The following is a 125,430-nucleotide window of genomic DNA, read 5'->3' as shown; positions in this document are numbered from 1 at the left end:
TGGTCACCCCAGATTCCGGTCTTCAGACTCATCAGCTTGGATGGGAGCCTCCAGCCGCCCACCCTCTGGGCGTCAGACAGGGACCCAGCCCCAGAAGCAGATGTTCTGCTTGTTCCTCTCACAGGAGGAAGGGAGAGCAAACTCTCCTCATCAGGGGGCTCACAATGCAGCAAAGTCACCTCCTGATGCTGCTGGCAGGACCTCGGGTTTTCTTAAAAGGGGGGGGGGCTCTGCATGAAATGAGCAGATTGGGGGGCAAGAAATGTCATCTCTTCTCAAGTGAGTCACAGGCTCTACGAGCCAGTTTTGTCATTTGTGGAGGGGCCTTCTGGTTTGGTCGGATCTGTCACCTGGAATCCCACGGCACAGCCCCGAGCCACAGCCACAGGAGGGCAGCCGGAGGCGGTCAGCTTGCTCAGACTCCCTCCGGCACCGTATCACCAGGCAGGTCCTGCCAATGGGTCCAGCCCTCCAAGTTCAGGTTCTCTTTTTCCTCCACAGGCCTGGGTCCTATCTGCACCCAGGACGCATCTTCTCCTAAACTCTCCCTTTTCTTTCCCTCCCTTTCTTTTTTTCTTCCTTTCTTTTCTTTTCTTTTCTTTCCTTTTCTTTTCTTTTTTCTTTTCTTTTCTTTTCTTTTCTTTTCTTTTCTTTTCTTTTCTTTTCTCTCTCTCTCTCTCTCTCTTTCTTTCTTTCAACTATTTTTAAATGTTTTTATTGATTTTTAGATAGAGAGGAAGGGAGAAACATCGATGAGAGAGACACATCGATCGGCTGCCAAATTCACGCCGGAGGCGGGGGGGGGGGGGGGGGGGGCGCACGTCTCCAAGGCATGCGGCCCGCAGCTTGTGCATTCTATATGCTTGTCTTAGTCCATGGGCAATGTTCAATCTACTGAGCAACACCAGCCGGGAACTTTCTCTTCTTTTCAACTAAAGATAATAAACATCAGCCTATTCTTCTTCAGGCAAGATCAATCATTCATAAGCCGTGTCCATTTACCGAGAGCCTGCGCCATGCGCTTTACTGTACACACGTTCTCTCACTTTATGCTCACACCCCGGGCGTTATTGTTACTCCTGTTTACAGCGGAGGAATCGAGGTTCAGAGAGGGTCCCTGGCTTGCCTCGGCCACGAGGTTTTCAGCGACCGAGCCACTGGGTCACAGAGCCCAGGTCTGGCTGAGTGCAGAGCTCGAGCCCTTGCCCACGTATTGCTTTGTCCACCAAGAACAGCGGAGTCTCATGAAGGGAATGTTGTCTTCTGTTCTGTCCTCAGGTTGCAAGATCCTCAGGCTCAGAGGTGAGGGGGAGCTCCCCACACCTGCCCAGGCCGAGCGACTGCGAACAGGAGCTTCATGGGCTGGCGTCGGCTGCTCTGGCTTCCACTTTCCACAAGAGAAGGAGCATCTTTTCCTGACGGGGGCTCGTCTCCATGGCAGCCAGATGCCCTGACGGGGAGGAAAAAGACCTAAGGGGACAAGTCTTTGGCTCATTTGGAGCTTCACAAAATTGTACATTTTGACGTTTTCCTCCCATTACTGAACTAGTACGCGGCCAAAAAAAATTTGAAGAGGCCAAAAAGTAAACGGAGGGAAAAGATAACTTGTAGGACTCAACCGGTGATCTGTGGGAAAATTTCCTTCTCTCTGTGTAAAGGTCAGAATTAAAAAGTGATGGTTGGAATTGCATTTATACATATACTGCTTTATTCATGAGCAAATTTCCATATTACATTTTTTTAAAAATCACCGTGCCCAGCTAGAGTGGCTTAGTTGGTTGAACCGAAAGGTTGCCAGTTGATTCCCAGTCAGGGCACATACCTGGGTAGCAGGTTCAATCCTCGGTCAGGCCACGTACAGAAGGCAACTGATCCATGTTTCTCTCTCTCAATCTCCCTTCCTCTCTCTAAGCATGTCCTTGGGTGAGGATTCACACACACACACACACACCCACACACACACACACACACCGTTTTTCTTACCCAGTGTCCTCAGGTGTGCATTTAGTTTGGGATGAGGCATGCCTGTGCTGCTTTTAGGTCTCAGGGATCATTTCATTCTCCTGGGCAGACAGCTGTGGTGCCATCTGCTGTGGGGCTTCCCCCGCACCGCTCTCCCAGTGCACAAACTCGCTTCATTCATTTCTCTGACAGAAATAATGCCGACCCCGACCTGGAGCTTGGGTCTCCCGCTGGTTTGGCAACACCTCCAGCCCTCAGGAACCCACACCTGCCCCTGTCCCGAGGGCACGGCCCTGCCTTCCCCGGCTTCCCAGAACCGAGGCCCTCACAGGAGGGGAGCCCCAGCGACTCTGCTTGAAATGCCGCTTTCGGCCAACACCTCAACTTTCCCAACTGTCGTACTTCAAGATTCAAGGGGGGACTGGTGGCCCAGAGGGGGCTGGGCGGGGATCTGGAGGCCAGAAGGCGTGGGCTTGCATCCTGGCTCTTCTACTTATTAGCTGTGGAAACAGTAAATTACTGAAGCTCGGAGCCTGGGTTTCTTCATATTTATGAGAGATACTTCCTTCCCTCCAGGGTGTTTGTGGGAATTAAATGACATAATGCGAGAGAACTTGTTGAGTCCAGTTTTGACCTAATCGAGGCAGTTAATAAAGAACTGAGATCACTTCCTACCCCCGCCCCACCCCCAGGGAGGAGAGCTCTCGGTTCTATCTCTTAGTGCCGCTGAGCCAAAGCTTTCTCCTCTTGGAGAAAGTTCTCCAAAGCCGCGCCGGTCAATCCAGGAGCCGGGAGCCTTTCCTGGCCTTGGCTCTGGCCAGACTGTGTGCTGACAACGGGCTCCCTGCCCTCGTCTTATTGATGGGGTCAAGACCGCTCGGCTTACGGTAGGAATAAACAAGACATACCAAATGTCCTCACCCATTTCTTATATTTCGTACGCGTTTGCTGGCACGTGGCACGGGCTGTGTGCACTCAGGCCACTCTGGGAACGTCTTAGATGCCTGCCTGGAGCTGTGGCCCTGCCTCCCCTTCTGTCCTCATCTTCCCAGCTCACTCCATCATGCTGTGTTTCTGGACCAAACACGTCCCACTGAAGCTGGACACGAGGGAGAGAAGGACTAGTTAGACACCCTGGTTCAAATGCAGCCATGAACCCGGCGGCTCTCCTGTGGAGCCTGCCAGGTTCCGGATGCCCCACGGACCGAGGGTCAGCTCGATCAGGACTTCTGGGCATGGGGACCAGGCACAGTATTCAGTCAGAGCTAAGTTTGAGAGCCGGTGACTTAATCGCTGCTGCTAATGGGCTGCCTGTTCCCCATGCGTCTCACTTTATAGCTTCCACGTGGAGTCAGGCTCACAGCCAACACTCTGATGGTGACGGAGAGCCTCAGTCTGGTCCTGATTAACTCCAGGATCACACAGATGTCCCGGAGTCATACATGACAAACATTTTATTGCATTAAGAAAGGCATCTGTTAACTGCTGGGCTGCAGGGGGACCGCCCCGGAGGCCACTTCAGAAAAATGGCAGAGAAAAAAGATTTTCAGCATCACACCATGGCTCGCTGCTCCCCCACTTTCCCCATCAATAGTCCGCAGTGGCTACGGTCAGTTCTGGTGGGAGCACCGAGTTGCTGACTTCATGTAAAGCCAGGATGATCCTGGTTCGCCACCAACACAGGTGCATTCCTGGCCACCTCCCAGCAGCCGGACTGCGGCGGCTCCAACATAGGAGGCAACGCCGGGTGGCGCCCGTCCCATCCTCTGTGGTGAACCCGCTCTGGGGACGGTCTCAAAGGCAGCGTTGCCATCTGGGGCCCAGTGAGCAGACTCCCTGCGGGGCTGCGGTGGCTCTGAGATTGGTTCCAGCTGAGGCTGGAAGCGGCTTGGTTCCGCCTCGCTGCACAGCAAATGTTCTACCCCGAGAGGGCGGTTACCGAGCGGCTCCTCACTCAGGGTAGGAAGTGGTGCTCCGCCCGGCGGGCGGCAGGCGCATCCAGTGGGACTGGGGAGGATGCCACCCACAGGGTGGAGCTGAGGAGCAGTGGGGACGCTGGCACAGGGACTGGCACCGCAACGTCTGAGGACTCCGGCGTCCATCCGCGTGCTGGGTGTTTGGACCCACACGGCTTTCCCATCTGGCCTGAGCGAGGAGCCACCCACCACGATGCCCAGGCTGTTCCCGCTCAGAGGGACTGTCCACGCTGCTCCCGAGCCTTGTGGGGCTGCTCGGTTTACCTGCAAGTTCCTGGGTGTCCCTGGGGGGGTGCCATTTCTGGATCCAGAAGCACCAGGCTGCTCGAGAGGCCTGGTGCTATGCCCATCACTTCCTGTGCCCGCCCGGCCGTTTCTGGTGGCTTCAATGGGGTCAATGGCTTCCTCCACCAGGTAATGCGGGGGGCAGGCTGCCCTCCTCCCCCCTCACTCATCTTTCTCCTCTGCCCACCCTCACCCTGCACCAGGCCACACCACAGGGCACACTGCTGACGCCCATCTGCCGGAGCGCGAAGGTAAACATTCAGGACTTCTGTGTTTCCCGCCCTGGCCCACATCTTCTTCGTCGTCCAGGCCTGGACAGAGGTCCTTTGGGGACCCGGTGGGGTCACTCCTGCACCAGGAAGTTGATGAGGGCCGTCCTGGGCGAGAGGAAGGCCTTCTTGATGCTGCGTCCCTGCAGGAGCCTGGCGCCCAGCTCGCTCTGCAGGACGAGCTCGTGGACTTTGTCCTGGTCCTGGGCCACGTGCTGGGGCACAGGGACTTTGCCGCAGGCTTTGTTGTTGATCTGAGGAGAAAAGCCGGAGACAAGCAGGGCTGAGAGGCAGCAGCCAGGCGCCCAAACCCACTTCCTGCAAAGGGCCCGCTGTCTGTTGGGGGAAGGGAGTGTGGGGAAGGAAGAAGGACAAGGCAGCACCCGCTTCTTGGAGGACCAAGTGCAATGAGAGAGCGAGGAGCGAGAGGAATCTGATGTAGCCTTTCTGCAACACAGTGTTCAGAGTGGGTGCCCTCCACGGCTGACCTCCTCACCATCACCCCTTCCCCGCTTGGAACCAAGAGCAGCTGAATGAAGCTGAGAGGTGGAGACAGCTGGAGAGGAAGATGATCACCCTGTAATGCGGGACAGGTTTATTTTTCCCACTTTCCAACCCCGAGGGCGTGAGGGTTCATGTGCAACATTGGTATCTGGTGACCTCAGACAGAGATGCGGGCGAAGGAGATGGGCGGGCAGGGCGGGATGGGCCAGAAAGGCCACAGAACCGCCAGAACCACAGGACAGGCCCTGCCCCCCAGGCCCACCTGTGCTGGGGGCTGCGGGAACCACTCACCAGCACGGCCATCTGCACGACGTCGGGTGGCTGCAGGAATTGCGGGTCCACAGCCGGCCAGGGCTGGAGCAGCACGCCGGCGTCCCAGGCATAGTGGGTGCAGAGCTTCCTGGGCACCAGTGCCAGGCCTGCAAGGTCAAGGCCAGAGGGTCACTGAGTGCACGCAAGGCTCCAGAGGCTGCACCACGGCTTTTCCGAGTCTACCAGCTGTTCCCCACTGACTCCGGCCCGGCTTATCCCCAGGCTACAGGCAGCTTTTTCTCACAGTGCCTGGAGCTGTGATGGATGGACACGTGTTCTAGGGAGACTGGGCTGCTTGTCCGTGCTGGTCCCTGCAGTTCTGTCGGGGACGGAACGCCTCTGTGCTGAGAGCGGATCCCCAAACCCCGAGCTGCTGGCTTCCTCTCTGGGCCGAGACTACGGTGGTCTGAGGGCCCCACGGCTTCTCTCCCCCTCCAGGAGGCATTCCTGCCAATCATGGAACTGGAGAGAGCTGACCGTGGCTCAGGGTGGGTCAGACACGCAGCGGCAGAGGAACGAACCCCCGAGTGCTTCCCGCTGCACCAAGCTGAGGCACCGTGCCCAGGCGCTCCCTGCTCCGTCTGCACCCACAGGGCTGCAGGGCCAGCTGTCGGTGCCCGGGCTTTACCTGGGGCGCCCACAAAGGAAAGCTCTGATTTCAAAGCCTCTGCAGATCTCGTGAGCACAGGTGATGCCCCCAAATGTGCAGGACGTACACACACAGAGAAACAGATGCCTGGGCATTACTTAAAAACACACACAGTCAACTTTCCTAATCTTATTCAAGCAGTCCTCTTCCCTATTGGTCTGTGATGTTTCTTTTACAATATCTTATCCTAGAAATGGCTCGGGACTATTCACTGCGAAGCTACTTGATGTGCCCGTCTGCGAGGAGGTGGAAACTCGGCCTCAACGTGAATCCACACACCCTGCTGCCTTCATAGGGAAAGCCTCGCCACCAAAAGCTGCGGCCGTCCTGTCTCCGCTGTGCGCTCAGTGACACCCGATGCACCTCCTAAGCACAGGCTCCCTGTCTCGTCGAGGACTGTGTGTGACCGACCGGCAGGGCCACGGGCCACTCTGAGCAGCGCTGGTCCGATTTACCCTGCTGACCTCGTGTTGATTCTCGCGTTAGTACCACGGGTGTCCCTGCCACAGCTTTGTCTGTTTTCCTATCGGGCGCTCTTGCAACCCCGAGCTGTCCATCCATCTCGGGGAAGCGATGGCCCCTCGGGTCGGCGATCGAGTGGTGGACAGGGCCGGTCCCTGGGCCCCCCTGGCCCCTGGGAGCTGGGGCTCCTGTGCTCGCCAACGAACCTGCTTTGCTTCTAACACATGTGCCTCCAGCAGAAGCAGGAAGTAGCTGCCCGCTTGTTCCTCAGAAGGGAGCCTATTGACACTCACGTCTAAGTAGAAGGCGGAGGTCACGGAGCGAGATGGCCATGTCCTTATTTTAGCCGCTGGCCCAGGATGGCGGGTCCTGTGACCCAGCCGCGCCGGGAAGAACTCAGGAACCTCCGCCAGGCATCGCACAGGATGCTGCCCGATGGAAGGGCCTTGGCAGAAGCAGTTACAAGTTACCCTGTGAGTGAACGAGGAAGCCCGACCTTCCTGGAGCCACTCGGATGCGTATTTATAGCGGCCGGGCCCGTGAGTTTCCATATGGACGGAGTGGGCCGTCCTGCCAGCGAGGAACAGAACCCCCCCGGGTCCTATGCAGACTCTGCTTCCCGCTCTTTTTAGGGAAATAGAGGCCCCTGACATTTGCACAGCAAATATGACGGTTTCCGTACGTCAGGCAGGTCAGGGCGAAGCTGGCCTTGGGGAAGCACGTGGAGAAAGTCCGAGCGCAGCTGGGAAGTGGCCAGCCTGGCCCATGGTCCCCCCTCCGCCCCCCCGGGAGAGCTGTCGTCACTGACCTTCCTGGGAAATAACCGAATCAAGCCCCCTCCCACTCGGAGAGCTGGCGAGGTCGAGCCACCGGAAGAGAGTGCCAGGTGGTCACGGCTCCTGTGGACGCCAGGCCTCCCTGGGGCCAGCCTCAGGCCTGCCTCATACACACAAGGGGGGACGTGGGGATGCTGTGGCGTCTGACCCCCCCGTGCCTCGTCCAGCCCTCACCTTGCCGAGGAAGTGGACAGGAAGCGAGGCCGCATCACTGTAGCCTTTGCCCACAGAAGCACTGCGTGCCCCTGGTAACAGACCCAATTTGTCAACACAGGTGTGTGCCTGGCGGCCTGTGGCTGAGGACACAGAACTGCAGGCTCAGCGACTGTCAGCTGGGACACTTGACTCAGAACAAGTGTTCACACCTGGGACCCTGGCACCCACCTGCCTGAGGTGCTCCCTTTGCTGGCATCAGCGTGCGGGACTGAGCTTCAGGACCTGGCTGAGACGCTCAGGCCGTGTCTGTGCCGCTTCCTTGGGAAGAGGTCCCTCACGGGGATCAGAACTGCGTTGTTGGTGAAACTGTTTCCTGGCATCTCACACCTGCAGGCGCTTCCCAGCTGCGCTCGGACTTTCTCCGTGTGCTTCCCCAAGGCCACCCCGCCCCCCCTGACCTGTGTGACGTACAGAAACCGTCGTATTTGCAGTGCAAATGCCAGGGGCTTCTGCTTCCCTAAAAAGAGTGGGAGGCTGAAACCCTGCATGGAACCTGGGGGGGGTTTCTGTTCCTCGCTGGCAGGATGGCCCCTTCTTATCTATATGGAAACACTGTTGTTATTTTTATTTATTATTATTAATATTTTTAGAGAGAGTGGACGGGAGGGGGAGAGACAGAGAGAGAGAGAGAAACATCGATGTGAGACACACATCAATTATTTGCTTCCTGCACATGTCCCAACTAGAGATATAGACTGCAACGCAAGTACATGCCCTTGATCGGAATCGAACCTGTGACCTTTCAGTCCATGGGCTGATGATCTAACCCAGCGGTTCTCAACCTGTGGGTCGCAACCCCTTTGGGGGTCGAACGACCCTTTCACAGGGGTCGCCTAAGACCATCGGAAAACACATATATAATTACATATTGTTTTTGTGATTAATCACTATGCTTTAATGATGTTCAATTTGTAACAATGAAAATACATCCTGCATATCAGATATTTACATGACGATTCATAACAGTAGCAAAATGACAGTTATGAAGTAGCAACGAAAATAATTTTATGGTGGGGGGTCACCGCAACATGAGGAACTGTATTAAAGGGTCGCGGCATTAGGAAGGTTGAGAACCACTGATCTAACCACTGAGCAACCAGTCATGGCTGTCTCTCGAATGCTGCGAGTTCTTACCTTTCCTTGCCTCCTTTGTCTTCACTCTTGGAAAGTGTTCAACCCTCATGAAGTCCCTACAATTACCTCCTCAACTCCCTTTCCTTCTAAATCACTACCCAGTGTCACTGAAAGTCACAACCCCCCAGTCCAGGGCTCACAGACCCCATCACAGAACACCCCCCCCATGGTTGTCCCCTCACTCGGAGCCGGTCAGGACAGCACCCAGTCACCACTTCCTCCTTGTGGTTCCCTGTCTCTTCGGCTCCGTTTGGTCTGAAGACTGAATGACGTTTTTGGCAGCGTGTGTGGCCAACGGCACTTATTTCAGGAGCCGGTGCTTTCTGTGTGACTTCCGGGCCTCTGGTCGGCACACGTGGGAAGGGCTGCGGGGAGGTCTGCTACTTCCCAGAGGCCCCGGATAAAAGCACCGTGTCAACCCAGAATTCTAGGCGGCCCGTCTCCTGCGAAACGTCCCAGTGGTCACAGGAGACCACTGGACACAAGGTTTGGGGGCCAGGGCCTGGGACCCGCACAGCCACCCGCTCAGCACCTGTCACTTCATTTCCATTCCCACCAGGGGCCACTGCAGGGTTCGGCACGGCCCTCCTGCACCTGCCGGGCCCGGGACTCGGGGGCTGCAGAGAAACACGCCGACGACCCTCGCTTTCCTAAGTGAACTGAGACTCGTTCGGGCAAGATGCTTTAGCGGCAAATAAATTCCATTCTTTTCCTTCTAACAAAGAAAAAGACTGAAACCTCATACTATTTTACAAAATAGTTCCATATCATATTAAAATTACAAAAAATGGAGACGAGAAAAGGAAAAGAATAGTTAAAGAAGGTTGCTTAATGCAGAGAATGTTCAAATTATTATTTTTTAAATATTTTTAAAAATTGATTTCAGAGAGAAGAAGGGAGAGGGAGAGAGGGATAGAAACATCAATGATGAGAGAAAATTGATCGGCTGCCTCCTATATGCCCCACACTGGGGATCGAACCCACAACCCGGGCATGTGCCCTGACAGGGAATAGGACATGTCTCCTGGTTCATGGGGCGAGACATTCAACCACTGAGCCACGCCGGCCGGGCTCAAATTATTTCTTAAGAGGAGAAGATGCAGGTATTGCAGCGATGGCCTTTTCAGAACCACCAGCGGGCCCTGTAAAACGTCCTCAACGAGCTGCCCCAAGACGGGAGAGCACAGGGAAGCCCTGCCTTCGGTTGTCACCTGAGAGCAGGTCTTATGTTGAGGACACAGCCCACCTGCCTGTGCATCAGAATCACCAGGAGCCTTTAAAGCAGATTCTCCCACCCCAGAACCCAGAACCCGATCTCCAAGGGTGGGTGGGGCAGAGGCGTCCACACGGAACCATCTGAGCCTCAGGAGGTCACACCAGCTGCAGTGTCCGGCTTAGGAATCAGGGGCCTGGGTGGGGTGACCACAAAGCACCACCATTCCGAGCACAAGACGAGCACAGATGCCAAACCCCGGGCCCCTGGCGCAGGACATCTGAGTCCCGCATCAGGTTCTGCAAGAGGCTCTAGCACATTCTGGGGAGCAGTGACTTGTTGGGCGAGGACGCCCACCTACCTGCCCAGAGCTCGGAGGTTATGTGAGGGGCCATCGGGGCGGCCATCACCAGCAGGGCACACAGAGCGTCCTCAAACTCGGGGCTGTGGAGGACGACCCTCGGAGAAGCTTGCTGCGGGAGAGAAGAGAACACGGATGTAAGACTGCGAAGGCATGTGGAATACGCACAGCAAGCACGCCAGGACGTAGCTGACGTCCAGACACTCTGCAGGCTGGAAGCAGCCCTCTGAACCAGCCCTGTTGGCTCTGGACCAAGAACTTTCCCCATTAGATGACAGTATTAAAAACAGCTTCAGCAGTACCAACAAGTACACCACTCTTAACTGAGCACTCACTGTGCCCTCAGTCTGACGCCCACTCCTTCAGCTCTCACACGACCCTCTGAGGGTGGCGTTCTGACCCCATGGGACAGCGGGAGCAGCTGAAGGGTTAGAGGGGAGTCCTCTCCCTGGGCACATGGCTAATGTCTACCCCAGTTTTTATCCATCTTCTAATATGGCATGTTTAACTATACTGAAAGTGGCAAGCCTTAGGTAGTTCAATCTATAAATCTCTTCCCCTGTTCTTAAAGGATTGGAGAGGGCTTCATTATAAAAAGCATGTGTTAATAGTTTTAATAGTTAATAGTTTAAATGTGTTAATACTTTTTTTTTCTTGTCCAAACAACTAACCCCTTGCCCAAGCTCCATTTGTTGGAAGTCCTTGACCTGGCAAGAAAAAGGACAGTCACTTGTCCCAAGACGGTGAGACTGTCCTGCAAAGGCTGACTTCTGTTCTCAGTGAGAGCAAACCTGACTGGTCTAAGTTAAAGGAATTAAAATGTTAATGATGCCGGGGGAGCGGGGGTGGGGAGGGTGGGTGGGTGGGGGGGTAAGTCACAGGAGCCCAGGCAGTGGGAGCAGGAAGAGGAGGCACAGAGGGAAGGCTCGGAGGCCCTGGGCTGCTTCTGGAGTTGTCAACCCACCACCTAGGCCTCTGTGTCCTCATCACCAAAACACAGGGGAGGGTGGCGGAGGCCGGCTAGGACCAGATAATCTTTCGGAACCTTCCAGCTCTAAGACGAGGCTGTGACTATGGACAAAATGCTTCTTTGAGATAAAGAAGGTGACACCGTGGTCCTGCTCAGCCCCCGGCCTGAGCCCTTGCCGGCACCTCGGCTACAGCCCACGAGGACAGACGGGCCGCTTACCAAGAGGGCCCCGCTGAGTCCCATCAGATGAGAAATGGCAGAGTTCAGAGAGAAGTCCTCCGTGAAGTGGGCGGTCACCTAGGGGTGAAAGTTGAATTATTCACTTTCTTCAGAACTCCTCCAAGCTTTCCACAAAGAAACAGGGCCTCATCCAGAAGTGTGAATTGAATGAATGCAACCACAGCTATTTATCGTGTTCACTGGCTCAGCTCATCACGATAATGTTTCATCAGCACAAAGAGTGTTAAAACCATGTTGATGGTTCCTCTTCCCCCACAGCTGGGAGGTGCTGGTGTTCACGGCGGGTCCTTAAGAAAACGCGGGGAGCAGGAGGCAGGATCCCCGATGAGCACACACGGAAGCCAGAGTGGACAGGAGACGGATAAAGGACGGCCCATCCCCTTGGCTGCGCGGCTTCGATTCATAAGGAGGAGGATCAGCGCGTGGACAAGGTTCGTCTTCCATTTTCCAACGTGCAGTTGACCTCGGACCACAAATACGATTTGTCAGCTTTGCCCTGTGTGTGCTTTCCCATTCTGACCGCGGGCGAGGAGACAGAGAAAGAACACATCTTTAAGATGTCCAGAGTCCCCGCTGTGTTGAAATAACCCACTGCTATTCTCTGACAGGGCAGAAGGACTTGCCAGGCCCAGGGAGAAAGTATGTGGAATGAAAACAATCCCTCAGGCGCCACTCAGAGCACCAGCGCGCTCCCTGCCTCCGGTCTCCACGCCAGAGGACGGAGGGCAGAGGGCGGAGGGCGGAAAGGAAGCCGAGGAGGTGTTCCCAAACGAGACCAAGCTGGACTCGGGGCCATGTCAGGTTACACAGCCAGAGAGGAACAACGCCCTCCTTCAATGGCATCGGTTACCAGCGTCCAGAAGTGACCGTGCCTGACTTTATACATTTGAATCAGCACACTAAAAAAAACAACAACACCGCCCGGAGGAGCATCTGGGGTCTCTGGTACCCGTTAAAAATGGCTTCAGAGTTCCTAAATGCCTTCTTTCAGAGACTGACATTTTTTCACCAAGTTCTTAAAAGGCAAATGTCGCCCTGGTGGCTCAGGTGATTGGAGCATCATCTTCCACACCAACAGGTGGTGGGCTCAATTCCGGGTCAGGGCACATACCCAAGTTGTGGGTTAGAACCCTGGTCGGGGCACATGCAGGTAACATCACTACTTCTCTCCCTCGCTCTCTAAAAATCAATTAAAAAAATATTCTCACGTGAGGATAAAAAAAAGTTCCAACTTAAAAAAAAAAAAGAAAAAAAAGGCAAATATCATTGTATTAGAGCAGATCCCTAGATTTTAAAAAAATTAAAGGTTTTTGTTATCAATGAAGAATATTTTTAAATGATTTAGACAATAATACACTATTCTCTAAGAATGTAACATGAATAAATCATTTATGTGCAAACATTAACCCACAAGAACTCACACAGATACTGTGCAACAAAGTCACTGGCTGGGCACGTCCCGCACCAGGGAACTGGGATTCTAGCCTCTTGGTTCCTCACTAGCTGTGTGACTTTCCGAAAGACGCTTAACCTCTCTGTGCCTCGTCTCTATCCCCATCTGTAGAATGCGGATGCAAAAGAAGAGAGTCCTTCATGCCCTTTCACCTCTCAAATTCTGCTTCTGTTGCTCGAAGGTGTTAGTGTAATCAGCGTGATCCTGAGCTGGACTCTGCCCGCACATGTTAGGTATGGACACATGGAGAGAGGGCAGCTCCCTGAGATCCAGGCCACCTCCACAGGAATGACTGCACTTTCGCTCCGCCTTGGTGAGATGTCAAAGCAGTCGATGGATTACTCAAGGCCAGTGGGGCCACCATAATGAAGAGGAAGACCCAGGTAGACCCACCGAGAGAAGGTGGCCACACAAACCTCAAGTGCCTGTTACAGAGTCGCCCAGTATCTCCGGAAAGTCTCTGACCTGAGAGATGATCGTGTTCTTGAATGCCCAGAGCTTGCGGGCCTCGGCTCTCTCCTCGCTGCTCAGCTGCTGGGGCCTGGGAACCTCCTCGGAAGCCCTGGCCTCAATGAAGCGGGTTGCCAAGGACCACAGCCGCTGCTGCCATCTCAGCACGCCAGGCAGCGCGTCAGCTGTGGTGGTGTCGGTAGATGAGAGAGAAAGAGAGACACATGGGAATGACTGGTTTACCCCTGAGCCTTGAAAAGCACCTGTGAACTGAGGACACACTTGGCTGTGCCCCGTGGATGGATCCACGGGCAGGTGGATGGTCCTCCTTGGCCGCCACTGTCTGGGAACTCAGATCAGGGCGATTCCATCAGATCTCAGCGACCCAGACGCTCTGAGCACCAGGCGGCAGGCTGCTTAAAGTGCCGCCCATGACTGTCCCTGCCCTTGGAGCTCAGAAGCTTGGCCAGGATGTGCGCACTGCACACTGCCTGATGAAGTGTCTGTGGCACAACAGGAAGCCCGGGGACACATTCCCCATCTCACCGGGGCAGGTAACACTCGGCGGTGGTCTCCAGACAGCTGGGAGCCCATCGCGTACAGCACCAGCTGTTTGCACACGACGTGTCCTTGCCAGACGTGTGGACTGCCTATGTCAACCTTGCTCATCCAATCTGGGTGCTGATCTGATTTCCAGGAGAAGCTGAGCGCCTCATCCTGTCGCTCTGGATCAAGGGTCAGCCAGATGAAGGCCAGGCCAGTCTTTCCTCCTGGGCCACTGGACTAGGCGCTCCTAAGCCTGATGCACACAGACCTTGGGGAAGGCTCACTAGGAGCAGCTGCCTGGAGGCTGCCTGCAGGGGGGAGGGAGCAGAATTGGGCCCCCAGGTCTGCACTTCCTAATCCCGGGTTCTAAGGCTGCAGGCCCAGGACTGGCGCCTGTGACGGCCCCTCCAGCCACCCTGCTCACTAGACATGAGGTGGCAAACGAGGGGGTGGTCCAGGCATCTGCGCGCATCTTCCCGTCACACGCATGAGCAGATCACCGAGGAAGCGTGAATGGCTGCTGGACAGGGATCCAGGACACCCAGATTATTTTACATATTTATCATACATATTACTTGTAAGTATGTAATGTGCATGCCACATACTACCCATGTTAAATATGTAATGTGTGTATTAGAGACACTTATGCTATTTATAAGTATGTGATGTGTACATAGAACAATATAATAAATCCCAGATTAGTTTCCTTCATGCCGTTGTAGATCTAAATGATTTCTAGAGAGACTTTCCCTGAGGGGGCTCTGGAGGCTGTGGCGACCGAAGAGGTCCCGTAACAGCAGGCCCAGGCCCAGGCCCAGGCGGGGTTTCTGGACTGGTGAGGGTGATGGCACTTCTAGAAAAACCCTGTCAGGGCAGACCAGGGGCCCAGGGGCAGCATGGAGGCCAGTCTGGCTCCAAGGAGACATTCTCAAGGTGGGTCCTCATGGAACCTGGGTCCTGGGCCCGCCCTGGGGCCGTGCCGGCAGGGGTGAGGATGGGGAGCCCGTGATGCCAACGAGCTCCCGGGTGATTCGGAGGCTCATTCACCTGAGACACTGGGCTCCCAGGGCACCACCCTGGCTGATGCGGACAGACGGCCACTCGCTCCACGGAGCCCATCTCTAGACCCCTCTCCCACTGCCTTCGGCCAGGACAGCGGCGTCCCCGAATGCCTCCGGCATACAGGCTGATGACAAAGGGGGCCGAGCAGGAAGAGGCAGGCGGCTTACTCTTGACGTCCCACAAGATATCCTTCTCTGGGGGCGCGGCGAAGAGGAGGTAGAGGCGGACCGTGTCGATGCCGTACTGCTGCACCACCTCCTCGGGGTCCACCCCATTGTGCTTGGACTTGCTCATCTTCTCCCAGGTCACCTCCAGCTTCTCCTTTGTTTTTGCATGAACAGGGACAGAACCTAGATGCCAAAAGAATACGTAGGTACAGCGTGTGCACCTCTGAACTGATTCTATGAAAATACAATCAATAAGAAAACAGTGGGTAAGCAGTTACAACTGCCCACAGGAACGCCGCTAATTCACCGAACAAGCCCCTCTCGCTCCATCCGCACTATATGACAAAAAAGGTTTTTACGTGAGTGAGGCTCACCTCCTACCACAAATCTTCCTTCATGAATATAATTTTCCCTCAACCACAAAATAAGACAAAGCAATCTCTCCTTTTATAAAAGTATGTACCAAAGAGGAAATGAGGAAGGATAAGAAGGACTCATACGCATTGCTGTTTTCTTTGTGGATCCGGGGTTTCCTATGGGAGCTGGCGGCTGACCAGCGAGGCCTCAGAGCAGCACAGCGCCCTGCGTCTCGGTCACTGGCCTTTAGTCCAGGTCTTAGTCACCAATGATCTCACACTGTCAAGGCCACTGAGCTAACTCACTGGGCTCACAGGAATGTGGTCCCTCGGTGCTGCCAGAGCCACGCCCTGTCCTTGGAAGTGTCTCCTTCCCACCCACACGCAGTGGCCCAGAGGGCGCTGACAGAGGAGGCCTGAAATGGCCATGTTTGGAGGAGGCCGGGGCCAGGAAGGACATCTGACCAGGCTAAGCCTCTTTCTCAGGACATGGAACTAGGAGACAGAAGCTCTGTTTGGATGGCGTTGGGCACTGCAGCCATAAAAACCTAGAGAGATGGGGCAAGACCTGGCACAGTGGCTCCCTAAGGTTGCTCTGCAAACGGAAAATTAGGGGCGAGCAGAATCCAAGCCTGGAAAACAGGACAGAGAGAAGCAGGAAGAGGAACCAGGGGCTGGAGGAGAGGGAGGAGAGAGGAGTGGCCTGGGGATGTCCCCCACGAGGTGGGGCTGCTGGTATTTCCTGCAGCTGCGCTGGGGTGATGCCCCCACATCCTTGTGCTAAAACCGTCAAACACCCAAGGGATCGAAACATGTGCCTAAAAGCCAAGTCCACACTTCAGGAGAGGAACACACACTAAGTGGATGGAGGCCTACCCCGCTGACCCTCGGTTTCGCTCCGGGGACAAGTCTCCGTGAGAAGGGAAAGATGTTCACAACACTGGCCTCGGAGCAGAGGCAGCTGTTGGGTGCAGGCTGTGCTGAGGCTCAGGGAACCACTGTCCCCCGGGGCCCCCCACCGCTGCTCCAGGCTGTGCTCGCATATACAGCCCTGCTGTGCGAACCAGGAGAATCAGGAAAAAGGCATCTTTCTGGGCAGGGAAGCTGAGGAGTTAAAATGGCCGCTCTTGGCAGATGTGGCCCTGAGGTGCCTCGTCTGGTACGTGGCTGGCCGTCAGGCCTCGCTCACGCCCTCGGCTGGTGCCTTTGTGCCCTGACCGCTTCCCTCAGAGCTGGAGTTGTGTGCCCCTGGTCCGTGCTGGAGAAACACTGCCAACTTCTGCTTCTCCAGCTCCTTTTTCTCCCACGGTGACCACTGCTAACCGGACATATGACCGTTTGATTAGGTAACTCCTCTACTGCTTGGCGTGGGAGGCTGCCGACCATTTAAGGGGTGTTGGCTTCACCTAATCTCACCCATTATGCGCTGGTTTTCTAAAGAATTTCAGGGCCAGTGCTGGGGGTTTCTCACAGCTGCCTCCGTCACCCCCTTCCGCATTTTTGAACATGTCGTTTACTTTGTGTGCTGGGTGCACAGGACATGTGCTCTTCACGCCACCTAAGGAGCCAGTGGGAGGCGCTCTCCGTGAGGAAGAGTGAAGCTCAGGGTGGAGGGAGAGGCTCAGGGGAGCGGGGAGTGGAGGGCTGTCCAGGGAATGAGGGAGGGTGTCCACCAGGCAGCGCTGGACCTGGACGGGTGGCTGCGGGGGCTGCGGGAGCAAGTAGAGAGGTGGCCCCCAGCTTCTCCAATGCGCCTCTAGACCACGTGGCAGAAACGCGGGGGGGGACCCCAGTCTCCTGGCTGGGAGCTGTCCCTGACAGGGGCTGTCAAACACGAACTGGGACAGGAGGCGACGCCCGACTGGCTCCATGTTACATAGGGATGAACACCCGCCAGTAGCTAACAGGCTGGATTGGACAGGGCCCGGCCGCCTGCAGAGGGCGGGCCCAGAGCCAGCTGAGGCTGAGACCAGGAGGCCACAGGCCCCGCCCCTGCTTCGCACCCAGCCAAGGCCTTTGTCAGTGGCTCTCAGGCCTGGCCTCCGGGTCCTCTGCACCCACCTGGATGGGACCGGTTGGGCCATTCTTACCTGTGAGATCGACTTCCTCTCTCCGTAGATACTGACCAGATGGAAGGCGGAAGGTCTGCCCCTTGATAAGGCCTTGGGCCAGCAGCTTATGGAAAGGCTCTCTGCGAAAAGAGCAGGAGAAGAAGACAGGTGGGCGAGGTATTCAAAGCAACCAGAGAACAGCAGTTGGAGAGAGAGGACCACCCTCTCTGAAAACAGGGAGGCCGAGCACTGCCACGTGTAAACCCACTTGAACAAATGGCTCCTTAGAAACTAGTGGTAAGAGCCCTGGCCGCGGAGCTCAGTTGGTGACAGCGTTGTCCCAATACGACAAGGTGGTGCCATCTCCAGTCAGGGCACATACAAGAAGCAACCCGTGAGAGCGTAAAGAAGCGGAACAAGTCCATGTTCTTTTTCTCTCTCTTCTTTTCCTTCCTTCCTTCCCCCCGCCTCTCTCAAAATACCTAAATACTCAATACATGAAATTAAAATAAATAAGTAAATAAATAAATAAGGGGTAAAAACATTAAGTCAAACCAGCAGGTACTAACTTCTTTTGGAAGGCCTGGATTTGAGTCTCCATTCTGCTTCTCAAGGAATTCTACGAGCCAAGGCAATGCACTCGTTCTCAGCATCAGAGCTTATCGTAAGGAGAGGCAGTAGAAGTCTGCCTCAAAGGCCGTTGGGGAGATGAAATGGAATGATCACGTGAAAACACTCGTAAGGTTTCCAGAACCACACGGAAGGGCCAGGAGGACACGGAGGTTCACACGGGCTGTTCATACAGTTACTCTCCCCTTAACCTTACATTCAGGGCCTGCGTTAGACATTTCTAGCTCATACAAATTATACACGAATACACCCTTTCTGTTCGTTAAACGCCACCCCGCCCGCCCCCTCCAGGCCTACTCCCCTCTGAGGAGGCAGTTATTCTTAATAGCTTGGTGAATATCCTGGAAAAGTCTGGAGACTTTTTCCATGCAAACCTGTATATACACATATATGGTTGTAGAGACTTCTGGGTGGATTTAAATTGCGGTCATAGTGCACATTACTTTGTGGCATTTTGCTTAATACAAATGTCCTTTTTCCCACAGCAGTCCATATAGATCTGTGTCATTTTTTATGTTATTTATTTTTGTTAATCCTCACCAGAGGATTTTTTTTTTTTTTTTTTAGCGAGAGTGGTAGGGAAGGGGAGAGAGAGAAACATTGATGTGAGAGAGACATATAGCCTCCTGCATGCGCCCTGACCTGGGCAGGGAATCAAGCCTGCAACGAGGCACGTGCCCTTAAGTAGGACTCGAGCCCGGGACCCTGCAATCCGCTGGCTGATGCTCTAACCACTAAGCGACCGGGGAAGGCATCTAGCTCATATTTAAACACCCATCTCGTGTTCTACAATATAGATGGGTTATAATTTATTTACATTGCTTGTGTTTTCTTTTTCTTAAAAAAAAAAGAGGTTTAGTTACACCCTTACTGGCTGAATAGTAAAATACAAACTTTTTCTCTAAAGAGGACAAGTTGAGGTTGACCTTCTCACTGAATGACTTCATTTCAGATTTAAAATGTTTACTCTGAGGAGTCCACCTGATTCAGCTTTGAGGCACGTGAGCAAGAGCCACTCTAACTCCATGAATGACCCTTGGAGACATGGCTGCTCCCCGGTCCGTGTTTCACATCCATGAGGGCACGGGTGGCTCCGTGGTGTTCCCACGCAGGTTGCCGGCAGCCGCCCTCCCTCTCCACATGCAAACCCTGGGCTTCGAGTTCACCTACACGGAGTGGCTTTTATGTCGAGGTTCAAGAAACCCAGTCACTTCAGAGACGGCGCCGACCACAAACTCTGCTCTAGAGAAGTAGGCTGTGCTCATGTGCTCATGTCACAGGCTCTCACGTGGCCCACAGCCTCTGATGCTCTGATGCAGAGGAGCTCCGCTCCTGACAAGGCCTCTGGGCAGGCCCCGGGTCGCACACTGCGCAGCCCCTGTGGCTGCGAGGACAGAGGTGGTTCAAAGGGATTTGGGGGGCGGGGAGGTGGAGCTGATCAAAGAGACTGGGCAGGAACGAGATGAGGGTCAGCTAGACAAAAAGGACCCCTGGTCTGCGTATTTTAAAACCTTGCGATGAGCAGTGTACGTGTGTACATGCTGCTGCCCGACGACGCAACTTCCCCGCAGCAGTGCTGGTGCGGGAGGATGCGCGTAACTTCCCCGCCCTGCCCGGCGCGGAGGATGCGCTTGCTGCTCCCTCGGGCTCCAGTGCTCCTGCGCTAGTTCTCACTGTGAGTCCATGGCTTTGGTCACTCTTAAGAGAGATTTTTTAAAAGATGTCTTTGGGGTGGAAGGAGGGAGGGAACAATCTAAATTCCCAAAGATAAAATCAGTAGCATTTAATCCTCAAGAAGGGTAGGCGATGAACGGAACCCCGTTCTGTTCTTGCAGTTTATCGAGTGGCACAACGCCGCCACCTTCTGGGAACGAGCGGAATTGCAACCTTCCAGCTGGCGAGCCTAACTCCTGCGGGCGGCCTAATGCTGCACTCCTCCGGCCTCAGAAACGTAAACCTTTCGGGAGTTTTGTTCATCCTCACCAGAGGATATTTTCCCACTGATTTTTAAAGAGAATGGAAGTGAGGGGGGGTGGGGGGAGGAAAGGAGGGAGGGAGCGAGCTAGAGAGAGAGAGAGAGAGATGAGAGAAACACATCAATTGGTTGCCTCCAGCTATTGCCCTGACTGGGACCAGGGATTGAGCCTGCAACTATGTGCCCTTGACCGGAATTGAACCCGAGACCCTTCAGTCCACAGACCAACGCCCTGTCCACTGAGCCAAATTGGCTAGGGCAAAAAAATCCAACTTTTACAAGCAGTTCAGCACATATACTGAAAAGCATATAAACCCTAGGGGTCAAACTTGATGAATTTTCACAACATAAACACACACACACTGGTGTAACCAGCATCCAGGTCAATGACCAGAATGTGACCAACCTCCTGCAGACCCCCAACCACCTTCCAGGGCCACCACCGTGGGCACCACCAGCCTGGCTGCTGACACCATCGCTTAGGTCTGCCTGTTTCAGAACCACTTCTAACCCTTTTGGAGTGTGTGTCCACCCTGAAGGCTGTCCGCAGAACTGGCAGGCGGGACTCAGAGAGCAGGGCAGAATCAAGGTTTGCTCCTTGCAGGAGTCGGTCTTAATTTCTCAAACACGGGGACACAGCCGGTAGCTTAGGCTCGCCAGGCCCTCCTCCCCCAGCCGTCCTAGCAGCATCGCCTGGAGCAGGGATGGCGGGACTGCCCAGGGGCCCTGACCCCTCACTTCCCAGACATCCCAGATCCTGGCAGCTCTCCCCGGCTGCCTCAGACTGAGCGTCGAATTCTTCTTAGTACCACCTTCTCAGAAAGCAGAGTCACCATGTGAATTTATGATTTTTATCCAACAGGTGTCTACTGGGTGCCTCCTGTGTGTCTGGTGCTGAGCCAGGCCCTGGGGATGTCCTGGTGGGCAAAGCCTCCCGCCCTCAGGGAGCCAGCCCTTGGCTCTCCCTGGACCAAACCACTGCCCGAGCACCCTGAGAGCTGGGGGAGGGGGGCTTTTGCAGGGAGAGGTACACTGATAGATTTCAAGCTCGAAGGAAGAGCAGCAGGAACAAGGGAATGAGAGTGGGAGAGAACCCCGAGTGTTGGCATGGAATTTCAGTGGGGAAGGTGCTCCCCAGCTCCTGAAACTGCTCATTCCCATGATCCCCACCCTGACTCTTCCAGGGCCCCAGGGGGGCTCCACAGGCCCGTGGGTATCTGGTTCTCATTTTCTTGGCTGAAGCCAGCCACATCCGCCCCCATGTGCAGTTTAGCTCTAAATGAGGACTCACGCTTATTTATTCAACACACATCTGAGCAACAACTGGGTGCAGAGCACTCTGCAATTAATCAGAAAGCTCACAGTAAAACGGGCGGCCCGAGACGTGCTCATAAATAACACTTGACACCTTCAGGAGGGCACCAGGTGAGATGCGAGGGGCACGGTGCCTGGGGGTGAGGGTCAAGGGGACGTCAAGGGCCCTGCTGGACCTGGAACAGTCCTGCTGTAGTAGAGATCACACCACACTGCCAAGTTCATTATTAAGATGCACGGCTGGCGCAAGGCACTTCCCATTTGTGCGTTCATTCACTCATTCATCACAGTGATTGTATAGTGGGGGGAGGGGGGTGTTTAAAAGAAAGCAAAAAGCCTGCAATTCTAAACCACCAACAAACCCCTCTGACTGGGGACCATCCAGAATGGGGGCAGCATGCGGGGCCGCTGCCTTGAGGACGGCCCTCCATGGCTTCATTTCATGAATACACATTTGTGCTCTTTGTTCTGAGCGGGCTTCCTCCTTGCTCCTTTCACACCACCGCTGGGGGTGGGCTGCGTTGCTTGCACTGCAACACAGCTGTGGGCATGCAGAATGGTGCATCTTCGTGCTTCCTTGACCGTCTGGACTGCACTAACTCAGAAATTACAGCGGTACCTGCTGGTCATTGAAGGCCCTTTTATCCCACTAAGAAAGGAAGGGAGGGAGGAGAGAAGGAGGGAAGGAAGGAAAGGGAGGGAGGGAGTTGCTAATTAATAGAAGAAACAAGGAATTCAGAGCATAGATTGATACGCTCTTTTAAATACCCTTATGCAAATCATTGCGTGCAAGGAATATGCTAAGCAGGATGAGGCTAAGAGGATCCCAGGGCTCATGAGAGCCCTAAGCAGTCACTGTGGATGGCACTGACATACTTAGAAAGCCCTAGAGAGCCTGCTGCCCACCCTTCGGACCAGGTCTGGTGGCTAGCCTGTAGATCTTGGAAAAAGAAAACAGGAAGCCATGGATCTCTGAAAACATTTCCAGCTTAGACTTTCCAGACTAAATTCACCTCCGCCTTGGACCATTATGTTCACAGCATTAGCCAGTTTCGAAGCTTGAAGCCATGGCTCATTCTTAAAACATCACCATTTCTGTTTTCTAGCAGCCAGCCAATAGCTCACAGGGAGACCTGTTAATACAGGGAGACCCAAGCGAAGCTTCTCTTCTATTTCCTCCCCTCCCTTCTCCCAGGAGCCGGCTCTGGTGTGGTCAGAGGAGCAGGAGAGAGCCCCACGGACTGGGCCTGCTGAGCTCCCAGGGTCAGCAGAGTCTGCTAACAGGGGAGCAGCGAATTGTGACCTCCTGGTTCCTGGGTGGATGCTCAACCACGTAGCCACACCATCCGGGCCTCAAATATAGTTTTAACCCACGGAGAAGAAGTCATGAAAGCGGCCAGGCCCTGTCCTATACCTTAAAACAGGTAGCCATCGAATGAGTCACTGACTCAGTTACTTCCACAAAGAGCTGCTCCGAAGCTGGGGCAGCATGCCCTACCGTGAGGAGGGAGCCAGAAGTCATTTACAGCCTTTGTGTCTAGACCCGCGTGGGACAGGAGTGCTTCTCCTGCTGCACCCGGCCTTTGTACTTGACCTCCATCCGATTCTCCCTACCCCAAGGAGAGCCCCTCCTTTGAAGAACATACACTTGTATCTGCTTATGTCAAGGGGTTCAACTCGATTGATTTAAACCAGGAATGGGGAACATCCGGCCCGTAGGCTGTATAAGGCCTGCGGAATCATTGGGTCTGGCCCTGCCACGGTGTTAGGGGTGAGTTAATTCAATGTTTGACCCAATATAGCAGGCTAATTGTTTGTTTGTTTTATTTGTTAATCCTCAACTGAGGAGATTTTCAAATTGATTTTTAGAGAGAGGGGAAGGGAGGGGGAGAGACAGAGAGAAATATATCGATGTGAGAGAGATACATCGATTGCTTGCCTCCCGCACGCATCACAACCAGGGCCAGAGACTGAGCCTAACAGGCAGTTTTTAAGTTGATAATTTTGTATGGCTCTCGAATGATGTTATAAATACTCAAATGGCTCTTGGCAGAACAAAATACCCCCCACCCTGAAAACGAATAGTCTCCAAGAGTGCACACCATCCACTGGTGACAGAAGCAGGGTCCGACGGCCATCCTCAGGGGTGATCTTTACCCAGCGAGGTACAGAGGTTTCCACAGAGAAGGAATCAGAAAGGCAAGGCAGAATCATAAATCCTACCTCCCCCTGTACAAACACGTGAACTCACTTATTGCCCGAGGATTAAAGCTGTCAACGTGTTTCGTTCCTGACACGGATCAGTTTATTTTTACTCGACAATCTCTCTGGGTCTAATGAGAAGAAAATTATTTTATGTATTTAATTTGTCCTGAATTAGTTTTCTGTACAGTAGATTTCCCATCCGGGTGGGCATGCACAGACCGAGGGAGCAGGTCTGAGCTCTCCATGCGCTGCTTGTTAATGAAACTGACTGTCCTCTGCATCACGGAGGTTTTAAAAGTAACATTTTTTAGCTTTCAAAAATGTAAAAACACAAATCCTTTGACCCAGCACTCCCCAGTGTTAGGACTTGAACCTGCAGACAGCATTCCAAACACCTGCCAAGAGTATCAGTAAAGAGTCATCAGACTTTTTAATTTTTTTGTAACAGCAACTGAACACATAGAGGACTGCTTAAATAAATTATGGCATATCCTTATGGTGGAACACTACGAATAAGTTAAAAAGAACAGAATATATATATTTAATCCTCATCTGAGGATATTTTTCTATTGCTTTTTAGAGAGAGTGGAAGAGAGAGGGAAAGACAGAGAGAAACATCGATGTGAAAGAAACACATCGATTGGTTGCCTCCTGCACGAGCCCCGATGAGGGCCAGGGCCAGGGAGGAGCCAGCAACCAAGGTACGTGCCCTTGACTGGAATTGAACCCAGGACCCTTTGGTCCGCAGGCCGACGCTCTATCCACTGAGCCAAACCAGCTAGGGTAGAGCAGAAGATTTTTATGTGCTGACATGGAAAAATCACTAAGTTATATTATTGAATCCAAAAAAAGCAAAAGATATACAAATAATATATGTAACATGTCAAAATGAGTATATCAATAGGAACACGGAGCTATGCAAAATTTTTTTGGGGAAGAAATCAAAACACTGTTAGCAAGTTGAGGAGAAGTGTGCAGGGTGGGGTGCAGGGAGGACATTTCAATGTTCTCTTTCTGTGGAGCTAAAATATTTTAATCTTAGACATGTGTAATTACTTCCTACTGTTAATCAGGGTTATCTGGCTGGGGAGATAATCAGTCATTTTCCTACTCTTCTTTGCAATTAAAAAACAGACTAAAGGCCCTGGCCAGGTAGCTTAGTTGGTTAGAGTGTTGTCCCAATATGCCAAGGTTGCAGGCTCGATCCCTGGTCAGAGCACATACAAGAATCAACCAATGAATGCATAAATAAGTGGAAAAACAAGTCGATCTCTCCCTCTCTCTCTCTCTCATCAATAAATAAAAAATTTAAAAATATTCTAAAAGATGTTGCATTAAAAAAAAGGACACATGAAACATGTAAAACATGGTCTTCGAGCTGGCAAACTCACAAAAGAGAACTCATAGTTGGACCTTCACTAAAGAACACAAGAGCTATTCTAAAGCATGTGATTTGAAAAAAAGGGACATGACTTCAGATGTTAAGATCAGAGATGCAAGAAGGAAGAGTGAGAAAAGATATAGCAATTCCAACCACATTCTCACTAGATACTTCTGTGGATCTGAGAAGCTGAATCTGAAATATACACGGAAGAACAAAGGTCCAATCACAGCTAAGATACTCCCAGAGAAAAAGAATAAAGTAGGAGGACTTCCCTTACTGAATATTAAGACTTATAAAATTAAAATAAATCCAGTAAATAACTAGCACAGCAAAAACCAAATAAACCAATGGAAGGAATAAAGATCCTGTAACAGGCCCTTGCATATATATGAAAACTTGATTTATGAGGGAGAGGACTCTACTGATCAGGGGGGAAATGGATGCTACTGAGACACTAAAAGCAATGAAAGGTTATTAAACTTTACTACATTAAATTATGAGTTTTTGTTCATCAAAAGACATAAAAATAAGGCAAGCTAAGGACTGGGAAAAAAATACTTGCAATTCCTACAGTTGAAAAAGCATTAGCATCCAGAATAACTCAAGAATTTCTACAAATGCCCTAGCTGGCTTGGCTCAGTGGATAGAGCGTCAGCCTGTGGACTGAAGGGTCCCAGGTTCAATTCCGGCCAAGGGCACATGCCTGGGTTGTGGGCTTGATCCCCAGTGGGGGGGCGTGCAGGAGGCAGCTGATCAATGATTCTCTCTCATCATGGATGTTTCTCTCTCTCTCCTTCTCCCTTACTCACTGAAATCAATAAATATATATATTTTTTAAAAAGAATTCCTACAAACAATAGAACACTACCCAGAAGAAATATGGGCAGCTGGGCCAGCGTGGCTCAGTGGTTGAGCATTGACCTATGAACAGGAGGTCACAGTTCCATCTGATCAGGGCACATGCCCGGTTTGCGGGCTCAATCCCCAGTAGGGGGCGTGCAGGAGGCAGCGATCGATGATTCTCACTCATTGTTGATGTTTCTGTCTCTCTCTCCCTTCCTCTCTGAAATCAATACAAGTATATTAAAAAAAGAAATACGAGCAAAGGACACAATCAAGGATCCAGTGTAAGAGGACACACAGAGGACCATAAACATTAAAAACATGCCAAACTTAGTAAGTCAGCAGTGTTGCTAACGCAAATCTAACTCACAGAGCAATCCATTCTACAACCACCAGCTTTTCAAAATGTAAAGCTGTTGTCATGATGAAGACATGGAGAGAGCAACAGGAGCCCTCACCTCTGCTGTGAGAGGGTGGGTTTATGTAACCAACATGGTGCTCCTGAGTCAAGCTGAACATGTGCAAACCCCACAATCGGCAGCTCTACTCTTAGGGACACACCCCAGAGAACCGCTGACACCTGGGCCAGGAGTCACATACAAGAATGCTCAACAGCAGTTTTGTTCAGAACTGCACAAAACAGTCCAATGACCACTACTGGGGGTTTGGGCACATACACCGAGCTCTGCGTTAGAATCCATTCCCTGTAACAGACATCACAGTGTGAGAGAGAAACGCTACAACTCTGTGCAGCAACGTGGATGAACACAGGAGTGTTGAGCAAGTAAAGCAGGACAGAGCACCTGAAATAAGATCCTACTCAAACACAGAAAACTAAACAGTGCAGATTATTGAAATACACACACACACACACAAGTGATACATTTATAAAGAAAAATAAGAGAGTGAGTAATTCAAGATTCAGAGCAGGGGTTTGCTGGGCGAAGGGTGGTGGTGGAGGAAGAGGGATGTTAGGATTGGAGAGGGCACCCCGGGGACTCCAAGGAACCTCTCACACTGTTTCTTAAACTGAGAAGGGGGTGCACGGCACTTCATTGTATGCTTTAAGTTGTTCAGTACATTAAATACATGTAATATATATGATATACTTCATAGGAAAAAGCACACGCACATCTTTCTGAACATCCTGGGGACTAGACACAGGCCAACAGGAAGAGAATTTATCAATGGATTTACAATGTGATTCCCTAGCCTTTAATCCGTTATATATTTTTATCAGAGTGATATATTGAGGCAGGATTCAGTCCAGCTTGGAAACAGAGCTTGTACCGAGGGGCCAGAAGATAAATATGACTGAACATGAGAAGCGACAAAAAGCTGTAGTGAAACATCATAAACCGCTCTTCCCTGCCTCTCAAGTAAAAAATCTCAATTGCTTAACTCCATCAGACAGAGAAGGGCGAAGGCAAGATCTGATGGGAACATGCGGTACCACCTCCTACAACAATTAAGCAACAGAAACGCACTTCCAATGGTTCAGGCTGACCTTGACCACGAAAATGGACTCGAAAAACAGAATTCTTCTGTGACATTTACTGGCTTCAGTAGGGACGCCTGCTTTAGGTTGCTGTTCATGGTGCTGAATTCTTTTGCAAAGCGGCCTAACTGCTCACCTGTGCTTGACCATTTTTTGATCGTGGCAGAAATGACTGAAGAATCTCGCGTAGAACAAGTGCATGACGGCGTGCTCTTTCCCCCCAATGTACAGATCCACGGGCATCCAGTAGTCGGCCAGCGCTGGGCTGAAAGGACTGGGAGAAAGAGAAATGGCCATTTTTTAAAAACCTGCTCTGCCACAGTTGGGCTGTAATTTGCATATGCCCTGAAATAAATTATGTCAGAGAAAAACACTGATTTCCTTTTAAAAATATAATAAGAGAGCCTGGCCGGCAATGCTCAGTGGTTGAGCGTGGAGGTCACTGTTCGATTCCCATCAGGGCACATGCCCGGGTGGCAGGCTTGATCCCCAGTGTGGAGCATGCAGGAGGCAGGCAACCGATGATTCTCTCTCTTCACTGATGTTTCTATCTCTCTCTCCCCCTCCCTTCCGCTCTGAAATCAATAAAAAGTAAATAAATACATATACATATATATAAAGAGAAAACCTTATATAACGAAGGAGAAAAAAGTCAGATCAGTGTTCATTTGTAAAATTTATAAAAACTGTTTCAGAAGCCGTTACTGACATATTTTATGCAATTTTCATATAAAATGAGGACAAGAGGAAAATATACAAGCAAAAAAAGGGGGGTATTTCTGTATAATGCATATTTGAATATCTAAATTTATTTTAATTTTTATTATGATAGAAAATTGAGATTTTTAAGTTCTTACCAACAGGGGGCAATGTAGCATTTACAATGGAGATTACCATACAGACACTAAATGTTCATTTTAAAATAGAAATTCAGTCTTATTTTTTAAATGCAGACAGCAAGAGCTTGTATTTGACTCCTGAATGCAATGAGCAAACTTAGGGTACCTGTCAGAAAAGAGCCCACAACTCCCTGTCACCTAACTGGGTCTTCAGTCTATAGAGCTCCTAAAAGGAAGGCTTCCTCATACTCCCGGTCCTCAGGGATGCTGGGGCGGGGGGGGGGAGAACCACTTCCTATGATGACTCTTGGAGATGTGTGTGAGAGTGTGCAGAGGTGCGTGACTGTGAGCAGGTGTGTGTATGTGTGTGCAGATGTGTGTGTGAGCAGGTGTGTATGTGTGTGCAGATGTGTGTGTGTGCGCAGAGGGGTGTGTGTGCACAGAGGTGTGTGTGTGCGCAAAAGTGTGTGTGTGTGCGTGCAGGTGTCTGTGTGTGCATAGATGTGTGTGTGTGTGTGCAAAGGTGTGTGTATGTGTGCACATGTGTTGGGGGGCAGTGCTGGCTGGGGACAGACCTCTTCATTCCCAGGGACTGCCCTCACTGAGGCCATCAGCGCAGTACACAGCATACTTCTGCCTTTGCAGGAGGTGTACTCCATGATTTCAAGTATCTGAGTTCTCTCCCCCACGCCTCTCCCCGCAGCGTGGACTCGGCTGGCGCTGGCTCCTGTTGCTAAGCAGGTGAGCCTGTCCAACCACCACGCGTTAGCATCTTACTGCAGCTTGGTCTCTCCTCCAGTCACTCTGCCAGAATTCTAGTAAAATTTAAAAAAAAAATGTTTTTCTTTGTGAAAAATGGTTCCCCAGAGAAATCCAACTGCTGCTCCAGGTGATAGAAGAGAAAGGGAAGTCGGGATGGTACTTGGCCCCAAATGAGTTTGGGACAAACTAAGGGCCGAGGTGCTGAAAGCAGCTACAGCTCAGATCTGCAATCTGCCCGAAACCACCGAGTGAGGCCGAAGCCGGTGCTGAAATGAGCGGCCGTGCTGAAATGAGCGGCCGACGTTGGGAAGGAAATTAGCTCCTGGCATCCCGGATGGGGGCTGTGAGGGCCCAAGACTGCCTTTCTCCTCGGGGCAGGAGGGTCCCACCACTGTCATCTAGAGTCTCCCTCATCTGTGAGAAGCTGCTCCCTGCAGCTCTGAGAGGTGCGCAGCCTGCGTCCCGCATCAGCCGGCTGTTACCAGGTGGGTGCACCACAGCGCCTTCTAGAAGATCCAGGAGAGGGCCCCTCCGTGGGGGAGCCGGGGCCACCCTGGCAGTTCCCAGCCTCAGCAGTCACCCCGCACCCTTTCTGTCTTTGCTGGTTACTCTGGGCCCCCCTCACCTGGCCTGAATCAAAGCCAGAATTGCAATACTGTCGGGCGGGGCAGGGAGCGCAGGGGCGACCGTCTCACTGGAATATTATAAAAAGGGGCCTTTTTATACATGGGCTACGGGTTTCAGAGTAATTGTTCTCCTGCAGACAAGAGCGAGCTGGCAAGGCTTCTGAGCACAGTTTTTTTGTAGTTTTTCCTGTGCTCTGCGATTGCTTTCTTTTGTTTTCATTCTCTCTCTACTTATCTACCTCCTGCGCTCTTTCCCTCATTTATCTGTTTTTTCAAGGGAACACGGGCACACAGATAAAAAGCAAACAGCACCGAAGGACTTGGCATTCAGAGCAGCACTCTCCGGCCCCATCCCTTCACTGACCCCTTCTCCCCGCACACCCGCCCATTCCTCAGCCACGTTTGCTCCCTTAGCTGTTTCTTCTGGCAATTATTAAAAATATGTGCATACTCTTCATTGATTTATCAGTTTTAGATTTTAATTGTTGACAGTGTGTGATAAGAGAGGGTGTTTCTTAGCTCTCATACTCCCTCCCTCCTGCCCTCCCTGCATAGTTCCATCATTATTTTCAGTCGAGTAAATGACATTAGAGCTTTATAATCGCATAAATGCAGGCCAGTGTGGGGCCAAGGGGGCATGACTCCAGCACTTCCTTCCTTCCTCTGTGCTTTATCTTTCCTGTACTTGGGACTAACTTGGCCACAAAGAATCTAATTCAATCATCTAACAGGCTCCCTTGACAAGATCTGCTTCAAGGAGCAGAGTGACCAACAGCTCCCAGCAGTTCCATCTGTAAATCCACTCGGGCCCGGCTGGTGTGGCTCAGTGGCTAAGCGTGGACCTATGAACCAGGAGGTCACAGTTCGATTCCCGGTTAGGACACATGCCCAGGTTGCAGGCTCCATCCCAGGTGTGGGGTGTGCAGGAGGCAGCCAATCAATGATTCTCGCTCATCACTGATGTTTGTATCTCTCTCTCCCTCTCCCTTCCTCTCTGAAATCAATAAAAAACACACACACATATGTCAAAAAAAATAAATCCACTTGGTGTCCATGCTGTGCCAGGACCAGGGCAGAGTCCTCTCTGCCTGACCTGGGACTCTCCAATGGGCAAGCTTTGCACGAGGCATCCTGTTGGCCTGGCTGAGACCTCCTCAGAGCTGCATTGTGGTCTGAGGCTCTTCCTACCCGTCTCCTACTTCCCTGGGTCCCTTGCCAGGTGTGGGACCAGCTCCACGGTCGAAGGGCGCTTCCTGCGACTCATGCTCCCTCGCCCTTCACTCCTCATAGGCACTTCCCCCAAGCAGTGTCCTGCACATCTAATCCATGTGGCTGTGCTTCTGGAAGACCCTGGCGGACACGTGCGAGAGTCGGGCAGGGCTTACCTGTGCGTGTTCTGAGGGTCGGTGTATCTGAAGTAGTACCAGGCGGAATCCACAAAGGTGTCCATCGTATCTGTCTCTCTCTTGGCTGCGCCCTTGCACCTAGGAAATAAATGAAGTCCGTCCATTGGTTTCTTTAAATATTAATGCAGTGCTCCACCAGCTTTGAGAAAGCTGTGGTAATGAGGAGGAATGTGAAATGCCCTAAGGACAAGGCGCATGAGGGAAGGACCATTCGGAGAAAGCTCTTTTGTACTATACCCTCCGTGTTTTAAAGAAATTCTCAGAATAACTTCGGTCTTTAACAATTAAAAGCCTTATTCTCCACTTCTCCGATGGAACCTGGTAGAAAACCTAACAACCTAAAGGGACAAGACAAGAATAAGTGTCTTTCTTGCGCATTAACTTCTATCTCAGGCGTGTCAGCACTGCCTCTAGCCAAGCCTCCTTTATGATGCTTCAGAGGCAAGTCAATTCACGAAGAGAAGTTGAAAACCATAAGCAGCAAGACGCTGCACTGAAAAATTAACTTACATTTGCTCTAGGGGGCAGGGTGCAGAAGCCCCCTGGGTGACCCTGGAAAATAAATCACCTTGAAGCCCGAAGGCAGAGACCACCGCAGCGCCCTCAAACCAGCTGGCAAGAAGCAGCCGTGAGCGCCTCCTCCCAGCTGTGCAACAAGTGGTCGAGGGGGGAGCCTGAAGTCAGCCCTGGGTGGGAGTGCCTACACCGCAAAATCCGCAGCCCTGCAAACCGGAAGCCCCTCCAGAGGGCTACTTAGTACACATTTACCCACATCCGCTGCCTAAACACGGGCTCCTAACAGGAGGGTGAAGACAGACCTGCTGTTCAAGAAAATCAATGCAGATACTGGTGAGTGAGGGATGAAAAGAAAAAGCAACCCTCGCTCTAGGGATGCAGATGCCAGGGACGGAGGTCCCACCAGGGCCCAGCTGCTGAGCCAACTGTGAAGCACGTCCCCAGGGCGCTGGGCCTGGGGAGTGAAGGAACTGGTGCCAAAGCCACATCTTCCAGGGACCCAGGAGAGGGTGCCCTCAGTCACGCCTCGCCTAGGAGGGGCTCAGCTCCCCTGAGGACCCACTAGGCCTGGACCAGCTGTGGATCGGGTGAGTGGGCTGTTAACAGTGAAAAGCCACAGGGGAGGGGGAGGACACGGCCAGGACTCCACACTCGCCCTTTTGAGGAACAGAAGCAGGGCCAACCATCCCTCCGATGCTGCCGTGGGCAGTCTATGTCCTTGGGGGTTCTTGGAGGACAAGGAAAGGTATGAGGAGCCCCAGGAAGAAGTGATGAAACTTCTGTTCATTTGGCATGCAAGGGCTCGAGTCTGTTTTTAATCTTCAAATAAAAGAAGGGTTGCATTCATATCTTGCACCTGTGAAGCAGTTCATACCTGTTTTACAAATATTACCCTATTACCGAGGGAAACAGCCACTTCCACCTCCCACTTGTTAAATGGAAGTGGCTGAGCAGAGACAGGAGCCTCAGATATTGAGGTGTCTCTCGGGGGACCCCCCAGGGACCTCCTGCATTTTAGTCAGGGGGCTCCCACTGAGAACAGTGGTGGCCCCTGCGGGTAGGAGCTTATCAGAGAGAACCCAGGAATCCTGCTTCCCACCACCCCGTGCTGCCCTAAGACATCCGCTCAACAGTGCGTCTCTAAGGGTAGCGCCAGGCCTTTTTACTTGGAGAGCAATCGGCTGAACACAGAGACCATTTCGGGAAACAGTTGGGAGACACAGGTTACTGCGTCTCCCTCACCATTAGTGCCCTACAAGGCGGGAAGAGGCTGCGCTGGTTTCCTTTTCAGTGGTCATGCTGGACACACAGACAAGCAACACGTTTTCCTGACTAAGTGGGAGGGATAGACGACGGTGACATCATCATGACTAGCTCCAACAGTGATAATACTAACACTGGGTAGCAGGCCCTGACCCTGCTCACAGGCAGGATCCCACTTGATCCCCAGGAACCCTGGGGGCTACGAGGCAGATACTACTCATGGCCCCTTTTTGCAGATGAGTAAATAACTAGGGCTCAGAGAGGTTAGGAAATCCTCCCAAGGTCTCGGAGCTCAGGGGTAAGGACGCCACGTCTGTTGGGCTCTGCTGCCTGCGGTCCTCACCACCGCGCTGCCCGCTTGGCCACGCTGGCCCGGAGGCTCTCAGCTCTGGTGCTCAGCAGAACCACCGGGGAGCCTTGACCAATACCAAGGCCTGGCTCTGCCCTCTAGGAACCTGCCTCCAGGTCGGAAACCTCATTCCTGACAGTGAGGCCCTGACTTTGGTGAATGAGCCCTGAGGGCCATCCAGTTCCCCCGAAGACAAGACCTTTGTCACTACTCACCAACAAAGAGGGTGCACTAATTTCCTCCCACGCCCACACTTCTACCCCAAAGTGGTCCAGAGCTTCCTACGCTCCTGCCCACAAGCCCCTCTCACGTCTCCAGGCTGCCGTGTGGGGCCCTCGGAGGACTGCGGGCTGGGTGGATGGGAACATGGTGCCAACACTTCTATTTATTGAATGTAGGTGCCACCGCGAACAGCCCTTCTGAACAGCCCTTCAGGGGATTATTTTAGTTCCTGATAAAGAAATCAAAGCTCAGAGAAGTAAAAGGACGTTCCCAAGGCCACACAGACAGACTGCAATCTATTACTGTCTGACTCCCAGGCCTGGAACGTGGTTACCTAATTATCAACCTTGTAACTCAGCTCTGTGCTGGCAAAGGACTAGGTTATTTCAAAAACACTCTGGTAGTGATTTCTCTAAAAAAAAAAAAAGAGAAAGAGAAAGGGCTTTTCCACAGAAGGAAGAAGGAAAACACTGGAACTTGGTATCGATTATTTGTTTATGTAATGAGCTGATAAGGCATCATCACAATTACACTTGAGATAGGCCAGTGAGCTGACAGAAAAACACAGTCCCACTTGCAAAATGAGGAGAAGGGAAAAGGGGCAGGTTTCAGTACCGCAGAGCGCGAACCCCGAGCAGGGTGGCTGCCATAGCCTCTCCTGGCTCCTGGTGATAAAATCTCTCCATTGTCAGTCACTGGGTGAGAAACCACTTCCTCTCATCTGCAGAAGCTCTTTGGGATGTAAATGAAAGAGACTGGGCCTTTGCAACCCTACAAAGACCATGGGCAGCTTTTCCATCAGCTGGACCAGATGCTTCTGGGGAAGATGTGGATGGACATGACTCTCCCCCATTCCTGCGGCTGGGCCCAGACTCCAGCCCCTTCTCTCAAAGGTCCCAAAAGTCCCTAGCTGGCTTGGCTCAGTGGATAGAGTGTCGGTCTGTGGACTGAAGGGTCCCTGGTTCGATTCTGGCAAAGGGCACATGCCCAGGTTGCGGGCTCGATCCCCAGTGCGGGGCGTGCAGGAGACAGCCAGTCAATGAGTCTCTCTCATCATTGATGTTTCTATCTCTCTCTCCCTTTCCCTTCCTCTCTGATGTCAATATTTTTTTTTTAAAGGTCCCAAAAGACCTACGTTATTCTACCAGCCCAGTGGGAGTCCCAGAAGGGAGCAGAGTTAGCCCCAGAGAAAAGGGAGTCTGAAACCCCAGCAGGGCGCTGGGGCTACAGTCAGTCTCAGCTGGGGGACGTGGTTGCTTACCTGGGGCAGGGGCAGTTCACCCACTCCGACGCCGTGGCCAGTGGGGAGCCTCCCTTGCCAGTGAAAGATGTGATGCTGGGCAAGGTCACGGGCAGGTCCTCCAGCGGCACGGGCACGGGGCCACAGGCCGGGCAGTGGACCATGGGGATCGGGGTGCCCCAGTACCGCTGCCTGGAGATCAGCCAGTCCTTCAGTTTACCACTCGTCACGTCTCCACCCACTCCCTTCCTCCGGGCTTTCTCAGTCAGGGCGAGAAACGCATCCTGCCGGCTCATACCTGTGAACTGAGAGGGAAAGAAGGGGTCCGTTCCTCCCTGCACAAGAACAAGCATCGTGCCCGACTGGCATGGCTCAGTGGTTGAGTGTCAAGCTATGAACCAGGAGGTTACGGTTCGAATTCCTGGTCAGAGCACATGCCCGGGATGGGGGCTCAATCTCCAGTGTGGGGTGTGCAGGAGGCAGCCGATCAGTGATTCTCTCTCGTCATTGATGTTTCTCTCTCTCTCTCCCTCTCCCTTCCTCTCTGAAAGAAACACACACACACACACACACACACACACACACACACACATATACCAGTATATATATGAAGAACAAGCGCCACCCGTGCCACCACCAGGACTGCCGGGTTTCTGTGCACTATGACCTTTGTGAGCCCAGGTGCCTTTGCCCTTATGGGCCCCTTCCTCCCGAAGATCATACCAAAAAATTGTATTTTATGACTGTGTGGAATAAAAATAAATATAATTTTTACCCTAAAAGTTCACTTTTTTTCTTCTGATTTTAAAAGAAAACCTTTGGGGGACCCTAGGCTGCATCCACGGGGCCATCTAATGGGTAAGTGGCCCTGGCTCCAGGCCTCCCCGGGCACCCCCTGCCGAGGTCATCACACACCAGCACACAGCTGCCGGTCAAGAACGGCATCACATGCTTTTGTAATGACTGCTCCTCTGTTGGGGGAAAAGGCAGTCAGGAGAGAAAAATGCAGTATTCCCCCAAAGCAGGAGTGCTGCCAAGCAGGGAAGGGATGGGCCCAGCTTGGAGAACCAGAAGCACCTTTTGTACCTAAACGTTTCCATTTTGTAGACACAGGGCAGAGCCCGGACAGCAGAAAAGAGGAACTCTCTTTCACCTGACGCCTTTCAGAGAAGGAAAGGAATGAGGAGAACCGGCCCTGTGGGTGCCCTGGAATCGGATAGGCCTGTGCTCGGCACTGGGGGCACCCAGATAGGTCCCATCTGTCTGCCCTTGAGCAGCTCACGGTCACGAGGCAAAGGAATAAGGGAGTACAGCCATGTTGGTCAAGGGCAGCTCCTTCCAGGGAGGGCCGGAAGTGTCCCCTGGAGTACAGAGCTCTCCCCCAGGACCCAGTCCACTCTAGGAGGCATCCTCCATGTCTCCTACTCCCACTCCACTGTCATACATGACTGGGGTGCACATGCTCAGAAAGTCTACATTCCTCCCCGGCCGGGTGGCTCAGCTGGGTTTGATCCTTGGTCAGGGCACCTACAAGAAGCAACCAATGAATGCACAAATAAGTGGAACAACAAATTGATGTTTCTCTCTCTCTCTCTCCTGCTTCCTCTCTCTCTGTCTAAAAACAAACAAAAAAAGAAAGTCTATCTCCACGCATCACTGTTTTTACATTCCAGAAGCTCATGAGCGAAAGCAATTTCCTGGAAGAGGTCATTTTTTTCACGCAGCAGAGTCCCGACACGAAGCCACCTTACTGTGATAACCATACTATTGTAGAATTGGGTTCGACTTAGAGTAGAGAAACCTCTAGACCTTGAAAAAGAATATCATTTTGTTTTCACAGCTTAAAAAGGAGGCTGCAAGACTGCTGGTGCGGGGATGAGTGAAGTGGCAGGCTGTACTTGGCACCAAAGGCAACTGTCGCCTCAGACTCGTGTCAAGGTCACAAAGTTAGAAGTCAGTCCTCAGGCCCAGGCCACAGGCACCCACCTCAGCGGAGCCGCTCAGCCTCTCCGTGCCGTCTGGCAACGTCTCGATGACTTCAGAGTAGGACAGGCCCAGGGTCTGGGCTGTGACGGTGTCCTCCGAGCTGGTGCAGGGAATGCCTGTGGAGCGGGGAAGAAAGGACACAAAACGCCTCCTTTGCAAAGGCCCAAACCACAAAACAATCAACAGCACCGACACGGCTTCAGCTTCTTCAGGGAGACGCTGCCTCTTTTCATTACGGAAGCTACAGAAGCTCCCACACTCGCTGGAGAAAGGGGCACCCTCTTGGAGAAACCCACCGCCCTAGCAACCCGGCCACCATCTCGGTACTGTTTCCTTTTAGTCTTCTTCCTTTGCTCAGTTTTGTTTCAAAAATAGTTGTAATTCTAAAATATACAACCTGGGCCTGGCCAGCATGGCTCAGTGGTTGAGCGCTGACCTATGAGCAGGAGGTCACGGTATGATTCCCAGTCAGGCACCTGCCCGGGTTGCGGCTCCATCCCCAGTGGGGGGCGTGCAGGAGGCAGCCGTTCGATGATTCCCTCTCATCACTGATGCTTCTATCTCTCTCCCCCTCTCCCTTCTTCTCTCTCAAGTAAATAAAAAATATACTTTAAAAATACACAACTTGGGGTGCTTTTTGCCACTGAAACAGTACGTCACAAGTCGGCGGGGGAGAGGGGGCTCTTCGCTGAACCCTCTCGGTGACAGAGGACAGTGTGCTCTCGGAGAGGCAGGCTGACTCCTCCCGCTTTGCCCAGCACCTGGAGAAATCCACGCAGCCAGGAGCCGGAAGCTGGAACTGTTTTTTCATACTCCTCCGTTCCCAGAGGCGAGAGCACATTGTGAATAGACATTTATTCTTCAACCCACACACCCCTGAGGAGATGGAGTCGGCATGAGTTAATCACCCCTCCAGATGGCCATGGCCTGCTGTTTGGGCGTCAGCGGTTCATAAAAACAGGTATTTCAGCTGACTGTGGAGGGCCGGTGGGAGCAGCATCCCTGGCCTCTACCAGCAGCACTGCCCCAGGTGTGACAAACAAAAAAATGTCCCTACAATGGCCAGGTGTCCCCTGGTAGCCAAATGTCCCCTGGCTGAGAACTCCAGCTGTAGGGACAACGGTCACAACTGCCGACATCCTCGTGGGCCCAACACATCTTGTAGCAAATGAGACAAAGCTACGGGAAACACACCTAACACTCAGGTCAGATTTCCAGAACGGCCTCTCCAGAGCCCTGGCCTACAAGGGTGAAGTCATGTTCGAGAGACTCGCTCGCAAGCTCCTTGTGAGATGGAAGCTCCGTGGCTCCTGTTCCCGATGAGATTACTGACAGACAGCACCTCCTAAAGCAAATGAACGTTTACACTGGAACCTGAAAGCTCCTGGCGGGTGAGGACACACTGCGAGCAATGACGTGCTCGTGGTCAAGAAGGGAAGAGTCATTATCCCACGTGTGCGGGCCGGAGCGGCTGGAGCAAGGCTCGCGTGCAGGTGCTGTGCCAGGGAATGTATCTGACCACGTGAAGAATGCGCTTGCTGGGCCGGGGTGCTGGCCATGGTGCTGGCCACGTGGGCTCAGGACACGGCACTGTTTGTGAAATGCAGGTGAGACGGCAAAATTACCGCTTCATCTCTTGTTGGATTTCTGTTTCAGTTCTTGGAGGGCAAGAGGCAATAACTCAGAAAATGTTAGTTATGTAACTGTGGGAAATCAAGACAACACAGGAGAAATGATTTTCCCAACAGACCTAAAATATCAGATGTTTTTTCTTTCAGACACTCAGTGTATGTGAGTACTTTGACTCAAAATACAAAAAAAAAAAAAAAAAAGCCATGCAGCAAGCGCTGCCGTTATTGTTTATCGTGGCCAGTTGTCTTAATGAATTTTACTAATGATAAAACTCATAAAAGGAGGAGATATTTCCTTTAACACGTTTTCTAGGCTTCAGCTGTCAGAAGAGAATGCCCTGAACGGCTTAATAGCTGCGTTCTGTGTGGGTGTTTCTTCAAGTCACTTTGTCAGAAAGGAATCTGAGAACTGTGCGGAAAAACATGATTTGATAAGAAATGCTATTTTCTCTGTGTGCCAGGAAACAGAGTGAAATAGCTTTCTCTGCAGGGTCTGGCACTCCGGAGACCAGCCCAACTACAATAGGGACGTGGAAAGAGGCGTGAGGGCAGCCCTCGGGTGGACTGTCTGAGGCCGTGTCCTTGGTTCCTCCCAAGACTTCCTGTTGGATGCGATCGTTTAGAACGCTCATGGCTCAGCCACTGTGGCTCAGTGGTTGGGTGTCAACCCCTGAACCAAAAAGTCACTGGTTGATTCCTGGTCAGGGCACATGCCCGGGTTGCAGGCTCAATCCCCAGTAGGGGGCGTGCAGGAGGCAGCCGATTGATCCATGTTTCTCTCTCATCGATGTTTCTATCTCTCCCTCTCCCTTCTTCTCTCTCTAAAAAATCAATCAAAACATAATAAAAAAAAAACCAAAAGCACAGAATGCTCACGATGAGTAAGGCTGACCAGGATACCCATCTTACCATTCTAAATATGCCTTCCATTGTGCTGCTGTTTCATGATCCTTTTCTTGAACGGCTCAAGCTCCCCTCTCCTCAAAGCCCTCACCAAAACCCCAGCCCGCGTGGATGGTGTGTGTGTGGAACCCCATCTCGGAAGCTGCCATGGGTTCTGAGACCTGAGATGGGATTTTCGCCCGAGCTGTTCTGTTCCCCACGTTGTAGGTACACGTCTCACCAACTAGGTCTGCTGGAAAGATCCTCGGGCCAGACAGCTCTGACTATTCTCAATAGCAACTAGCAAGGTGCGATATACCTGACGTTTTCAAAATGTAGTTCTTAAATAAGAGTGATTAAATGAAGGGGGGGCATTCACTTCTACAAAGAGGCAAAACGGATTATGGCACCAACAGTCAGCTCTTTCATTTGACGGCAACAGGTTAGAATTTTAAATCTTTATTGTTGAAAGTATTACATATGTCCCCCCCCCCCCCCCCGCTTCCATTGACCCCTTCTAGCCTGCCCTTGCCCCCACCCCACCAGGCCTTCACCACACTATTGTCTGTGTCCATGGGTTATGCATATATGCATACAAGTTCTCCGGTTAATCACTTCCCACCCACCCATCCTCTCTCATCTTCCCTCTGGGATTCGACAGTCTCAGTATTTTTACTTTAAGCCTGATAATACATGACCCCAACTACATTTGAATAGCTACTTACCTATTTTTGAATCCAGAGAGCCCTCAAATTCAGCATCGGCCACGATGACAACAGGGACCTCCTGCTGGGTGAGCATGTTCACAGCGGTCACGGGCGTGAGGCAATCTGAAAATGAGAGTGGAGAACTGTGGGTACAGTCAGGGGCCGCCTGGAGCTCAGGGGAGACAGGCGAGAAAAATAAGCCTTAGAACGTCCCTGTTTTGTGCTAATTGTCCAAGAATTTCTTCTTTGAAGGTTTTAATGGATAATTCACACCAGCGGGAATCAAAAGACTAAACAAATACATGAAAATGTTCATCCATGCTCATAACCAAAGAAGTGAAAATGGCATTTTTACTTTCCACACGGAGGAGAAAAGACACACTCCATCACCCCCCTTTTCCTTTTGAAAAACACCCCAATATTCTGTTGAATGAGCAACACAGAAATCTACCTGTGGTACCCAAGAAGGAAAGAGGTAGGTTATTTGCAGAACAAAGGCAGAGGGAAGTCCTAGGAGGACAGGGTGCAGCAGAGGCCCGGAGGGCCCCAGGCAGCCTCTTCAGGGTAGAGGGGGAACCAATACAGGTTGGAACATACAGAAAACTGTACCGAGAGGAGTTTTAAAGAGCTTCTGGGAGGGTGTGGGAAGCTTTAGCAATTCAAAGAACACAAAGCAAATGAATAAAATGAGAACATAGTGAACTTCAGGAAAAACAGAAAGTTATATAAAAAGGAAAATGTAATCATAATATCCTTGGCTCAGCTGCGAAGATATTCATGTGGTCATTATCAAGCACTTCATTTGAAACTGTCTGTCTTAAAGGAAGCTGGTTACAACTGCTGCAGCAGGGCGACAAGCCACACGCACACCAACCTTCACTGCATACACATGGGACTGGAAACACGAATAAAGACCCAAAGGAAGAAGGGGCGAGAGGAGGAACTCAAGTAGTCAGTTCACTTGAGCTTCTTTATTAAATGGTTGGATTTTTTTTCATCTTCTACATAAAAATTCTGTTATGACAGTTTTTCAATGAGAAAAACAATTGGTCTTTAAACTTAATGTCAGCAGATATGCAAGGATTACACAGCAGAAACCTGCATGCTTGCCACTCCTGGTCAAAATCTGTTTCTTCAAAAGAACAAAACTCAAGTCTGAAGTTCTTGATCAGGTCTAGTTTTCCCGTATTTCTCCTCAATCCTGTGCCGGTGGCGTGAAGCAGGAAGGCAAGGAAATCACGGAGAGACCCAAAGCAACTGAGGCGCGGCCCACTGCGGGTAGGCAGGTAGGCAGGTAGGTGACGTGACACTAGTGATTACAGTGGGGACATTCCGGGCAGAAGGGCGCCCTCTGCTTAGGGCCCCCACTGCCGAGGGCAGGTCCTTCACTCCCTCACGCTTCCAGTGTCCAGCAGAGCAGGGGGTGCCCGCGCAGGGATCCCCAGGGGCAGTCTGTGGAGGCGGGGTCTGTGGCCACTAGTGTGACCAGGGCTTCCTCTCCAAGGCCCTTGTCTCGCACATCAGCACAGCAGAGCTTCCGAGAGGTCCAGGGCAAAGGTACCTGGTGACTTTGTTTATTGCAGGGTGTGTGGGCACAGCAGCTCTCCCCTCCCTGCCACCGCCCGGAAACTAGCAGAGACAGTTTGGTTAAAGAACAGACCAACCCCATGCTGCCGCCGTGGAGGGAGGAGTTCGACAGTGAGCAATTAATTATTCAGCGTTCGGGGCTCTGCGTCAGTAACAGCCCTTGAGGGAGACTTCATTTACCCTCTTGGCAAAAACCTGCCTTGTGCAGGCCACTGGTGACTCAGAGCTGGAATGTGTGGTTCCGAAGCCCCGGGGTCTGAATAATTTAATATCAGGAATGTAGGGAAAGCGTCCAGAAGCCAGGACAGCTTCTAGAACGCTGCCCGTAGTTCCCTCTCGATGCTTTTTAAAAAAACCCTTATCTTTATTGTTGAAAGTATTACAGATGTCCCTTTTTCCCCACTGACCCCCTCCGACCCTACTCCCGCCCCCGCCACCCCACCTTCACTGTACTATTGTCTGTCCATGGGTTATGCATATCTGCATACAAGTTCTTTGGCTCATCTCTATCCGCTTCCCCAGCGACCCCCGAAATATGTCCATCTGTTGTATGATGCTTTTCATGGCTCCTAGTTCCCATTAAGTCAGGGCTCATGTAACATGACTCAGTCAGAAGTGGTCAGCAAACTCGGCTGTAAGAACTCTACAGGGAGGGACCTCACTTTTCTGCCTTCTTAAAGGAATCTGTGCCCAACAGCCCTGTTAGTCAATAATCAATAACATCAGCAACCCAAGTCAGAAATCAGAAAGCTGTGTCTGACTTTGCCACCTTCCAGTAGCTCCCAGAGCTGTTCTGCCCCGCCCCCATGCTGATGACCACTGTTACTCGGTCTTCACCTGCTCTTAGTGGATGGGGAAGCGGGCACTGCTGCCTCCACTCTGCCAGCCCAGCGCCACCCTGTCCAAGTGTGTCACCCCCTTAGAGCCAGTCACAACCGTGAGCTGCCATGACTTTCAGTGGTCACCGCGCTAGCACTCGGAACCCACAAAACCTGACATCCGAGGAAAAACCGAGCCGCCTGGCAACCCGAGCCAGTTGGTGATGGCAAATTGCCGGGAGCCGGTCCATCCTTGCTGCTTGACACAGTCGCTGCAGGAAAGAAACATCTGCACAGCATATGTTTCAAGGGACCTGGCATATATAGCATATTGTTCTTAATATGTTTGCTCTCCTTAGTGCCATGTGTTTTAACCAAGGTCACCTCTCCGAGAAAGGTTGTTTCCCCAGGTAGGGATTTTTCCCTGAAGTTAGGGAGGGGATAAAACCCCTTAACTAAGTGCCAGGCGGGTAGTTAATCAATTTAACTACAAACAATCACACTTAAGCTACATAATCTTTACTCCTTGGAATGGAAATAAGAAACGCCCTAACCTTTGGAATAGAGATTGATAGGATTGGAATCAACTGGTATAAATACAGATGTAACAAGACAACAGGACACAGAACCTACAGACAGAACCTAGAGACAGAACCTAGAGACAGAACCTAGTGAGGGAACATGGCAAAAGATCCTGGACAGAACCTGGCTACAGAACTTGGCTGGAGAACCTGAATAGAACCTGCCTGGAGAACCTGGCGACAGAACCTGGCTAGAGAACCTGGCGACAGAACCTGACTGGAGATCCAGGCTAGAACCTGGCTGGAGAACCTAGCGAGAGAACATGGACATAGAACCTGGCTGGAGATCCTAACCAGAACTTCACTGGAGATCCTGACCAGAACTTGGCTAGAGATCCTGGCTAGGCTGCTGATCAACTGAACGCTGTCTCCGTCCACACCTTTGGGGACCCCTGGACCTGCTGGGGTTGGACCCCAGCAGCAAATGGCAACGTTCAGGTTTAAGGAGTAGCCTCAAAGGCCAAGGGAGGCCTAGAGCCACATTCACACGGTCATTCTAATTCACCTTTTGGGAAAACTGCATCCTACTCCAAGCAATTTGGCCTTAAGTGACGAACGCCACAGCAGGTGCAAATTAACCTAGGGACTTTGAATAAACTGATATCTGCATAAAGAATAACTCCACTCTGAAAATGAGAATTGGAAAATTCAGAGCCAAGTGCAATGTTCCAGTTGGAATTATTTCAGGGATTATTAGAAACAGGGGGGGGAACGAAGCTAACGAGTCATTCGGTGCCAAAATGAAACAATGGGACGCACTGATTCCCAAATGATCACAAATACGCTGCTCTCTGCATTTGCAAATGCACATGAAAATGTTTTCAATGTACGTAGCGCTCCTCACGTCAGGATTCCTTCTCTGGTAACTTGCCAGCTCACGGATCCCCTAGTAATATCACCTCCTCTTAATCTGTGTCCCCAAATAAACCAGAAGAAAACAAACCTAAAGGCTAGATGCTTACATTGTTCAGTTTTTCAGTATTAGGTATCATTCAACCACCAGGGCCCCGAGGAACCTCAAAATGCGCTAGAAGTAAAATTATGAGTTTTCCTTTGAAAGTGAACAGTTGAAAGGGTCCCAATTTTTTTGAACAGAAAAATAAAAGAGAGATAGGGACAATGGACTTTACGAGCACACACTGAAATTTCAACTCAAGAGAGTCATTTCTCGAATTCAATATAAAACAGCAAAAGAGACGAGACCGAGTTATCTGTGTCTTGTGCCAGAGTGGACGACACACGCATCTGGCCGCCTCCACCATGACCCCTGTGAACGGTCATCTCTGTGTCCCCGAGTGCCTGGCGTGTGGCGGGCTCTCGGTCAGTGGTCCCTGCCTTGCACCCTGGCTCGAAGGCTGTACGTAAACGATCAGGAAATCTGAGCTGGGATGACATCGTCTATCCTTCCAACCTGATGTCAGGAAGTCTTTCATTCTGGTTACCTAAAGAAGAGCAATTAAAATATAAAAGCTTTGAGCCTGACCGGTGTGGCTCAGTGGATAGAGCGTCGGCCTGCGGACTGAAGGATCCCGGGTTCGATTCCTGGTCAAGGGCATGTACCTGGGTTGCGGGCACATCCCCAGTAGGGGGTGTGCAGGAGGCTGCTGGTAGATGTTTCTCTCTCATCGATGTTTCTAACTCTCTCCCCCTCTCCCTTCCTCTCTGTAAGAAATCAATAAAAATATAAAAAATAAAATATAAAAGCTTTGTATCACCGTCCAAAACATTTTAGTTAAATAAGTCAAACAGATCCCAGTGATTGACTGTGTGTTGCAGTTGCTACTCTAGAAATATTTTTACAGAAATATTTACATTTCTCCAGAGACGACCTTCTGATCCATTCCTCCGCCGGCCAGGATCCATCTCCCCTTCCTCTGGGAAGAGCCTCTGGGTTTGTTTTGCAGACCCCACCTTCCTCACTGGGTAGTCTTGGTGGTTTATCAGGGAAGGTCCCTGGCCTTCCCTTGGCCACGAAAAAGGCCAGGGACCCCCGTGATACTGATCAGACACCTTTCCCTGCAGCGGAGTCCTGAACCACGTGCCTCAAGCCCTGAGCGCGAGGGCCTGAAGATTCCCGCAGTTCAAGAGACAGAACTAATTCCTGCTGCCCAAGCTCGCAGGGCTGCCGGTCCAAGTCCTCTTCCAGACTGGTTCTCTAGGGGTTCCTCTGGTCAGCAAGCTCCCCACAGCCTCCAGGAGGCTCCCCTCTCCCTCTGGGTTAGCCAGAGGTGGCTGCTGGCTGGCAGCCACAGGCCCCAACGCAGTGGCACCCCCCAAATCCTCACTGACCAAGCATATTCACTATGCCAACTGCAGGTCCGCTCGGTCCAGTTACTCAAGAGCTCTGCTGAGCAGGACTCTGCTCATCTGCTCAGATTACTATGTGAATCTGTTAAAGTAATAAAATTAAGTTGTTGAAAATGTTGCCTCCCGTTCTGTGGCTTCCTTCCTGCCCCTGTGTGTACAGTTTTATTTGATGACGGAATTATTAATGAAGCAGAAGATTCTATTCCTATCAGAAAAGAGCTGTAGATCCAGATTCTATTTAAAGGGAATGCGTTGAGCTTCCCGACAGAAACTCAAGAAGCATACAATCTAGTAGCTCAAAGTGAAGCCAGGGGAGCAACTTCACATGTTCAAAGCTCTTTTGTAATCCTCATGCCTTAAAATAAAAAACTAAGAAGTCAGGCCGAGGTGAAGACAAATCCCACAGATGACATGTGAAAGACAGTGAACTTCGAAACGCTGTGAGGCATAATATAAGACATGATCCTCCTCCGTCTTAGCCTCAACTTGTCAACTCACCTCTGCCAGGGACCAGCGCCTTCTGCAAGGCTTCCTTCAGAGGGCTGTGCCCGTGTAAGAGCCTGTGGCCGGGAGTGACAGCAACGTGGGACACGCCATAAATGGCCTCGGGGGTGGCCGTGTAGGCGGTCAGCTTCTCTCCTGTGACTTGCCCGTCCACCTGCCAGGGGGAGAGCAGAGTAGTCATTCCCTTCTCAGTCCTCCCTCTGGGCTACTGTGCTCCCCAACCTCAGCCCCTTCTCCCCACCCCTTCAACCGCAAATAGTGGGGCCAGCTTCTGGCCACAGCCCCAGGGACGGGGGGTCAGAGATGGACCCAGCAGGGGCAGAGGAGGGCGGAAGAGGAGGATCACAGCTCCTCCTTTGGAAGCCCTGCCTGGTGCCCACCAGCTGGCCCACTTGGGCCCGGATCGAAGATGGTCAGAGCATGCTCAGAGAGATGCTGTCACAGCTGGAAATCTCACCACCTGCTCGGAAAAGCAGTAGAAGCAAACGCCCATATCAGGGTCTGATTTTCAAAGTTTTTAAAGCACACACCCTCTGTCTGATGGGGGCTCCCAGGTCTGAGGCCGGAGTGAGCTGGTCACGTGGGTGAGGACATGGCACCGGAATGGTGAGCTCAGCGACAGGCAGCGGGTGGTCAGTGGACACCAGCCAGGGCTGTCAGGAGGAAGGAGCCTGGAAAGGTGGGTCAACTCTGTCTCCCGGCTGCTGGCCCCTCTAAGGTTTTGATTGGACTGAGGTGAGGGAAGGGTTTGGAGCTAAATGAACTGGGCAGACAGGTCTTGATGGAGGAGGCAACATCAGAAGGATAAAAAAGAACACCCAGGCAGGAAATGGCAACAGAACAACTTTCCAGCCAGCAGAGACAAAGAGGACAGTTCGAGGGGACCTTCCAGGGCAGGTGGGCCTTTGGCAGTGACCTTCGGAAGGTCCCCTCTTGTGGACCCTGCGGAAGCCCAGACCCTAACAGCTTCACGTCTGTGTAGTACGTGCGTTCGTTAGCCTCGGCTCCCTGTTTTGGGACATGAACCCCCTTGAGGATACAGTGAGAGCTGTGGACCGGCTTCCTAGGAAGTGCCCACACACACATTCTGCACTTAATTTCAGGGAGTTCATGGACCCAACAGAATACCCTCTAGATCTGTGCTGTCCAACGTGGTAGCCAGAGCTACGTGCAGCCACGAGCACTTGAAATGTAGGTGCCGTAAGAGGACAACAGCAGGATTTGAAGACTTGGTACTGAAACAGGAGTGTTAACAATAGTTAAACACTTCATATTTTTTTTTAAATTGCTCACATCTTGAAACAGTAACATTTTGAATAGAATGGGTCGAATAGAACATGCTATTGAAATTAATTTCACCTGTTTCTTTGCACTGTAAAGGTTGTGGCTACTGGGAAATTTGAAATTATGGGTGGGACTCGCGCTCTTTCTGCTGGACATGCTGCCGTGGAGCCCCAGGTGCTGGGCTGGTCAAGGGGTTGCAACAGAGCAGAGCGCCTGGCCAGCACTGACTGCTGGGAAGGCTCCGCCGCTCACCTTTAAGGTGAAGTCCAGGTGGCAGCCCACACAGTCCCCGATCCAGTGGGCCTGCATGCCTTTGATTCCATACCACTCCGGGAGGTCTGCCAACGCGTCCCGCATGGCCTGTAGGGATGAGAGAGAACGGAGAGCGAGATGCACAGGTTTGGGAAAGTGAATGATTCGGGGCTTGCTGAGGAAGGACTGGGGGAAAGGGAGGGACATGGGGGGAGGCTCAGGAATTAGGCCTCTTCTTGTTCGTCTGCCAATCAGAGGGGCCCAACAGAGGTGAGAAGCAGAGGCGCTTGCTCATCAGGACTCAAGTTTCATGCGATGGGTCCGGCCAATGTCTCTATTCATTGGGGGCCTGGACACATGCAAAGCAGGATGTGCCAGAGCCCCTGACATGAAGGTAAAATATAGTCACTACCCCTTATCCGTGGGGAATGCGATCCAAGACCCCAGTAGATGCCTGAAACCGCAGATGGTGCAGAACCCAATATATACTATGGTTTTTCCTATGTGTACATTCCTATGATAAAGTTTAGTTACTAAATCAGCATAGGAAGAGACTAACAACAATAACTAATATTAAAGTAGAACAATTTTAACAATAAAAGTTGAATGTGGGCCTCTCTGGTATCTGAGCTGCTAAGTGACTAGCGGGCAGGTAGCGTATACAGCGTTGGACAAAAGGGATGATTCACATCCTGGGCGGGACGGGGAGTGACTGAGCAAGATTTCCTCGTGCTCCTCAGGACAACGAACAATTTAAAACCTATGACAGCTTACCATTTGCTGTCATAGGTTTTTAATTGCTCGTTGTCCTGAGGAGCACAAGGAAATCTTGCTCAGTTATGCTAAGTGAAATAAGCCAGTCAGTGAAAGATAAATACCACATGATCTCACTCATTTGTGGACTATAAAGAACGTTATAAACTGTTGAACAAAAATAGATAGAGGCAAAGAAACATCGAACAGACTGTCAAACTACAGCGGGAAGGTAGGGGAGGGTTGGGGGGAATAAGAGATCAACTGAAGGACTTGTATGCATGCATATAAGCACAACCAACAGACACAAGACACTGGAGGGGAGAGGGAGAGTGGGGGGTGGGGAGAGGGGTGGGTAGGGGAGGCCAAGGGGAGGTCAATGGTAGGGGAAAGGAGACATATGTACTACTATTTGTAATACCTTAAATAATAAAATAAAATAAAAATAAAACCTGTGACAGCACCTGACGCCTCTCCGCCCCCTGCATTGCTGAGCCTCGCTGATAAGCCCTCTGGGTGAGTTTTCCTCTAGGTTGCATTGTCTAGGGCTAGGCTGGGAGACTTCTTGTGGAGGTGCTTTGCTTAAAATATTCAGGTCTCAGAGAGGACAAAAGATTGAACTAGAATGAAATGGGAATATTTTGATATGCTAATTATGGGAGAGAGAAAAACCTTCCTGCTTAATGCCTTACCAAATTTATGAAATTTTTTTAAAAACGAAAGCAATTTAAAAAGAAACCAAATGAAATCAACATCTTGAGAATAACCCAGCAAGCCCTCTTTAGTCCCCACTGAGAAATGAGCATTATTCAGGGCTGGTTTTTGATGAACACCTGCTCTGAGCAGCCTCTCCCTCATCCCGGGGCTGGCCGTGCTCCACCAGAACAAGAAGGTGGTGAGTATTCAGAGACCTACAGTTGTTTGGTCTAAAGACCTGTTTTTATTTGTTTGTTTGTCTGATTTAGGTTTTCGTTGACATGACAGCCTGCCTCCCTTCTTTGGTGTTGCAATGACAGTGGTAGTACACGGGATTCAGCTCCTTTCATGCCCTTACATTTGGCAAACACTTGGCAGCGACTCCCTCCCCCACCCTGGCCAACCTGGAATTATGGAAATCTTACTGGTTCACAGAACCCAAATACCTTGGGAGAGAGCAGGTTTTGAGACTCTTTTTTAAAGGGCTATCGAGTAAATGCCTTTTCAGGTAAAATGGAGGGAACCCAGCATGTGAGAGCCGAAAGCCGAGCTATGCTGGGAGATGGCCTGTGCTCTCTCTGAGCCCCTCAATCTGGAAGCCATTCGTTTATTCAGCTCCTTCATTTAACAAATGAAAAATGGCTCACTCAGCCAAGTCAATGCCAGCCCAATATCACGAATGATCTAAGTCTTCCGATCAGATAAACTGTGCTCAGTTTCCTGGTCTCTTTAGGTAAATTAAACAAAAGATAACATCTTCCACATGTAAAACCTAGAAATTAATGATATAAGTGGGCTTCTCGCATGCTTTACAAATAATTCCTGCATTTAATGCTCATCTGAAGCCACATTATTGTGGCTATTGTTGAGCATTTAGAGAAATCCTGTGGTTTACAAAAAGGCCTCATAATCACTTAGTTGCGATCGGTCTGCAAACACGGCCCCTGCGGCCCTGAATGTACCATGTGGATGAGGATGCTGTAAGGAGTTGAACTGAACTGCATATTACCGAGTCTGACTTATGAGCCCATGTTTAAGAACAGGAAGTAGAAGGAGACAGGCTGAAGCCCACATCCAATCAAAAGAGGCTTTCGTAACACAAAATATAATCAGGAATAAGAAAGAGGAAGATTAAAATGAAAAGCTGAGGATAAAAAGAGGATTAGCTATAACCTGGCCAATCAGACTCTTTTTTTTTTTTAAATATATTTTATTGATTTTTTACAGAGAGGAAGGGAGAGGGATAGAGAGTTAGAAACATCGATGAGAGAGAAACATCGATCAGCTGCCTCCTGCACAACCCCTACTGGGGATGTGCCTGCAACCAAGGTACATGCCCTTGACCAGAATCGAACCTGGGACCCTTCAGTCCCCAGGCCAACGCTCTATCCAGTGAGCCAAACCAGCTAGGGCCACTCTTTCTTCAAAGACACTGAAATAAGGCCAGAAATAAGTCATTACTTCCCTAGGGAAGACCGTGTGTGTGCTAACGCATTAACCACCACATGCAATGGGACCACAAGTGAGGATTCTAGAAGTGGCTTTTAAAACATGATACATTTCAGAAGACCTTGGATGAACAAATGTAAGCAAAATGAGAAATCCAGACCTTTTAAGACCATTAGCTTAGATTTATTAGCTCCCACGGGAGAGGGAGAGGCTGCAAAGCCAGGACCTGGAGAGCTGGGCATAGATTTGAGACAGAATGAAAGAGACAAGATGAAATGGGGAGACTTAATTAAAACGGGTACTTTTTAAAAGCTTAACACTTAGCCTCCTTCTGAATCAGTGTGGTTTGATTAGCAATTAATTTTGCATTACAATCTGTATGTTTTTTCTAAAACGTTTTCTTGTTGCCAAGATTTCTTTATTCTTCTTTAAAAAATCATTTCGGTGCATTCACTCTAAAAGCACAGTGTATATTTGAGTTCTAATAAAGGAAAATCAATTCCGAAAGCAGTAAGATGTTTAACACTCTAGATATCCTCTCTAGAATATGCTAGAGGAATAAACCTTCTCTCATCCTAGCCTCATTCCCCTGCAGGAAGTTAGGCACAAAGATTTATCCATTAAAAATCTCATTTGGCTGGATGTTTACCTCCCTCTGACAGCCCTGTGCTAACTTCTCTTCTGAAATGTTTTATGTATGTCTAGCGAAATCCATTTGTTGTGACTCTCGGTGCAAAAGATTTATTTACAAATACAGTTCGCTCTTTTTTTAAGAATCTTTGTTGTTGAAAGTATTACATATGTCCCCTCTTTATCCCCCATCGACCCCCTCCAGCCAACCCCGAGCCCCGCCCGGTTGGCTCTCCAAGAGTGCCAGTCCCAGTGAGGGGCTACTAACCCAGAAGGGCAACAGCCACGAGTAAGTGAGGAATCCTGCTAATGAGGTGAGCCTGGGCCACAGGCGCAGGCTCGAGGGGTGGCAGGGGCAAAGGACAAGAGGCGCCCACCAGCCCACATGGACAGCAAGCGCGCATCTCAGAGCCACGCCAAAGTGTTACCGTGTAGCTTCCCAGCGGCTGGGAGGATGGATGTGCCTTCTGGGTGGGGCCGTCGGGGTGGCCCGAGTGCGTGCTCTGTGGGAGAGCACGTGCAGAAGGAACCCTGGAAGCCAGCGTACCCACCTAGCCATGTATTCACGATGGCCACACTTACCAGCCTTTCCCACCCCTTCCCACCGCCTTGTCAGCGGCAGGACTGTTCTAAGACCACTGACTTCCAGGAGACAGTGCTGGAGGTTCTGAAATGTCACCACCACCCTCCTAACGACGCCAAAGACGGAGGCCAAGCCCTCCCAACGACAGAGCCACCTGTCTGATGAGCCAGCTTCCGATTCCCAGAGGCCACCACCTCATCTCACTGCCCGTGGCACCCAGGACGGAGGGAGGCTGTGCCTGCACCCCCTCGTGGCCTGAAAGGGCAGCTCTGTTCCGGGAAAGAAAAAAGTGGAGACAGCCATCCCAGGGGACAAGCTGCTCAATTGCCTTGAGCTTGGAAGCCTGCCTACAAATGTAAAGCTTCCAGAACATAAGACCATCCTTTCCCAGACTCTCGGGTCTGAAGACGTGTAAACCAAGGCCATCGCAACCCAGCTATTAGGCTGCTTGGTTTTGTGGTTCTCAAAATGACAAGTCATCATGGAAATTTTGGAAAAGACAGAAAGGATGTTACACAAGTCAACTGAAGCAGCCAGGGTGACCACCATTAATATTTTATTCTGTACCTCCCAGCCTACTTGCTCCCGTCTTCCACTGACGCTAAGATGCACGTTTCCCCACAAGCTCTGAAACGGGGCCGTGTCTTGCAGTCAATAGTGTCTTTGATTGACAGCATTTTTATTTCTCCGTGGAGCATAACATCTAAAACCAATGGTGTTAGAACTGAACAAATACAGTAGGCGTGTGTGTGCCTGTGTACACGTTCTTACACAGGTAAGGCCATGCTCTTAAAATATTCTTTTTAACTAGAGCCTGCATTTGACCAAGGTTTGTAACTTATCACAGTCCTGGAAATGATCAAGTCTCTATTTTGAGCAAAGCTGATACTAGAGCTGACCACCTGGAATAGTCAGCAAACCACAGAGACATGGGAAGGTGCTGTGGGACATGGTCCCTTTCTAGAAGAGCAGACTTACTTTGAAAACAAAACAACGTAATATGGAGCCATACGTATCTGTTGTGACTGTTTCCTTAACAGCAGCGGTGACCACCGGCTCAGTCTCCTGCTCCCCGAAGGCCCCGGGATAAGGACAGGGCGTTGGGGCGGAGGACAGGGCGTTGGGGCGTTGCAGAACATGACCCAGCTCCCGCTCCGAGAGGCCAGCAGGCCCATTCCGTCAGGAACAAACTAGAAAACCGCGCTTGCCATTACCGGCCTTCTGTGCATTTCCTGGCTAAGGCCCTGCCTTCCTGCAACACACACAGACGGTCTGCCTCCTGCACGAGGGTCTCGCTTGGTTGCTTGGGAACCAGTGCTCAAGAGCAGGCGGAAGAACGCAGGTCTGGGACCGGGGGACTCCGGTCCGGCCTAGCTTTCCTGGGGTCTGGGTGACTCAGTTATACAATGAGGGATGGGCCGGCTCAGTCATTTTTCTGACACCTCCGCTGGCAATCAGCGCTTCAGGCGGCGGGAGGAGGACAGGATGTGCGCTGCTTGAAATAAAGCAACACCTTATCCCTCTCTTTTAATTTGGTTTCAGACATCGGATTGATGTTGTAACTCTGAGCAGCAGTAAAGGCATGAGGGTTTTGTTCCTGCCATTTGTTTCTCAGATCAGGACAGGGATTCAAAAGCTGGGGGACTCTGAGCTGTAGGGAGGGAAACCTCCAGTGTCCTCTAGCTTTAAAATCCAAATGTCTCCCTGAGCTAGCGAGGCTCACTGGGGACACTCGCCAGCTCTCCCTGGCACACCCAGCGGCCCCACTTCCCCCAACAAGGGGCTAATGAGTTCCCTGCCCCTGGAGTCCATGCTCACAGCGCTGCCCCGATCGAGACCACACGCGGCTGTGACTGGGGAGCGGTGCGGATGTCCGGAGGTGGGCAGAAGGCACTGCGTTTAGGGAGAAGAAACCTCATCGTCTGTATCATCTAGAAACCCCAGAGGTTTCTAATCCCAGAGCCAGGCCCAGCCTTGCACCAACTCTGGTGACTTTTCCAGGCAGGAGCTCCCAGGTGCTTCCTGCTGGCTGGGGCTGGGTGGGGACACATGCCTGACCCGCTCTAGGCAGCCCCCTGCTCGTCTGGGCCGTGCTGGGAACCGTCAGCCTCAAGCACCTACTTTCCTTGAGTCTTGGCCCCCCCTCCCACTCCTGCCCACTCTCATCCCCAGGACTTGAGGGGTTGGTGGGGATGGCTCCCCCTGTGCCCTGTGCGTCCCTCTTCCCCCCAGGAGGGCTGAGAGGACAGGACAGGATGGAAGGTGAACTGCGCTCACCCTCAGGCTTACGAAAGGAAAGATCCTGGAATGGCAGGTTACAGAGGAGAGAAGATATCACACAGAAGGAGCAGACTAACAGCTCCCTCGCTCCGTGTGACAGGGAGCGTGAACCGATCCCAGGACAGAAGCCTCTGCTGTTTCTAGCAGAGACAGTGATTCCGGCAGGACGCTCACTCGGGGCTCAAAGTGCCAGCCGGGGCCAGAGCTGAGCGGCTGGGGCTCCCTGCCACTCGGGAGTTATAAGGGCGGGGAGGGGGGCATGAGGCCACCCCCAGCCCAGAATGACCATCGAGGGACGTGGTGGAGATGAAGGCAAAATCGCTTTAAGGCCTCGGGGCTGGTAAGAGGGAACCCGAGCATGACCACATGAAATCTGGCTCCGCCCGAGTCCTCACGGCCTTTATCCCAACACCCTGCAGAGGAGCTGACGGCTCCTTAAACCTTTCTCACTTGCTCCTCTTGGTTCTCAGAAACTTTCACCCTCAGCCAATATCGCCCTTGTTCGCACACATGGGAAGACCCAGGCTGCACACACCGGCAGAGGCAGGGACCTCAGCTCTCCTGGAGGCAGGAGGCAGGGTGGGGCCAAGTCGCCAACCTCACTGACCAGTCCATCTGCTATGCTTTCTGGGCGGGGCAGGTGAGGGTTGCTGTTACTGGAGGCCTTTCCTGGCAGTACCTGTGAGCCAGCCTCTGTTCCGGGGCCGAGGGCGGGTCTGAGACAGCCAGGGAACAGGCCCAATTTCCCAGGGAAGGCCAGACGCTTTCACGAGCCACTCCGGGCTCAGGACTGGAACCAGGCTGCCCAAGGCTTCCAGAGTGCCGGGGACTCTCAGGCCCCAGGGGCGCGGGCTGGAGATGTACCTGCCCCATTGCTCCTCCTGCTCCATCCTCCTCCTCTGCCTCCCCACAAGCTCTTGCCTCGCACCCCACTTCCCCTTCCTCCCCATCGCTCCAGCCCCTACCTTCACTCTTTGCAGGCCCAAACAGGACCGGTACATTCTTCCAAAGCACCTCTATTTCACCGGCAAGGTCACAGGTGAAATCAAGAGACACATGGGGGGCAGGGAAGGGGGGATAGTACCTCCCGTCCCCCTGACTTCATAAGGGCTCATGGCTGCCCCTCTGCTTCTGGCCAACAGAACTGTCCTTAGAAATACTGTGAGGCGTGAGTTTCCTGCACGACTGGAAGGGAACAGAGCGCTCCCTTGCAGACATCTGGCACTCCCTGTCTCCTCACCTCCTCCATGATGCCTTCCCAGCCCCTGGGCAGACCCGGGCTCCTCCTGGCCTCCCATGCACTGTCCTGCAGGTGGCGTGATCCCTTGGGCCGTGGCTGCTCCCGTCCGCCACTGTCTCCCACACTAGCCTCCAAGCTCCGTAAGAGCAGGGACCTCGCTGTGCTCTTCTGTATTCTGAGCACCTCGCCCGGGGGCTGGCCAGGCACTCAGTAACATCTGGGGAACGAATGGGCGAACTCAGAGGACCTGAGACGCGGCACGGACTGCCCGTTAAGAGCTCAGGCACTCGGGCTGGAATCCCAGTGCTGTTGCGTATTAGCAGTGTGAGCCTCAGTTTCCTCATCAGTAAAATGGGACTAACAAGAGGATCGCCCTCAAAGGACTGATGTCAGGGTTAAATAAGATGGTGAGGTAAAGGCCTGAGCACTGACCGGATCGGGGCGAGCAGGGAGGAGTGGAAGGTGTGGACCTGCTCGTGTCCCAGCAGTCGCCAGGGAGTTCCTGAAAACTTGGAAGCTATAACCACCAAGGTGGGCCGGACTACGCACCATTGGGGCGTCGGTATGTCCATCGTAACACCAGGAGGAGCCCAGGAATAGTGCCCGCGAGCCGGGCCCTGCGAGGAAACAGCCTCGGGGGCCACAGGAGGCAGCCGCAGAAATCAAACCCACGGATCCATTAGAAAAGCTCAAGTGGGAAGCCGAGGTCGCTTCCGGGTGTCACCTGCTGTCGGGAACCGGGCGCTGGCTCCACCACACTCGGAGCCTTTTACTTTTTGTATGTGAGGCTCCATGCCCCTCCCCTCCAGCGCTGCCCACAGATTCCTCCCACACGTCTCAGCTGTTCCTCAGCTGCTCCCACCACAGGTCTCCTTCCACGGAGCGTGTGGTTGAAAGCACTTTTCATGTCTCACAAAGCAGACAAGCCCAGCAAACGCCGGGTGGGGGGTGAGGGGAGAAAAATCGAATACATCACAGAACAGCCTTAATGAGGCGATTTTTCTATTCCAGGGCTCCCTGTAATTTTCACATCAGGCACCGTCTTTATCATTTGGAAGTTAAGTGAATGAAAGGCTGCGCCACAGCCATGTTCCCGAGCAGACCACCAGCTGCACGCAGAGCCCACAGAGCTGCCAAATCAGGTGCAGATACAAAGCCCTAAAGATAACAGCTCCTGGCCACCCAGCCCCATTCCCCACCCCCTCCCCCAGCCCCGTGACTGCAGAGGCTGAAAGCCAAGCCTGCTTTCCTCGGCCCCTCGATGCTGGGGCTGAAAGCACACAGTGGGCTCTTGCTGGGGATGCCAAGGAAGCTCTTGCGTTCCAGATAAAGCAGCAGTCAGTCACCCACCCCTCCCACGGGAGTTTATAAAAGCACACATCTGGCCCAGCCGGTTTGGCTCAGCGGATAGAGCGTCAGCCTGTGGACTGAAGGGTCCCGGGTTCCATTCTGGTCAAGGGCACGTGCCTGGGTTGCGGGCTTGATCCCCAGTAGGGAGCGTGCAGGAGGCAGCCAATCGATTCTCTCTCATCAGTGATGTTTCTATCTCTCTCTTCCTCTCCTTTCCTCTCTGAAATCAATAAAAATAAAAGCATGTATCGGATCATGCCATTCCCTTCCTCAGAATCCTTTGAGAGTTTCCCACAGCCCCCATGATAAAGTGCAAATTCCTGAAGACCTAAAGGCCCTGCCTGATGGGCCCCTCACCACTGCCCCAGCTTCGCCAGCCCTGCCTCTCCTCGCTCTCCGCTCTCCGATATTCCCTTCCCTCACATTCCTTCAGTTCCTCAAACTGTCACGTAGATTTCTGCTTTAGGGTCACCACACATGGTTGTTCCTTAGTTGGGAGGCTCCCCTCCAGCTTTATGCCCCACTTAACCCTTGCTCACCTGCCTGCGTCCTAAACAGGGAAATTTCCCATTTCAGATACCGTACTTTTCTGTTCTAGACTGCCAGTGTTCGTTAGTTTTGAATAGTTTCCATTTCTCTTGTGAGATTCCCCATTGTTCACTCATTATGACCATCTATTCCTTTAAGTTCCAGATCAGTTATATAACAGATGCCTCTGACTTCACTTCCTAATTCCAACTTCTGGGTCATCTCAGGAACTATTGCCTTTTTAAAATTTTTATTTCTAGGCCTTTTTAAACTTTCTTGACTATGGGTCACATTCCCTGATTCTCTGCAAAGCTGGAAATGTTTCATTACATGTTGAACATCACAGGTGAAACCAACCTTGCAGGGAGTCTGGATTATGTTGTCTCCCTTGAAAGGTGTTGAATTTTGTTCTAAAAGTTCCTTGTGAACCTGTCAGGCTTAATTTTTTTTTTACTAAGATGAATCTATTTTAATTTTGTCCTCATTCCTAGAGTGTTACCTAGATGTCTAATATATGGCTTTGTGGGGGTGTCAAATGCAGACTTTCGTCTGGGCCCTAACTCCAAGGTCTCTGAGCACCGTGCAACCCTGGTAGCTCTGCTCTCTCTCGGTCCCACAGCCATCACTGGGCCTTATGGAGCCTTGCTGCGTGCAGCCCGCAACCAAGAGCCTGCAGTGAACATAGATTTCTGCCCACTCCTACCACTCCCACTTCTTCTGATTTTCAGGGCAGACCAAGTGCTGACCTCCAAAGACAGCTTTTTCAATAAATGTGCACAGGGGTTCAGCAAGCACCCAGCAAGTCACCATGGTAACTAGCGTTTCTGATGAACAGCTGAAAATTCACAGCTGACAATTGAAAGAATAATGCCCCTCAGTTAGGTTATTACATTTCCAACTTGAGGCAGAGGTCAAAACAGAAGAGCTAATTAGGTGGCTTTTCCACAATGCCTGCTACAGAGCCATGGACGCATCTGGGGCTGCCTGTCAGCAGAGAGGGGCTCCCACTGCCGGGAAGTTACAGAGAGCAAGGTCCTCAGCCTTGTGCTTCTCCTCCGGTCTCTCAATAGCACTGTGCTAACCAGTTCTAGTGAGTACTTTTCCAAATCCATACGCTATTCTCAGTTGTGTTCTGAATAAATTATAATGGAAAAATAACCTCATTTAAGAAACATCTTTTAACCGAGGGGAAAAGGGGGGGGGGAGAAAGGAACATCTTTTGAGTGAGAGAACTGGGGGTCATCTATGCATATGGCGTTGGTCGTTGGTGCTGCCCACCAACGTGCACACATTAGTGGGGAGCCTGCGGGCGGACACTCACCTTTGCATAAGCAGTTGTCTTGAGGAACCACTGCCTGAGGTACTTCTGCTCCACCTTCGCTCCGGAGCGCCATGAACAGCCCTGCTCATCCACCTGCTCGTTGGCCAGCACTGTTTGGTCCACGGGGTCCCAGTTAACCAAGGCCTGTACCAACCATGAAACAAATTGTGAGGACACTGTAGGACCCCTCGAGGCTCCTCCCAGGTGAGGGGTCTGCAAACGCAGCACCTCTGCTCGGGGACTCGAGGAATCTGCATCCCCTCGGAGTACCGCGCGGCCAGGAAACCACCAGCGAGCTGTAAGACGCGCAGGGAACGGCCTCTGTGCCTCCCTCCCATTAGAATACGCTTCGGACGGAAGCTGTAAGCACGTGTCTAGCTCAGGCTTGGTATCTTCTTGCGTGAAAGGATGAACTGGCAGGATTTGAAGTTTGAGTAAACAGAGAAAAAGAAGTAACAATGGTACCTAGAGCCTAGCAGAAGTCAGTTATTTTAGGGGAAACGAGTATATTAACTTTAATATAAATAGCTAACCGTTACCGAGTGACCACCGTGTGCTGGACACTGGGCTAAGTGCCTTCCTAATGCTAGCTTTCCGCATCCTCAAGACAACCTTTGAAGGCAGGAATAGTGTTACCCCCACATTGCAAAGGAGGAAACTGAGGCACAGAGGTCAAATAACCTGTCGAAGGTCACCCAGGAAGTGACAGAGACAGGATCAGAACTCAGACTGTGGGAAGTGTAAAAACTGTCTGCAATTTTTAAAAAATGTTATCTCTGGTGCTGGCAACAGTAGGGCTTCCCTAAATCCTACAAAAACAGTCCCTGTATTCCATTTAAATGACTGTATCACATATGTAGAGTAGAGCGAATAAATATTACCACCACCCTTATCAAGATAGAGAGCATTCCCAATACCCCCCAAAATTCTGTTGTGTCGTCTCGCAATCAACATCTGTCCCTAGAAGCTAGCAATCTTTTGAGATCTTTCTGAATACTTTTATGTGGCTGAGAGACCCTGTAATCTGAACCACTGTGAAGTTTCCCTACATAGCTCTAATTCACTTCTATCTTCATGTAAAATAAATACCTCTGCCATTGCCATCATCCCTTTACTACATTTAGGTACAACTTAGTGCAAAGAAGTCAATGAGTACAGAGTTTGGGCACTAAACTATCCTGGCTTGATAAGCACTGTTATTTTAAATATGTTTTTATTGATTTTCAGAGAGAAGAAGGGAGAGAGAGAGAGACATAGGAACATCAATGATGAGAGAAAATCATTGATCGGCTGCCTCCTGCACTCCCTCTACTGGAATGGAGCCTGCAATCCAAGCATGTGCCTTGACCTGGAATAGAATTATGACCTCCTGGTTCATGGGTGGATGCTCAACCAGTGAGCCACACCAGCCAGGTACTCATTGTTATTTTTAATTTTAATAAGCAATTCTAATAAGAGATTGTGCTGAATATTGCCTATTTGCCCCTCCAAATCCTCTTTCCCTCTTCTGTACCTTGGCTTGTCCTCTGGTTGGGTTCAGCCAATGAGAGGCATCCTGACCTCCTTCCAGCCGGGCCGTGGCTGGAACACTGAAGGCACAGCCCCTGCCCCCTGTCACAGCCCCTGCCCTCTGTCATAGCTACTGTCCTCTGTCACAGCCCCTGCCCCCTGTCACAGCCCCTGCCCCCTGTCACAGCCCCTGCCCTCTGTCACAGCCCCTGCCCCCTGTCACAGCCCCTGCCCTCTGTCACAGCCCCTGCCCCCTGTCACAGCCCCTGCCCCCTGTCACAGCCCCTGCCCTCTGTCATAGCTACTGTCCTCTGTCACAGCCCCTGCCCCCTGTCACAGCCCCTGCCCCCTGTCACAGCCCCTGCCCTCTGTCACAGCCCCTGCCCCCTGTCACAGCCCCTGCCCCCTGTCACAGCCCCTGCCCTCTGTCATAGCTACTGTCCTCTGTCACAGCCCCTGCCCCCTGTCACAGCCCCTGCCCCCTGTCACAGCCCCTGCCCTCTGTCACAGCCCCTGCCCTCTGTCACAGCTACTGTCCTCCTAGTTCCAGTGCCTGCTCCCCGAGGTCGACCCGAAGCCCTACAGAAACAGTCCCTTTATAACATGATCCTTTCGGCCGCACCCTCTACTTACTGCTGGACCCTGACTGATCTGGAGACGTATCTAAAATCTACATAAAAAGGAGGGTGGAGGATAGGCTAACTCGTCTGTGGGTGGTGATTTTACAACTGGAAGGCAGCATGGCCACCAAAACACGTAAGCCTGTGAAGCCTGCAGTCAGTGGTAAAGCCATGCAGTGAGTGACTCCCCTCATTCCAGGGCCCCCCACGCCTTGAGTACGCAGAGATAAAATATTAACCTTAGAGATGAAAACTCTAGGCTAATAAACCAAGGGTGATTTACTTATCTATTATTATCGCCTATATTAGGGGTTGGGAGGAATACCATTAAAATAACCAGCCCTAGCTGGTTGACTCAGTGGATAGAGGGTTAGCCTGTGAACTGAAGGGTCCTGGGTTCGATTCCAGTCAAGGGCAATTGCTGGGGTTGTGGGCTCGATCCCCAGTAGGGGGCATGCAGAAGGCAGCCGATCAATGATTCTTTCTTATCATTGATGTTTCTATCTCTCTCCCTTTCCCTTCCTCTCTGAAATCAATGAAAATATATTTAAAAATAAATAAAATAAAATAAATAAGGTAGCCCAAGCCAGTTTGGCTCAGTGAGTAGAGCGTCGGCCTGCAGACCAAAGGGTACCAGGTTCGATTCTGGTCAAGGGCACATACCTCGGTTGCAGGCTCCTCCCCGGCCCAGGTAGGGACTCCTGCAGGAAGCAACCAAGCAATGCGTTTCTCTCACATCGATGTTTCTTTCTCTCTGTCCCTCTCTCTACCAATCTCCCTAAAAATCAACGGAGAAATATCCTGGGGTAAGGATTAACAATAAATAAATAAATAAATAAATAAGGTAAAAAGAAAGCCAAGTGTTGTTTAGTATTGTGGAAAGTTCTTTCAAATGGCAGCCCGCCCCACGCCCTCCCAAAAAACCCACACAGAACTAAAACTGTATAAAATACAAAACGGAGATAGAAAGCCCTATATGCTTCCATCTGTGCCTCTCGCCCCCCACCAACCTCAGAGGATCAGGAAGAAGCAAACACTCAATACTGCCGATCGCAGAAACAAACAGGACTTTATTTTCTTATCAACAGTTCCCACAGTGGCCCGGCAACTCCCCGGCTCTAGGTTACAAAATGCAAGGAGGAAGGTGTGTTCCTAAGAGGTTTACAAGTTATAACAAAACCTTGGTGGCAGATGAGAGACAAATAAAAGCAAAACACAAAAGCAATTTTTTCCCCAGAGAAAGTCTTGGGGGAAGAGGAAAAACACCAAAGAAAATAGCATTTCAGATCAAAGATGCATCAGCTGTGAGAACCCACTCTTGTTTCTTCCCACGATCTGATCCGCCTCAACCACAGAGATGCAGGGGGGTTGAGGGGGGGTGGGGGATGGGGTTACCCCAGGGGTGGCCACAAGGCAAGACCCTGGCATCTGGGCGCAGCACGTGCAGCCTCTCCATGCCCTGGAGCTGCTCCCAACGCCCTTTCCTGGGTCTCCTCTCTCGACTAACGGTCTCTAGCACACGGCCTCCCTCGGAGCCAGGGCTCTTTACAACATCTCCGATGTCCACGTTTTGAACATGTACTTTGATGGACACCCTGATTGTCAGGTAAGCACAGCCTTGCTACATAGAATAGTTTCTGGACAACCTCACCTGGCTGACATGTGTGTTCCCTATTCCCCACTGAAGCCAACTCTACGCTCCTCTACAGTTCACTAGCCACATTGGCAGGATCTGAATTTTAAAATCAACCTTCAGTCGATACTGAAGCGGCAGAAACTCCTGCAAACACTGAGCTCCAGCCCACTTGGCCCACTGCTTCCCTCACACAAGTTAACTGGTAACTCCGCAGAATGAGCCGCTCCAAATAAGAGAATGTCCCCAGCTGATCCAGGGTTAAACACGAGGATTAACCTTTTTTTGTCTGGGTGTTGATGGGAAGCTTTTAGAAAGCATTTTAGGAATGCGTTCCACGACACCATTAGGCTCTCAGGGATGCTGGTGACCGTGGGCTCCACTGGGGATTCTCAAGGCGGCGACATCCTGATTTTGAGTTTATACGCTCCCTTCTCTGCGACACAGCAGCTGCGGTGCCCCCTGCCCTCGGCCTCCTGTGCCACCCCTCACCCTTTCTCATCTCATCTTCCTCTTGCTTGGGTTCTCTCCCCTCGCATCCCTGGACCCCGATTTGCATAGGATGCCTGTCCCGTCCAGATCACCCTCCATCAGCCTTTGTCTCCCGGCCAGGGCATCGCTCCTCGGGCCTCCGGCTCCTCCCATCGCTGTCCTTGCTTCTTCCTCCTCAGGCTCCGCTTTGCTACCACCTTTTCTGAGGACACTGACATGCAGCTTCTGGCTCCAGAAGGCTGGTAAAGTATATGGTTCAGGGTATTGATTTTCTCAAAGTCTATTAGCTTTTTTCTTGACAAAGGGGTGCTTAATTAAGGAACACCACATAGATCTTATTAAAGGATGTAATTCTCAAAATCAATATTGCCCTATTCCATCCAGAATGGGCCAAATTTGGACGGAGTCCAGGGGAAGGGAGTGGGTCCCAAGGTTACTGCCACCACCTTCCGCAGCCCCAGGGGCAGAGTGGGAGAGGCTGTGCGCTTCCTGGAGACCAGGCCGCACTGCACACCCAGCTTAGGAGGCTGAATTAGCACGGCCACCAGCTGCCACTGAAGTCATGGAGACGGCCAAAGACAGACTCCTAGATAGGAACTCTCCACAGTTCCCCAGAACGTCCAAGCACCCGGCAACATCATTCGTCTCTCTACTAACTACATCCACGAAATAACCTTCTTTAAATCACAGAGGTAAACTCATGTTCTCCCAAGTACAGGGCTTGGAAAGCTTGTACCTGCCCATCATGAGCTCACAGCTTCATTGTTGCTGACATTGTACAATGAAATATGTCAACATTTGGAAGCTGCATAACTCACTGTACTGTATTTTCCAAATGCCTAATGTATGATGTTACAAAATTATGCAGAGGTGAAAAATCCATGCAAAGTGCAAGACAGACCAGTCCAATCCATTTCAATTGAACAGAGTACAGAAAGGTCAGTGATGTTTCAGATTCAACACTGCAGCTAAAGTTTAAGGAACTTAAACTGTTGAGGAAACCAGCTTGGAACCACTTGTTGACTTTTGCTATAGTATCAAAGAAGAATATTCACAATTATGTGAAGTGGTTATTAAATCACCCTTCCACTTTTAACAGGTTCTGTTCATTCAGTCTTCTGGTATTTACCACTGTAACTTTAAATAATAAAAGTATGCTTCCGTTTTGGATATTGTCTTTAGACAGCTCTGGGGACCCTGGGCCATGCATGGTGGATACTCGGCATGGTCGGCCATACAGCCTTCCTCCCACCCTCAACCCCTCTTCTAGTTCGCCCTATTTTTGTTAGCTTTAATAGCTACCTTTCTAACTTAAAAAATCACATAGATGTAAACCTCTAACTTTTCATCTCTGACTCCTTGCTGAGAAAGATGAAGGGATGGTCTCACACTTGCTTCTATTTTTCTCCCCCAAGTTCACCTCCTGGTTTTTGTTGCTACATTATTTTTATGTTGTTAAGGTTCAAGACATCTTTGTTTTATTCCGAAATTCAAGTTGAGCCTTCTGCATCCATCACTAGATTGATTCTAAAGCTTTTCAAACCTAACACATAGTGATTCTGTAGATATTATTCATTGTAAGACCAAGCAGTGTGAAGTGAGCCACAGAACAGTAAATGTGATTCTGTGTCCTTAAATCCCTCTGGTCAAAGGATTCATGCTGTTTCCACTTGTTACTTCTGAATTTTCTAGACCCACATTGTCTAGCAGAATGTTCTGTGATGATGGAAAATGTTCTAGATCCGCGATGTCCAATCTTCGCTACTGGCACGTGAATGTGGACCTCAATCTTAATGTTAATTAACCTCAATTACTTTAAATTTCAATATCAACCCCACATGCCGTTAGTGGCTACAGTACTGGACAGCGAAGTTCCAGGCCACACTTGATGCTCTCCCTCCTCCCCAGTATCTCAGGAGCATCCACTGTTACTGAGCTCCCACCATGACACGCTCCTCCCCTTCTTGAGACCACTCGGTAGGCACTGTGATGGTTTTTCTTCAAATATCATCTCTGTCCTCCAAGACCCTGCAACAATGTCACCACCCACTTAGCAGGAGAACCACACTCCTGGAGGTGACTGACCCAGCGCACAGCTGGGAGGGGTCTGAGCTAGGGTCTGGGAAGCCTGCATTCCTCTTCTGCTCCCCCCGCCCCCCACCATCCCGCCCCGATCTCAGCCCAGGCACCAGGCACTGTTACGTGCTGGGAATTCAAGCGCGGAAAGAACCAAGCCCTGTCCTGGAGGCAGCAAACTAAGCCGGGCGTGGTTACTTTCTGGATCTGCTGCGACCCAGGCCATGAACTTGAGGTCATGTTCATTTTCACAGCTCCTGGGCAAACAGGGCATCTTTGTTTCTTGTTTAACAATGGTGTGTTCTAAGCAGACGGAGGAAATTTATTTAAAGTGCAGCTAACTTGGACTTACCTCCTTCTGATAGGCCAGTCCAGCGTCGTAGAGCTTGATAAAGAGGTACTGCGTCCACTTGTAGTAGTTTGGTAAACATGTGGTTATTTCCTGCCGGAGAGGGAGAAGAAGTCACCCATTGGCCACTGTGAACTCTTGCCCCGACGCCACGTAGGCACCGGCCTTGCAGCATTTTGAAAAGCAATCTCACTGCAAACATGTGACCGACTATCCTACTTTCCACCGATTTGTAAAGTGAGGGAAGAGAGATGTGATTGAAACACCAACCCCACCTACCCTGTGTAAAGATGAGAAAATCAACCTGAAGTCTTCTGCACACGCCTCCCTCCACCCATGCAACTAGCATGTGAATTACATTGTACGAAATGGGGTATTATCATATTTGTCAGCACAAACATATTGGGGGGGGGCCCCACAAAGCTCATTCATGAAAGCAATTCATTTTTAAAGCAATCACAAAATCCAAGAGGAATATTTTCCTGCTTTCAAACGCCCTCCATTTGAAAATAAACCTTGTGTTTCCACCTACAACCAGGGCCCGGTATCTCCTTCAGACTCATTCTACCTCTTGTATTCCATTATGTGAGTCAGGCTGGCATCTACATAGGAGACCCACCAAAAACATTAGCAAATATTAAACTCAGTGAGAAAGCACCTGGCTTGTATTTCCAGCCTAAACCGAAGCTTCCCCAAATGTACTTTCTGTCCTGAAAACGCCTTTGCTATGGAATCTTTAAAGACAGGTTATTGATTCAACCCTGTAAGGCTGAGTGGGTAAGGTCAATAAGCACAGAGACCTACACTCACACTGCTTCCTTCTCCTGCTCTTTGCACACAACAGTTCACGGGGGAATGGGCGTAGGACAGGGCACATTCCAAATGGCTCTACCTGGATGGACATCTGAAAGAAGTCACCCTCTACGGAAAGGCAACAGCTCCGCCTTTCTTCATATGGAGGAGAGAGCTGAAGCCCAGCGGGGAGAGCAAGCCGGGCCGGAGCTGAACAGGGGGCCTGGGAAACTCGAGGTGCTCCCAATGGGCTACTTCTCTTAGGTAAGATTCTTGTGTATTATGTCCTTTTATGTGCTGACTAATAAAAATAGCAGAGTAATCGCTACTAGAAAACAAAGCACTGTGATCACCAGATCCACTCCCCACTCCCCTGCAAGTGAATAACCAGCCCATCTAACAGCTCCGCCCCTATGGTAGCTGACCCCCGAGGCCTGCCCCATGCAGTGCCCCAGCTGTGACACTGAGCTGCTGAGCTGTGAGCAGGAAAGCCAGACCTGGCTCCCAGGCTGCACACACACCCAGCCTGCAGGAGCTACGTGTACCAAGTGCCTCGCCAACCCAAGAATGGGACCAGCACACTGTGGGCGGGCCTGCTCCCCAACGCCTCCAAATACACCCTCAACCCAGGATCCTTTCCTCACCAGCTACCCCGCCCCATGGCACAGAACTCGTTTTCTTCCGTTTCCCAGACAAGCAACTGAAGAATTTGCATTTCTTTCTCTTTTTTTGGGAGGGGGGAGGAGGGGGAAGAAGGGAGAGACAGAGAGAGAAACATCAACTTGATCTACTTGTTTATGCATTCATTGGTTGATTCTTGTATGAGCCCTGACTGGGGATTAAACCTGCAACCTTGGCATATCAGTATGGCGCTCCGACCAACTGAGCTACTCAGCCACGGCAAAAACTTGTATTTCTAATAAAACTGGGGCTGGAGCTATGTTTAGATGTTTAATTTGTTCATCACTGTCTGCTCAGGTCCTGGTACATCGAGGCACCCCAACATTATTGTTGAATCAAACTAAACTCAAATTACATTGTAAATCTGTAAGATGAACTAGGGCAGGGGATGCAAGAATGTGGTAAAAATATTCCCAGACTTGTTAAGGTTTGTTTTTGCAAATTCTTATTCATTAGAAGTTTTAAAAAAATGTGTGAAGCTAATATGAAAAAATGACAGTTAAATTTAGGAGGTGACAGTTTTCTTTTCTCTACCTCCCTGGATCGTTAAGTTTTTCATAATAAAGCATCAAAATACTTCTAATAAACACATAGAATATACAGATATATTATATGCATGTATGTGTTTTCTCAGCCCTGAATCTGCTTCTATAGATTGAGAATAAAAACTACACAGTAACAGACCAGTATTATCATCTTCATCCAGGTTTACCGGTTTGAAAACCACTTTCACTTGAAATAGAAGAAAGATCATAGGTCCAGTCAGAGGGGAAAAAGATGGCTGTCCAGCCGAGCATTAGCCTATTTCAGTCCGCCAGGAATGCGACCTCTTCGGAAGAGCCAGCTCCGAGGTGCGCTGAGCGGTGGGCACTGCAGGCCCCTCCCCACCTGTCTTCAGTCTGGGTCTGACCCGTGTTGTTCACGTCGGGTTTCTGCGTGTCATTGGAGGAAAAGTCACGCCAGCTGCTGGAAGGGTACAGCTTGCAAACCAGTACTCCAGGACCATCATCCACTCTCGACTGTGGAGGAGAGAAAGTTCCGTGCTGTGACCTCGGCGGGACCTGCGAGCTGGACCTGGGCCAGAGCGGGAGAGGGCTCGCTGCAGCCCCCTTAGACACGGACCGAAACTGATGTTCGTTCTGACATAAATCAGCGCCCCTCCCTTGCCTCCTGCGACGAGCTGGTTCCTGGAACAGGCTGTTTACAGGCTGGTCAAGCATGTGAAGTAATTTCCGCACCTGGAAGCACGCATGCACTAGCACCGTGACTGGCCCCCCATCCCCCTTACCCTATATAATTCTTTGGTGCCTGCCAAGCAGCGTGATGATCCATTTATTTCCTCTTGCAGCCTCCAAGACATGCCTTGTGAGTTTCCCCTAATAAACTCTGTTAATTACCAACTGGGGTGGCAGCCTCTTTCTTCATCTCTCTTGCCCTCTGTTATTGAGGAAGATTTTCAGTGCCAGGAACGGCACGTGCCCTGTGTCTGCGTGTGTGAACGCCGATGGCTTTACTTGAGTACATGTTTACCACTCACACAGTCCCCTCTGAAGTGCCGGTGTCCCCTGCCCAGAGGAAGCTGGGAGCGCTCCTGCCCATTTTCCCACCTGCTGCACACAGGGTCCACTAGGACCCTCGGGATCATCCTCTCCATGAAGAACTGGCAGACCAGGTGGCGCAAGGCTCCCTAGTCCAGTCTCATGAGAACCACAAACATGGTGGGGAGAGGGCTCAAAAATGCATTTCCTAAAAGTATCAAAACACTTCTGGAACCTTCCTTGATTTGCTGGTTTTAAAAACAACAAAACAAAACAACTATTTCTAATCTTCTAATACCTCATCTCTGTAAAAAATCACCAAAAAGGGGACACCTGTAATACTCCCAACAATAAAGTTTTTTTGTGTGTTTTTTTAAATCACCAGACATCTTTCTGAAATGAAACTGCTTAAAAGCTTTCCCTTTCGTCTGGCGAGAAATGGAGACGCCCTTTCACATTTTCCCTGAGAACCTCTTATTAACCCAGCTCTGCAGACAAGGCTCTCCTGGGGTTTCAGCACCAGAGATGCTCACTGCCCTTCCTTCCTTCCTCTTCCTAAAGCAGGATTCTCACAGGAAACATTTGCTCTCAAGGACACCTGGCAGTACCTGGAGGCATTTCTGTCCGTCACACTGTGGTGGGGGAGGGTGTTACTGGCATAGTGAGTAGAGGCCAGGGATGCTGCTAAGACCCATACAATGCACAAGACAGTCTCTCAAACAAAAAATTATCCAAGTCCAAGCGTGCCAAGGGGAGGAACCTGCTCCGTGGGGTATGATTTTTTTTAGTTTGAGTCTGTAACCTCAGGCAGATTAAAGAGCCAAGCAACTTTCCAGTCGGCATCCCATAAGAAGGCGTAAAACATCCTTGAGAAAGTGGGAATGCCAGCCCTGCACTTAGGCTGCCCTCCTCCAGCTGCTGTGACCCCCTCACTGTCGAGCAAAAGGGGCAGGGCACTCATTCCCAGGGAGCTCACCCCTTCTCCCGGCTCTGAGACCAACCCTGGGAGACACCTGGCAAGCCTGGGGGGGTGGGCAGACACAGTTCTGAAACTCGGTTATGCATGCATAGGGCTGTTCCCAGGGAATGAGTGATTGGTTTTACTCCCTAAATGTTAAATCATTTAATAGGCCTCCAAGTGGTTGTCTGACTTGGAAAATCTCTTGTAATAAATTCATGTAATACAGTTCCTACTGCGAAGTTAGGGAGGCGTATCATTTTTCGTGATACAACAGGTTACCGCCTTCCATGAAAAGGTTGTTGACAAGTGTTGAAAGATCATCCTTTGGAATCTGGCCCACAGCACCCAAATGTCCTGGCCCAGCCCTGCCTGTACCCGGGGGAGCCCAATGTCTGTGGGGTGGGGATTCCTGCCCTCCCCCCATTCCTGCAGTGGAAAAGCACTGACTTGGGAAGACTTCTTAGTCACGCGCAGGCTGTTTACTCTGTTCCGAACCCTCTTCATTCTTGCGCTTGCCTTTCCCTGATTCCCAGACAAGCCAACACCTAATGCATCTTATTTTTAAAACAGAAAGTCAGGTTACTCAAAGTTATACTCCAAAAGCAACTGCAACGCGGCCACATCCACACAGATCCACAGAAAGGTGTCATGTTCCACCCCGCCCCCATCCCCAGCTCTAGAAAGCGCAATCGACTGGCCGGGAGACCAAACCTCTGTACCTGGGACTCAACCAGAGTCATCCTCCCACACTGCAGTCTTCACTCTGCAATACCTGGCTTTTAGCATGAAAAATACGCTGCCCATTCACTGCCAAACACAGGGCCCGACACAGAAGGTGAGCCCCTCAGAACACAAGTGAGGCTCGACGGTCCTTCGAGACCTGCCACCCTCCCAGCACATTGCTAACTACGCCGGCCGTGCCAGGAGCCCTGTGCGATGGTGAGATCCAGGGAGACGGAGCCAGAGGCCTCCTCCAGTGCCCCTGCTGTGAAAGGGCACGTGGTCTGGGAAGAAGTCACCGTGTGTGCACCTCACTGAGATCTCCCCAGCTAACACTCCTTGCTCCAGGGAGAGTCTAGAGCAGTGGTTCCCAACCTTCCTAATGCCGTGACCCTTTAATACAGTTCCTCATGTTGTGGTGACCCCCAGCCATAAAATTATTTTCGTTGCTATTTCATAACTGTAATTTTGCTACTGTTAGGAATCGTAATGTAAATATCTGATATGCAGGATGTATTTTCATTGTTACACATTGAACATAATTAAAGCATAGTGATTAATCACAAAAACAATATGTAATTATATATGTGTTTTCCGATGGTCTTAGGCAACCCCTGTGAAAGGGTCGTTCGACCCCCAAGGGGTCGCGACCCACAGGTTGAGAACCACTGGTCTAGAGGGAGTGAGCAATCAGAAAGACAATTCACTTTGGAGCCATTTAACCTGGTTCAAGTCCTTGCATCATCGGTAGCTTGTGGCCAGAGCCCAGTGTCCTGTCTAGAAACAGAGGTGAAGAGCTGCCCTGAAAGCACATGCTGGGCACACGGGAGGGATCGCCGGGGCCACTCCCCTGGGCTGACTCGAGCAGGCTGTTGGGGTGAGGCTGGTTTCCCATCATACCACTCGGAGAGGTGGCTGAGCCCTCGTGAGGCTCCCGGGACAAGGGAAAAGGGAGAGGAAAGGACCAGAAAGAGAGGGTGTTTACAAGGGAACGACCAAAACACATGACCAGGATGGAGACATTCACACCAGGCTGCTCCCAGTCACGGCTGGTGGCGACCCAGCGCCGGGAGAGCCAGCCAGGTGGCCTCCGACCACGGCTTCTGCTCCGGCGGGATTCACAGACCTGTTTCCCCCCCTCAAAGCCACGTGCGTTTACGCTGCATGGCAACCTTGCGTGATTCAGGTTAGCTGCCGGAGTTTCACACAATACAACAAGCAAGGTGTTTAAGAAGTCAGTCATTCCTCGGCCCTACTCACTGAAAGATAAACACCTCAAGAAAGGAGAGCAACGGCCATGCCTCACAGTTCCCGACAACAAGGCTTCGCCTCCCCCGCTCCTCAGCCTCGCATGAGCCTCCTGCCTTCACAACAACCGATCTGGAAGCAGAGGAGACAAGTACTCACGTACTTTTTAAAAAATGATCTTTGTAACATGCATTTTTGCCATTTGCTCTTCATTGCAACGGAACTGTAGGGCAATGACCTTGCTTTTCATTCCACCCCAGGTTCTCTAATTCTAAAGGGGGGAGTTTGGAAAGCAGAGCACGGCTCCGGGGCCAGAGGAGCCAGCCTCAGGATTCCTATTGTGCAGCTTAGAGAAATACAGATCCCGTCTGCATCAGACGCCTCCCGGTGTTGGCTCAGGCGCTCAGCTCTGCGCACCTGCTGGGCTGGAAGAGGCAGGTGGGAGGCTCCCGGGAAGCCTGCCGGGGTAGGACAGCTGTGGTCACCCTACACTGTCTTCCAAACACTCAGCACTCAACCTGGCTGCACATTGGAATGGAGCTTTAACCGTTACTGGTGCCTGGGCCTCACCGCACCCCAGAGATTTCCCATGCAGCCAGGGTGCAAAGAGGTTCCTCCCAATTACATCTCCCTCTCAAACATTGCTCGGGAGACGGGTCCTCCTGCCCTTGGGTTTTCACAGGATTGAGTCATTCTTCCCAGAACCTATGATGCTAGGGAAGAAATGCCAACATACAAATAAACACTGGGCTGCTCAGGATGACACCGACTGTGGGTGCGTTGGGTTTTTTTTTTTTTAATTACACAAGGTTTTTTGAACTTCACTAATTTTGTACAGTGACTGTGTATTACTCTGGGAATTAGCCTATAGTGTTACAGCTCTTGAAAACAGTTTATATTCAAAGGAAGAAGAAAACAAAAGAGTTGAGTCTACAGTGGCCGGACCCTTGCCCTGGTGAGCAGTCTTCCAATATACTTGGCATATGCACCTCAAGACCCACACAGTGGGGTTTAAAGGAACTAGAGATGGTGCTCTACAGACAAACGAATACCCTGGGGTCACCACGAGGGGCATCCACATGGCCACCTCCAAGGCTCCTGGTCAACCTTAGCATGTGTCCACATAAGCGATCCTGACAACCCAAACTCTAAAGGGAAGGGTCTGATCCAAGTGCAGAATCACAGGGAACATAATGAGGGAAGAGGGGTCCCAGTCCACCATTCCCAGGTAAGAAGCCCAGCCTGGTCACCTACCTTCCTACTGAATGAAAGGGGCCAGGTGGACATCTTAGCCTGTGAGTAGAGCAAGAATTGTGTGTGTGTATGTGTGTGTGTGTGTGTGTGTGTGTGTGTGTGTGTGGAGGGAGGTAAGGGGGGAGAATAGGGTGTCCCAGAGGCAGGATGTTAGGACTCAGATCTCACGTGATACTGAGCAAATGACTTGGCCACATCCATGCCTCGTTTTTCTCGTTAGTGTAGCCGACAGCCTCTAGGGTGGCCCACAGTGACCCTGCCTCCTGACACTCAGGCCCTTGATGAAATCCCCTTCCTTCAAGTGTGGGCTGGACCTGGACACTTGCCACTAACAAACAGAACAAAGCAAGCGATGGGATGTCACTTCCAAGGTTAGGTTACGAAGGGACTGAGATTTCTGTCCTGGGCATTCTCCTTTTCTCTCTTCCTCACTCTTTCCTGCTCAGAAGAAAACCAGTTGCCATGCTGCGAGCTGCCCTGTGGAGAAGCCCAGGTGGCAAGGAAGGGAGGGAGGCCTTGGCCAGCAAGGAACCAGTCCTGGTCTGGACGGCAGCCTATGAGGACCTGTGCCAGGGGATCCAACTAAGCCATGCCTGGATTCCTATCCCACAGATACTAAGAAACAATAAGCGCTTATTGTTTTAAGCTACTAAGTTTGAGGACAATTTGTTATATAGCAATAGATAAATAATACTTTCATATGAGGGGCCAATAACCAGACCAAACCCTGAAATGGACACGAGGCTTAAATGAGAAAATGGAGGTAATGCTCTTGGCAAGTGAGACATGTTGCCCCCTTCACACCGCACACAGTGCCTTAACAAGCCTGTGTGCAGGACGCCCAAATCCCACGGCGTGAGGACGCAGCACACTTATGTCCATCGGCAACCCCCACATCCAGAGCCACAGGGTGGTTCAGAACTCTGTTTCCCCACTCACAACACCAGTGAGAAAACACGCACCAAGGGCCTGCCGCCCAGTCCTTGTTCTAAGACACTTGCCAATCGGCTAGTGATAGAGGAAATGGAGATGCTGAGAACGAGAGAATGGATTTCCACCAACTCAAGGCTCTGTCTGTTCCTGCACTCACCCAATTATTCCACATCCGTTTCCTGAGGACCAGCTCTCCGTCAGAACTGGGTCAGGCGGCAGGAATGGGCCTCTCCTCCGTGACTGAGGGAGTAGGGCCATCTAAAGTAGGCCTTCCATCGTCTCTCCTCTCACCCGCCCCATTCATTCCCAGGTGTCTCCGAGGGAAAAGAGGCCACCACCCACCTGAACTCCCACGGGCATCCTAGGCCCCAGGCCCATCCCTCCCACCTCTCCAGTTTCTGCTCTATTCCATCTCATTTGACTCTGTCACCTACAGGCCCAGTCAGCGGTCCCCGGCCTAGACACATGGCTCTCTGTCACCTACAGGCCCAGCCAGGGGCCCCCGGCCTAGACACATGGCTCTCTGTCACCTACAGGCCCAGTCAGCACTACCTGGGCTAGCCACATGGCTCTCTGTCACCTACAGGCCCAACCAGGGGTCCCCGGCCTAGACACATGGCTCTCTGTCACCTACAAGCCCAGTCAGCGGTCCCCGGCCTAGACCACATAACTACCTCTTCCTCCTTCTTAAGCTGTTACTCCCCTCAAGTCCCACTGCCCGGGCCTCCTCAGCCTCACCAGCCACTTCCTCGTGGCCTCATCCTCTCATTCCGCCTTCCTTCTACCATCTGTTAACGTCCATCTTGGCCACACTTCTGCCTCAGGTCTCCTTTATCTTCCCTGTTCCCCTCCTTTATGCAGAGTTGATGGAACAGGTGTTAATATCAGGGTAATTAATTAATCATGAACCTAACATTTGTCTAAGAATTCATTTTGAGGTAATTGTGTTCCTCCACTGCGGGACTAACTTTAGACTAAAAGGAAGCGTTTAATGAAGACGGAAAATCACGAATGCTGCGCACTGTGCTTTACAGAACATACATTTTGTTCTTACAGGTCTTGTTTCTCAAATCTAGGGCTGCAGCTAAACTCTCGAGTCATTTGAAAAGTTCACATTCTACATGCTCTTGAAGCCAATCTAAGAGAATGACTATTAATAGAGGGGAAACGCTGCTCTGAGGTTTGAAAGACAGCGCGCACTGTCTTTCTGAGCTTAAATAAAAAAGCTCCTCTTGCTCTAGCTGAAAGGTCCCAGGTTCCATTTAAGGGCACGTGCCCGGGTTGCGGGCTTGATCCCCAGTGTGAGGCGTGCAGGAGGCAGCCAGTCAATGATTCTCTCTCATCACTGATTTTTCTATCTCTCTCTCCCTCTCCCTTCCTCTCTGAAATCAATAAAAATATATATTTTTAAAAAATTTCTCTTGCCCTAACCGGTTTGGCTCAGTGGATAGAGCGTCAGCCTGTGGACTGAAAGGTCCCAGGTTCGATTCCGGTCAAGGGCATGTACCTTGGTTGCAGACACATCCCCAGTGGGGGGCGTGCAGGAGGCAGCTAATCGATGTTTCTCTCTCATCGATGTTTCTAACTCTCTATCTCTCTCCCTTCCTCTCTGTAAAAAATCAATAAAATATATTTTAAAAAATAAAAAATAAAAAAACCTCTCTTCTTGCTATTGTCTTGACCATTATTTTTTTAGCACTATTTTTGTTGTTGTTTGTTAATCCTCACACAAGGATATTTTTCCATTGATTTTTAGAGAGAGTGGAAGGGAGAGGGAGAGACAGAAAGAGAAAAACATCAACGTGAAAGAGACACATCGACTGGTTGCCTCCTGCCCCGAGTAGGGCCGGGGATCGAGCTGAGGCATAGGCTCACACCCCTGACTGGAATCGAACCCAGGACCTTTCAGTCCGAGGGCCCACGCTCTATCCACGGAGCCAAGTTGGCTAGGCCTGAGCACTATTGCTTTTATGGTAACCTAAAAGCTGTCTCCTGCTACACTCTACTCAAGATTCTGAGAACTAGCCACCATCGGACGAGAAACAACAATTTGCTTAATTTCTCGGTAATTGTCCTTTGCCAGCTGACAAGAATTTCATCAAGGCAGCCTAACAATACAGACAGCTTTTCTAAGTAGGCAGTTGGGAACAGAAAACCCTCCATTAAACTACAGATGAGACTAATGGGTCTGAATAGCAATTTGTTATCTGTCTACTTGAACAGATGCCAGTGTTTCCACGATCCAAACCAAACCAGCTCTCCACAATGGTTGTGTTCTCTTGGAAGGAAAAGAACATTTTTATCTGCAATGTTCTTGAAAATTTCAGGATCGGCAGGACAGCGTCATCGGAAAGCTATTATTGAGATGCAAGTTATCCGGGTTTCCTGAATAAAGCGAAAGCCATTTGTTTCCACGGGCCTGGACCCAGAGGAGGAGCAGAGAACATCAATCCATCAATTGCTCTGCTGCCTGCCAGCTCCGTGAGCAACGAGTGGTACAGGCCTGTCACAGCCTGCAAGATTTCATATGCAACACAGAAAAACAACAACAAAAACTTTAAGTTTTGGCAAATGTATAGGAATTTATTTTGAAGATCATTTAGTCCAGTGATTTAAAAAAAAAAAAAAAATATATATATATATATATTATTGATTTTAGAGAGAGGAAGGGAGAGGGATAAAGAGAGAGAAACATTGATAAGAGAGAAACATCGATCGGCTGCCTCCTGCACACCCCCCACTGGGGATCAAGCCCACAAGCTGGGCATATGCCTTGACCAGTAATCGAACCATGACCTCCTGGTCCATGGTCCAAAGCTTAATCACTGAGCCATGCCAAAGGGCAGTCCGGTGACTTTTAAAAGGGGAGGGCTAGGGACAGAGAAGCACAGATCAGAATCTTACAAGAAGGGGGAGGATTTTACAACTATACAGGGTGGGGCAAAAGTTACAGCTGTTTGTATGGAAAATAATACAATAATTTGCAAATAATAATACGGTAATAAATTCTGTGTTTTGCACACTCACAACTGTAAACCACCTTTGCCCCACCCTGTGCTCACCCTCTCCTTCTGAGCAGATGGAAAAGGTGGACTTTGCCCTACTCTTTCTAAGTACAACTGACATCCCTGGTCATTATGTATATGAAACAAACATAAGACTCTGAAAATGAAGAAGAGAAGGCAGGCTGGTCGGGAACCTCCACACCCGAGGAATGACACGGTGGCAAGTTCCTTGGATTTTCTTTGTCCCTCATAAGTCCCAGAATTGGAGCCAACAGAGCCAGTAATCCAGAAAGCCCAGGCGTACAGACAAAAGACAGTTAGTCTGTGCTCTGAAATATCAGCGTGTCCTGGAACAATACTGGGGAAAGTCTTCCAGCTTTTATTTTCACACGCCAAAACCGGTTTCTTTTTTCCTTTAATTTTTTATTGTGGTAAAACGCACATAAAATTTACCATCCTATCCATTTTTAGGTGTACACTTCAGTGATATAGTAGCTCCCCCTTATCTGCAGGGGATACAGTCCAAGACCCCCAGTGGGTGCCTGAAGCTACAGACAGTACCGAGACCTAAAGATACTATGTTTTTCCTATGTGTACAAACTAATGATAACATTTAATTTATAAATTAGGAACAGCAAGAGATTAGCAATAACTAGTAATAAAATAGAACAATCATAACCGTATACTGTAATAAAAGTTATGTGAATGTGGTCTCTCTCTCAATATCTACTGTATTGTATTCATCTTTTCACTTAAAGTAAGGACTTTATGCTTCTCTTGGGCATATATGAATTGCCAGCATCCTTACTCTTGTACTTGGGGGCCATTATTAAGTGAAGTAACAACCAGCAAAGAGAACGTAGACCCCCGATATTTGGAGGGCGGGGTCCTATTGCACACCCTGGCCCCTGCAAGCGATGTGTAAGCTGCTCCAGGAACTTGTGCACGGCTGCCTACCATGGGGCTCGGGGTAAGGGACTGGTGGCCACCACTGAGTTAAGAGCTGCAATTGACCAATACTCACTGCAATTTACCATTCAAGCCTTCCCCTGGAAGTTGCAAGCCTTTAATAAGACTGCAAAGATCCAAAATGGTTATATCAGACACAGCCTGCCAGTGCAGGTGTCACGTGGGGAGACAGATTCCTGGTACTTCCTACACTCTGCTTCCTAGAATCCCTTCCCCAAAGCTGGTTTTTATGATCAACTTGATCATCAGTGGATTTTTTGAGCCCCTTTTTTCCTTTTTCCAGTGGCTATTGTTTGTCCCTCTTTGTGGAAATTCACTCTTCCCCTGGTTCCTACAGCACCATCTTATTTCAATTCTACTCCAACCCTAGGACTTGCTCTCGGCTCCTCTTTGTCTCTTGACCCCCAACTCCAAGACATCCTGGGCCCTCTGTTCTCTCCACTCTGTCCCTTGGTGACTTCATCCAGTTTCTCCGAAGCTGGTCATCTCCAAGGCTGGCCACCACAGTCCTTCTCTGTCGACACGTGCGTGTGCTCACACAAAGGGGCGGGTCTAGTTCCTCACCCTTCCACCTTGGATTTCTCTTTGCTTGCAAATCTGTTTCGCTGGCACTGTCCTTGGGCCATCTGCCAGTTTCCCTGGGATCTTCCAGGATCTTATCAGAAGAAAAGTTATTAAATTTCAGACTTACCTGAAATTGACTTTCACATATAACTTCTCAAACAAAAGATATGTTTTGACAGTAAGTTTGAAAGGTTATTTGAAAAGTTCATTTGGGGCTATCAGATGCTATGAATAACTCATCCTGGAATGGCTCATCTTCAAGGTGATTAGACATCTCTTCAGTGAATTTGCCTTATAAGAAAGACATCTGAGCCCTAGCCAGTTTGGCTCAATGGGTAGAGCATCGGCCTGCAGACCAAAGGGTCTCGGGTTCAATTCTGGTAAAAACCACACACCTCGGTTGTAGGCTCCTCCCCAGCCCAGGCCCTAGTCGGGGCGAGTGCAAGAAGCAACCATCTTATTTCAATTGGTTTATTTCAAACCAATCGATGTGTTTCTCTCACAATGATATTTCTCTCTGTCTTTCCCTCTGTCTTCCACTCTCTCTAAAATTCAATGAAAAGACATTCTTGGGTGAGGATTTAAAAAAAAGAAGAAGAAGAAACACATGTGAAACCCAATGTGAAACTCCAGAGGAACCATCCCAGAACTTTCAGTCTAATATAGAAAACACCTCATCAAAAGTGCCAGTTAGCCTTCTGCCCTGGCTCGTTCCCCATTCCTACTCTAGGTTTCACTATTTACAAACACCAGGCTGTTCATCAATTTACAAACTTAAGACAACAAATCAAACAATTCATTTGTTATGCAGCCATAGCAACGGGAACTAATGCCTGAAGAACGAATCAGACAAATCCAGGCTGTTAGGCATTCTTCAAAACCAGGACACGAAACTCTTCAGAAGTCAAAATCCTTATTAGTCATTGACGGGGCTCGTGACCACCAGTGGGGACCGGGGACAGAACAAACCACTACCTCGAGGAGCCACACTGACCGGGTGGCCCCTAGTGAGGGCCGAGGAGTCTAAGAAAGCGCTCCTGGCTGGGGCAGCGAAAACCTCTGCCACAGGTTTTAGGCTGGTCAGCCCTGAGCTGGCACCGCTCGGTCTGAGGTCAGCGACACGTGTGCCATGTGTTCGTGATGACATACGGTCCCCACCCCAAGAGGACTGCAGTTCTGCGTGACACCTCAGGCCGCAGCACCAACTTCCTGGAAACAGGGAAGCCCTAAAAGATAAGCTGCCCATTCACCTCAGCGGAAACAAAGGTGCCCCCACCCCCACCCCATGGATCAAGGAAAACCTCCAAGAAAAGGTTAATTTTCTGATTCTGAGGGAGGAGTAACCCAGAGCCAGGAGTCTGCCAGACACACTGCTTCACGCTGTAAGGACCTGGAAGGGGACTCGGAGAGTCAACCACATCAGGGCCTGTTACTGTTGTCAAGGCAACCAGAGCTCCCCGCTCTCAAAGGGGAGTTTCCAGGCACTCACTTGCCCCCAAATTCTTTTTGTTTTAAGCTATTCTTTGAATTCTTTTAAAACAAAAAAACATAAAAAAATATATTTCTATTCCTAGCACCCTCATTGTTTCTCGTAGTTTAATCCTTTGTCAGACATCTAGTCCTCTATGTAATTAAAATGCCAAGGTAGCAAGGGCCTTGAAGCAATAATACTTTTCACTTTGTAATGATACAAATCACGAAAATCATATGAATCATGAAAATAAATTCATGCAGGAATGGTCCAAATAGCTTGTGTATTTTGGATGAAAAGAGTACAATTCCCAAACCATGATAACGACACGGGGTGGGGAGGAGAGACTCAGCAAAGACCAGCAGAAGTGCACGCAAACCAACCCCCGGTGGAAAGAAATACTTATAAGACACCCAGGGAAATTTTCAAAATGACTACCATTCCATGATGTTATATGGTATTATCATTAATTGTTTTAGCTTAATAGAATTGTGACGAAGAAAGGGAGGGAGGGAGGGAGGGAGGGAGGGAGGCTTCATCTTTGCCATGTGTACTGAGCTCTTTACAGATGAAGTTATATGATGTCTAGGGCCTCCTGTAAAATAGTTCAGAGTGGAGGTTACAGCTGAAATAAGATTGGCCGGGCAATAGCAACTGTTAAAGCCGGGGGATTAGTGTTTGGGGGTTCCCTGTACTAGTCTCACTTTTTTAATATGAGTTGAAAATTTTCAGAAATAAAAAAATCTATCTTAAAAAAGAGACAGGAAGAAAGAGAGGAAAAGGAAAGCAGGCGAGTCGAGCAAAAGGTCGAGAGAGAACAAGGAATGGTAAGAGAAGGTGAAAGGGAAGAAAGGCATAGAGAAAGCAAGAGAATCAGAAGCCCAGAGATCAATGCAGATGGTGGGGAGCCCCCGTCCCCTCAGCGGCCTCCCTGCTTCATGCAGCCTGGGCAGCACCGTTGGCAAAACTTGGAAGAGCTCCTGGTCACCAAAAGCCTGCTGGGGGAAGAGTCCTGAGTGCAGTTCTGATATGCCTCTTCCACTGCCCTGGGAGAGCCACACCTGCACCCCCAGCCCACACGCCCGTGGGGAGAGTGAGGGCACAGCTGTCTAAGGGGCAGTAACTCCTGTGTTTTCCCGGCCTTGACCTGGGTGAAGCCATCAGTGTTATTACTGGGCACTGACATGTACAGAGACCAAAGGTAAAAACATGAGGAGATCAGCACGGGAATGTAAAAGCCAATGAAAAGGAGCACCAGTAAGAACTCCTGAGGGCTCCACAATAGAGAAACTCAGTCAACTCCGTCACATGTTGATTATGTAAATAAGGGAGACCAAGAAAAGTTGAATTAGACCAAACACCCTTTATGCCCAATCCTGGAATATGGTTTGTTTTGTTCTGATTTTATACTGGAGCGTGAGTGTTTGGGGTGGCTCAGCAAGCATTATAAACCACTAATAAAAACCTCTTCTAGCAGAGTCCACAGGCATTAAGTTGAATCCTGTGTAGTTTGGACTTCGTTTTTCTTCTTTTTCTTTTTAAGATTTTTAAAAGTTGATTTTTACAGAGAGAAGAAGGGAAAGGGAAGGAGAGAGAGAAACATTAATGTGAAAATGAAACATAGATCAGCTGCCTCTCGCCGGGCCCCGACTGGGGATTGAGCCCGCAACCTGGGCATGTGCCCTGACTGGGAATAACTGGCAACCTTTCTGCGCACGGGACAAGGCCTAACCAACTGCGCCACACCGGCCAGGGCATATTTTTCTTCTTCTACTTGTCCGATTTTGAAGGGAACTCCTAGGGATTCCTCCCCAAACAATTATCCAGATGATTCCCAATAAAAATTAGGCCCCCAAATCTACTTCCATCAAGAGTCATAGCCAAGGCCTAGTCCAGAACCAGCTTGGGCACCAGAGCCTGGTGAGAAGGCAGAGGTCGAGGCCGAGACAGACCTGCCTCGATGGGCCACCCCAGACAGCTTAGAAGCTAACTCTGTCGTTCGTCATTTGTGGAACTCGTGGGCCATTCCCGAGGACCAGTTCATGATCACCGAGGCCATAACCTGAACCCACGAGAGTCAAGTGCAGTCCACACCTTCTCCTCAGAAGGGCTGCCAATGACTCCATAGGGCGAGTGCCCCACAAAGAAACAATTCCCTCTGTCTTTGCACAGTTCGGAATTTTAGTTCCTCTTTATTCTTCCCTCAGTAGATGTTCAGCTATTCACATTTAACTTTCAGTTTCTTACTTTCTGTCTCCTCCAAATTACACCAGCTGGAAGATGGCAACGTAGGTAAATACCTGTGCTCGCCGCCTCCCACAACCACATCAAAATTATAACTAAAATACAGAACAATCATCCAGAACCGCTGGAAAGCTGGTTGGAGTCCTACAACTAGAGAAGTAAAGAAGAAAGCACACTGAGACTGGCAGGAAGTGCGGAGGCGCGGAGCGGGCTGGTCCGGCACCCACGTGTGCCGCTTTTTTATTCGGGAGGGAGACAGTCTCTGCAGAGGCCGCCCGGAGGAGCAAGGGGTCCCAGCCCCACACCAGACCCCCAGCCCGGGGTCCCAGAGCAGGAGAAAGAAGTCCCTACAGGCAGTAAGGACTATGGGCTGTAAAAACCAGTGCGATTGGGGCTCAGTGACACAGAGGCTGCTGGAGACCCAGCTGTTCCTCTTAAAAGGCCAGCACCATGAACTGAACTTACAAGGTCCCACTTCCTCTGGGCTCCAGCACCAGGGCGAGGCTCTGGGAAACACAAACACATACGAGGGGGAGCTGGATTGGCTGGCATCAGGGCAGGAACTCGGGGGCGGTTTTCTCCCAGACGGAGGTGCTCCAGGGATGTTGTTCCTATGCTGGGAACTCCCCAATTGCAGGGCTGACTGGCAGCCATTTCTGTTTGCTCCGCCCTGGTGACTCCCTGAGACCCCGCCTCATCCAATTTACAACCCCACCCAAGCTGTGTGCAGCAGCTTTTTGCATATGAATGGCCTTTTCTTGCTCAGGGTAAAATCTCTCAAACAAGCTCGATCCCCAGTAGGGGACATGCAGGAGACAGCTGATTGATGATTCTCTCTCATCATTGATGTTTCTATCTCTCTCTCCCTCTCCCTTCCTCTTTGAAATCAATGGAAACAGTTTTTCAGAAAAGTATCAACAAGGCAGTAGAAAGATCACTGTATTACAAAGAAACAAGTGGGGCTGGCCTCAGACTTCTCCATCAAATCTATACATGTGATTAAATTACACAGAATGACTACTACTAAATACACACATACACATGTACACGATGCTTACATAAAAGAACTGGTGAAATCTGAACAAGGTTTGCACTTCAGTTAACAGTACTGCACAGTGTCAAATGCTTCGTTTTGATATTAGTCTGAACTTATATAAAATGTCATCACGGGGGGCGGGGGGGGGGGGGGAGTTGGGGAAGGGTACATGTCTCTACTATCTTGGCAACTTCCTGTGACTCGACAATTTGTTTGTGACAGAATCGTAACAGGTTCTTGTAAACCTCAATTCCAAACTTGGAACGAAAGATAAATAAATCAACTTAACACCTAATCACCTAAAAGGACCAGATGGGTGGATATTTAATCACTTCCACATCGATTCCAACAGTCATGCTCAACTATCGCTGAGAACAGCAGAAATCCCCACGCAAAGCTGTCGCCACACACAACCCCAGCCGACTGAGAAGCTTAAGTAAGAAGTTAACCCTCTTGGCTTAACCTCACAGAAAATTACTTGTTTGCAGACAAATTATCCACCGGGGACACTTTTTCATTTGAGGAGACCTGCTCTGCCTCCCTCCCTTCCCTTCTCCCAACCCAAAGAGGCAGCATGTGAAGAACTGTCACGGTCCCGTGCAATTAGGATCTTCCGTACAACAAAGACCTTCCCGCCCAGCCGGCGTGGCTCGGTGGTTGAGCATCGACCCATGAACCAGGCCGTGGTTCGATTCCCAGTCAGGGCCTGTGCCTGGAGGCAGCCAATCGATGATTCTCTCTCATCATTGATGTTTCTCTCCCTCTCCCTTCCTCTCTGAAATCAATGAAAACATATTTAAAAAATAAATACACAGAGAAAGACCTTCCGTAAGAGGGCTGACTTACCCTGTCCCAGCTGAAACACAGGCCCAGGCGGTCCAGCTGCTTCCGCATGTACTTAATGTTACTGTGAAGCAGAGGGAAGAAGGTTTGGGTTTAGAGGGGGAGAAGCCGTAAACAAACTATACTTTGAGAATGGGAAGGGAAAGGGGAAAAGCCTAGATTATTCCAAAGGGCTCAAAGTGTCGTTTTGCCCTGGCCCCCCCAAAATCACTAAGAATCAATGAAAATGCCAGCATATTGGAAGATACTGACTCTCGGGACTCAGACAGGATCTACTAGAAACCACAAAGGCCTTTGGCCCTGGGATGGCCCTTCCTCTGGCCACTCAGGTGGGCAACGCCTTCGCTATGTGCACTCCTGGCCCATCCACATGGGGCGGGCAAAAGTAGTAAGCGAAACACAGAGTTTACTCTTGTATTACTGATTATTAATTATTGTGCTATTCTCCATACAAACAACTGTAAACCCACTTTTGCCCCACGCTGTATGTCTGTATTCTGCATGGAGTTAAGCCAGGCATTTAGCGTAAAATCCACTGAAGAGAAAAAAACCTTAACATACGAACTGTGGGAATCCACGTACACGGGTGTTTGAATGTCTGTAAAACACACCTTCGCGTCCAACTGTCTGGATGTAGGTTCCTCTCAATGGCGGCGTTTTCGGCAGGCAGTCCGAACGCATCCCACCCCATGGGGTTGATGACCTGGGACCAGAAGGGAAGCGTCAGCATGGCGGACGGTGAAGACCGAGATCCGTGTCCTCTCTGGGTGATTAGCAGGCATTCTCTTCTACTAATATGCCTGTCCCTTCCTGGGTGGGGAAGCCCAGAAAATGTGCTCTGGGGAGCCAGCCAGCTACCTCTGCCATACCGAGGATTTAGCAGGTTACACACCAAGGCATCTATGCTAGGTGACTGAGTCAGTGTTTTCATTACTGCATCTCAGGGTTGTCAGCCAGGATGTCTGCCTCTCTCTCTCTTTCTCTCTCTCTCTCTCTCTCTCTCTCTCTCTCTCTCTCTCCCTTCTTCCCTCCCTCCCTTCCACTCTCTCTGAAAAGCAATGAAGAAAATATCCTCAGGTGAGGATTAATTAAAAAAAAAAAAGAAAAAGTCCTAGCAGCTGAAATCAGAAAATCTAGAAAATAAACTTCCGGAGCGTGGAAAATCATGTCTAGTTCTTCTTCTAACAAATACTCTAAGTAGTTAAAATGGAGTGAGAAGCCGAGGGGAGAGCAAAGCCAGCCAGAAGTTCAGAAGAGCAGGACGCCGCCACCGAGTCCGATCTGGATGGAAGGCTGGAAGGGGGAAGCAGAGTTATCAGAGCTCAGAGGCCCAGATCGGCTGCAGAAGCTGAAATAGGCAGGTCTGCCCAGATGGAACTGGATTAATGAAGGAGGCACTACTCAGGCCAGAGAGCAATTCCCTGGCTTCCCCTTCCCTCCTGCCCACCGCCCTCCCCCCTCCCCCCCCTACTTTGGCCAGAATTTCTTATTGCCCAAAACCAGCCAGAGGCCAGCTGACACCAGAGCTTGGGAAATGTGGCCTCAAGGGGTCTGCCCTTCTGCCATTCAACGTGGCTGACAGCAAACTGGCCAAGGACCAGCACAGGAGCACCAGTAGGACTGCAAAATCTCCCAGGACTTGAGACATCAAAGAGGAATTGGGACCAGTTACTGATGAAGGGCAAACACAGGGATCAGAGCCCTGGCAGGTCAGAGCAGAGCTGGCCAGGAGATAAGGCCTGGGAGCGGGTCTAGGCCAGCCTCTGGTGTGGACACAGTCACATGATCACAGCTCACCCTCCTGCCTCCCTCCAGGCATAGCCACCAGCATCTCAGGGTTGTCGGGCAGAATGGACAGCAAGGTGGCCAGGAGAAGGGACACGGGGGACAGCACAGCTACATATGACGATGTACAGACAAGGCTCTGGAGGGATGGACCGGAAAGCATCAGGGATTACTGCTCAGAAGGGCCTGGTAAGGCAGGGAGTGGCCAAAGGAGACTGCAGTCTTATATATGCATATGTATTTTCAAGGGGGAATATGGAATTTTATGTTCAATTTTAAAATACTTTTCTTTCAAAAGGAAAAAAAAGAAAAAGAACAACCAAAGGTACAGTTCTTGGCCGGTCAGAGTGGCTCAATGGTTGAGCATAGACCCATGAACCAGTAGGTCAGGGTTCGATTCCCAGTCAGGGCGCATGCCCATGTTGCAGGCTCGATTCCAGGAGAGGGCGTGCAGGAGGCAGCCGATGGATGTTTCTCTCTCAGCATTGATGTTTCTATCTCTCTTTCCCCTCCTCTCTCTGAAATCAATAAATATAATTTTTAAAAAGTACAGTTCTTCCTCCAACACAGGAAGTATGATCAGAAGACTTTGGAGGGAGACCAGGAAGCTGGGGCAGCTGGCCAGCTGGTTCCCAATGGAGAGAGGAGCACAACCGTTACCACAAAAGAGGCAGCGGGTTTCCTCGGAGTGATCGGCTTTCTCTCCCTGTCATCGTAAAACAAAACTTTAGATCTGAAACCAACGTGGCTTCTAATTGACAGCAACCATGGTTACTGCTTCTCAAAAAGCTGCTATTTTCAGAGAGTGCCATGGTTTCTCTGGAGTAGGTGCAATCGTTTACTTCTAAGAAATGCGAAACACAGTATTTCCTTTTGTCTAGCAAGTGTAATAACCCACTGCGATTATAGATTGGGGATCAAATTCAAGCCGATACTTCAGGGTAAAAAACATCCCAGTGACAGCACGGAGGCCCAAGCAGGAGACCTCCCCTGAGAATGTGAGGGATGTGACAGGCCGAGATCGGCCAGTTCCCAGTCAAGACCCTGGACCAGCAATTCATTCTCTCCCTCAAATTGCATCTGAGGGGATAAGCTCCTACTCTCTGCTTCCAGACGCTGCAGAGACTTGCACATTTGAAAACTCAGGGCCAAGTTGTGTGCTGAGGGGCAAACTGAAAACTGATGAAACATATATTATGGTTCACACAGGTGACTATGTAGTGATCACACAGCTGCCAGACACCTCCATGTCCTTCCTCTTCCGCAGGGAACAGCAGTGCCTGGAGGCTTTCTGCCTGAGACAAATTAGCCCGTGTGTGAGGGAGACTTGGCACGTTGATGCTAATCACCCGATGCTTTAATCTGGCCCAGAAGGTGCTGGGGAGACCAGCCGAGGTGGGAGGAGGGTAATTTTATTTTCCAACCATCTGTGCATACAACAGATGAAAACACAACAAAATCACCATATGGAGCTGAGCTGTAAATGTGTCATCAGACACTGCGGGTTTACAGAGCAGCCCTTTCTGATTCCTGAATGAGGGCAATTGATCTCTGGCTTAGAGCAGCCCCTGCTCCACATCTAATCCTCAGCACCACCTTATTAGTGCTCCTATTAATTGGGTTACAAGGAGAAACTGCATTAGAGTTTTTAAAGCGTTTTCTCATTGATTATCTCACAGGAACTTTGCAACCAATCTGAGGTGGGAGGCGGTCAGCCACTATTGTTGACTAAAGGCCCTGATTCCTGATCGATTCGTCACCCTCAAGCCTCCGAGCTTCCATTGGTAAAGGCCACATGTGATCTACACCCATGGAGGTCCCCGGTGACCCTGAACAGAGCAGACTTGATGCACGGGTCACTCCATATGTTTTACTTCCCATAGTGCTGTCCTTAGTGTGCCTGAGAATTGCTTCACAATTTCCATGTAAGAACAAAGCAAACCAACCAACAAATTTACAAGTTACAGAAAAAGGCAGAGCTTGCTGAATATTCCTTGGGCCTACTGACTGATTTTGAACCCAAGACTCCAATACAGTTGTCCACTGAACAATGTGGATTTGAACTGCGAAGGTCCACTGATACACAGACTTTTTTTCAATAAATACACCCCATATTCCTGGGTTTTGCACCTATGGATTCAACCAACTGCAATGCAGAGGGCTGACTATGCATTGTTCCACAGCATTTATACAAGAGACTTGAGCATCTGTGGATTTCAGTATCTATGGGGGTCCCGGGACCAATCCACTACACATACCGAGGATGATTGTAGTTTAGTTTAGGGGGACTTAACAGCTACGCTAGGATTTTCAACTGCTCTGGGGCAGGTGGGGGTAGCCCCTAACTCCCATGTTGTTCAAGGGTTAACTGTGTTTGTATTTAATGCAGCAGAAAGCCCAGTGTTTAGAATAAAGCTGGTACTTAATGACTATTTATCGAAAGAATTTATCAATACATGTGTCAGACCCAATTATTCTAGGTTAGATATTCCTTCCCTCCTTAGTGTGAGGATCATTGAACTTGACCTGAAACCAATCCTGCTCTCGCTCTCTCTGGGACTAGACTTGACATTGGAAAGAAAGATTTTAAAACAACAGGAAACTCAACAGGCTTTCACACTGTTGACAATTTTTTTTACACTGAGATTTCTGTTTCTCTTTTGCCATATCACTTAAAAATGGCAGGACAAATTTTCACCAAATTTGGCAGTAATATTTGGGACGATCTGACTTAACTATGAGCTATGAAAATTAACAAGAAATTAATTTCAGCCCTGACTGGTTTGGCTCAGTGGATAGAGCGTCGGCCTGTGGACTGAAGGGTCCCAGGTTCAATTCCGGCCAAGGGCACGTGCCTTGGTTGCGGGAACATCCCCAGTGGGAGGTGTGCAAGAGGCAGCTGATCCATGTTTCTCTCTCATCGCTGTTTCTAACTCTCTATCCTTCTCTTTTCCTCTCTGTGAAAAATCAATAAAATATATTTTAAAAAAAAGAAAGAAATTAATTTCAGGGAAACCTGGCAGATACCCCCAAAAGGGAGCTTATCATCTGAAATGGAGGAACACAGAGAACCCTACACGCCTGCTGATCACACAGACTAAGACACCGTAAACCACATAACAAATAGTGGTTTCAGGCACCAATCCAGCCGCAGGATCACGCAGGCTGCAGGCAATGATGTGCAGGTAAGATGCTCTTCGGAAGGCAACTTCATGCAGCGCGCTCCAGACAGCGGAGAACGGGGACTCACTTATTCCGTGGAGATGAATGACTCCCCAGAGTAAACCAGATCAGGATAAATCATAATCACAGCTGCCACCTATTAAGGGATTATTATGTGCCAGACACATGCACGAACTCATTTAACCTGCACAACCACCCCCTGAGGGAGGCACTACTGTTATCCCTGTTGCAAAGATGAGGAAAGTGGGATTCGGAGACATTAAATGACTTGTGCAGGGTCACTCAGCTAGAAAGTGGTAGGACGGGCTCAAACCTAGTGTCCAACTCCTGAGCCAGCCTGACCTTGGGCCTCTGTTTTGTCTTCTGGGCCTGAGCTGCCTGGGTCCTGGGACCTCTAGGCCCAGGGCCCTGCCTGGAGCTTTCTCTGTAATGCCTCATGCATCTAAGGCAGGGGTGGGCAAACTTTTTGACTTGAGGGCCACAATGGGTTCTTAAACTGGACCGGAGGGCCGGAACAAAAGCATGGATGGAGTGTTTGTGTGAACTAATATAAATTCAAAGTAAACATCATTACATAAAAGGGTACGGTCTTTTTTTTTTTTAGTTTTATTCATTTCAAATGGGCCGGATCCGGCCCGCCGGCCGTAGTTTGCCCACGGCTGATCTAAGAGAATTAGAGTCCCACCTACACCCTCCCCTACACCAACCACCTATCTGCTAACAGGCGTCCCTTTCTTTACCATAAATGTTCAGTTTTGCTACAGAAGCTTAATCTTCAACAATTTGTCTGCATTTGCTAACTGTCTAAAATAACTTGGGTAAGTAAAAAAAAAAAAAAAAAATCGAGTTGAAGAATCGCAGTTAAATAAAGAGTTATTCTTCAGGCAAAGGGCCAATTCATTCCACACCGCCTCTTTCTAATAAACACAGCGGAGAGATGGAGAGCGGTGTCTGGGGGAGACGGCATCTGGCATAAACCAGGGAGACAAACACCTGTGGCCGGCTTCAGGCAGGAGAGAAATCGCTGCGTTTGACAGGATGACGTTATTAACTCTTCCAGTGACAAAGAGGCGTTGTAGCTTGACTTCCTTTTTAGGAATACTTCTTGCTGCCAACGTCAGTTCGGCATAAATTTTCAAACCAACTGTGACAAGGATGCACTCATCTTTCTAAAAGAAAACCTTTACAAAGGACTGGGAGGCGGCAGGCATCATTTGTTCAGGCCCCGACCGGTTCATCCCCGCCAGTGGGGGAGCGGGTTACTATAATAAACACAAGTCGGGGCAGAGAGGCACAGCGGGCTCTCAGGCGCTGGTGTGAGCAGATTCCAGCTGCCACTGGCAGTGCAATGTTTACTGTTACCACCACGTGCCAGGCATATGCCATGTGCTTCACTGCCACCCTCTTTGAATCCTTGTACCAGGCCAAGGGCAGGTACTAGTTGCTCTCCACTTTACAAAAGAGAGAACACTAGGTCTCAGAGAAGTTAATTAAATGACTAGTCAAAGGTCCACAGCTAGGAGGTGCTAAGAGCTGGCCTTTGAATCCTGGCCATCTGGTTCAGTGGTCCTGGCTCGCAGCCCTTCGCCCATCCCGCCTCTCTGCAAGTAGTTAAAGAAGGTGCTACGATTATTCCCACCTCATGCCGCCAAAGGGCAAAGAGCAGGCTCTGGGGTGACTGGCAGTGGTGAGAAGGGGACTGACCACATCAGCCAAGTTTCTTCCTCCTGCCCTAGCCAGTTTGGCTCAGTGGATAGAGCGTCGGCCTGCGGACTGAAGGGTCCCAGGTTCGATTCCAGTCAAGGGCACATGCCGGTGCTGACTCAATCCCCAGTAGGGGGTGTGCAGGAGGCAGCCAATCAATGATTCTCTCTCATCACTGATGTTTCTATCTCTCTCTACCTCTCTCTTCCTCTCTGAAATCAATAAAAATATATTTAAAAAAAAAAGTTTCTTCCTCCTCCTCTCTCCAGGGAAATTTCACTGCATACCCGATCTATGTCAGATGGTCCCTCTTCAGTGGGGCCCCTCCCAACTCCTGCAGAGCTGTTACTCCCCAAATGTCTCTTCCTTACAAAACCTTATTCCATTCTGTGTTTCACCCCACCAGACGGTGAACCCCTTCCTGGGGAGAGAGCATGTGTTACCCACACGTGTGGCTACCCCACTCCACCCCCACCTCATCTCCACCCTTAGCACAACACCTAACACCCAACTAATCGAGATGCTTTGTTATAATAACTTCCAGTTCATAAAAGGAAACACTGAGCTTGTCATGTTTATCTTCAAAGCGAATCTCATCTTAACTGAGTGGTTTTCTCCATTTGCCCTGAACACATGTGGCAACATTCTCACTGTTCGGAGGGAGGCGGGCACGGGCTGTTGGGCGGCACTGCCCTTACCTGCATCCCTCTCATCCTCTGGAACCGGGCGATGGTGTCGCTGATGGTGTACACGCGCACGTGGCCCATGTGCAGCCTGCCTGATGGGTAGGGGAACATGGAGAGCACATAAAACTTGGGCTTCGATTTCTAGGGAAGGAGGAAGGAAAATGATGAGGATTAGTAAGCATTTACTGGGAACCTGCCTGCACATAGCAGTGGGCACGTTCCTCAAGGTAATTGTTTAACACTGAAACGTGTCCTTTTGGAAACACTATTCCTGTAATAGAAGTTGACAAAAATGTCAAAAACCCAAATTCAAAGCCCTGGTTTGAGCTAAAGAATGTCCAAAATGATGCCGGACACCCTCCAAGTGCTAATAACTCATCTATATTTTTAATCTTTTTTTTCTCTCTCTCTCTTTTAAAAAGCTTATTTTTAAGACAGCTTCTATCTAGATCTAAGCAAACTGTGTTTTTCCAAATGAAGCTCTAGTGAATCCCAGATGTGACATCTCTGAACACGGAGCCCTTCCGCAATCCTGAGCTGCACTTTGTTATAATAACCGGAAGTTATTATAACAAAGCATCTCTGGGTTCCTAAGGCACCAGTTTGGGTCCTGGGTTTCTCACTGTGTTGGGAGCTTATATTTTATTTTATTTTATTTTATTTTTTTTTTTATTTTTTTTTTTAAATATATTTTATTGATCTTTCACAGAGAGGAAGGGAGAGAGATAGAGAGCCAGAAACATCGATGAGAGAGAAACATCGATCAGCTGCCTCCTGCACATCTCCCACTGGGGATGTGCCCGCAACCCAGGCACATGCCCCTGACTGGAATCGAACCTGGGACCCCTCGGTCCGCAGGCCGACGCTCTATCCACTGAGCCAAACCGGTTTCGGCGGGAGCTTATATTTTAACAGAAAAAGCTGAAATGGGAAGATAGTGAGAAAATCTCAGCCAGTGAAGGGAGAAGGCTGTGGCTTCCTGGGGGAGGTCTGCAGGCGGCCTCAGGCCAGGGTTGTATAACTAACTCTCCAGCTTCCCAAGACGCAGCTTCAGCATGAGAAACACAGAGAACTGGACGTGCATCCCAACAGAATGAACACAGGGCAGGAAGTCCTCATTGGGACGCTGACTTCGGCACCTTAGTTCTTCCATCGGCAAAATGGTGAGTGCTGGCACAAGTCTTTCTACAGGAGGGGATAAGGCTCCAAAGGAAAGGTGGTAGGCAGGTAACTAATTCCTCATTGGGGCCTGTTCAAGGGCAATGACTGGGTTTGAGCATCTCCCCCCCTAACCCCCAGCAGAATTAATAACTATTAGATGTTTGTGGGCCTTGGTGCCACGGAAGCCTGATAACAGGCCTCTGTAGAACTCTTAGCAAACTGTCCCCATGATGCAAACTGGGCATTTTCCAGCAAAGTCCACCAATCCTGTCCAGGCGATGGCACGCTCCCCCCGCCCAGCCTTACATCCTCCAAGGGGCAGAGGAGCTCCTAGGAAGAAAGACAATAACTGCTTCTGCTTAGTCACTAGGGGTCGGGACCATCTGTTATTACACTATTTCATTTATTCTGTCTTCTGTCTTTCCCTTTCCGTCTTGACTCCCTTCCTAGAGTCTTCTAAGGCTTTGCTTCCCCCAAACTAATGAAAACAAATGCAAAACAGAATATCCATAACCATCCCTTTGTGATCATGTCGGGGGGAAGGGGATTTGCGTTTTTTGCTAGTATTTGCATGCCTGATCGTTGACACAGCCAACTGTAACCAGGGGAGTAGAAGAAACCAGAAAGCAGATTCTTTCCAATCTCATCTGACCCCTTGCTTTACACTTCCTTCAGCAAAGAAGTTAAACTTTTGCCAGAGCCTCTGACACGTGGCAACATAGACCAGCGTGGAACTTTTCTCTCCCTGCCCCTCCTCCAGAAATGACCGACGGGCAGTCAAGTCAAGATGCCTGAAGGGAGAAAAGGGAGTAAGGAGTCTGGAACTAGTCTACACAGACTAGAAACCCGTCTTGAAATGCTGTTGATGTAAACAGATGGGTGGGGAGCAGCACACTGATCGCGCTCTTTAATTGGAAACTGTGGATCCACAGCGCTTAGGAAAACCTCAGGAACGTGGGTGAGGACGGGAGGTTCAGGAGTCAGTGGGGACTCAGGAATTACTGTCTTTAAGAAGACAGGTGACAGATAACCCTCTCAGCTTGTAAACAAGGTTCTCAAAGGAGGAACAAGACCTCAGGAAATAAGCAAACTAGCCTCCCTACTCATTTTTAGGGAACGTGGTAAAGAGCTGTTAAAGAGTTCTTTATTTTTTTTAAACATATTTTTATTGATTTCAGAGAGGAAAGGAAAGGAGAGGGAGACAGATAGAAACATCAATGATGAGAGAGAATCACTGATCGGCTGCCTCCTGCACGCCCCACACTGGGGATCGAGCCTGCAACCTGGGCATGTGCCCTAACTGGGAATCGAACTGTGACCTTCTGGTTCATAGGTCGACATTCAACCACTGAGCAACACTGGCTGGGCCAGAGTTCTGGGACCCGAAAAAAACACACAAGAAAACCCTTGCTACAAAATATTTTGAGTTTTTCATTGTAAAGTTTTTACATTAAACCTGTTTTTCTTTTATTATAATCACCTTGTTTTTATTATAGTAATATATTTTTATATTATGTTTATTTAACAATCAATCTTGCCCCAAACATTTTCCACATATAACTCCTTCATTAGCATCTCCTTTTTGTATGTTGGTTTAACAAAGCTTAAATTTATGTAAAATCGAGTGATTCATTATATAGTAGCTAAGCCAAACACCAACCCTGAGTTTATAGAAGATATATAGAAAAGTACTGCTAGCAAAAGCTTTTAATATTCATGGATATTTTTATTGCAGAAAAGGTATTCAGCTTACTGCCTGCCCTGCCTTTTGCTTTCTGTGTGAATTAAGTCATTTTCCTCTGTGACAATGAAATGCATTCTATCCTCTGTGGGTGGAAAGAAGAGAAGGAATTATGGGAGTTTATGTTATAACCAAGCAGGAATGTAATCGAAAGGGAAATTTTCATAATTATATAGAAGTTAAGAATTGAAACCTTTAAAAGAAATTAAGATTTTAAGCGATAAGAAAAGGACGGTCTTTATAAATAGGTCCTATTCTTTTCGCCAGCTTCTCACGTTGGGAGAGAGATAATTTCTGTTTCTTTATAGACCTGGCTCCGAGCTGGGAGGAAGGGAGGATGCCAGAGAGAAGGAGCACTCATTAGCAACCTGGAGCCCTAGTTCTGGTCCCAGCTTTGCCCCTGGCTCTGAGACCTTAGGCAAATTCCTTTGCCCTTCTGGGCTCAGTTTACAATCTGTAAATCAAAGGTTGCTCAGTGGTTAGAGCATCGGCCCTTGGATCAAGGGGGTCTCAGGTTTGATTCCCAGTCAAGGGCCTGTACCTCAGTTACAGGTTCCCCGGCCCCAGTAGGGGAGCATGTTGGAGGCAGCCAATCAATGTGTGGGTGTCTCTCTCTCCCCCTCCTCCCTCCCTTCCACTCTCTAGGAATCAATGGAAAAAATATTCTTGGGCCCAGCTGGCGTGGCTCAATGGTTGAGCGTCCACCTATGAACCAAGAGGTCACCGTGTGATTCCCGGTCAGGGCACATGCCCATTTGTGGGCTCGATCCCCAGTGTGGGGTGTGCAGGAAGCAGCAGCCGGTCAATGATTCTCACTCATCTTTGATGTTTCTATCTCTCTTCCTCTCAGAAATCAGTTAAAAAAAATAAATTTTTTTAAAAGTTGACTGGGTCTGAATCCTGGCTCTGCCACAGGTGAGTTGTGCATCTGGACAAATTGCCAAACCTTCCTCTCAGCCTCGGTTTTCTTATCCCCAAGATGAGGATAATACCTTCCCTCAGGCTTATTTCAGGATTAAATGGGAAAATAAATGGACAGATGGTGCCTGACACATAATAATATGCTCATTAAATGGAAGTTCTTGCCCTAACCGGTTTGGCTCAGTGGATAGAGCGTCGGCCTGTGGACTGAAAGGTCCCAGGTTCGATACCGGTCAAGGGCATGTACCTTGGTTGCGGGCACATCCCCAGTAGGGGGTGTGCAGGAGGCAGCTGATCGATGTTTGTCTCTCACATCTCTCATCGATGTTTCTAACTCTCTATCCCTCTCTCTTGCTCTCTGTAAAAAATCAATAAAATGTATTTTTCTAAAAAATGGAAGTTCTTTTTAGGATGATGATAATTAGGATCATGATGGCAAAATATTCAACTTCTATACAATCATTTGGGTGGGTTTCAACTGTACCTCACACTAGAGCAGTGATGGTGAACCTTTTGAGCTCGGCATGTCAGCATTTTGAAAAACTCTAACTTAACTCTGGTGCTGTGTCACATATAGAAATTTTTTGATATTTGCAACCATAATAAAAGAAAGACTTATATTTTTAATATTTATTTTATATATTTAAATGCCACTTAACAAAGAAAAATCAACCAAAAAAATGAGTTTGTGTGTCACCTCTGACACGCATGTCATAGGTTCGCCATCACTGCACTAGAGTGAGGTCCACGATCAATGCTTCCGAACCCACCAGCATCCAGCAGTGTTTTCAGTTCCTGACAAGGCGCACCACACATTTTTCTCCCTTGTACCTTTCATTTACATAACACTTCAGTTTATAAAATGTGTTCAGCCACATTTCCCCATTTGATTTTCAAAACAATTCTGTGAGATAAATAATGTGAGGAATGTGAGGATCAAGGAGGTTCATGATGTTGCCAAGTTCGCACGAATTCTGGGGCAGAGCCAGTCCTTTACTTCCAGGCTCCAGACCCTCGCCAGGTGCTCGTTCCACTACACCGCACCCCCCTCAAACCCAACAGAGTGCCAGGGCCCATCCACAATATCTCCAAAGCTATTTACCCAATTATTGCAACACTAGAGGCTCAGTGCATGAATTTGTGCATGGGTGGGGTCCGGTTGGGCAGATCAGGCTGGGCCGGCCAGGAGGAGGGGCCTCGGGCAGTTGGCCAGCCGACCCCGCCCCCTGATCAAACTCCCAGTCGAGGGGACAATTTGCATATTAGCCTTTTATTATATAGAATAGTTTATTTTGTTCCACTTAATTTTTTAAAAACCATATGCTTAAGAATAAGATGTCACAAAATCAGTAAGCTACAACTTCAAAATGTTTGAAAGTCACTAAATTATAATCTAAACCAAAAGCAAAAAATTGAAGTTTAAGCTACTTATTTAGAATTAAACTGCACCCTGCCCAGTCAGTGTGGCTCAGTGGTTGAGCATCAACCTATGAACCAGGAGGTCATGGTTCGATTCCTGGTCAGGACAGCATGTGCCCAGGTTGCAGGCTCGATCCCCAGTAGGGGGCGTGCAGGAGGCAGCCAATCAATGATTCTCATCATTGATGTTTCTATCCCTCTCTCCCTCTCCTTTCCTCTCTGAAATAAAAAATATATATATTAAAAAAATGAATTAAACTGCTCCCTAAGGTTTATATCCAAAATATATTAAGTTAGATTAGTCTGATCATGTTGCCAGGAAGGCTTTTCATTGCCTAATGAGTAACAGTGAGGCTTGTATTGCACATTTACACATTACATTCAAACCTTCCTTTTTGTCATTTCACTTGTTATATGCTATGCCTTTCTCAATGTCAGACTTTCTCACACAGAAGTTGGGCTCACAGCTGGCGAGCGCAGTGGTGGTGGTGGGAGCCTCTCCCGCCTCAGCAGCAGCGCTAAGGAGCAGCAAGCAGGCGGATGGTAAGAAGCAAGGGGTCCCCGACTATGAGAGGGATGTCCACCGAGGGCTCCCGACTACGAGAGGGTGCAAGCCGGGCTGAGGGACGCCCCCACCAGTGCACAGATTTCGTGCACTGGGCCTCTAGTACTTAATAATAACTTGTTTGAACTGGGCAGTCTGACCTCAGAGTCTAAGCCCTTAACCCCTCTTCTCTACCCTTTCAGAATCTCCCAGGATACTCACATCAGCTTCAGAAATTTTGGAGGCCTGTTCTTTTATCCGTGAATGCCACCATTTCTCGACGTCCTTTCTTGTCTGCAGCGTATACTCTTTCGTCCACTGGCCCGTGGCACTGTAAATTCCTCTTTTACATCCTGGAATGACTCTCTTTCCCCAACTGATGACATCCGGCCCAACATTTAGCTGCCTTTTCAGAAGAGAGACATAGAAACCTAGTCTCTGCCAAGCAGAAGCCATTCTTCAGAAGGTGGGAAGCCCTGAAAGAGGGGAGAAAGGACACTGGTGAGCTGCCAGGAACCCACCCTGAGCCTGGCCTTCCACTCAGCACAGTTCAGGGCTCCCTGCCCCCTCACAGGCTTTCCTCTTATTCTTCTGATGATTTCTCTCCCTGAAAAGAACGTTTTAGAAGTTCAATTGAGCTAAGCACGTTTTTTTTTAAATATGCTTTTAATGATTTCAGGGAAAGGGAGAGGGAGAGAGAGATAGAAACATCAACGATGAGAGAATAATTGATTGGCTGCCTCCTGCATGCCCCCTACTGGGGATTGAGCCCCAAACACAGGCATGTGCCCTGACCGGGAATCGAACCGCCACCTCCTGGTTCATGGGTCAATGCTCAAGCACTAAGTCACACTGGCCAGGCTAAGCACAAACTTTTTTAAAAAATTAATTAATTTATTTTTAAGCACAAACTTTTTAATGGAAAATATAAAGGTGGTCAGTGCTCCCAAACACCAAAGATACAAACCCCCCCACCCCTAGGGACAAATGGAGACCACTGCCTGGGCCAGCTCCTACTACAGCCTCACAGACTGCATGGGAGGCAGCGGAGCCCTCCCTCCCTTCTCTGTAGGCCAGCCCGGGGTCTGCCCAGCAGGCTTCACTTCCCATCGTCCAGGATTCAGAAGAGCTCCAAGCATATCTTAGCTTGGCCTTAGGCTCAAATATCTGAAGGGATCTGAACACAGGTCTTCAAGGAAGACCAGATTCTCTGGGCGATTATAAGCATTTTTCAAACATATTATGAGTTCAAGATACTCGGTAGGCTAAGCCAGGAAATAACCGCAATTTAGAAGACTGCTTATTCATCTAGTTCTTCATTCACTTACCAAATCTGCACTGAGTGCCACAAGGTGCACACAGCTCTAGGCACTGGGGACACAGCTGTGAACAAACACAAAGTCCCTTCTGTCCTGGCACTTACACACTGGCAGAGAAAAGGAGGTAAGAAGCCAACAAATATTATACAATATGTGTAACAGTGGTTTTTCTGGAATCCAACCCATAGGTGGGGGCTCATCAGGACATCCAGCTGCGATTCAAAATTCAACTTAAACGTTTAAATGCTTTTCTCCAAAGCTGAATTCCAGAAATGAACTCATGGAAGATGTTTCATGTTTTATCAGGACTCAAAAGGTTGAGGTGACAGTGCATCAGATATTTAAGATCTATGAATAAATAAACTTTCTCCCTTCTTGCATAATAGCATTTGAGAAGTGCTATAGTATTTTCATAACAGATCTTTCAAAACCAGGAAGGAAGGAAGGAAGGAGGGAGGGAGGGAGGGAGGGAGGGAGGAAGGAAGGAAGGAAGGAAGGAAGGAAGGCCCTGACACTCTAAGCTGGTGTTCTTTGATTCTCTCAGAATGTTTCCATATCTACTAGGATTGGCCCCATTTCACAAAGGTACATGGATGTTGGCAAAAGGGTTCATTACAGGCTTATAAAGGCGAATTTCACACTCACACAAAATGGCATCACAGTGTTGGCATTTTACAAGTTTGTGAAATCAGTTAAATATCAGCAATTCCATATGACCAACCTAATATATAGACATTTTGTACAACTAAGGCAATTGCATTGATTTTTAGGGTTTGGGTGTCTACATAATTAGAACTACCTACAGGACTCATGGATTTTATGGTTCTCTTGCTAAGTCAGCATCCCCATATCTTTGCAAACCAAAGAATGCCAATTTAACAGAGGGCACACAGGAAGATGGCTGCCATCTCTCTCGTAGACTGCATTCCTTAAGAACACAATGGACTATCCTCTCAAATAGAAACAATGGCAAGGAGCAAATTATAAAAATACAAACTGACTCTAACTCTAGTCCCGCAAGCTTTTGATTTTAATGATGGTTAGCCATTGTGACAAATGAAAGAGCAACGAATGCAAACAGCTCACCAATAGGAGCAATATGAAGGTCATTCTTCCACTTAAAATTCTAATCCTGTCTCTACAACTCACTTATCCTATGAACCAAATTACAAACAATGCATTTACAAACAAGCTTTCTAAAAACATTTACATAATACCTGATTCACCAATAACCTTTCCTTTACACAAACCGATAGACTAGAGAATCCTGAAACCGATCTAGGTATTTATAAGAACTTAAAGTTCATAAAGAAAAAAGAACAAGTAGATTACAAAGTGACAGATTTTTCAAGGAATGGTGGAAAAATTCAAATTAGATCCCTACCTCAAACATAAACCACAGTAAATCCCATATAAATTAAAGAATTTTTTAAGTACCATAAAACAAGACAAAAACATAAAGGGTAGGGAAAATATAGGGTTACAGTTGTTTGTATGGAAAATAATACAATAATTAATAAATAATAAACAAAAATAAACTGAGTCACATACGCACAACTGTAAACCTACCTTTGCCCCACCCTGTGGATGAGTACTAAGTAATTCTTTGCAAGGTGCAGGATGTTCTGTCCAGAGAATAAAACAATGAAAAATATTAATAATCTCTCTTAAAATCTAAAACATCTGTCTATCAAAAACACCATTGACAAAAGAAGAAAGCAAAAAATAAGCTGAGAAAAAACTGCAACTGAAAAGCTTATCCTAATCTATAGAGTTCACATATGAGAAGAGAAATATTAAAAACCTAATTTTAAAAATGAGTAGAGGGAAAAAGGGAAGAGTAAAACCAAATGGCTAATAAATATATGAAAAAGATCAACTTTACAATGAATCAAAAATGCAAATTAAAACAACAATAAAATATTTTGCTTAACAGGCAAAAACCTGTTAAACCAAAAGAAATGTACGTGGGCAGTGCCCGGATCGACAGTGTTTCGACAGAACAGACCAGGGGACGCCCCTTCTTCCAGCCTCCGGCCACCCTCCTGCATCTTATCCAGTCACCACCTTCAGAACCACCTCCGGGACCAGCCAACACCCCAGTTGTTTTCTACCTTATCTCCTTATTGCCCAACAACCATGAGCTCCCAGATTCGTCAGAATTATTCCACCGAGGTGGAGGCTGCGGCCAACGCCCGGCCAACCTGCATCTGTGGGCCTCCGCACCTACCTCTCTCTGGGCTTCTAGTTCCACTGCTAGGATGTGGCCCTCCAGGGCGTGGGCCACTTCTTCTTTGAGTTGGAGAAGAAGCGCGAGGGCTTCCAGCGCCTCCTAAAGACGCAAAACCAGCGCGGGGGCCGCATTCTCTTTCAGGATGTGCTGAAGCCTCCCAAGAGGAGTGGGCAAAACGCAGGACACCATGGATGCCGCCCTGGCCTTGAAAAGGAACCTGAACCAGGCCCTTGTGGAGCTGCAGGCCCTGGGTCCTACCCGCACAGACCCCCATCTCTGTGACTTCCTGGAGAACCACTTCCGGGGTGAGGAGGTGAAACTCATCAAGAAGATGGGCGACACCTGACTAACATCAGCAGGCTGGCCGGCCCCCAGGCTGGGCTGGGTGAGTATCTCTTTGAAAGGCTCACCCTCAAGTATGAAAGGCTCACCCTCAAGCACCACTAGGAGCCTTTGGAGCCCAGAGGCCTTTGAGAGGCCCCTCTGCATCCCCTGGTGTCTGGCTTTTACCTGAGCCTCTTACCAAAACTACTAGCCATTCTTTTAACCACCCTGAAGCCCTCTCCCATGCATTGGACCAAATGAAACAATACAGCTTTTTGCAAAAAAAAAAAAAAAAATGTGCGTGGCTCAGTGGTTGAGCATTGACCTATGAACCAGAAGGTCATGGTTCAATTCCCGGTCAGAGCACATGCCTGGGTTGTGGGCTTGATCCCCAGTGTGGGGCATACAGGAGGCAGCTGATCAATGATTCTCTCTCCCTCCCTTCCTCTCTGAAATAAATAAATGTGCATTTGTATACAGTGCTGATGGGTACGTAAATTGATTCTACCTCTCTGGGGAGCAATACGGGAAAATGTGTCGAGACTCTAAGAAAAGTTGAGACCCTTTGTGTTACAGCTAGAGAGTCCTCAAGACTCAGCACATAGTATACTCAGGGCTATGATTTCTTTTCTTTTTTTTTTTAATACTTTGGTTCTCTTCTTTTTTTGTAATATATTTTTTATTTCAGAGAGAAAGGAAGAGGGAGAAAGAGATAGAAACATCAAGATGAGAGAGAATCATTGATCGGCTGCCTCCTGCACACCCCACAGAGGATTGAACCTGCAACCCTGCAACCCAGGCATGTACCCTGACCTGGAATCGAACCTGGTTCATAGGTCGATGCTCAACCACTGAGCCACACCGGCCGAGCAGGGCTATGATTTCTTATAGAACTTTCTGGAGCTCGGCCAAGTTCCCTTCCCCTACTTCCCAGGCTCTGCTCTCTGCCACTCACCCCCAACACCCTGATGGGCACTGCCTCTTCCTGACCAAAAGCAGCCGTTTTATTAGAGGACTATGCCCATAGGATAAGTGTGAAAGGTGTGGCTGTGGGTTGCATTTATGATCAGCATGGCACCTTTCTTCCTCATCTCTGTCTTCCCCAGCTCTTTACCCAGATGTCTGGAATCTTGTCTCTTCTTCCACCATATTCCGTGATCCTCCCAGCCTCACTTGGGGCTTAAGGTTCAGTTTAATGAGAATGGTGGGGGGAGTGGCATGTTCCCATGGAGGGGGGGCCTGGGAACTGGACCCAAATGGACGTTTATGGACAGAGAAACCTAGAAGACAGGCAAAGAAACAGAACACATAGGAGAAGCGTGTGAAGGCACTTGGGTGCACCCAAAAGAAGGTGTGTGAGAATGTACCTGGGGAAATGAGCCTCAATGGACCGAGTTTGGAGACCAAACAAAAATACTACCTCTAATAAGGTGATCTGGGCTTCTGCAACTACTAACTTCCTGTATGACCCCAGGCAACTTATGTCGTGTCTGGAACCTCAGCTTCTCCTTAAGATGAGGGGTTAAACCCAATGATCGCTGAGGCCCTTCGAGCCCTGACATGCTGTGGCAATGACAGGTGGGCCAGAGAGGCACTGGATGGCTTTTCACTGAGTCCAAACCCCCAGCCCAGGAGCACAGATGCAGGGACCAGCGGGCGGGAGAGCGGCGGGAGAGGAACTGGAGAACAGACCTACGTGCGCACGTGTGCTTTCCAGGGGAAGGGCCCAGAGCTGTCGGCGGGTCTGTGGCTCCAAGAGCCTGAAGACCCAGGTCTCAGAGACTTTCCCAGCGGATGTCGGAGACTTTTCCAGTTCGGAAATGGCTCGGCTCCGGGACCACCTAACCCAGTCTGCACCTTCCCCTCCTGCTCCCAGCAGATCGGAACCTCCCGACCCGGGGAGAGGAGATCGGGCCTCGCCTCTTGTCCCGCTGGCCCCGCTCAGGGGTTTACCTGCTCACAGGTTCTGGCCTGCGGCTCCTTATGCCTCGGTTCCCACCTCAGGCGAACACCGCCCGGCAGGTCTCCATGGGCGCCGCCATGTTGGCAGAACAACAACTTTATCGATAGCGGCCGCCACAGTCACAGACAGGCGGGGGCGGAGCCGGGTTGGCGCAGCTCGGCCTTCTCTCCGACTCCGCAGCCCGTGGGCGGGGCTGTCCGCGCGGCCGCCCCAGGCTCTGCTCCTCAGCCCCAGGGAGCGCCCCGCCGCCCTAAGCCCCGCCCCCAGCCCTAGGCTCCGCCCCGCTGCCCAAGGCTCCGCCCCTCGTTCCTAGGGACCGCCCCAGCCCCTGTCTGATTGGCTGCCTCCTGCACACCCCACATTGGGGACTGAACCCGCAACCCTGCAATCGGGCATGTACCCTGACCTGGAATCAAACCTGGTTCATAGGTCGATGCTCAACCACTGAGCCACACCAGCAGGGGGGGGAGGGTCAAATTTCTTTTTTTTTTTATCTTTAGTGTTGAAAGTATTACATATGTTCCCTTTTCCCCCCATTGACCTCTCCCACCCACACAGGGGTCAAATTCTTAACAAATGCAGCAGACCTATGAGGGCCATCCGTTTAGTGGCCCCAGAATAAACGGGGTGGTATAAAGAGCGCTGGAGGAGTCCTGAGGTCAGGTTCAAATCCCAGCTACAGCCCCCTCCAGGCTTGGTCAGGTCTCTCACCGTCTTGATACCGGGCCACAGGATGGTTAAAGCATCTTCTTCCCCCATATTCCGTGACCTTCTAGCCCTGGGAGGGGAATTACCCAGCCTAGACTGGAGGCAAAGCGAACTTCCTCACGTGATCCCTGGCTGGGAGTCAGGAAAGCATGCTACCTCACCCACTTTCCAGAGGCGTTTGTTTCCCACCCTGCAACCTCCCCGCTCCCGAAAGCGTTCCTATAAATCAATCGATGAATCGATGAATGAATTGCACAGGTAAAACCTGTTTAAAAGAGATTTTGAAGAACACATACATGTGGGCAATCAGGAATACTGAAACGAATTTGCTAATTGTGCAAAGGGGCTGATATCCTACAGGACAAGTAAAATGGATGTTTGGGAGCCATCTTTTGCTTCGGGACTGAAATCAATTAAATAAAATTCATCCCATTACTATTTGTATTTCACATCTACTCTTACAGAGCTGGATAAAAGACAAGCGAACTGTACATGCCTATAGCACCAGTTAATCCCAGACCAGCACTCCACCAGACACACGGTAATCTATCACTAATTTCCAAGTCTTTCACAGTTTCCTGACATTTCAAAATCCAAATGCTTTGTTACTCAAAGTGCAATCTCCAGACCAGCATGTCTTACCTGGGAATCTGCTAGAAATGGAGAATCTCAGATGCCACCCCAGACCTACTGAATCAGACTCTACATTTTAACAAAATCCCTATGGGATTCTTAGGCAGATTGAAGTTTGAGACTCATTGTCTAGATTAGAATGTGAGCATTAGAAAGGATCTTGAGAGCACTCTAGTCCAGCCTGCTCATTTTACAGATGAATAAACTGAGGCCTAATGGAGCTGACTGTCCAGCTCAGGAGTGAGGAACCTCTTTTCTGCCAAGGGCCATTTGGATATTTATACCATTCGAGGGCCATACAGAATTATCAACTTAAAAAATTAGCCTGCTATATTTGGTCAAACATTTAATGAACTCACCCCTAATGCCTTGGCAGGGCCAGACCAGTTGATTTCGCAGGCCTTATACAGCCCTTGGTCCAGATGTCCCCCAACCCTAGTCTAGCTCAAGTTCATAGCAAGTTAGTAAATGGTTTGTTATTCAAACAGGGTCTCTTAGCCTACTAGAATAGTACCTTTCCAAAAATGCAGAGTGGAAGATCATTAGGAGCTTTAAAAAACTTCTAGTCCAATACTCTCACTTCAAAGGTGAGGACCCTGAGGCCCAGAGATTGGATACAGCTTGCTAAGGTCACATAGACGCTTAAACTGATACCATGGAAACACGCACTCTCACTTTAACAGGCTAGTTAATCTTCCAGTATGTCATGCTGCCTCCATGTATAACTAAAGGGCCCTTTCTCTAACTTCCCCCAAATACTAATTTCTAAGTAGCCTCTATCCTTATTTTGGTTCGAAGTCACCTTTCTCTTATAAATTAAAACATTTGACATTTCTGGGAGATTATTTCAAATGGAATTTTTTGAAAAGTCACTTGCTTTACTGGAAAGTTGCTATTTTTACATCAAAGAAGACTACAGCATGAAAGTAAATCCCTTTCCTCTTAAAGAGCTTACTGCAAAGACACATTATTAAATGAAAGAGACAAATTGCTGGGCTGTGTAGGAAGTTATCCCATTTTTCATTTTTAAAAGGAAAGGAAATAAAAGCAATACATCTGTTAGTGTCTGCATAGAAAGAAATCTAGAAAAATATGTCCCAAACCAGCGGTCGCCAACTAGTGGTCTGTGGACCACCGGTGGTCCGTGAAGTCCGAAAGGTTGACATCCGCTGTCCCAAACTACTTCCTGTGACAATTCTAGGGACAGTGGGGTCCTATGGGCCTTTTTTCTCTTTATGATAGGTTTCTGTGTCCCTTTTGCTATTAGCTTGTGTGGTAGGCTGAGTAATGGCCCCAAAGATATATAGGTTCGAATCCCTGGAAGCTTATATGGCAAAAGAGACTTTGCAGATGTGATTAAGTGAAGAATCTTGATGAGAGAAGACTGATCATCCTGGTGGGCCCCAAATGCAATCTCAAGCATCTTTATAAGAGAGAGGCGGGGGGAATTTGAGACAGAAGAGGAGGCAGTGTGACCACTTTAACAAATGTCACGGGTAATTTTTCATTAAGAGTTCTTGCTGACCTGGAAGTTAAGCCTAGCACTGATGGGCCAAAAGACTCAGGATGATCTTGGCATGTAACCCCCAGAGGTCAATCACCAAGAAAACGGGAGTGGATGCCCTTCTGAAAGTTGCCACAAAGCAATCTTGGCCTTGAGTGGCCTGGTAATATCAGTATTTTCCTAAGAACCTGATATTAAAAAGTACTCATTTGGGGCACCCCTTCCTGGATACAAACTTTGCTGAAAGTGACCTCTTCTGTTGACATTTAATACATTTTTGTGGTTTTTTTCCCCCCAAAAAAATGACTTTACAGTTCCTGAGTGTACATGGAAAAAAACCCAGTTGGAGTGACTTACAGGACAATTATGCTTGGACACAGAGACAGACCTTGGGATTAAGCCTTTAATCTGTTCATTATAGGGAAGAAAAAAATCCTTCCCATTGTTGCAAATCTTCTTAGGCCTTGTGATGGCTTCTGGAAAAAGATAATCCTACTTGAAGAAATGCTGAGGGTATAAAACAATTTTGAGTTACATCTGATCTGAAGAAGGCAGAATTCGTTATTGTTGGTCTGAAAGTGGGCTCTAGGTAACACATGCTTACTTGCAAATACATGAAATCTATCTTGTTCATCTTTTGGCGATACCTGCAATTTTAATACATAAACGTTAATAAGATCCTATAGCTCCTACATCTCTGCCATTAACTTGGCATTTCATCCAACCACCTTTTGACATCTCTTGTATTCTTGTAGAGTTAATTAGCCCTTGACTTTATGTGCATGACTACTTCCCAAGTAGAGCGTAAATTAATTAAGTCAATCATGATGCTCCTCTGATCCTGGATGAGCACTATCGTTTTATATACAGGGGACAGACAATCGTGTGGCACTCCCAAAATCTAGTTTAGTGTTTTCTAGCCCAAATTCTATAGCAGACGGAGAGCATTGGCCTTAGTTTCCTACTCTGCTCAATGTGAGAGGGGTAGGGCCTGTGTATGGAAAGAATTTAACAAGTGCCAGGCACGGGGAGAGGGCTTAGGAACTGGTGGGTCCACAGCAATGATAACAATGTCACTGCCCCCTCGATATCCTGCAGTGGCTAGGATTTGTCAGCGCATCCTTCACCTGACAGTGGCTTCCCAGTGACTGACGACAAACACACCCCAAGTAGAGAGGATGGCGCCAAACATATATGTTCTTCTCCTACCAGTCACGTTTCAGAACAATCAGGATCTGTGTTTGAGGAGCAGCCTGGAGTCCCTTCTTTCCCATCTCCTCTTTTCCCTCCCTCCACAGTCCCTGTAGTCTTTATGACCCTCCAGGTCCCTCCCCGCTTCCCCCATAAAGGTTCTAAATCTATAAGACAAGCCAGCCTTTCTCTTCCTAATTGATTTCCTTACCTAGCAGAACTTCACATTCTTATGGTGAATGATCTTCTCACCCTTCCCATCCAGGTATAAGATGAGAAGATTAAAGGAGGAGAAGGGACTGAAAATTCTGGCTGGCCAAACATAACAACAGCAAAATCACCATCACTCTCACCATTAACATCACCTAAATTCTGTACCTGGAGCCCAGCAGGAAAGGAGGGAGGGAGGGGGAAGGAAGAAAAAGGAGCTGATCTGGGTCCAAGAGCTTGACCACAGGAGGAGGAGGAGGAGACAGAGAAGAAGTTGAAATGAGAAGAAGAACGTAGAGAAGAAAGAGGGAGCAGCTTCAGGGTGGGACAGGAATGAGAGACAGGCCCCGGTTGGGGAAATGCCAATCTAGAGTCCCCAGGGTTGAAAACAGAAGGTGACACCACCACACGCAGTTTATCAGTCAAATGGACTGTGCCCAGAATGAGAAGAAAGATGATAACAGCCCTCAATCATGGACACCTTGTTATAGGCCAGGAACTGAGCCAAGCCGGGTGTCAGCAACCAAGCTGCTTCACCTGCCCAATCCTCAGGCTCCTCATCTGTAAAGGGGAAGGCGCAGGACCTAGCTCACAGATGCGTTGTAAGGATTAAGCAAGAGAACAGGTGTAAAGCCGTTGGCACAGTGCCTGGCACTATGTAAATGCAGTCCCTGTCCAACACCATGTAGCTTGATGACTTCAAGAGGTGGGGGAGGAGAGATCCACCAAAGGACTTGTATGCATGCATATAAGCTTAACCAATGGACCCAGACAACGGGGGGGGGGGGGGGGGGGGGGGGGGGGCGGGGGAGGCCGTGAGGATGAGAGCATGATTGGGGGGTGGGAGGGCAATGGGGGGATAAGGACACATATGTAATGCCTTAATCAATAAAAAAATAGAGGTGGGGGAGGGTGCAAGGAAACTGACCTAGTGTGCAGTGAAGGTGGAGGCTACCAAGTGCTGATAAATTGCAAAGAGGCACGTATTCAGGACTTTTCTTCTGGTTCCACCCCCCATATCAGCTATATGGTATGGAACAGGGACATAGTCCAGGTTGGTTAAACCTCTGCTTCTCAAACAGGTAAATGCATATGAATCACCCAGCGATCATTTGACTAGGGAGGGCCTGAGATTCTGCATTTCTATCAGACTCCCGGGAGATGCTCATGCTGCCAGCCCACACTGTGAGTAGCAAAGAGCTAACTGATAGCTCTGCGGTGACAGTCTATTGCAACATGAAAGCAATGTGGAAATGAAGACAAGATACATGACCTCACATTCAAGGGCCCATCTGAATGAGTGGGAAGCTTGAATAAGAAAACTTTAATTAGAAGGGGAAAAAGAAGGAAGGAAGGAAGGAAGGAAGGAAGGAAGGAAGGAAGGAAGGAAGGAAGGAAGGAAGGAAGGAAGGAAGGAAGGAGAGAAAGAAAGGGAAATGAAAATGAATTACTTCTTTTTCTAATATATTTTTAATTGATTTCAGAGAGGAAGGGAGAAAGATAGAAACATCAATCATGAAAGAGAATCATGATTGGCTGCCTCCTACACTCCCCACACTGGGGATTGAGCCTGCAACCCAGACATGTGCCCTGACCTCCTAGTTCATGGTCGATACTCAACTACTGAGCCACACCGGCTAGGCAACTTCTGAAGGCAATATAGTAAAAGCCAACAAGAATTAGAATTTTGCCAAATAAAGATTGGTCCTATTGAACTTGAATAAACACATTTACATCATTTGAAATTAGCCAACTGTGTCTCAGATGGAGGCTGCTAACGTATTTGGAAAAGATTTTTTTTTTTTATGAGCGTGTTGAAATCTCTCTACCTGAATTTTGTTTACATATTAAATTTGCTTAGCAGATCCAAAGGCAAAGACTAATCCCTATCAAAATAACCAAGTTTCCTTCTGAATGGAACTAACGGCATGCAAACCATTCAATCCAGCCCATCAAACACCTGAACATTCTGCAGGTACTAAGCAGCCTCTTTGGTCCTGGAGATAAAGAGAAGGAAGACACTGAACGCATGTTCTCAGGAGCTCAGGCTCGAACAGTGGAGACAGACCATTGAGCCCTCCCATGATCGAGCCGGTGGTAAGCACAGGGACTTCAGAACACAGAGGAGGGACCCACTCTCAGCCCTGAGAGAAAGAAGAGAGCTCAGTGGGTAGGGATAAATCAGGAAAGGCATCCTGGAGTAGGTGAGTTGAGTGCTGTCCTGCTTGTGTAGTTGGAAAACAGCCTTCCCGATGTTCATCCTTCACATTCCCAAAACTAAGTGGAGGAAGAGGGGCAGCCTGAAGCCCGAGGAGCAGCCTCTGGAGCCCTCTGGCCTCCATAGTCATGAAGGAAGTCTTCGGTTCCTCGGCTCCTTTGCCACCCCTTCCTCCCATGGCCAGTAGGGGGCAGAGACAATGGCCCAGAGCAAAAAGTCTTCCAGGAATTGCATTGAAATTATAATAATGTACTGTATGCATTAGCATCTCCTTAGCATCCTTTGCCAGCAGAAAGGGTATAAATAATATATTGGTTCTGCTCTAGAATATCTAAGAGAGTGGTCCAAACTTCCTGGTAGAAGGGGCAGCTGGGGAGGCCTCAGGGAGAGCACTGGCTTTCAGACTGCAGTCTTTCTTCCCAGTCAACAGTGCCACTCTGATGGAAGAGAGCAAAGCAATGCATCACTTTCCCTTTTAAAAAAATATACATTTTTAAAATTGATTTCAGAGAGGAAGATGGAGAGAGGTAGAAACAGCAATGATGAAAGATGTCCAGGATATAGTATTACAATCCACCCTCTGGCCTCAGATTGCCTACGTTTCTAACTCATGCAAAATACACTCGCCCCTCAAAATCTCCTCTCTGCCACAGCTGGCTCGAGGCCCAGGATCTCACTACCAGTGAGGTTAAGGAGTGGCTGAGGCTGCTGAGTTCAAAGAGAGCCACAAAGCATCCCGCTCACTGAGAAGCTGGGTATATGTCCCCTTCCCTTAAGTCTGGCAAGCTCTGTCAACTATGTTGACAAATAGAAAATGACAAAGGGACACTATGCCAGTTGCCAGGCCTGGACCTTAAGAGACCAGTGGTTTCCACTTCCTGTCTCTTGACCACCTGCTCTAGGCCTGAGCGGCCATGAAGTCCAGCAACCCTGAGGCGCCATGCTGGAGGGGCATGAACAGGTGTCCCAGTCAACAGTCACCACCGAGTGCATCATAGAATGAGGTCATTACCAAGCAAATACTTTGACTTGATTGGTCCTGGGCTTGAATCCTGGACACTTCCTGGCTTTGTGACTTTAGGCGAGTTACTTAATGTCCCCGCCTCAGTTTTCCCATCTGGAAAGAGAAGAGAGTAGTAACTACTATTGACTCCCTATTCCATTCCATTCTCACCCCCTCCTCTGATGGTCCAATCCTCCAGGCGATGGAAGAGGAGAGGAGGGTGTAAGCCCCAGGCTGATGTGGTGACCCCAAGCCCTCCCTGCTGGAAGAGTTGAGTAGCTACCATTGCCTGAGCCTGAGGTTTCCCCATTACCCCACCCCCACCCCCCGCTTGACAAATTTGAAAAGAGCAGGGGAGTCAATGAGGATATACAACCATGGAGATTTAATTTACACAGAATGGTTTCACCAAAATTTCTTTTTAAAAATATCTTTTGATTTTTTTTTAGAGAGAGAGGTAGAGAGAGGGAGAAAGAGAGAGTGCAAAACATCAGTTGGCTGCCTTCTGCATGCCCGCTACCAGGAATTGAATTGGCAACCCTACGGCACACGGGACAACGCCCAACCAACTGAGCTACATGGGCCAGGGCACCAAAATTTCTGACATCTCTAGCATGCATGCTCAAGGCCACCGCTCTACAGGTAACCCCAACTCTCTCTCCAGTCCTCAGGCCTCTGCAGCACCCACCCTAGAGCCCTCCACCTCTCCCAGGTTTCCCCCTCAACCCCAGCCCACCACCCCCAGATGAAGCAAGCCGGACCTGACACCTGACGATCGTTCCGCCTCTGATGACCATTTTCTTCATTTGCCTGTTTTTCCTTCTTTCTCACAATAACGTCAATATCAGAAGGAGGTTGTCAGGGCAACCCTGAGTGGAGGTGGGAAGTCCATCCTTGACCGAAAACCTTAAGTCTGTTGGTTAAACACCCACTGAATTCTCGGCTGCCTCTGTTTCCTGGTAACAAGAATATAAAAATTAAATGTTTTTTCTCTTTTTTTCTCTCCCTCTAATATCTCTCTCTCTCTCTCTCATTCTCGTTCTCTCTCTGCACAAAGTCCACCTGACCTGTGTTCATTCTCCTGAATTTACTGGCGGTAATTAATTCTCTTTCTACTAACTAACCTTGCTACCGTTTCTCCCTAACTCACTAGTTCGAGACCCTCCAATACCCTCTCTGATCAAGACTGCCCGGCTGGGGCAGGGGTCAGATGAGGCCACACACCAGGAGGGCAGGGTTATGTGGTTGACACGTCGTCAGGGCTGGTGGTGTTACCCTTTTATTAACAGCCCCTGTCTCCCTGGCCTGTATCCTCTCCATCACAGCACTAGAGGCTGGTGCTCAGAGTTGCCACCACTGTGTTATGATACCATTTAAATGACAAGGAGTAAGTCTGGAGAGAAATATTTCAGAGTATCAGACAGAAATGAAGCCTAAGAGATGAGGTCATCATTTTTATATTTTTCTGAATTTCCTGAAGTTTTTTGTTGTTTTTTTTTTACAATGAGGATATATTACTTTTTAAAAATCTTTTTTTAAAAAATAATTATAGATTTATAAGAAGTTGAAAACAATAGTACAGAGAGGTCCCACATACCCCTACCCAGGCATGTATTACTTTTATAATAAATAAAAATAAAAATACTTCTCCACACACAGGAACCAATTTGAGGGAGTTCCCAATGCCGGGAGCCGGTCCATCCTTGCTGTTTCAAGGGACCTGGCATATATGGCATATTGTTCTTAATATGTTTGCTCACCTTCTTGGCGCTATGTGTTTTAACCAAGGTCACCTCTCCGAAAAAGGTGGTTTTCCCAGGTAGGGATTTTCCCCTGAAGTTAGGGAGGGGATAAAGCTCCTTAACTAAGTGCCAGGCGGGTAGTTAATCACTTTAACTACAAACAATCATGCTTGAGCTACATAATCTTTACTCCCTGGAATGGAGATAAGAAACGCCCTAACCTTTGTAATAGAAATTGACAGGATTAAAATCGGCTGGTATAAATACGGATGTAACAAGACAATAAAGATCAGCTCCTCATCAGCTCATCATCAGCTCCTCATCAGATCCTAACCAGAACCTAGCCAGAGAACATGGCAAAAGATCCTGGACAGAAGCTGGCTACAGAACTTCACTGGAGAACCTAGACAGAACATGGCAAAAGAACCTGGATAGAACCTGGCTAAAGAACCTGGTGACTGAACCTGGCTGGAGAACCTGGAGAACCTAGCTGGAGAACCTAGCGAGAGAACATGGCACCAGAACTTGGTTGGAGATCCTAACCAGAACTTGGTTGGAGTTCCTAACCAGAACTTCGCTGGAGATCCTGACCAGAACTTTGCTGGAGATCCTGGAGGGAGAACCTTGCTATGCTGATGTACTGAAACCAGTTTCCATGTCATTCATTCTTCGCCGACTCCGTCCACACCTTTGGGGATCCCTGGACCCGTTGGGGTTGGACCCCAACATCCCAATGATTTGAGCAACAAATAATCATAGGAATGGATTGCAGCCCACAGGGAAAAGATCCATGAGTCTGTATTGGTGTAAATAAGGAGGAGAAGGGACAGTTCTTTACAGAAGAATTTCAATTACCAAACGTAGGAGGAATGAGAGAAATGGGAAATCAGAGGTCGGCAAACAGCACAGTAATAATTGTCCAAACCATGGAAGGTCTTCATACGGTTCCTCAGGTGGTTTTGGATCCAGCACCCAGTTGCACTTGGCTGTAGCCTATTCCATAATATCTTCTTGCCTGCTATGCTCCCCCGCTTCCTCATTCCTGCTCCCCAGAATGTTTCTCAATAAATACGTGCACAGAAAGCTTTGTCTCAGATCTGCTTCCTGGGGAACCAGGCTGAGACAAGCATCACAACCTCAGAATAAAATGTATTTACAGGGACAGAGGCTGCAAGGACAATCACCAATATGACGGCAGTGGCTGTGTTAGGGTGCCGGGGATTACAACTGATTTTCTTTTCTTTTCCCTATTTTAAACGTTTTCTAAAATGAGGCTTTACTTTTACAATCAAGAAGCTTACATTTAAAAAAAACATTTTGAAAGTCATTGTCAGAAACGGTACTGAACTGGATAGAAAAAATGACAGACGTCCCTTGGAGACCTCTGCTCAGATGTTAATTATCATCCATAAGGGGCAGGGGCAGGGGAGAGACACTGTGAAGAAGGCCTGCGGCTCTGGGGGGGAGGATCCAGGCAGTGGAGTGAAGGTAATTGGCCAGATGGTTGCTAAGGAGAATCTGTCCTCCTACCCTGCTGCGTTCTGAGTTTGGCTGGAATGAAGTGTTCTCCAGCACTTTGACCACCTTTAACGTTGGCGTTTTCCTTCCACTTAAAAAGTCTCTATTAATATTGACGTATTTAAACATCTCAAGAAACTTGGAGGCCCTTCATTGGGAAAAGATTTTCAGCCCTTGTGGGGTCTCCTTATCCCACCTGGTCAGTGACCAAGGTTAAGGCTGAGGTCCCTGGGAAAACGGGCAGGAGATAGGGACTCTGGTGGGAGACGAGGTGTGGGCTCCTATGGGCAGGAACAAAAAAAGACCGTATCTTTGGGGCTGGACAAAAAGAGGTGGAGTTGGAGGAGGACGAGGCCCACAGAAGGACGGTCAGGAGCGGGTAGGGCGGGGTGTGTCTGTGGGCTGGGCTGGAGTCTTACAGCCCTTCATCTCCAGACTGGTTCTGGTGGGTGACACACTTTAGGCTGTCAACTCCAGTCAAAGAAGGGTGACAGAAATCTGGAAACTTCAGGCCCCAAGTCCCTTCCCTGCCTGCACTTTTGAGAAAGGTTTCCAGAATCACAGCTGTGTTGTTTTTGCTTTTCAGGCATTGATTTGGGAATTACTCCAGAGTCCCCAGCATTCCAGGAAGCCAGGTAACGGGGGATGGGGAAGCACATTGGGCTCTTTTGGGGCTTCCTTTCACTTCAGGGGGCGGGAGGAGGTGTCAATCAATTTCCCCAGACAGTGAAATGTCAGCCTGCAGCACCACCCCCACCTCACCCCACAGCCCCGAGGTCACCTTGTTTGCAAGCTGGGCCTTTAGGGTCTTCAAACGCACTCTCACGGCTCCCCAGAGGTGGCTGGGCCTCAAGCCACATTTCCACTCTCTTTTTTAAAACTATGTTTTTCTTGATTTCAGAGAGGAAGGGAGGGGGAGAGAGAGGTAGAAACACCAATGATGAGAGAGGATCATTGATCCGCTGCCTCCTGCGGGCCCCCTACTGGGGATGGAGCCTGCCACCCAGGCATGTGACCGTGACCTCCTGCTTCAGGGGTCAACACTCAACCACTGAGCTGCACAGGCTGGGCTCCACTCCCATTTTATAGAGGGAGAAGCTGAGACCAGAAGTCAGGCCATTAGAAACACACACCAATGGTTACACACAAAACTCCTACTATTTCCCATTGTGACCCAGCTCCAACACCCCACGTACAAGCCAGTCTAGCAGCACCGATCGGGCCCCCAGGGTGCCCTGCAACACCCGGGACACTAACTGAACCACTGCCAGGAGCTGGGCCGTTATGAACAGCATTATACAGATGGCAACACCGAGGCTCAGAACAGACCATTCTCTCAGGGCCACAAAACTAGAGAGAAACCGGGCAGGGACACCCACACCGTCTGGTGTGGCAGCCACGAGCCACACATGCGGCTGAACACTTGATGTTGAGCGTCGACCTAGGAACCAGGAGGTCACAGTTTGATTCCCGATCAGGGCACATGCCCGGGTTGTGGGCTAAATCCCCTGTGTGGGGCATGCAGGAGGCAGCCGATCAATGATTCTCATCATTGTTTCCATCTTTCTCTCCCTCTCTCTTCCTCTAGGACAGTGATGGCGAACCTATGACACGTGTGTCAGAGGTGACAGGCAAACTCATTTTTTGGGTTGATTTTTCTTTGTTAAATGGCATTTAAATATATAAAATAAATATCAAAAAATAAACCTTTGTTTTACTATGGTTGCAAATATCAAGAAATTTCTATATGTGACACGGCACCAGAGTTAAGTTAGGGTTTTGCAAAATGCTGACAGGCCGAGCTCAAAAGGTTCGCCATCACTGCTCTATGAAGTCAAGAAAAATATGTTTTTTAAAAATTAAACACGTGATTGTTTGTTTGTTTTTTTAAAAAAAACAAACAAACTCACACACACATGCTCACAATCCCACTTGCACAAGACCACTCACACTCTGTCTCCTACCCCATGCACTTACCACTCTCTCCACAGGCCCTGCGCCAGGAAGGCACACAAGCCCCCACACCTGCCCGCAGAGCACCTGCTGAGGACCTCACCCCTCCATCGGCCTTGAGGGGACATGCTGGGGTGCCTCTCACCCACAGGTCAGCACCGCTCTGCCTGGCTGAGTGGCGGGCATGTGGCAGGGGCACCCTTAGCACAGCAGTTGCCGCTTTGGGGGTTCTCGGGAGAGAAGGATAGCTGCCCTGATGCTGAACTATGACTGACCGTGAATCTGAGCTACGGGACTAACCCTTGGGTCACAACAGCAAAGGCTCTGTGTCCGCGGTGAAAGTGGCTTCTATTTGGACCCAGCTTTTCCCATGCTGTCTTCTCTCTGAATTTTCCAGCTTGAGTTTGTTCACAGTTGCCTGTGACAGAGAGTGCCATGCCAGAAGCCCACTGCGGCCTGCTTCTGAGCAAATCTGCAACTCCGTATGGGGGGGTGGGGGTGGGTGCGTGGGAGGAAAGCAGGAAAACCCAGCGTAGTTCCTTCCAGGCTCTTCTCTGCCTCGCCCACCAGCACACTGTTCGGCCTCCCCACGCTGCTGGGCATCTCCAAAGGGTCTTGTTCTTCTTCCCTTAGGCAAAAACCACAGACCTTCTGGCCCAGGAGATGTTGATCTGACCATCACATGGAGCTAATTATCCAAATGCAGACTTTAGATTCTGTGAGCAGACACGGCCACAGCCCCCACGGTGGCTCAGCAGGACCTGCTTCCAGAGGTCCCAGCAGCCCCCGCCGTCCGTCACAACAGCCAGCGAGCGGTTATAAAGGCGCATCATGAACCACAGGTAGTCTCCGGAGACGGAGCCTTCCTGCTCGTAACTGCTTAATTAGGTAGACTATTGCCTGCTGGATTCAGGTCACATGGGCTTCCTTAGACGCAGCTGACTGCAGAAGGCTCGGGGCTGATGGGGGCGGGGCAGTGGCAGAAGATTCTAGAATCAGTGGGAGGCCTGTGTTAGGAGGGGGGGGGTCTCTTGTGTCACTCGGCCATCAGTTAGCTTTGACACCTGGACACGTGTCCATCCCTCTGGGCCTCCGTTTCTTTCTCAGTAAAATAAGATAGTGGTGAGTCGGCCATAACAAGGCTGCATGTGGTTGAAAACCCCAATCCAGCCTGGTCTGTCGTTATTTGACATAACAAGAGGCAGAAGACAAGCCCGAGAGACCTCAGGCATGACACAGTTAGCAGTGGTGTCAGAGGCCCAGGTCCCTTCTCTGCTGGCCGTCCTGCTTGTAGCACCTTGTAGTCACCAGGTGGCTGTGGCCACTACACAGTCAAGTCCTCCGGGGTGGTGATCTGGGTACTATTTTCTTTCTTTTCTTTTTTTTTTTTTTTAAATATATTTTTATTGATTTCAGAAGGAAGGGAGACGGAGAGAGAGACAGAAACATCAATGGTGTCAGAGAATCACTGATCAGCTGCCCCCTGCACGCCCCACATTGGGGAATCAAGCCACAACCCAGTCATGTGCCCTGAGTGGGAATCGAACCATGATCTTCTGGTTCATAGGTCAGTGCTCGACTGCTGAGCCACACTGGCCAGGCACTATTTTCTTTATTCCTTCTCACACTGTGCCCATTGTACCCACCTCAGGGGTAGTCAAGGAGCATTGAGGAACGACCCACTCGCTCCATGGGCATCAGCATGACTGGCTCGGGTGCATTTGGGTTCAAATTCTAGTGGAAGAATTTGTCAGTCAGTCATTCATTCAACAAATGTTTATTGAACACCTAATATATGCCAGGTGCTAGGTCCTGTTTTCTTGGAGATAGCATGGGGTAAAATGATGTTTGAGCAATGCTCTGAAAACCTCCCCCTAATTGCCGGCTAAAGGTATCAGGAAGAAAAAATGAGGTATACGTGGTCCAGAAGCAATGTGTGTCTGGGCTTAAAAATGACCCACAGGGCGTTTTATTCCTGGTGAAATATCCTTATTGGTTTTGCTCCATTTTGCTAGTTGGTCTTGGGTTATTTTGTTTTGTTTTTAGCTCAGGTATCGGTTCATGAGGAAAAGCCTGGAGTGCAAAGACAGCCTGGACATGTAATAAAGGTGAAATGAGGTGTTTGGGTTGAGACTCCAGCTGCGTTAGAGCAAGACAATGGGGCCCAGAGATGGGAGGTAGGGCGGAGGCTCCCGCAGAGGCGACTCCGATTCGAGTTGCTGGCCCCGCTCTGCCCTCCTGCGGACCACAGGACGTGCTTGGCCGTCACTGGGCCGCACGAGACCCGCGTCTTCTGGAAACCCAAGCCCTCTCCAGTTCTGCACCCACGGCTCAGAGGACCTGCTAACTACGCCCTGAAAGCGCCTGGGGACACACCAGGCTCCGAAGCTCCGTGTGGAGGACTCTCGTTTCCCTCGTCTCTCTGCGAAATAAATCCTTTTCCTTTCAAACAAGATCCAACAGTTAAAGGAAAAAAAACTCTATTGAACTTTGCCTCTGCCTTTGGTCTCTGGGTAAGAAGGATTTGGGCTTTGATTCTCTCAAAATGAGAAATTTGCCTTGTGCTTGAAGATCAGAGATTGGAGGGGTTTTTTTTTCTGTTCTTTCTCCTTTTTTCCAAGTTTTAAGCCCTGCAACTGACTGTCAAGGGATTGACGAGGGACTCCCCAGCCTGGTGCCGGCTCTCCTGGGCGGGTGGGCGCACACCTCAGGAGCAGACAGGGGGTGCTCCCCATCGCCCAGGAGTCCACCCAGGGTGCTGGGTTCAACACCTATCACCCCGCAAGGAGGCGCCATTCATATCCTGGCCCAGGAGGGGGCAATGCTGTGCCTGACGGATAAGAGTTGCCTGCCCTCTCGATGGACCCCAAAGGCCTAGACTGTTGAATGGAAAGAAGCAGCGGTGATCCTGCCTCTGACCTGCTAGGTGACCTTGAGCAGGTGGCTGAGCCTCTCAGAACTGTGTCCCAGCTGTAACGTGTGGGCTTGAACCAGACTGGCCTTTGGTTCCTCGCTGGTCCTGATGCTGGCACAGCAGGGGGTCAGTCCGCTCAGGGTCCCATCTTGACCAAACTCGGTCGGCCCCATCATAAAACGTGCATAAAGTGTTTCTCTCTCCAAGCACCGAGAAGCACGGAGCTTTTCTTTCCCTGTTTTTTTGTTTGTTTTTTAGGTAATAGCCATAAAAATGATACTTCGCAGTACAAATAGAATGAATGAAGAAGAATCCTGAAGCAGGGGCTAGGGATGAGAGACATTTACAACTGTAGTAACAGCTGCCCACGGGGTCTTGCCAGACTCCGTTCCCCTGTCTCCACAGCCCTGTTCTCTCTTGGGGAAACCATCCTGCCCTCCTGAGATGATCTGGAGGGACAGTCAGTCAGGGTGCCCTGCCAGCTGGGCCAAGAAGCCAGCAAGCATCCCCGGGAAGGCTGGTAACCCTGCTTCCCAGGAAGATGGATCGTGGACCCAGTGCCAAGCCTGGGAGCAGGTGGGAAGAGCTCTCTGTGCTCAGAGCATCACTGCCCTGATGAGGCCTCGGTCCTTCCTCTGTCTAGATCAGCCGTGGGCAAACTACGGCCCGCGGGCCGGATCCGGCCCGTTTGAAATGAATAAAACTAAAAAAAAAAAAAAGACCGTACCCTTTTATGTAATGATGTTTACTTTGAATTTATATTAGTTCACACAAACACTCCATCCATGCTTTTGTTCCGGCCCTCCGGTCCAGTTTAAGAACCCATTGTGGCCCTCAAGTCAAAAAGTTTGCCCACCCCTGGGCTAGATCCACAGCCGCCCTACTCCTGTCTTCCTGAGACCCAGGTGTTCAGCGTTGTCTCCTTTTCATGCCACCCATGTCCTCCCATCAAATTCCAACTTTCATCTAAGTTAGAGTCAGATTCTGTTGCTTGCAACCAGAGAATTCTAACTCAGGTGGGCATTTTAGGTCTCCTCTCCCAACATTTTCTTACAAAATAAGGAAAGAAGAAAAGGAAGGAAAGAAGGAAGGAAAGAAGGAAAGAAGGAAGGAAATAGAAATAAAGGGTGATACAGTGTTTTTAAAATCTGTGTTAACTACAGAGCCATTTTCCCTAATTACTAATGTGGACTCTCCTAGACAGATGCCAGCAGAGGTCCTGTCCTCCTGCCTGCTCCTTTCCGCTTCCCCATATCTGTTTCCTCAGAATGCAGGAATCTCAGCCACCATTTCCTCTGTTAATATTTGCATGTGAGAAGTTAGGGTTCCTGGGGGAGGGGCCAAGGAGAGAGGAGGCGTATAGCAGCACTTACAGAAGCTGTCTGCGCGCCAGGCACAGCTGGGAGCGCCCCTATGCTGTGTTAGTGGACACAGCAAACCTACCGGGTGGGTTCTGTCATTGTCATTTTGCAGATGAGGAAACCCAGAGATCAAGCAACTGGCTGGAAGGCACACGGATATAAGTGGCGGGGCTGGGATTTGAACCCAGGTCTCTTGTGACCTAACACAGATGGTCACCATTTCAGTCGGTTCTGGGGTACACATTATGCCTCTCCCACCCCTACACGTCCATAGCACCAGCAACCCCTGACCATGCCCCCCCCACCATTGCATTTTTTTCCTGTGGGTATTTTGCTACCTTTGTCTTACCCCAAATCTCTCCATTTCTATCAACACAGAAACTTCCCTAACATGTTGAATGAAAGAAAAGGAAGGAGTACAGTTTAAAGAATAGAGGGTCTTGCCCTAACCAGTTTGGCTCAGTGGATAGAGCGTCGGTCTGCGGACTGAGGGGTCCCAGGTTTGATTCCGGTTGGGGGCATGTACCTTGGTTGCGGGCACATCCCCAGTGGGGGGTGTGCAGGAGGCAGCTGATTGATGTTTCTCTCTCATCAATGTTTCTGGCTCTCTGTCCCTCTCCCTTCCTCTCTGTAAAAGACCAATAATAAAATATATTTAAAAAAATGAATACAGGGTCTGGCATCAAATGGCCTACATGAATGCCAACTCCACGGCTCACCAGCGGTGTGACCTTGGGCAAGTCACACAACCTCTCCTCGCCTCATTTTCCTCACCTGGGAAATACATTAATTATCATGGGAAACAGAATAATGGCCCAAAGATGTCTCCGCTTCTAATTCCCAAATCCCTAGAACATGTGACGGTTACGTTATATGGCCAAGGGGAAGTAAGGTTGTTAAGCAGGCGACTTGAAGAGGTTATCCCAGATTACCCAGGCGGGCCCAGTCATCACAAGCGTCCTTAAATGCAGACGAGGAAGGCAAGAGAGTCAATGTCACCATGTCTCCGGCATTGTTGGCCTTGAAGATGGAGGTGGCCATGAGCCAAGAGTGTGCAGCTTCTAGAAACTGGGAAGGCAAGGAAATGAATTCTCCCCAGAGCCTGCAGAAAGGAACACGGCCCTGCCGGCACCTTTATTTTAGCCCAGAGAGGCCCATTCCGGGCTCCGACCTACGGAAGCCATTGTGTGTGTGGTAATTTGTGCCCGTAGGAAACGAATGCACCCATCTCGCGGTGATGGGCTGCTGTGAGGATTATAAGAGACGCTGCTGGACACGTAGGAACGCAGTGACGTTGGCTCTCCCTGTGGGTTGGTGTGCAGAGGTGGGCACTGCTGAGCACGGTGGTGAGCTGTGCCCCTGTGTGCCCGCCCACCCCTAAGTAGAGGCCCGTCACTCCAGCCCTAATTGCTTGGAATGCTGCTTTATAAGCACGCCCATGGCTCCCTTCATCATGCTAAATTGCACTCCAAGTGGCTTGTGCAATGCTGGCCCTCTGATTAGCTTCTTTCCTCGCTCCAAAATGAGGGTAATCAGTGGAGGAAAGATCTTACCGTGTGCCCGGGGAGGGGGAGGGGGAGGGCGGGGGACCTCTCCATCGCAATTTTCTAATAAGGTTTGAAGAGCTTTTAAAGAGCTTGCTCCTGTCCCCCTGCAGGTGTGTGGCCACCCTCCCTCCATTCCGGCCATAAACACAGGTCCTCGACTCGCCCTTCCAGGATCTGACCGCGGCTGCCGGTAGCACCCCCTTCACCCTGTCTCTCCTCCTCTGAGATTAGACTTTGTTCTTGAGTTTAGGAAAATGATTATAACCCAGCAGTCAGTCTATCCGGCCAGCCCTGAAGATCTAGACCAGATTGACCCGAACCCCTGCATGGCATGACCTGTGGAGCCCAAAGGCACTCCACGATTTCCCGTGGGGTCTGGCCTTCCTGTGGCCACATGTCCCCAGAGGAAGATGGATAAGAAAGCGAATGCAGCTGAAACTCCAGGGCCACTCACTGTGGGAGATCCAGCCAAGTGTTCACAGAGTCACGTGTTTTTGTAAAATTGGCCCAAGTGTGATATTTTCATATTCTCTTTCTGGGTGCTGAGCCTCAGAATGTATTTATAATTAGGGGGGAAAGGATATAAAAAGAGGCTTCCAGAGAGAGAAGATGAGCTGGAGAAGCACCAAGGAAACTTGGGAGGAGAGAATTCCAAGGAGTGTGAGAGACGGGCTAAAAGTGTCCAGAGGAACCACAAAGAGAGGACTGAGCACGGTGGGGGGTCTGGCAGCTGGGACCTGGGTGAGTAGAAGGAAAGCCATGTTACTAAGGACTAAAGGCAGTAGCCAGAGGCCAGGATGCAAAGGAATGAGCGGAGAGGAGATGTGGAGGCGCGGAGGCCGAGCTCTCCGGAAGCTGGGCTGTGCTCTGGGTTTGGAGTGGTGTAGGCCAGCCTAGTGCAAGGAGAGAGGCAAGTGAGCAGAGAGGGCAGAGCAGGAACTGAGAGGGCTGAGGAGTTGGGAGGGGAGGGAGGCAGGGGCCCATGAAGCAGGGAGAGTGGGGAAAGGAACAGGCCAGGGTCCCACTCAACATTCTCAAGGCCCCATGGGGTGTCCCTGTGTTGGGAAGGGATTATGGAGAGACCCATGATGCAGAGTAGCCTGGGGCGAGAGGAAGAGGAATCCAGAGAGGGAAGGAGACCACAGGTCACCAGCCTAGACAGGTAACCTTCTCAGGGCACGATCTTCTCGAGGGCGGGCAATCTGGGCATATTTATGGGCAGAGGAGAGGGACTCGATGAGGAGGGAGCTGATGAAGATGGGATGTGGGTGAAGGGCAGAGCAAAGTCTGGGAGGAGGTGGGGGAGGAGAAAGAATGTAAAAGGTTGGAGTGGATCAGGCCACCCCCACTTCCCCTCACACAGAAGGAAAATGAAACCACAGGAACCAGGGCTCCATGGGACCCCGCTGCAGGACAGGGTGCACCGCAATCAAAACCAGGCCAGTGGTTGGAAATAATGGACAAACTTCTTGCTAAATTCCTTCCAATCGTCTGCCTCTCGACCAAGACCTCCTCTTTCAACCAAGACCAGGTGGGATCTGGTCTCCCCGTCTCCCTTTCCCAACCTTCCTCCCTCTGCTCTTCTCTGACTCTTTATTCTACCGCTCAACGCGACCACTCTGCCTCCTCAGTGTTAGACATCAATTCGCAGGCTCATCTACACCTAAGCTTCGGGCTTTCCCGGTTTCCCATTTCCTGGATTCTACAAAGCAAAGGGCGCTGACCCGACAACCCCAATCCTTGCTCCTTGGAAGGGGCCTGAGCACAAACCCTTATCATTTAAAATCCGTTCTCAGAAAATCCCGGTTAGAGGAGAAAGGTGGGGAATGGGCGAAGAATGGAGGGTGCCCTCCAGGCCCACACCACTTCTCATCCTCACCGGATAGACTAGTGACGTCATGAGGCAGCCTGCAGGCCTGAGCGCCTGTCTCCTGATGTCAGACTCCGGACTCCTGGCCCCGGCTTTGTGCCCCTCCCCTGCCTGGTGTTGGGAGGGAAAGCGGATGGATCCAAGGGTGCGTTGCCCATGCCAACACTGGATGAGTGGTGTTATCAGAAAGGCCGCCTGCACCGTTCAGGAAAACAATAAGATTTCCAGGGTCACTTGGTGTCGGTTAAGCATTGATCTTTGACTTTACAATCAGTTGCAAATTCTGTTTAAATTAAAAGGCCAGCCGGTCTCCCGGGGAAACCTAGATTTTAGTTGGGGAAAAGGAGGAATAACAAAACTATTAATTTTTTAAAAATTACATGTAAGCAGGCAATGGATTTAGTCGCAGTTTATAATGAATGCCTTTGGGTTTCGAGGCATCCTAATTATTTTGAATTTGCGAGGGCTTTGAGGCTCACCCACACCATCCCAGTTATCCAGACGCGTCTGCCCTGAGAAGGGTTACGTAGTTGTCGTCCGGTTTATATTCTCGTCTATCATTGGCACGGGCAAATGATTTATATTTCCATTATGTCAAAATTATGTATGTCGCTCTGGAAACTACGGCATCGCATATGTTAATACTCCGGCTAGAAACGACTTCAAAGGTTTGCCATCTACCCCCGTGCCTTCTGGAACATCTCCGACATCTGAAGCCAATGATTATCTGCGTCTGTTTTGAAAAGCCCTCAAGAGTCTGGATTTTACAGTCTCTGGTTTTTAGTACCTAATCACTATTCCTACCAAGATGTTCTTGCCAGAGAACTTGGTTTTCTCCAGCTGCCGCTTAAGCATGAGTCTAGAGAAGGCAGTAATGAACAATCAGCGAGGCGTTTAAATACACCTCTCCCCAGGGGTAAGGCGCCTCTGGTGGGCTGGTGATACTCACCCATCACCCGTCTGTGCCCTGCCCTGCACACCAAGGAGGCTAGTCCTGAGGACTGCACCCAGGGGTGCTGGCTGGGCTGGCCAATGGGAGACACCGGCAGAGATCTGTGGGGGGACAAGAGCCAGAGCCGGTCTTCTCTGCCCTGGTCCTAGTTGTGACCCCATGACCACAGCGCTGGTGGGGTGGCCCCTCCTTCACACTGCAGCTCGCAGGGCTCCGAGAATAGCTTTCCCTCCTTTTCATCTCTCCAGGCCCAGGGGTGGCAACAGCTCCCACTGGGGGTGGTCTCTGGGTTCCCCTAACCCGCCCAGGGCCTGGAAATAGCCCCTTGGTTGAAGTCTCTGGAACCACAATGGCTGGATTCTGTCCCAGCCAGGACCCCGACCCGTAAACTGGGTGACAAGATGTCTGTGGTTTTTGCAGTGTGGAGTGAGGCATCACGTTTATCCCATTTCCTCCCGGCATTACCTCGAAGGGTCTGGGCTTCCCAGGGGTTCCGAAGCCGGGGGACCTCTGCGCATCGTGGACAACTCGTGCTGAGGCCGCCATGAGAAGGTGCTGAGTGGAATCTCCCTGCAGCCCAGCGCCCGAGGGGAGGACGGTGCTGACGTCACGGCCATTCTGTGGATGGTGAAGGACAGTTGCCGGGAGGGGCGGGGCTGCAGAGACAGCTCCAACCACAGCCCGCCCACCCCGCCTTCGGTGTCCTTGCTGCTTTTTTGCTGGCCTCAGCCCAGGTCCCCTGCACAGCCCTCCTTCCTGGGCTCTCTCACACATAACACGAGAGCCCAGCCAGCGTGGCTCAGTGGTTGAGCATCAGTCCATGAACCAAGAGGTCACTGGTTCGATTCCTGGTCAGGGCACCTACACGGGTTGTGAACGTGATCTCCAGTAGGGGGCGTGCAGGAGGTAGCCCATCAATGATGCTTCTCTCTCATCATTGATGTTTCTACCTCTCTCTCCCTCTCCCTTCCTCTCTCTCTAAAAAAATAAATTAAAAAACATATTTTAAAAAACAACAACACAAGAAATGAGACAAATGCCTCTCACACAGGTACTGACACGGGCCTAGGAAACAATATTTGCCACGTGCGACAAGCTCCTCCCTCTCTGGGCCCCAGAGTCCCCATGTATGAGAAGAAGGCCTGGCCACCTCCCAGGGCTTGTGGGAGATGAGTAACCCACACAGGAGCACTTTGAAAATTGTCCCGATGTAACATCAGCTTTGGCAGCATCCGGCTCCTTTTCCTCGGACTCCCCACATCCAGTGTGTGTGCCCGCATCCACTTTTGCTCCTGACCCCATGTCTGTTCTCCACTCAGCAGCCAGAGTACGTCTTTAAAACCTAAGTAAAAAACAAGTCAAACTTCTGCAAAGGCTGCCCAGCTCACCTGGGCAAAACCCAAAGCCCTAGTGCTCTGCTGTGTAGATTCCGCGAGACCCTGTACCAAACCCTCTCCACGCCGGGTCCACCGGGAGGACACGCCTGATGGGCCACGGTCATGGCTATTCTATCAGGAAAATACCACCAGCGGACGCTTCCCAGATGCTGCTATTTCTCCGACAAGAGAGGGACCCAGCTCAGGCAGCACCCCGGAGGGGGGCGAGCTCATTTGTCATGAAACCGGCATTAATGAACATGACCTACTTTTCTGCAGGTAGAGCACACCTACAGCCCTCTTAGCGTGGCCTGCTGCTCTCAGCTGTTCACAGCCCTCCCACATCTCCCACGTCCTCTCATCTGCACAGTCGGACAGTTGAAGGAGGGAAAACACAGGAGAGGCAGCCCAGCCTGTGCCCGGTGTCACTTGGCTGCGAGCTCTGAGGACATGGCCCTGGCCAAGGTTGCGAGGGTGGCATCAGCCACCCTGAGCATCCTTGCCACGCAAAGCTCAGCCTTCCCAGTCCCCCCTGTGCGAGAGTGGGTCGTGGGCAGAAATGCTGTCCCCTTGGTGTTCTCCCGGGGCTGCAATTGGGCCCTGAACGCTGCCTGGGTGCGTCCTCGCCTTAAAAATGTCTTCCTATGGAGGGGGCAGAGGCTCAAAGGCTCCTTTCTCGCTGGTCCCCTCCTGGTATCTGGGCGCTATGGCAACCAATGCACTTCCCAGAACCATAGCTCTTCCACTGCCCAGTTCCAAGTATCGCTCCTGCGCTGCCCTGGCCAGGTCGACCCCACGGGGACCCACAGCTATCTAGAGCAAGCCCCCCACTTTTCAGGAGTTGAAAGCCAGGCTGCCGGCCAGCTTTCGGGTCACCCCAAGAGCACAGTTGCC

General features: G+C 49.9%; 1 protein-coding gene across 2 annotated transcripts; it reads right to left on the bottom strand.

Moving 5' to 3' along the window:
- Window positions 1-4,481: 4,481 nt before the first annotated feature.
- On the bottom strand, window positions 4,482-101,929 carry LARS2 (leucyl-tRNA synthetase 2, mitochondrial). Of its 2 annotated transcripts, XM_070391667.1 has the most exons (21): window positions 101,827-101,929; window positions 96,220-96,473; window positions 90,224-90,352; window positions 83,465-83,556; window positions 82,857-82,917; window positions 64,598-64,687; window positions 57,916-58,059; window positions 47,086-47,193; window positions 45,544-45,703; window positions 39,771-39,875; window positions 36,533-36,648; window positions 34,568-34,851; window positions 30,936-31,034; window positions 27,460-27,597; window positions 17,514-17,614; window positions 15,068-15,250; window positions 13,308-13,477; window positions 11,369-11,446; window positions 10,180-10,291; window positions 5,288-5,415; window positions 4,482-4,746 (listed from the first exon to the last, which is right to left on the bottom strand). In XM_070391667.1, the coding sequence occupies exons 2-21, from the start codon at window positions 96,451-96,453 to the stop codon at window positions 4,567-4,569; spliced, it is 2,712 nt and encodes a 903-aa protein (XP_070247768.1). In that variant the 5' UTR covers window positions 96,454-96,473; window positions 101,827-101,929; the 3' UTR covers window positions 4,482-4,566. The 2 variants fall into 2 exon arrangements, with proteins under 2 accessions (XP_070247768.1, XP_070247769.1); XM_070391668.1 differs by lacking the exons at window positions 82,857-82,917; window positions 83,465-83,556; window positions 90,224-90,352; window positions 96,220-96,473; window positions 101,827-101,929 and adding an exon at window positions 66,752-67,261.
- Between the last annotated feature and the right edge of the window lie 23,501 nt (window positions 101,930-125,430).

This window comes from Myotis yumanensis, unplaced genomic scaffold, assembly GCF_028538775.1.
Source record: "Myotis yumanensis isolate MYYU_CA2020_CCGP unplaced genomic scaffold, mMyoYum1.0.hap1 SCAF_14, whole genome shotgun sequence".
Lineage (NCBI taxonomy): Eukaryota > Metazoa > Chordata > Mammalia > Chiroptera > Vespertilionidae > Myotis > Myotis yumanensis.
This window is presented reverse-complemented; position numbering and strand designations above follow the sequence as displayed.

Excerpts from the sequence above, each read along its gene's own strand:
- LARS2 (XM_070391667.1), bottom strand. The coding sequence starts at position 96,453 with ATGGCTTCTGCTTGGCAGAGACTAGGTTTCTATGTCTCTCTTCTGAAA. Across the intron at positions 45,704-47,085 it reads ACCTGGACTTCACCTTAAAG|GTGGACGGGCAAGTCACAGG; the intron begins GTGAGCGGCGGA and ends TCCCCCTGGCAG. Across the intron at positions 31,035-34,567 it reads GTGAACTGCCCCTGCCCCAG|GTGCAAGGGCGCAGCCAAGA; the intron begins GTAAGCAACCAC and ends TTTATTTCCTAG.